This window comes from Numida meleagris, chromosome 4 (assembly GCF_002078875.1).
Source record: "Numida meleagris isolate 19003 breed g44 Domestic line chromosome 4, NumMel1.0, whole genome shotgun sequence".
NCBI classification, from domain to species: Eukaryota; Metazoa; Chordata; class Aves; order Galliformes; family Numididae; genus Numida; species Numida meleagris.
The window spans coordinates 72,877,232-73,002,627 of NC_034412.1; the positions used below are offsets into that span (position 1 = coordinate 72,877,232).

The following is a 125,396-nucleotide window of genomic DNA, read 5'->3' on the forward strand; positions in this document are numbered from 1 at the left end:
GCTCCCTCTGCTGCTCTGGTTTGTAGTATGCAACGCAGTACAGTTAGAAACTGGATAGGTTTCCAATCATCTAATAAAGCACATTCTGTGGGAATGAAAGAAACTATTATTCAAAATGATCTACAACAAAATTTGTTTTTCTTCCAATTCCAACTAGTCCTGAATTTAACAGCAGGGTAAAGCAATTTCACGGTAATAAATTTAAATACATTTCCCAGAAACCTGTATTAAAAATCTAATCTTTTACCAGTAGCAAACCTTGAGAGGAACTAAAAGTTTACAGTCAGCAAAACCTGAAATCAGTTCCTCCTCATCTGTTTCTTCTCCAGAACTCCCACGCACTATGCTGCTCCTCACATCCCAGTGGCTGGAGAAGACATGCTGCAAACTGACATAGCCAGGCTGCGGTTTTCCACAGCCCTCATACCCACCAGTACAGACCTGTAGCTGTTTTTGTATTCTTAAGGCCTGGTATTATGCTTACATATGTGTGATCTTATGCCAGTCTGCCTACAATAATTCCTTCCAGTACTTGAAAGGATCTTATAAGCAGGAGGGGGACCAACTTTTTATTTTTACACAGTCTGAATATGTAAGGGGGAATGATTTTAAACTGAAAGAGAGGAAATGTAGGTTAGATGTTAGAAAGAAATTCTTTACTCAGAGGGCAGTAAGGCACTGGCACAGGCTGCCCAATGAAGCTGTGGATGCCCCATCTCTGGAGGCGTTCAAGGCCCGGCTGGATAGGACCCTGGGCAGCCTGATCTGGTGGGCGGCAACCCTGCCTATGGCAGGGGTTGGAACTGGATGGGCTTTAAGGTCCCTTCTAACCTAAGCCAGTCTATGACTATATGATTCTGTGACTCTTATGATTCTATATCTGTTTCTGTGCAGTGTTTTGTGTACTGTTTTTCTCATGCAAGTGATTAGGAGGTTGCTGCTTATTCATGTCCATGTTCAAATCAACTTAAGGCACAGAAAGCTTGTTGCTAATGTTAAAACCTGTTCCATATGCCCAGTCCTGGGCTGGTTGGCTTTCTCCTCTGTTCGGCAAAGCAGAGACAAAAAATGAGTTGTTCCTAGAAAACAATGTCCTGGCAACATAAACTTCTGTACTTAGTATTTATCCCAGCTTTTCTTGTCTCACTTGATATGTGGGCTTTTTGTTTGCTACTGCAAGATTTGACCTTACTTCTGTGTGATCAGTGGAAGTTAGGCTGTTATGGGGCGAAAAGTAAAGCTGCAAAATAGGGAGAACTTCACAACAACACAAGTGTTATTGCATAAAAAATCTGTGAAATACTGGGAGTTCTGACTCTGCGTGGAGTCTGAATCATAGGACTGTTGAATATCTTGAGTTGGAAGGGACCCAAAAGTATCACTGAGTCCAGCTCCTGGCTCCACACAGGATCACCCCAAATTCAAACCCTTCATCTGACGGTGGTGTCCAAACGCACCCTGTACTCTGACAGCTTGGGACCACGACTGCTGCCCTGGGCAGCCTGTTCCATGCCCACCACCCCCGGTGCAGAACCTTTCCCTAACACCCAGCCTGATCCTCCCCTGGCACAGCTCCATGCCACTCCCTCGGGCCCCGTCGCAGAGCTCAGCGCTGCCCCTGCGCTCCCTGTGAGGAGCTGCAGCTGCCATGAGGCCTCCCCTCATCCTCCTCTGCTCCGGGCTGAGCAAACCCATGGACCTCAGCTGCTCCTCATACATCCAAAGGAGGAACACCTCTTTAGACACTCTCTAATAGTTTTATGCCTTTCTTACATTGTGTCTGCCCAAAGGCTGTACAAGTTATGACAGGTAGGTACTCGCGTGGTACCCTCTTGCATAGACAAACACCCAAAACCAGCAGCCGGGCCGGGCCTCGAACCCTCGGACTCCTGCGCGGAACGGCGGGCCTTGCCTGCGTGCGTGTGCGCACGCGCGGCGCCGCTGGACGGGGAGCGGTTGCAGGAGGGCGCCGGGGGGACAGCCGGAAATGCTGCAGCTGCTGGAGAAGCTGCCGCCGGGACGGGCTTTGGAGGTGGGCTCCTTCCTTCACCGCCGGGGAACCAACTGGTGGGGAGAGGGGGAGCGCGCGGCGGGGCCCCGTGCAGTGGGAGCAGGCCCAGGGACGGGATGGGGAGAGCAGGGCGGTGCTGGCGATCGGACGCAGGCTTCCCGTGGGTGAGGCCGCGCCCGCCTGCCCCGGGCAGCGCTGTGGTGGCCCCTCCGCGGGCATCGGGGCCGTCGCTTCCCCAATGGGGCATCCGCCGTCCTTTGCGAAGCGAAAGCGAAAATGCGGTCTCGCTGCGCGCTTAGTTTGCTTTGGTATATAGCGATGCATTGGCTTTGAGCACTGAGGCTGCGTCCAGCTAAAGGGAGGGGCGGTAACTGGTAGTCAGCCTGGTGGACCTGATGCAGTCTAACAGTGGGAGCAGGGTGTTTTTGAGACGTGTACTGCATTGTTTCAGTTCCTTCATAACATAATTGATGGCATATGTGGCCGTGGGTATCCTCGGTACCAGGATTACAGCAGTGTTTGGAGCTTGGAGGAGTGGATGGAGGTTTTGGAAGAAACAAGGATGTATTTCAAAACTGCAGTTGGCAAAAACATAACTGATGAAGAGGTAAGGGCTCATCACTGGTTGAGTTTGAGAGATTGTTCTGGGATGATTAGTTTTGTATTTCATTTAGTCCTAAAATATTTTTGTTGTGTAGCATTCGAACAGTACCAGACTAAATCTGAGTAGCTTCAGGTCAGGTGGAAAGTGAGTAGCATGTAGAGGTAAAACGATGAGACTTCTAAAAGAAAAGAATTGGGACACTATTTTTATTAAATAGTGCTGAATAATACTTGTTAAAATACTGTTATAGTTACTTAAATGGGTATCTTAAGTACTACGATGATAAACTTGTTTTGCTTAAGATACATAAACTGTCGTTAATGTTCATTAGAATTGTAAACATTTCGTGCTCTTGTTTGTTGTAAAATAGTGACTGGATGTTAACCCTGGAAATATATAGGCTGTGAATGTACCGTGCCTCACAGGGACTGTCATTTAAGGGCATTTTAGTGTGTGTAACTAATGCAAAAACTTGTTCTGTTGCCAAGAATTTTCGCATCTTCTGCTCATTGCTGGTCTTTAGGCCACTTGCTGGTAGTTGAATCAAATAAAGACACTTGTGTAGCCATAGGAAAGTCAGTGTGTTTCAGATGAACAAATGCCTTTGGTCTCCATTCTGATGTCTAGAAACTTTCAGAGCTCAGCCTGTTGGTTGTGTGTGTGATTCTCGTTTTGATTCTAGCGTGGCATCTAAGAAGGCTACAGTATCTTGCTTCTTTTAATATAAAGGACTGTGTGCATCAACTGTGAATTACTGGCAAACAAGAACATATTTTTTTTACATTGCTGTAATAAATGCTGGCTGTGTATCAGACATGGAGAACTGCCTTTGAGAGCAACATAAGAGAGATGAGGCTGTGGTATATAGTATAACAGTATAACAACTGTCTAGATAGAAAGTTGGATATGTACAGATATCCTACAGGCTATTACAGGTGGTCCATCTTATTTCTTTGGTTCATAATTTAAGCAATCATAACTTTTTATACTTATAGGCTATTCAGCAGATGAATGAGTTAAATGCAAACTATCAAGAAGCAATCATAAAATGTCTAAAAGGCAGAAAGGAAGAAATCAGGAATGCGCTCATAGAAGCAGTAAATGCGATTTCATCTGCCCAGCTGCAGGATTTTGACTGGCAATTAAAGGTAAGAGAGGTTTTTTTTTAATGGTGCTTGAATATAAAAAGAAGTGTTCCACAATGAAGAAGTAACCTTATATACTCTCCTTTGTAGGCCTGCTCATTCTGGGACTTGACTCAGTTTTTATAGGTACCAGAAAACCATTGTCATGATAACAAGCCAAAGACTTGGACAGAAATCTGTATAAACTGAAGATAAAATTCTCTTTTCTAATGCTGCTCTCTCTCTCTCTCTCTCTCCCCCCTCCCTTAAAACAATTTGGACACTACTTGGGAATTCTTGAAAGTTTCATATGATGTCGTGATTTTGAGGCTTAATACAGGCATAACTATTCTAATGGAGTGACTTCAAAATTCACATTCTTTCACTTTTAAAGAGCCATGACCAAATATGTTGTTGCTTTTCATCTAGTGTATGCAAATGTCACAGCTCAGTCATTTTAACAAATTATTTTCACAAATGTTTTGCTATGAAGAGTGTTTTTATTATACTGTTGGTATTTAAAAAATAATTGAACAAAAAAGACTGCAAAGATGATTGTGAGCAGTTCATCATGTGATATTTGCTTTTGTTACATGGATGTTTGTTCTGATAGCACCTGTTCGATATCAAGTACAGATCTGATGCTGTAAAAGACTAAGAACTTAGTGGCTCCACCTTATACTTTGTTGTTGTTTTATCAACCTTCCTAGCTTGCTCTGTCCAGTGATAAGATCTCCATGCTGCAAATGCCACTTCTGAATCTTGATTTGGATGTGAGAGAAAATGGTGAAATTAAACCGATTTCTATAGAAATGAATAAGGAAGAGCTGCAGAGCCTAATAAATGCGCTGGAGGCTGCTAATAAGGTAGCTTTTAATGATGTCATCTTTCCTTCCTGAGTTCTTGTGCACTGAGTTTTTTAACTGGAATTGTTCTTGGTATACTGCTGAAAAGCCGAAGTAAATAATTCACGGGTAAGATGACTGTAGAGTTGCAGAAAGGTTTACATAGGGCAGGCCGTGTGTATCTGTGCACATACATCTTTGACAGACTTCTTTTAGCACAGTTTATTTTATTTATTCTGTAGTTTTGACATGCCACATGTCTACTTGAAGGTCTGCTTGAGAGCTATGGGATGTTGTCATCTCCATACTTCAAGGAGAAGACAAGGAGAAATTCACTCTAGAAATGGTGCCCCTGATTATGTTTTGTTGGAAGGGAGTTGCACTGGAACTGGAAGCTATCATTTTACATTTTTTGGTTATGTGGAGCTGAGGAGTGATTTCTGTGCAGTAAGTGCTAAAGAAAGAAGCTGGAAGTAGTAACTGTGTGATGCTATACAAGAGAGCTGTCAGAAGGATGACGTGTTTTCCAAAGGAAAGATGTGTTTATACAGTTACACATATGGTAACAGAGAGCATAAAGCAGTATTTCTTAGTCTGCTAAAGTTTTTTGTTTCATTCAACTTTTATCTTATTCCTTTTCTTCTCTTGAAGGTTGTCTTGCAGCTGAAATGATGGAATTCAGATCACTGATAAGGGCTGCTGGTGATGGTTCCCCACTGAACTGAAAAAAGTAATAGAAACATTATCTGCAAAGTCAAAAGATGTTGATGTTCCGAAGTACTGGACTGAGAAGGCAGTTATGACTAGTGACCAAATAAACTATTGATCCTTTTATGAAAACAAAATATTTATCTGTTAGAACAAAAATATCAAAATTTGGATTTTAGTACTAAAGATTTTTAGAACAATGAAAAACTAAAATGTATGATGTGCCATATTTGTTCTCGTTAGATTTTGGGAGTGACTGTGCAGGTGCCTAATAAAACTAGGGAGTCTTAATTGCATAATGTGTTATCTATATCTATGGTGCCATGATAATGAAGAACATGACAGCCGATTTGTAGCATTAATGTATTTATACTTGTAAATAGTAAATAAACTGTATCTGTGAATTGTTGCAATAAATTTTTTCCTGATGTATTAGTTACAAAACTCAGATTTCTTTAGATGCTGGGAAAAGATCAGTTCTACAACCAAAAGAAGTATAGAATCATGGAATGGTTGAGATTGGAAGGGACGTCTGGAGGTAATCTTGTCCAGCCTTCGTGCTCAAGGAGTTAGTGATTGAGTTTTTGAATACCAATTGTTCAAAAATGAATTAAAGTATTTGGAATAGTTTTGCATTTTCTCAACAATAAAAGGCCAGAAAACAGAAGTTTTTTTTTTTTTACATTGATTTAAAATTTCTGTTAGAAAATCTGCGATGTATCTAGCTGATAGAAAGCAATTTTTTAAAATGCAGATATTACTAAACACTACTTCAGACTTTGTCTTAGTAATAGAGTCACAAAAGTGTACAAAATACATTTTAAATTTGGTAGCAAGTTATGTAAAAATGGATTTGTAATTACCCTAAAGGTATGCTATGGTATCTCATATTTAGTATTGTCTTTTGTTTGTTTACTGCAACACTGAACAAAAAGGCTGCAAAATCATTTTTCAGTTGTTATTTTTTTAAAAGATGGAAGTTTCTGTTATGATTTGACAGTAATTAATGTACGATGAGCTGTTTTGTTTGTTAATGTTGGAATTTACTAAAAGAGTGTTGTTCATACAGTCATACAAATGATTTTTTGACAGTGGGCAAACTGCAATAATCTGTGAATGGCTAAAGAGAACAGTTCAGAACTAGGACCTCAAGTATCTCTGTCATAGGTTAGCATTTGAAGAAACATGCATGCTGACCTTGAATCTCTACAGGGAAGCAAGCTAACCTGTGTAAGGCAGCTACTAGCCTCCAGTGGGTTGAAAGGAAATGGACCAAACAGAATAAAGAATTCTGAGCGTTTTCTTTGTGCTTTGCACCCTCTATCAGAAGGTGGTTTTGTTCTGTCTGCTCAGAGCAGTAGGTACTTGTGGAGCAAGAATGGGCTGTTTCAGTGAGGCATGCTTGTATTGTCTCATAGAACAGCCCAGATTAGAAGGGACTTAAAGAGATCATCACGTCCAGTGTTTCCTGGGAAAAAGGAATCAGAAAATGCAGCATATCTTGATATAAAGTATAAAAGTGAGTTATAAAAGTAATGCTACTTGCCCTGCATTGGCATTCACTACACTTCTCTCCATTTCACAGAAACCTTCCCATGATTTCAGAAAAATATGTTTCTCTTGATCAGTCATTTCAGCCACGCTAAAGTAAATCAGAACTGAATCAGACCAGCAAGCTGTCAGTATGGAAGTGACTACTGCAATAAAAATGCTTTAGCAACAAAGCTATTGTGTATGGCAAAATGGTTTGTTCCTAGAAGATCCACACCTCTGTTAGCCTGTAGAAAATTTCTGAGATCTGGAGCAAGCCTTTCTGATAAGCACGCTGATGTCATTGTGCTTTTATCTGAAAGAAACAGTAACAGTACTGAATTCTACGCACCTCACAGTTTGAATTGAGAATTAATAATGAAGTATTAGGAAAAAGGGTATTTTTCCTTCTCTGCTGCTGGAGAATTCTTTCATAAGTGCATCATGTTAGCTTATAATTTTTTTTACTTCTTTAGAATCATAGAATCACCAAGGCTGGAAAAGACCTTCAAGATCATCCAGTCCAATCATCCATTTATCACCAATAGTTCTCACTACACCATGTCCCTCAACACAACATCCAAACATTCCTTGAACACCTCCAGGTTTGATGACTCCACCACCTCCCTGGGCAGCCCATTCCAGCGCCTGACCACTCCTTCGGAAAAGCAGTATTTTCTAATGTTCAGTGTGAATCTCCCCTGGCACAACTTGAGGCCATTCCCTCTTGTCCTAGACCTTTCCCTCTCGTCCTAAAAATCCACTTTAGTCCCTTTTAGTCCTTAAATCCACTTTACTTACGTTTGGTAGTATACTTCATTCCTTCTATAAGTTTGCTCTTCTTACGTACTTCAAGACCTCTACAGGAAGAACAAGAGACCCGTGTCATGATGTAGAAAAGCAGGCAAACCTCACAAAGAGTCATCCTGTGGACTTTTACAAGCTGCTGTATGTGCTGGCACCAGTAGGAGTCCTAACACAGGGAAGCTCTGTCTGCTTTCTGCCTCCAGATTAATCAGATAATTTAATGGTAATAAAAGGTGCTGGGAAATCTGGAGAGTTTACTAACTGGAAGCTGCTGCAGGTCCACAGGGATGGCTTTGGTGGAGGACTGTCTGGGGGTATCAGGTCATATGTTGTTAACTAGGTCACAACAGACAGTATGACATTTCAGAGATGTGAACCATCAGACAGATCATCTCTGCTCTCAGAGATCTACATGCTCTAGACATATTACCAGTTTAGCCTTTGCTGTTTCATTCATAATTTAGGTGGAATACTGCTGAAGAGAATTAAGGCTAGAATGAATCTATGGGGGTTCTGAATCTAAATGGAGTCCAATGAACCCCATTTACCTCTGGATCTGGGTACTGAATTGTGGTCCCAGATGAATTTTCTGATGACTAGTACAGCTGGGGTTCCCTTTCTTCCAGAGAAGAGGGATAGATTAACAGCTTAGTCCTCTGTTCTGATGAATCTTGTATGAATGTAGTATCTTACAGGCCCTTACTCTTCTGTTGCCTTTAGCATGAAATTGCCAGTGGAGTGAAGTATTATTGGCAGACTCTTAGATAGGTGCACACACATATATGCACATAAGGACAGTAGAAGATCGATCGTTGGGAAACTTAGCTAAAAAGGACTTCCAATACAAGTTTCTTTAAATATATAAACATTCAAGAATTGCATGACATAGCTGCACATGTTGTAAGGGAGAGCTCAGCTGAAATCTAATTAGCCATTGCACCTAATCTACGCTGAGCTTAAAGTCTGTTCCTAAGGAGTTCAGAACTGAAGTGTCTATTACTCACCTTTATAGCTTAAAGCCACTCAGATGACTGTAGCCTACTGCTGGGAGGAGGCTGCGTTTCTTTTGCACTCACCAACTTCCAACAGCAGATGGCAATGGACACAGACTCCACATATATAGCAGCACTTTTCCAACCCGTGTCTCTCCTAACGTCTGCTTTTTCCTTACTGACAAGCTATTGCTCTCAAGTGAGAAATGTGTTCTGCTTTTTTTTTTCTTTTGCTAAAAACTGGTGAAAAATGGAAAATATGCTAGTTATTCCCTAGCTTTGGTTTAATTCTCTTTTGAGGCTAGAAAGTGGTTTTAGTCTAAATCAAATGTTCCCTGCAAGCTTGTGTGCCAAATTCTGTTTTTCCTGCCAGAATCAAGTGGTTAAATGGGCTGGAAGGATCTGTGTGGGAGGTGGAAGATGCTGATTCTGGGATGAGATGTTGCCAACTTGCAGTAAGGGCCTCTTGCCTGTGTGTGTGACATGGCCGTTAGCCCCTGCTGCCAGACCTCCTGCTGAGAGCCCTCCGGCTGTTTCCTCGCTCAGGATGGTGGCTTTCAGCTCCCAGCACAGCCAGGGCTGGGTGCGTGCAGTTCAAAACCTATATCAAGGCTGGGGTTCCTGGAGTATCTACTGGTGCTGTGTGTTGAGCGACTCATAGTATGGTAAGTTGGACTGTTATTTTGAAATGTGCCTCACTGAAGGAGTATTGCATTGTCACAGCTCTTTGTTAATCACCCATCCTCAGCTCCATTCCTATATTTGCTTGGCGCTATACATTTAACTTCTTGTAGCCCACTGCTATTATCTGTGATTGAACAAGCTGGGTGAGGCATAAATTAGAAACTATGTGTATTCAGATGCTAGGAGTCACAAGAAAAAATGTTGAAGACCACTGAAGCAGACCTTTGATCTCATAGCAGAAGGCAAAGTATCCTTTATTATTACTTAAATTCTTGTTTCAGTGTTGCATTGGATGTTGGCTCCACCTATGAGCCAAATGCTCACATGGCTGTAGTGGGTAAGAGGGACTGTAATGTCTCCGTATCACTCAAACTGCTTGTGGCCTTCCTGGGAATATCTTTGGGAAATTAGTTAGTGCAAAAACTGTTTTTCATACCTTACAATACCAATGTGCAGAATGTGTTGCTTTCTTTGAATTTATTTCCAGGTGTATCTGTCTTTGAATCTATTTTATTTCGGTTACTACCTCTGTCTTCATGGACCTTCTTTCTACTCTGCCCTTGATTATGTCCAATCAGCTGAACTTGTTTGACATTCCTGGGCTGAAGAGAGGTTAACAGGAGTGGGTTAGCATCTGAAAGCTTTTTTCCCTTTTCTCTTTTGGCTTAGATGATCCTGAGTGTCACAGTTAGGTGCTATTTCTTTACAGTGAGTTGCAGACTGCATTTGAATCATCACAGCATCATCATAGAATGGCCTGGGTTGAAAAGAACCTCAAAGATCATCGAGTTTCAACCCCCTCCTGAGTGCAGGGTCACCAACCACTAGACCAGGCTGCCCAGAGCCACGTCCAGCCTTGCCTTGCATGCCTCCAGGGACGGGGCATCCACAACCTGCCTGGGCAACCTGTTCCAGTGCATCACCACCCTCTGAGTGAGAAAATTCCTCCTAATATCTAACCTACATCTCCCCCGTCTCGGTTTAAAACCGTTCCCCTTTGTCCTATCGCTATCCACCCTCGTGAACAATTGTTTCCCCTCCTGTTTATACACTCCCTTCAAGTATTGGAAGGCCACCATGAGGTCTCCCCGGAGCCTTCTCTTCTCCAAACTAAACAAGCCCAGTTCCCTCAACCTTTCCTCATAGGAGAGGTGCTCCAGCCCTCTGATCATCTTGGTCACCCTCCTCTGAACTCGTTCCAAGAGCTCCATGTCCTTCTTGTGCTGGGGCCCCCAGGCCAGGACGCAGTACTCCAGATGGGGCCTCACAAGAGCTGAGTAGAGGGGGACCACCACCTCCCTCTCCCTGCTGACCACTCCTCTTTTAATGCAGCCCAGAACATAGTTGGCCCTCCGGGCTGCCAGCGCACACTGCTGGCTCATGTCCAGCTTCTCGTCCACCAGGACCCCCAAGTCCTTCTCCATAGGGCTGCTCTTGAGGATTTCTTCGCCCAGGTTGTATAAATACCTGGGATTGCCTCACCCAAGTGCAGCACCCTGCATTTGGCCTTGTTGAACCTCATTAGGTTCTCATGGGCCCGCTTCTCCAACCTGTCCAGGTCCCTCTGGATGGTTTCCCTTCCTTCCAGTGTATTGACTGCACCGCTCAGCTTGGTGCCATCTGCAAACTTGCTGAGGGTGCACTTGATTCCATCATCTATGTCACTGATAAAGATGTTGAAGAGCACCAGTCCCAAGACTGAGCCCTGGGGGACACCACTCGTGACCGGCCTCCACCCTGACATAGAACCACTTATCACAACCCTTTGGCTGTGACCAGCCAACCAGTTCTTAACCCACCGAACAGTCCATCCTTCAAATCCATACCTCTCCAATTTAGAGAGAAGGATGTGATGAGGGACCCTGTCAAAGGCTTTGGAGAAGTCCAGGTAGATGACATCCATTGCCCTTCTCCCATCCACTGATGCCGTCACTCCATTTGAGATTGGGTCCTTTTATTATTGATAGCAGCGGATGGATACATGTATGCAAAGTTATAGTAACAGGTTCAGCCTTAGGCTGAAGGTACATTAGACCATCAGCGGAGTCTTTGCTGGTGTTTCAGTACCTGTAGCACACAGAGAAATTACTATTGTAAACAGAGAGGTGTGCAGTGATTTCTAAGTTGTCACAGCAACTATTCTCTTAAATGTTGAGACCATTTTATGCTCCACTGACTGTGGGATGAGATCGAGACCTTGGAATCCACAACTAAACTGACAGGCTCAAGGACCCCACTGGATTAGCAACGCCAAATGCCTGGTTGGCAGCTTCACATTTTTTTTTTTTTTTGTAATAAATGCATTGAAGTTATTCCCTTTCTTGGGCATTTAGCATTCTAGACTGTGTGTGTTTCTAGACTGTTAGAAGGTTTGCTACAGGTAGGAGATGGCTGACCTACTGATCTTCAGCTGAAGGCAGCTTCCTGGGTCTCAGCTCCAACATGGAAACATGCAGTGGAGTTGGCCTAATCTGAGCTCCAAGAGTGGGGAGAGCCATGTATCCTGCATCACTAGTATACTTTAAGGCTCGGCTGTGTCTTCTGCTCTTCATAGGAGTCAGAAAATCTGTTGGACCCTGTGTACAGAACTCTTCTGTGATCTGTTTCCAGATCTCTGCTAGCTCCTGGGGAGATATTACTGGATAATTACTGGATACAGGAGATCTGTGAGCCAAGAAAACTGGCCACTCTGGGTCTAGAGTATCCTGTAGCAGTTGCTTCCAGGAATTTAAGCATTTTCTGATTTTAATACAAAATTATGGATTGCACAGTGGTTTTTATCAATTTTAACTTCGCTACTTTGTGGAAATAACAAAATTCTAGTTAGGTCCAAACTTCTGGTTCCGCGGTTGGAAACTCAGTGAAGTTTGTCTCTGCTTCCCTTTCTTTCCTTCAAAGATCCCAGCCTCTCTGAAATATGAGTTGGCTTGCATCTCCTTGAATTATATCTCTTACATGAAAATACTTCCTAGTAGAACTATTTATTTTGAAATGGTGTGTGATGTAACAGTTATAATATTTCAAAAGTAATTTCTTCTGATTTTTTTACACTTTTAACAATTAAAGACTCTAACATGATGACTACTTTGAGTCATTTTACTATCTTGTTTGAAAGTGTGCTACCAAGGGATAACAGTATGTGGCAAAATTCTTTTCCACTTAAAAAAAGACAAAAGTAGATGCAGGAACATTGTGAGTGATGCACAGTCTCTGCAGAAATTAAGCAATTTAGTAGTATTCTGATCTGAATGTGGTGGGTCTGTGGGTGGTTTTTTTGTTTATTTGAGTGTTTTCTTTGAAAGCCTAGATCTAGAGGTATTCAGTGGATCGGCACCTTACCTTGAAAATATCACGTTATGGCTATTGCAGATCTTTATAGTTAACAAAACTGAGACGGAAAAGAAACAAGCTTCAATATGTTAGTATATGGTAACATTATTGCATAAATTAGTGTACATAATACAGCCAGTAAACAACATTGAAAAGAATAAATGTGATGGAAAAGACCATCCTGGACCACTTGTCTAAGGAGATGACATCAGTCAAGTCCACTATCTTGACTCTGATCTGGGATGCTTTCCTTCACATGTGCCCTTTCTGATGAAGCCTATGCTTGTCCAGTGCGCCCCTGCTGTAGAAGTCCCTGCCAGAGGTGGCCCTTCTGTGCTGCAGGCCAGCGCTCTCAGAAGTGTACATGGGGCCTTGGGCATCATGGCGGCTCAAGAGCATGTCTGAGCTGCTGACATCATTTCTTACGTTGAGTGGGCTAAGCAGCATGTTTCTGTGGGGTTCAACCTGTGCCAAGGAAGGAGTATCAGTTAGGTAGCTTCCTCAGCCAGCCCAAGCTGTCTCAGATGGATAGTGAAAATAAAGTGTTCCAGTCTCTGTCATTTTTATACAGTTTTAGTGCTGTAGGTTAGTTTCAAAAAGAGTTTTTGTAATGGTGGATTTATCATATGAAGAACATGCAGGTACATGTGCATTATATCTGTTATCGTATAAAGCTTGTGATGAAAATTAATTCTGGAGAATGAATCTTTTGTAGAGATGGAAATCTCTATTTGCAGCAGCATACTATTAATTTGCTTATCTGCAGACAGACTAATAATCCATTTTACTCCAGGAAATCTTACATGCACTTGCATTTTTTTATGTTGTTACCAGAAGTAGTTATTTCAAATATGTTTATTTTTGCTGTTGTTTATTACATTGTTTTATGTGCTTGAGAAAAAAAGCTGGAAGCTGCAACGGGCATGTACGTGTCTGGCACAAATATTGTCTGTGTATACACACGAGTGTTTTAATATCATTTCCTTTTTTCATGTACAAGTGATTGAACTTAAATGATTGCATTACTACAAAGGGTTTTCTTTTTCACTCATTTTTGGATGAAGATCTTTACTACATGTTTGTAGTAAACCTCATGAAGACTTCTAAGATATTTCAAATTCACAGGTATTTAAACTTTCACTGCAGTTCATAGAAAGGAAATACACAGCAGGAAACAGCCCTCTTACACGAAACTTTTAAGACTTGGCCTTGAGACATGCATGTTACGTTTGGCTTTTGTAAGCTCCAGCCTTGCACCTGCCCCAAATACACCAAAGTTAACACTAAGACTGTCTGCAAATACCTTCATACAAAGGAAAAAAAAATCACCTGTTGAAAATATGTAGTCTAGTGAAGCACCTGTGTGATATGCCTCACTTTGTTCATGCTCTGGGCTTTACCTTTTTAGGAAGATGTAGGAGAGCTAGGAATTGGCATAATAACCTACAACAATTTTGAAGCACATTCAAGGAAAAAATCCATGTTGAGCACACAGTCCTCAAAGGCTACGGTGGAGGACAGCTGGAAGGCAGCAGAAGCCTCCATTCCCTCTGGCAGCCTGAGATGCTCCTCCCCAGGTGATGGGGAGGAAATGATGCAGGATAAGTCTGGCACATTTACACTGTGCCACTCTGAGTTCTTGCTCACTGAAAATGAAGAAGTGAGGGGGATGTCTGTAAAAAGCCTCCCTAGAGAGCAGTGGACAAAAAGCCTTCTAGAAGAAGAAAAGAAGTCGCCACAGACATAACATTCACTCAGTCAGGTTTAGCAACTGATTCTTTACAACACAGTGAAATGAGCATTCAACAGGAATGCTACAGCTCTCACCACCTTGCATATTCTGGGGCAGGGAGGCCAGCTGGTCCCAGACCAGTGTGGTGTTTGCAGTGTTTACTTGAGATATGGGCTACCCAGGTTCTGCTTTTCAGGTCAAGTCTTTTAATTTAAGCGGGAGAATGATCTAAGATAGGGTTTCCTACTCTCCAGAGGAATGTTTTAACTATAAATGACTCTCAAATTCTGGTATTTTCTGTGGAAAAAACAGAGGTCTCAGACTGCCATGTAAGTCTCCCTGGTTTTACTGAATAGCTACATGAACTGCCTTTGACTGCATAATCTAATGTGTAAGCTAATATGCTTAGTGCTATAACAGTGATGACAGCAGTGCAAGCATCGTTAGGCAGTATTATGGCTTCTCTCTTGTGAAGACAACACATAAGTGCTTACAATTTAAACTGATTGACAGAGATTTTTTCCCAAAATAACATGCCCTGACAGTTTATTACAAGCCAAGCAACGTATGAGTTCCTAAACTAAGTGTTATGAATTGTCCTATTATTATTTTTTTTTAAAATGGGTTTTACTGAAATCATTTTAGGTGGGATGAGTTGTATACATCATGAAGCAATTCAGACTTTAATTGCAAGCTTTGCAATTCAGAGAAAAGAGCCTTAAAAATGCCACGGGCATAAAAAAATCATGTAATTTTTGCCTTATGAAAGTTCACATAAATGTGACTTCCTGAAATATCTGTGATGTTTAATCTGCGCTGATTTAGCATGGAGTTCAGGCTGAGTATGCTAGCAGTATGAGACCCAGGGATAACATTACCAACCTGGTCAGAGATAAGTCCTATTTATCCATAATTAAGGTGACTTCCTCAGTGGCATCTTCCTTTGACAAACAGACAAGGAGATAGAAGCAGTTGTTACATTTTATTCAGAGAAACAGAAAGCTTGTTCGATACATTCCTTTTCCTGTGTATTAAAATATAAAATTGTATGTATTGTGAAACTAGAGTGACCTTTTTTTCACCTTCTTCAGTCTGTATTACAAAGAACCTCTACGTACAAAACAGCAGGATGATATCAGTTTCTGACTGGTCTTTGTGCTAAAAGCATGATCAGTTTCCTCTTTTCAGCACGTATCTAGTATTTCTGTTATCTGTTGAGGGAAGTCAAACTCTTTCAGCTGGGAAAGTTGCATGTCAGATGGAAACAATATCTTCACCTGGCACAAAGTCAGGAAGCACAGTTATGTATCTTCTGTTGGTTATAGGTCTCTGCCTGTATATATGGTACGAGTCAAGAGCAAAAAGGAATAACTATTCAATAGCTGTACATACTTACAGCTGTACTTCCTTTGAGTTCTGAAGAGGCTCTGCCCTGCTCTTGTATGGACCATCATGATAACACTGAAAAATCTCAGAAGCTGATAGAGAGCAGCTGGGAACTGTCTTCACTGGGATGAGACAAGCTCACTGCATCCCTCTGGTTTTCATAATGTGCATTCTGCCTGCTGAAAACAGAAGTACTGCTGTTAGACATCAGCATCGCCACACTGAGTGAAGTGAGTGCTCACAAGGTCACACACTGATGTGTCCTCAGTGGGATAACTAAATCCATTGATTTCTGTTCGGGTGTTTGTATCTGCATGCGTGTATCTCTATATGCGTGTATATAAATTGTCAAACCTGCCTGATATAGACAGAAACCAATCTGCTCATTCTCAGTATCAGAATGGAATTGCACCCTAAAGAATAAACAATGCTAAATTGTGGTACAAAATGTCTGTGCTTTACATCTGATGTCAGAAAAATGCTGGTATGTGTAAGTCATGCTCTGAAAAGCTCAAGTGTGTTTGCAAATCTACTCCATTCCACTCTGATTACTGCTCTTGGTATAACCTCTACCAGCACAACATTTAGACAAAAGCCCTTCTTTATGAGCTAGGGCTTTTTTGTGATTCAAAAAAGCTAACTAAATGTGTAGGAAAAGAACTCACCTACGCTTTGATTCTCTTATCCCGACTCAGGTGTGTGCACTGGGGGCCCACATAGCCAACACACCTCTCTTCATTGTGAATACCTGTGCTTTGTTTCACCCAGGCTGGATTAGCCCAGGAGCTGTGAAAGAGGCTGGTTCCAGTTTGTGGATCTTGTTTTTTTCCTTCCTTATTTTCCATAGAAGCAGATTGGCGGTATCTGCAAACAACCATCCATAATGGAAACAATGATCTGTATCTCCTCAGCTCTGTGCAGGATAATATTTTGTGGCCTTCCAGACTGCTGCAAGCCTGAGCTGAATTTTGCACCTACTGTAGTAGAGCATCTCTATGTACTGGACTAGGAGGCAAATGAAGGTATGGACTTTTAATGGGCTCATGATTTTGCTGGGACTGAGAGCATAGTGTTTGGCTGCAGAGTTTTGACTGCAAGAACACAGGATATCCAGGTGGGCACACAATTCCAGGACTAAGAAAATACCAATTTCAGAAATGCACTTCCTGACATGCATGTGAAACTGGAACCAAGAATCAAGCTAATGGCTTACCTGGTAAGAGGTATTTCTGTTGGTTTCGTTCTTTGAGCTGAACAGAGAGCTCAAATGTTTCCATCCGAAAGTGATAATCTCAGCAACAGCACAGAAGCTTATAAGGTAGCCTGGATAGGATCCATCCAGATACTTCGATGGAATATTTGTTCAGAAAATCAGAGAGCAGCAAGAAGTTTTTTGGTTCAGTACAGTATGTATTTTTCGCTGAGTCAGACTAGGTCAAATATAATCGAGAAAGAGTTTATTTCTGAAACTTGGGAAAAACTGGAATAGATTTACAGAGTTCTGCATGCAAGTGCTCAGTGGTATACTGGTAAATCTAACTTTCTCCTGTAAAGAAAATACCAGTAGAATTACTTCTTGAAGTCTGTCTTATTTTTTTTATTATTTTTTTTTATAAGAAAGAGTAGATGTGGTCTGCTTGAATTTAGCCTGAGGAAAAAATCCTAATATCTGTGAGAGCTGCTATAAGCTGTCAGAGTTCTCCTTGAATTCCTGAGAATTCAGTGGTGTGGGCTTAATTCAAGACTCACTGAAGCATCTATCTTTGCTTTCTACTTCTGGTGAGCTTTCAGTGTATAAAAGGGAACTGTATAACAAATGCTTATTCTGTACCACGTTCTATAGCAAAGTCTATCTTTACAGATGAAATGGTAAATGTTTGACATTCTTGTACTTCTTTCATTTCTTCTGCGCTGCATAAAAATGCATGTTCTGAATAATCATTTACATTTTCTGTAGTTTCTTACTCTATTTTCAGCTAAAGACTGAACTAAACATATGCTGCTGTGATCTCCTTAAAATATATTTCTTCTCTCGACAGTCCTAAGTGTTTTGCATAGGTGTTGCAACTGCATTTCTCTCTATCATCATATTCAACAACATTGTCACAGCAGATGTAACGTTTGAAATATTAGCTTGAACGTTTCACGTGGACTCTATGTGTTTCCAGTCTGCTCTTCTCGCCTGTTGCATGTCCTGCCCCTCCTGTTGCCTTTTTTGACTTTGGGGTCCTTTCCCAAAGAATATATAGTTTACAAAAGCATATTTCAGCAAGGCCAGAAACAAGAACACAAAGCATCCCATCAGGTAAATATCGATTGCCTTGACGTAGGGAATCTTTGGCAATGTCTCCCTGAAGTGGGTGCTGATGGTTGTCATGGTCAGCACAGTTGTGATTCCTGCAAGAGGAAGAAGTGGATATTGACGGAAAAGATGATAAAGATGTGAGAATAACAGAATTGCCAACTCACCATGCACTTCTAATACTGATATTTTAATTATGTGATCAAGTCCTTAACATCTAAGGGAATGTTTTTCCCTGAACTGAAAAGGAAAATATCATTGGTAGGAACTTGCTGGTACCTTACTTACCCTATGTAGCATAAACAAGTAATTCAGGTGTGAGTGATGAAGACACAGTATACTTATATTGTAGTGCTGACTTTGATAGCAAGGAGTCAACCACTATAAGAGGAAACTGTTCTTGTTTTACTTATGGCAGTAGCTCTGCTTGGCCCAAAGACTAGCTTGCATTGTCCTAGGGAACTGGAATAAGTAACTAACTTATGACTAAAAGCATAGAATTGAAAGGAGAAAGTGTGGCTTTACTGTAAAATGGTCTTTGGTAAAGAGAAGGTGAAATGCTTTTGTCAAAACAGTTCTTTCCTATTAAAGGAATGCTCTGAATTAAAGCATTTTTACCTCATTGTGTTATCCATAGTGTATGTATTTTTGTTTTTAGCTGGATGAAATTATTTTTAAGTCTGCTTTAATCACATTTTGTTAATGAATCTAGATAATAGCTTGAGACACAAATGTGATTAGTTGAATTTACAGAGTGGTGGGTCAAAATAGGCATGGGACAAAATGGTTGCCTGGCATTATGATTTGAAAAGTGTATTGCAGTGATTTTGAAAATAGCTTATCAAGCACAACTCTGGCTGCAGAGACATCATAATTGATCCAAAAAGATACCCATGACAGAACTGTGATCAACGTGGAAGGCATATATGTTTGCAGAATGAAGTAACCAATATTTCTCTTAAGCTGGAAGCTAAGCGATAACCGAGGATATGCTCCTAAAAGAATGAAGCCACACAAAGACTGATGCCTAAGAAAAGTTAGACATTGCTATCTTTAGGCTGGGAGAAGCTTTTTTAACTAGCTGATGCTTACCTGTTGTGAACTCCCCTCTCTTTGATACCGTCTTGTAATCAATGATAGAAAATTGTGGGATCTCAATGTCACTAACTCCAGTTACTGCAGAATCTCCTCCGATCCAGTAAAATTCAATATCATCAGTGGTGTATCCATCTAAAACAGAGGCATAATTTGTCTATTGATTTTTCTTTCAGGTTTATTACTTAGCTTAAATAGTTGTGTTTAAAGTGGAAGGAGCTGCTCATGATCAGGAGTTCAGTCTCATGTATGAAATTTCTGCTCTGCAGAAGCCACTTTGCCTTCTCTATGTCTAGGGGAAACTTCTAAGCATGGAAAATGATGAGGAAAAACAAGGATAGAATTTAAGATTAAAGACCTTTTTAGCTAGCTCTAATGATACAATCTGCAGGCTGGTGAGCCTTGCCTCTCTGCCTGGGAAGATCATGGAATAGATCCTCCTGTAACACATGTTAAGGCACATGAGGGGTAAGTGAGTGATCTGAGACAGCCAGCATGTTTTCACCAACTGAAAGTTGTACCTGACCAATCTGGTGGCCTTCCATGATGGAGTGATGGCATCGGTGGAAAAGGGGAGGCAACTGATGTAATCTACTTGGACTTCTGCAAGGCCTTTGACGTGGTCCCCCACCATATCCTTATCTCTAAATTAGAGAGAGATGGATTTGAAGGGTGGATAAGGAATTGGTGGGAAGTTCACATCTAGAGGATTGTGGTCAATAGCTCTACATTCAGGTGGAGGCCGATGATGAGTGGTGTCCCCCAGGGGTCTGTCTTGGGGATGGTACTCTTTAACTTCCTTATCAGGAACATAGATGATGAGATCAAGTGCACTTTCAGCAAGTTTTCTGATGACAGCAAATTTAGTGGTGCAGCTGATATGGCAGAAAGAAGGGACGCCATCCAGAGGGACCTTGATAAACTCAAAAGGTGGGCCTATGTGAATCTATTGAGGTTCAACAAAGCAAAGTGCAAGGTTTTGCACTTGGGTTAGGGTAATCCCAGATGCGTATACAAACTAGAAGAAGAACTTCTTGAGAGTAGCTCTGCTGAGAAGGACTTACAGGTCCTAGTAGATGAAAAAGTTAACATGAGCCAGTAGTGTGCTCTTGCAGCCTAGAAAGCCAATGGTATCCCAAGCTGCATTAGAAGAGGAGTGGCCAGCAGGGAGAGGAAGTTGATTGTCCTTCCTACTCCGCCCTCATGAGGCCCCACCCGGAGTACTGCCTCCAGGTCTGGGGTTCCCAACACAGGAAAGATATCGAGCTTCTTGAAAAGGTCCAGAGAAGGGCCATGAAGTTAATCTAAGGGCTGGAGCATCACTCATGCAAAGATAGGCTGAAGGAGCTGGGCTTCTTCAGTCTGGAGAAGAGAAAGCTGTGGGTAAATGTCTTTACTGGCTTCCAGTATTTAAAAGGAGATTATAAACAGGAGGGAAATCAACTACTTACGTGAGCAGATAGTGATAGGACAAGGGAGAATGGTTTTAAACTAAAGGAGGGAAGGCTTAAATTAGATGTTGGGGAATTTTTTCACTAAGAGGGTGGTGAGTTGTTGGAACAGGCTGCTCAGAGAGACTGTGAATGCCCCATCCCTGGAGGTGTTTAAGGCCAGGTTGGATAGGGCCCTGGGCAACGTGGCCTAGTACTTGATCTAGCAGCTGGCAACCCTGCCTGTGGCAGGGGATTGGAACTTGATGATTTTCGAGGTCCTTTCCAACCCAAGCTGTTCTAAGATTCTATGTTTCTGTGATATGGCTTTTAGTTAAGGATTGAGTGGCTGAGTTTAACAATAAAGTGGTATAACATTAGTGAAAGAACTCTGACAATAAAACCAGGTTCAGTGTCCAGTTTTGCTTTTGATTTCCTATGCAGTCTATGACAAAACACAGTGTTTGGATCCAGTTTTGGATCAGGAAAGATGATTCCAGAATATAGGAGCCTGTATTATAGTCTGACTCTGACTGAGCTGTAGTTACATCTGTGGTATTCATACAGAATTTTATATTTTAATGAGACCATGCAATCACTGATCTGCAGTTAACATAGAGTGTTTCCTATCTATTTCAAAACTAGTGCATTTCTTCTCTGTTCTTTTAATAGTGATATTGAGTATTTTTCATTTAATTAAAAATTAATCTGCCCTTCTGCCATTGTTAGCATTTTCAAATATATTTCAATTAAGCTCAGTAGTGGCTGAGTCAAAGTCTCCCAGTTTATGACATTTTTGAACTGATGTCTACTAAAGGAGAGAACAACATCTCATCCAATTTCAGACTTTTCCTTCAGGTATGAATTATAATCAGGTTTAAATCATATAACACAGATTAAATAGAAGAAGGAGTTTGAACTTGGAGTTTTAGAAAATGTGACAGTGGCTTTGTAAGCTGCACAAACCGTAGCACCAGAAGCCTCTGGGGAGTTAGGAACTTGGCCTTCTATGTGCACTGGTGATGTATTTTCTAGCCAGAGAAATTAGGCTAGAGATGACTTTTCCTATGGTAGTGCCTCATCTCTGGAAAGCTGACCACATGCAAACCGGGTCTGTAGTTACCCTGGGGACAGTTGGAGGAGCCAAACCTTGCTGTTGGGGAGGATGGACTGCTGAGAAACTGCTGCTATTGAACAGGCAACTTTTGATGCGAACACACCACAATGGATTGAACAAGGGTCAATCTTATTTGTGAGCTGTACCATGGTTTGCTGCTGAAAGCGTGCTTATCACTGGTGTTTGCTTAAACTTCTGTGCTACTCACTGCTTATGCTAATTGATCTGCAGTAACTTCTCTCAGGCCTGCACATGAGCATTCTCCAGGTTGGTTTTTAGTGCTGTCAGGCAGAAGCCCAGAATCTTCTCATTGCTAGTGGTCAGGACAGCTGCTTGGTGGGGGGCTTCAGGAACAAGGTACAAACATCACAGGTCCAGTATGAGTCCTGGATGTAATGCTGAATGTCTGGATCAGAGAATGAAGGCTGCTGAGTGCCTGAAAATGCCAGGGAATTCTTAACTTCATTTTCTTGCAAATCTTTATTTTAAGAATGTTTCTTGAACATTTCCCTCTTTTTTGAGAAAGACGCTGTACAATAGAGGAAATGGCAAGCTATCATCTCCTGCTGAAAGCATATTGACTATCTGTCACCTTGGTACCACACAGACATCCTGTACATGAGCTAACAGGCATAGTTATTTCTTCATATTTAGGGGCCAGTGCTGGGAAGAAGGGTGCAGGCTCAACCCAAAATTTCATGAGTACTTGCTGCAGAGAGCCAGGGGAAGGTTTAGGTGTGAGAATCAAAGGGTCACCTTCAGGATGTGGGGGATAGTGATGAACCCGATTCTTCTGCCCTGCACTGTGCCCCTTTCCACACTGCTCTCTCAGTTCCATGTCTGTCCCCCCCCCCATTCTTCCTTTTGCCAGGTCTAAGCACGTACTGGCCAAGGGTAGAGAGGGCCCAGGAGCAGCCTCCAGTGCTCAGCAAGCCCTGGCTTTGTTCCTTTCCCTGAAGGGTGAATTTCTGTCCATTTACTTGTTAAAACCAAAGCAGTACCCGATAAACACCAGAAATTTCAGAGGGCAGATTTCAAAAGCAAAAACACGCCTGCCTTCCTACCAAAGGGCTGCACCATGTTGCCAGTGCAGTGTGTAATGATGCTGGTCCTCTGCAAAAACAGTTTACCAGAGGTTGTAACGTAGGCACACGTGCTTTTCATTTCCCTTGGACAGGCTTCTGTGCCTCTGGCTAAATTGCTACTGAATGAAAAATAGAACTGCAAAGTTATAAACTCTGTGGGCCAATAGCAGAAGGCTTGCATGGAAGATTTCAGTTTCTGACAAGCCCACCCTGATGGCAGGCCATGCCTTTCAACTTTACAAACTTCCAAGCACTGCAAAAATTAATCTGGTGTGTTTCTAACATGCTGATTTGTTCATTGAATTTACTCCAGTTAAAGCTCAGGAAATTATGAGAAAGAGTTAATGATAGTTTTCATTCAGGAGCATTCATGATTGTGTTTAGAGGAGTAATTCTATGATTCTATGGTAAAGAATCCAGCAGGAGCTCTTCCTGCCGGTTTTGTCCCTGATGCCCTATGATTTTTTAATGCCTTTTGCTATGTGCATCCCACATTTCTCCAGGTGTGTGAGAGTCACTGCGTTCCTGGCTTACTGTGGCTCACGGATGCGAGGCTTGAAGGCTGTAGGTGTAGGTATAAAATAATCTCAGAAATGCAGAGCACGGAATGAATCCCAGTGAACTGCCCTACTGACGCAGGTTGATCGCATTCAGAGCGGGGCCGCTGAGGGTCCCCACCGACCACGAGGGGGAGCCCGCTCCCCGCGGAGCGCTGCCTCCGGCCCCGCGTCCTCCGCCGCTCCCCAGGGCCCTCCCGCCTTGGCCACCTCGTTAATAACAGGTGATGAAGTTTCTATTATTATTATTAAAAACGTTTCCGTGAAAACTACTTGATTTGTTTAACCCTTTGTTTGCTTGCTAGATTCTTTCCCAGCTTCAAAACCACTAAAATGCCCCTTGGGTTGGGGTTTGGTTTAAAGTAAAATCCGAGGGGACCGTATAGGAACCTTTCAGCATCTAAAGGGGGGCTATAAGAAAGAAGGGGACTGACTCTTCAGCAGGGTCAGCTGAGACAAGGGGAAATGATTTCAAACTAGAAGAGGGGAGATTTAGGTCAGATATAAGGAAGAAGCTCTTTACAGTAAGAGTAGTGAAGCGCTGGAACAGGTTATTCAGAGAGGTGGTGGATGCCCCGTCCCTGGAGACATTCAAGGTCAGGCTGGATGGGGCTCTGAGCAACCCAATCTAGCTGTAGGTGTTGCTTTTCCCTGCAGGGGAGTTGGACTAGATGACCTTTGAGGGTCTCTTTCAACTCAAAAGATTCTTTCAACTCAAAAGATTTTATGATACTATGAAAATATGTTATATTGCTCAGCTCTAGATATTAAACTTCTGCTTCCTGGAAAATAATGTCTAGGAGCGGTAATTTAATCCTCAATGTGTCAACACTTCATTTTGTTTGCTTCTAGACCAGCAGCTGAGAGCTTGAGTGAAAATACTTATGCAGAAGTACCCCAAGTCTAGAAAGTAACTGGATTCAAGCATGGCGACAAGTAGGTTATATATAAATCTTGCTGATTGCAGAAAAGAAGTTTTAGAAATGTTGCTGACATTGTGATATAGCAGAGGTTAACAGTGTATAACATGTTAATGTCACCAGGCTGTTCTATTTTCCACTCCAGCTCTTACCTCTCAAATACTTCTGGGATAAATAAAGATTTATATTATATTAACTTCACAAATAAAATCATAGATGTACTCATATTACCAAATTCCCCAGAGCTGTACAAATGGAGACACTTTTTCTGTCTGATTCTCCAGGAAAGGTAGCTCTGAAGCACCAAGCAACAGGATTTCTTCCTCAGGGATCTGCCTCTAACAGCTCATTTCTAAAGAATATGTCTAGGCTGTGTGCACTAAGCCTTCAATCCTGTGTAAGGATATGAGGCTGGAACCCACTCTTCTAGCACTACTAGATCATCTCTTTCCTAACAACTTGATCATGGTTGCTGAATGCATTTTTTACAGTATATTTATTTTTGTTTCATATAGTTAGTATTCCTATGACTATATTTAAGATAAAGCATTTTTTTCTGCATACTGCTAAGGTGATCCAAACAATGATAAACTGATAGTTTCAATCGAAACCCTTTGTGGAATTGGGGCACCGTAGATGTGAAGATCGTTTTTGGAAAGCAATGTTACTAGTTAACATCCTAGTAGTAGAACTGCTTGAAGTGGCTTCCTGTTGCTGTATTAGAGTGGATGTTTATAAGGGAATTTTTTTGGTGAGTTTCACTGAGGAATATGGGCTGACGTGAAGGAAGGCAGCCTTTTACTTTCTACAGGCAGATGGCAGATTGTAACCAGGGACATGAGTCAGAATTTAGCCTAACAAGTACTGACCCAAATGAATAGTTGGTTAGACTGCTGCAGTACTGCAAATTGTCAGTTATTTAAGAGGGCTTCTCAAGTAAAAATAAATTTAACATATGGGAGAACCTCTTCTATCCCAGTTGGAGACATTGCTTCCCATTCACTAGGAGCATAAAATAAAAGTTATTACTGCATAAAGTCACTCTTGCAGCATCCTAATCTAGTTCAGGGAGTGAATTATAACTTTGCCTCTCTTTGCGAACACCTTTAATATCAATTCATTGCTACTTGTTATCTTTTTTTGCCCCTTTAACATCTTACATCTCATTTGCCATTGAGACTTGATACAAGGTTGGAAATCCTTTCAGAGAAGAATTGCTTGGTTTTGCTTAATCTCTTTAATGGCTAACACAGCAGGACTCCTCTGTGTTACTGCAGTCTTAATAGATGGAAACATTCCAGAGTTTCTTCAGGGTTTGTGGAAGAGTCATACAAGTAGTCAAACTTGTACTAAAAATTTCATTCTCATTAGCAATAAACAAACAAATCCAGGAATTATTAGGAAAGACATGGAGACCAAATGCAAAATTTTTTGTTTACACATTCCTATGCTTTCTAGTCCACTTTGTGCTATATCTTGACTATTAAATGCAGTTTTCTTTCTTTCTTAAAAATGGGCTTATTAAATTGGATGCAAAGAAGGGCCACTAGGATGACTGAGGACAGATTTGGTTCCATGGAAGGGAGGACTGACTCAGTCTTGATTCTTCAGGCTGGGGCACATATGAGTGGACTGAGGGAATGCTGTGACAGCAGCCTACGGGTTTGTAAGTTAGCATGATTGAACAGAAAATTCTTTGCAGTCTCTTACACCTCTGGACCAAGAGGATAACAAATGGAGTTGCCTAAAGGCTGGTTTGGAAAAATAAAGGGAAAAGCAATGTGCAGACACACTGCAAAACTCACTGCATGAAGTGATGTGCTGCTGAAAGTTCATGTTTGTCCAGAAGTAATCATATACTCATAAAATTCTGCCTAGGTTATTAAATATAAAGCTAGTATTTCTGATTTGAAATTACAGAATGGAGAAATTTCTGTTCTGACTTCATAGACATGTTGCTGGCCACTGTCAGAGACAAAGTGATTTCTGGCAAGATAGACTTTCCATCTAAGTCAGTACAGATATTAAACATCTGTAATATGTTCCACTACTTCCAGATCAGCCTGTCTGATGTCTCCCACCTCAGCAGCTCATCTTTTTAATTCATCAATGGAGCGATGACTTTCAGCCTAATGTTGAGAGCCTCTAACTCTACAAATCTTTGTGTAATTGATGTAAATTATATTGTGAATGGGAAATCTCGTTCATGCCAATGCATTTTGTGTAGTAATAAGTAACCTATCCACAGTAACTCGGTGGCCAAAATGACACCAAGAACGTGGTCTTTTATCTGCAAATAATTTAGCAAACAGTACCACTGACATAACTTGAGGCATTTTGATGGCTTATTGTCTCAAAACCAGCAACAATTATGTTGCTTTTTAAACTATTTAAATTAAGCAAATATGCAATATATCTTCCAGAATATTTAACTACTGAGCAGTGTCTATTTGTGCAGACTGGATAATTGTGTAATTATACATGTAACACATACAGATACCCACTTGCTAGTTACCAGTCAGCCCTTTTAAGTACAGCCTTCAGACATTAATTTCTACATGCTTTTAGCTGTCTTTTCAGCTAGTAATCTAGCTTCAGCAGCAGTGCACCAGGGAGCTCAAGGATCTGGATAGGATTGCTCAGTTTGTTAGGAGTGAACAACATCCCCTGGCATTTTTGCTGTCTGAAAGGGTATCCACACCTTCACACCAACCAGGTGAATGTAACCTGCTTTGAGTGGAGCCAATTTTGTGTAGAGTTTTTGTCTGACCAAATCACTCTTTCCACCCCCTTGCTTTGCTGCACTTCCTTTCTCATCTGGAACTCCTAGACAGTGCATGACTATGTCCTTTTGAACCATAATTTGGGATGTTTTTTTCTGACTTGAGTTGCTTTACAGAGTTAAAAAGAGAACAACAATATTTATAAGCGTGTTATGTAAACATTAGCTGCACAGGTCCTGATGCTTAGTGTTCAGTTAATTTAGTTCAGTCAATATTGCATGGTACATAGTTTTGTGTGCTCATATGGTAAAAACATCTTTCCCTTGAGCACTTATTTCATTTGACTAATTAAGATCTACTTCTAAATACTCCTGTTTTGTTGCCAGGCAGATTCTCCCAAATTTAGGTACAGCTGTTGTGCTCCATAAAGAAGCTATTTGAAGTCCAGGTCCATCTGTTTTGTGCTCTGTTGTTTCAGGCCAAAACCTGCTCTTGTTGAAAGCAGTGGAGCCTCTGGCTCTATATGAATTGGGACACTGCGTGTTTTCACTTATACCAGCATGGCTCATGGAAGTATACCTTACACTCTTGTGCAATACTTTTGTCCCCTTTAAAATTTAAAATACCAAGAATCAAAATTTAAGGAAAAGTATATCCAGATCTGTTCTTGGTGAATAGATTTATAGTTGTAATGGGTGGGGGTGGGGGTAGGGAAGAAGCATCAGACTGAATTCTGGTTTCGGTTCTAAAGAAAGGACTCATTAGTTATGAAGCACGTATGACATTGTCTTCTCTGGAGGAAATTTACCCCACTGAAGCATGGAGATAAACCAGTGTCATGTCAAACACCTTGACATATACACAGCAAAGCTAAAGAGTGCAAATTACAGACATTTGGGGGACTGCCTGTGTTGCAGAGAATGAATTTGTGTTAGCAACAATAGGGAGAAAAATAGCAAAACTGCAGTACAAAATAGCAAGATTCTGTTATTGCTAACAAAATGTTAACAAAATATACAGTAATTTTTCTCTACTCACAAGCAAAGGAGCAGACTCTCTTACACGGTGATGTAAAAACCTTCTTAGTATCCACAGCTGTGTGTGGAGGCAGATGTGTGGCTCATTGGTAGGTTAATGTGGGGTGATGATGAGAGGCAGGTGCTCCAGAGAGAGAAAAGGTCCAAGATCTTGTAATCAACAGACTCTGAACAATTTTCTGTGTGCCAGATCTTGTTAATACAAATTGCAGCCCAAGTAAGCATGTGAAATATTCAAATTGAGGGTTCTGTTGCTTTGACCTTAAATGTAAATTCAAGTAAGGCTGTCATGCTCTGTCTGGTTTGGATTAGAAATGATAATATGTTAAAGAACCACATGTTTTTTTTTTTAGGAAGAGCTCTCTGTAGGTAATTTAGAGTTCATAGGCACTTACAGAATATAAATGAATGAGAATGGAGAGAGATTACTGAGGAGACTGGCCATGTATTCTAAGTAAAATGTTAGTCTTCGGTGGTATTAGCCAAACTGCTGAACAGGAATAGTTATACTGGCCGTCAATTCAGCAATGTTTAGCTGCTGCTTCATTTGCTCAAATCTATATTTAGAGTAATCATGCAGCCTTCCAGTTTTCCCAGCCATAAGCAGACCAGACACTGGCATCCATTGCCTGGTAAGAAATGAATCATTGCTTAACTCCATTTTCAGCTACAGGCTAATGAGCAATACAGTGCAAAACAGTCTTGCACTTCAGTGTTAACAGATACTGGTAAGACTGAGGGAGAGAAATGTGCACTTGTCTGAGGAGGTGATACTCGCATGGCCAGGGAGATGGAACTTGGTGGTTAGGAAAGATTAGTGCTGCTATTTCAAAGGCTGCTGATTACCAGAAAAGATAAATTCATTGAAAAATAATATTACTGTGAATGAACTCCTCAAGCAAAACTGAAATTCCCAGTATGTTCTACCTGAAGTTTCCTATGCGCTATGGTCTGCTCATAAGGTACAGTACTTTTTTGTGCAGTCTGCTTTTGCACATGACATTTTTTTGCTTTACATTTGTGCAGAAGATGAATCTACACCCGGATAAAGCTGATAGAAAAAAACTAAAAGAAGAAGCTTTAAGAATTCTGTCTGATGGACTTAAGCTCTCAGTTCTGGATTCCTGGCACCTGGGGTATCTGAATATATGGCCTACTCAGTAATAAACCAATTCATGTTCATGCTGTGCCAGGTTGGGTAAGAAATCTTTCTGCACAGAGACTTGAGGCAATGTGTTTTTCTTATTTGTATTGCTGTGAAGTCAAGGAGCCATAGGTACAGATGAAGACATAAAGTGAACCAGCACTGAATAGAAAACGTCTCAAGATTTATTATATGTGTGAAATTGGACGCATTTGGAGCAAGAATTTATTCTCATGGATTGAAATGAATCCCAGAGTACCCAAATCTTTCAGTTTGTTCTGGGTTCTGTTTTCCACAGCAATTCACACCTTGACAGAGGGCAAGTAGATACATAAACTGTACTTCGGGCTGTAACATCCTAGGACAATCACATTATCTCAAAGTACAACATGGCAGCTCTACAAAAAACATGATGTTACTGCATTTGGAGATTATTTTTTGCTGCTGCTCTGACTACAAACATACTGCCTCATGTACAAGCACAAATATTTCCTGAGAAATCATCCTCTCCTCCAAATGAGCCCCTATTTTCGAGATAATCTCAAAAAAGATGTTGCTGTTAGATTGATCTGAGTTCTGGAACAGATACCTCACTCTCTCCATAGGACATCAAGTTCAAATATAATTTAAGGATGGCTATGTGTTTTAGAGCAGCTGAAGAGTTTGGCCAGAAGCAGAAGAGTTCTCTGCTCTACGCTGAAATAAACAGAGAGCAGTTAAAGAGGAGAAAGCCTTTTTCTCTAGGGCTGGCAGTGCCTGTGTGAAGTGACACACACTGGGGCAAGGGATTGTGGCTGACAGTTCTTATGAGGGAGTAAGGGTGTCTGACACACAGGTGAATGAGAGAACATCTTCATTTATGTATGATGCAGAACCTGAGAACTGAGGAATGGAAACTGCTCTCATTAGAAAAGTCAGAAGGATCATATCTCTTGAAAAAAGCAGAGAGCTGAGCTTCCTTCCAGTTTTTTACCTTTGGTATCTGCAGGCATGTAAAGGAAAAGCTGTTGGGGAAAGCCTGGATTTAAGACAGGTTTTCATCTTTAATAAAATAGCACTTTTTTGAGATGTTGGTTTTTACATCCTTGATAGTTCAAATGCAATCATACTGTGGATCGATGCAGTCTTCCTCAAACAGGGAGCTGTGATAAATCTGTTCAAATCTCATCCTGTCAGGCTGCTCCATGCCAGCAGAGGTAATAATGAATGTTTAGATATGAACACAGTTGCTGTTTCTTTTAGCAACAAAGCATCCAGAGGTTCAAGTGGAATGTTTTATTGATTGACTGCAGTATCATTGTGAGCTTGTCGCTCTTCCATTTAAGCATTATGCGTATTTAGTGTTATGTTTCTTTCACTATGAAGCAGTGACAGCCATAAAAAAAATGGAGTCAAGGTGGAATTGCCATTTTCCATACTGTTGCTAAGTAAACCTTTGTCTTTCCCCCACCTCAGCCTTTTCAGGCTTCTCTGGGCTTGCTGATGACTCCCACACAAGTGATGTGGTTTGTAGGAGAGTGCTACTAATCAGGCTAACACACAGCTCAGTGTTGTGATGTTGATTCCTGAATCATGCTGCAGCACTCCAGTTGTCATAGAGACACAGATTTTTTTAAGGCCAAAGGGACCATTCTGCTAATCTGCTCAGACCTCTTGTGACACAAATGGCAACTTGCCAGTGAGTGAATAACTTTGCCAAACTGGAGCACAGCCTGTCCTTCCCTCTCCTGTGAGAGTGAAACACATTTCACTTGAGCCTGGGGGAGAGAGACCCTAACAGAAATTTGGTTTATTGTCAGAGTGATGCTGTCTGCGCATCATTTTTTCTGCTGAGTGAAAGCCAAATGAAAGTTTAGGCCATAAGGTCATGCCGTGACTGTGATACTGGCAACTCAAAGGGACAAAGAGTATTAATAACAGTATCTCATCTGATCTCACAGGTGGGACAGCAAGGCCAGCTCTTGTGATGGTAAGAAGGGGTGCTGGGGTGTTGCGGCTGCTTGCCACTATAGGCCTCAGCATCTTGGTGTGCTCCATTGTAGCCCTCACCAGAGGCTGATGGCGCTGCAGAGCTGACAGCTAGGGGATTTAAGATCCCAAATTGCCAAGGTGACATCCATCAGAACTCATGTGAGAGTGCCAAGAAAGCTGGGTAACCCCTGACCAAACATTAAGCCTCCTATGCCGCAGGTTCTGCTGATCCATGAGAACTGGGTTGATACAGGTCCCAGCTCTGCTGACAGAGCAATTTGTGTCACAAAATCTCTTGCTTTTACACAGACAATTTTCCAGCAGCAATCACCCTATCAGACACTGAAACAGGTTTAAAGCCTCTCATATGGTCTCCCATCTGCCTCCACAGAATGGGAGTAAGGTGAAGTACTTGAGCAAAGCAGCAACAATTTGTGTGAAGGAATATATGCAACCATAATGCTCTCCTTCACCTAGATATATAAATCTCTGTGTAGAAACAGCTCCTACCAGCCTGTAAGATAGCTTCAGGAAAGCTGGAAATGTGTTTTTTTCTTTTTTTTAAGTTAAAATATTCTGTTGGCTCAATATAAGCATGCATTACCACAGCTCTGACTAATCCACCAGAGAGGTTAGATAGCAGGGCAGTGTTATGGTTCTTTGTGCTCTTTTCCCATTCTTGTGTAGCACAGTAGTTTTGCTGCTACTGGCAGTCCTTTATGTTAGTCACTGGTGAGTATTATTAAGGCCAGCTCCTAGCACTCTAGATTTCCAAGGAATTGTCTCTGGTTAATTCCCACAGAATCCCTGTGAGATATAATGACTCTCTGCCTTCCTGTTTATGAATAGAATAGAGTTGCTTTGAATGCACTGAGCTTTTAGAGAGCCAAATGAGTCTCTAGATCTTTTGGTTTCTAGGGCAGGGGTGAGGGCAGGGAGAGGACTGGCTCAGTTGCCATCTTCCTGCCACCCTGTTGGAATGGAGGAGATATGACAGCTCTCATTTTGTTGAAGAGCTATGGGAAGGAGAGGGCAGTGTAGCAGCTCCACTTTCCTTGTGCGTGTGACTAGGATAGCAAGTAACAATCCTGGCCTGCACAAAAAGCTCAGAGTATTTTTTTAGGGTCATCTAACAGTGGAGTGAGGAATGCATGATCCGTCTTGGCTGTGGTCTCGTGTCTTGGAATTTATTTATCTGCTAGGCTTTTACTTGCTGTTTCTGTTGCACTTGTGATTGCATCTGCAGGCATGCATCTCCCTGCAAGCTGTGTGTTTAGATCTGCAGGTGAGTGGAGATCAGTTTAATAACTATTCCTGTTTAAGTTCAGGTTTAGATATTTTATCAACTCATACTTTAGACTTTATATTCTGCCTTTGTCTTCTTGCTTAAATTCCTGATTGTCATGTGCATTTTCCACAGGCATTGAACTCTCCCTATAAACATTTCACTTCTGAGATAAACATTTCACTTCTGAGCTCACTTATGGTGTCTCTCTTGATCAGACCTAATTTAAAGGGTGGGGCTGAAGAAAGGCTGTTCACTTGGAAAAAAACATTTGAGGCAACTAATTAAAAAGAGAAGATTCTCATTTAGTGCATGTTGCAGTGCTATAATTGACAGAAATGAAGCCTTACCAGTTTTCACCAGCTAAAGATCAGGCCTATTTCTTCTATATCAGATTACATGCTGTTGTCAGCTACCAGATTTAGGGCTCTCAGTGTTGTATAGATATACACATCTATGCAGGACTTTTTGATGACTATATAATTTATTTTTATATACATTTATATATTCTTATAAATTTAATTGATTGATTTCTTTTTGCATGCATCAACATTGCATGATTAGTAACAGCACTAAGGATAAAAATACTGTTAAGAAGTAAAGTCAGGATTTTAAAAGGCCAATATTACTGTTATTAAACTCCTGCTGGAACCAACAAGATTGTAGGTAGCAGCATAAGAAAATAAATGGCAGTGGCAACAGAGCACATCTCTTCAAAGTAGTGATTGCTGTTCAGTGATTGTTTCCACGAACCATACTGTTCTGGATCCTGGTGCCATGTGAGTTAACATATAAATAGTATAAACACAGTATAAATATGACCCCCAAAACTTTCCAGTACTTTGGAGATAATCTGACAGTGCACATGGTGCACAGTGTGTCCAGTAGTCGGACATGCTGCTCAGTGCTGAGCAGCTCTAGAGTAGCTTAGTGATTACAGCACCACTTCCCATAGCCCTTTTATTTAAAGGACATTTTTATTTAATTTCAGTCTCTCTCAAGACAGAAAACATTTTCTAACCAAGAATATCTAAACAATTTGATTTCACTCTAGCTCTGCAACAATTTTTGTAATAGAAAGAAGTAGCTGAATGGCTGACATGCAATGAAAGATCTAAGGCGAGAGGCTGAAGGAGGGAATCTCATAAATTTGTTCTGTTGTGAAATAAAACGTCACATGCCTAGTGTGTGTGGCACCAACAGGGAGGCTGTGGTCATGGTTGTCACCTATTATTTCACCTCCCTTGTGCCCCCTGGTAGCTTTCAAAAAGATTAATGGGGACTACTAAATGCTGAGTACTCAAGAAGATTTGATTACTTCTACTCTAAAGCCTAAAAATAGGGCAGTCTGATCTTAGAACTCTGTCCAGAGTGTTTTTCCAGGTACGTCATCAATAACATCAAGAGTTTTAGAGATGCACAGGAGAAAAGCTGGGGTACACTAGAAGATATTTTTTGTCTTTGTAAATTGTCAGAAATTCCAGATGTGCAGTCTTCCTGGCACTACCAATACCTCTAGGATTTCAGTAGCAATTAAGCCTGTTTCTGCTTTTGGGAAGTCATTCAGCTGTTAGTAGAACTGATCTACATACTCATTAGAAATAATGCATGCTAGAGATTTTGTCCTACTGACAAATTGTGAATAAAGATTTTGTTGATTTCTTTGATTCAGCTCAACAGATACTAATACCAACAGGTACTAATATCAACATATGTATCCTAGAAGACATGAATTATTTATAGCGAGTGAAGTTCTGAAAAGCAATTTCCTTCTGGAGACAAGTGACTGGCCACATGAGTGACATGGTATTCTTTCATCCCTGATAGTGTTAGCATTTTAATTGCTGATTTGATCTGATGCTAGTCTTGATTTTGATGAAGTCTCAGTGATAGTATCGAGCCCATTCTCACTGAACATTCTTTCTTACAAATCTTCATTTTTGTGAAAGTTTATGAATAGAGAGACATGAGCCAAACATTTCCTGTTGTTTGGCCTGTTAGTTGATAAATGCTCATGTACTTTCATCAGCTTTAGGCATGCCTGGACTACAGACTTCAGATCAGCTTTATCCTGGTAAATAAATTCAGGTATGAATTCGGTATGAAAGAGACTTCAGTATGAAGTTGCTAATTTTGATTGTTATTGTACTGTATATATCCATTTTATTTTGAAAATCAAAAAATGACTTATTCTCCAAATGCATTCATTGCATGCTCTGCTATGTTTAAGCTGGAAGAGGAGCCAAGCAGCAGCAAGCATCAACATCTTTGTGTGCCAAAATGGCAGTGAACCACCAAGACCGAGGATAAGCAAGACAGCCATGCCACTTAGTGAGTGGTTCTGTACTACTGGATTATGAAGTCCAGACAGAGTTCTGCTCCAGCAGAAAATAACTGTTGGGAACAATAGGCTGATAGGCAGCACTGGAAAGGGAAGTTAAAATTTGTCTACTGCCTCTGCTTTCCAAGAAAGAGAAGAAAATGACTGGATTTGTGTTCATATTCACGTGTGTGGGTTTGTGGTGCTTCAGTAATCTCTGAGGAATGTAGATATGGACAGGGCTAACTGAAAACAGATGTTCATGAAGATTCATACATGTATGCCTTATTCAATCCAAGCATATCAAATTTGTCCAGCTTGTTATGCTACTGTGTCTGTAGTGGAGGGTTAACTATGGAATACAACCAGTATGTTCTTCCAGTGACTTCCTTGCACATGTTGAATGGTGAACTGTGATGTAACTGTGGTGAGTCCTGACTGCAGCTATTGATGCACTTCATGGGAGCTCAGTCAACTGTCATTCCCTGCTTCTCTTTCCAGAATGTCTGTCTGCAGTGCCAAAACACTATTTTAAAGATAAAATATGTTATTTTCAAATTTCTAAAGAAATAAATAAGCAGGTTCTGTTCAGACAATGCTTTCCCTCTGGTAAAAATAATTTTCTTTAAACATACTAGAGATGTTTACTTATTAAAATCTTTTGTTGGTAGAATAAAAATTTTGTTATTCTCGACATGCCAGAGATTTTTAAAAATCACTTTAAGATGACATTCTGGGAAAAGCAGCAAAGGGAAATAACTCCTGGGGAAACATTTCAAGTTCCTTACCAAACAATTTAAAATCTAGACTAAAAGAAGCAACTTTACTGATTATATTAAGTGCTGATATTGATTATGCTCTTACAAAAAATGTAGTACTTGATTATGAAGAGTAGTTTTGAAAGTATGTGCCCATTTCAGAGCTTTGAATAAGGCACCTTATTGATACTATCAACTAGAAGTTATAAAGTGATATAAACATTGGCCTGAGAGCCCATCTTGCCTAATCAGTGCTCAGTGCTAGACTGTGAGTGTGCATTTCTCAAGGAGGTAGGTTCAGATCTATGTACATAAATACGCATGTATATTCAACTGATAGAAACCTCTGTAGTTTTATTTCAGAGGCTGCAGCTCAGAATAAATTGGACCAAATAATAAATGGCCTCCCTCCAGTAACTTACAACTTTCAATTTCTTGTGTGCAGTTTTGTTCATCCAGAGGATATCTGCGTAGATTCATCATGCAAGCAGCTGTTGTTGTGATCGTGTAAGAGGAGGGTTAAAAAAATCAGTTTTGAAACAACATTTGATTTGTTTGGGAAGGTAAATCTTTCTGTAGTGGATTTTTTTGTTTGTTTGTTTAAGTAATGAATGGTGATGCACAAGGATTGCTGATGTACAAAATAGCTTGTGAAGCATGCTTAAATAATTTATACAGCACAATACACTGAATACAGTATAAAGCTTAAAAGGATACACTAAGTATCATAGAGTAGGATTTTGGCAGAAAGCTTTGCAAGAAAAAGTGTTGAGTGTTTTAAGGGACATTTCTTGAGGTATCTCTTTGGATGTTTCATTTTTAATGTTCTCAGTTCAAACATCTTCAAATTGGTGTGCATACGTTTTTGTTTACATCTGGTATTGCCATAGCTCCATTTTTCATTTTGTTGTCATGTAGTGATTTTTAAAATTTGTATGATATGCACGTGCATTTTCCATGCTGTGGAAGTACTAGTAATATCTGAATCATTATTTTTATGGTTTCATAATCAGTCTATTAGTAATTGAATATTGCCTCTCAGAATTGTATTATGCAATCAAAAACTTACAGGATGTACGTTATCTGGTGGTTACTTAAGAAAGTCACTTACAGTGGTGCTTTCAAACTCACAGAAGTGAGCTAGTGTTTGCAGTTGCAGGTTTGTCTTTTATGTGATTGAAGGGCTCTTATGTGCTTATAAAACTTCTGAAGTTTGAATGGGCAAACTTGGCTTAAAATTTAACTGGCCTCCCTCTCCTTCTCTTGAAAAATTCCTTCCTGAGAAAGATTCCTCTTTTCTGTATCTGGATGTGGTTCTGTTACATGGTAATTAACACCACAACACATCCGGAGATTTTAGTTTTGATGTGTTGGAAGACAAGCACACTTACATGCTGCACTGGAATGATAATTTGTGCTGTCACAGAACTGATAGAATAAAAAGGGGAAAAAAAGCCATACATCTCTTTATTTTCACACGCTTCAAATTTCCTAATTCTTCACAATCCATCTATCTTCCTGTGTATAAGGACTGTCTAGCAAGTGCTGTGACAGAGAAACCAGCCCATGAAATTACTGCTTAATACTGTGTGCAGTATGATATTTCTGCTTTTCCACTGAGATTGATTTTTGTCTCAAGTATTGCTCATTGAATTGATTTGCATGTTTCTTAATGGCGTTTGCTGAAAACTTAGCAGAGGTAGGACTTCATTTAGTTTAGCCTTGTACAAATATATCTTACTGAGAGACACTGAAAAAGCCATGCAGTAATGATTTATCAGAATCCTACTTAATAATGCTGAAGATCATACGTAACTGACATTAGTCACTGTTAAATGCTTCTTAATTAAGGTTTCATAGAGCAATGTTTTGTTCCCAATTAACAAATCAACCTTTAAGGTAATTTAGTTCACTTTGATCAGGCAGATTTATTTGTGTACAGAAGTGGACATAGTGTTTCCTAGATCACAGGGTTACAGTGGCCAGCTGTTTCTTAATGGCTAGCATGTCTGTACTCCTGTCTTCTGCAGTTTTGAATATTCTACACAAGCAGTAGCAATTTGTCATTCTTAATAATATCAAGAATTTTTTGTTGACACAAGGTAATTGTTCAGTAGTAAACAATGGGGAGAAGCTCTCCCTCTCATGACTCTTCCACTCCTTAGCTCTCTGGTGCTGCAGCGAGCAGCTGGTTCTAGATGAAGAATGCTTTAGCTGAAGTTTGCAGAGATGATAGCCACGCAGTGCTAGGTGGGAAGGTCAACAGGGGAACGCTGTCAGGCAGGTAGGGGAGGGTGACTTTCAAGATGCGGAAATCTGGAAGTTCCCATTTTCTCTGTAGACCTGCAGCTTTGAACATGGTACAGTGTCCTGGGCACAAGGGATGATGAAGAGCACCCTCCCAGGGGTTCATCAGAACTTGAACCTAGTGCTCATGTGAATGGGAAAATGTAGATTGTAGTTACTGGAGGTTCAGTTCACCCAAAATGGAAGGAGGCACCAACCTGCCAACTCAGTGCGGTGACTCTTAAAGATGGAGGCGCTTAATTTTTGTATAGAACCTTGGGTTTTCTTGACAATAGCTTCATGTAATATACAAGAATCTAATGTCAAAAAGGGGGGTGCAATAGTCTTAAGATAGGACAAAGCTACAATAAATTTGTATTCAAGGGGTTTAATCTTGAAAATCCCTGGGCACGAGTATTTGTGGTGATGATAGAATGCCATGAGGCACAATAAAAGTGAAAGGGGAGGACTAATCCTGTACTTGAAACAGGTTATTTATATCTCAAAGTAGGGTGCGGTTCTTCCAGGATTTCTGTTTTATTAACTGTGTTTTAATTTAGGTACTCTCTCAGTGTTGAGGCTAATCTATTCTGTTTGTACATTGTTTTCTACCCTGCTTTCTTTACATTCTTTTGATTATTCTGAAGACAAATGATAAAATGGAGTTAAACAAAGAAGGTAAGCAGTTTTCTGGACGTATTATGTTGCTTAGCTTCATTCATGGCCATATTCAGATACCCTGGGATAGAGTGAAATCTGAATATCTAACAGGCAAGAGAAAAAATATTTACGAAAAGCAAACAACTAATTTTTTTCAAAAAATTTTCTTGTATTTCGAACTATCAGATCCACTGCTTAGCTTTTATTTCTTTGGGTGACTCTATGAATACCATATTCTTACTTATAATCAGGTTATTCTGGACTAAAATAAAACTTTATGAGAGAAAAGCATTGCTGTCCAGTATTTGCAAAACAGGCCTCCTTGTGTAATACTGACAGAGGTTTCCCTGCAGGGCATTAAATCTTGTAGTAACAAGTGCTAAAGCTTAATATTTTTGGATACATCAGCAGCGAACATTTAAAGTAAGTTCAGAATGAGGGCACGAAGTGGAGTTATGTTTCAGTACTTAGAACACTTCATCAAAATACTGCCAAAAAGCTATTCCTCAACTCTCAGAGAAGAAAGAGAAGCAATATTTAAGACAGCAAGAACAACTAAATGTGGAGATGATCAGAGCTAAACAATGCAAATTCTGTTGTGAGATGTTTCTTCCCAGTTGGAGAAAAGCTATCAAATTTTAATGTTTGTTCTTTTTCTCACAGTCAACAGAGAATAAATTATAAATATATATGAGGATATGAACTGGGGTGAACTCTTTTAAGGAGAAGGAAAAAAAAAAGACAAACTGAAATTTTCAAGTAAAATAAAAAGTATCCATGCTTCTCTTAACCACTGCAGAGCCAGGGCTTGTAGTACACACTGGAATTAGCTTTCCATATCCTAGGTAACGCATTGCTTCTGTGTTAATGTGACTTCAGTAATATCAGGGAACATAATCCTATAGCAACTTTCTGACATCAGAATCCAGTCCCATATCCATGGTGTAATTGCCCTATTTTTTCTTTATATTAGAGATCTAATGGAATGTCTTGTAGGCAGAGTTATTGAAGGGGTAGAAGAAGGCACTGTGCATTTAAATACATATTTTTTTTCTTCTCTATCCATGCTGTGTACAATGTTGTCGTGCCTACTGGAAATTTCAAAGCAAAGCCCAAGGGATTAGTGGCTGAGTGCTTGTGCCAGGGAGAAAATGTCAGCTCTGACCCTGAAAGCATGCCCAATTTCAAGCGCTAGGAGGAACCCACCTACAGGAGGAACCCATTTACAGGAGGTGTACCTGAGCATTAGCTATGGGTCGGTGTTATGCGTGCTATATAATATAGTGTGCACTTGGACAGGCTGTGTTCATCAATCTGTGTATTGCTTGTCTGATCAAATTCTATTAAAAAAGAATTTACATTTGTTAGTAAGTTTAGGATGAGCCAGTGTCTTCAAAGATCTCACTAGAAGTTGAGAGAAAATGGGATAATTGGCTCCTGAGCTAGATTTAGTAAAAGATTTAGGTACTTTGTTTTAGAGATTAGATAATTAACACTTTTTTTTTTCTAGATTGGGAAATGATTATAATTTTGCTTTTTATTTTTTTTTCTCACAAAAGCAGTAGGAAATATATCTGTGACTCTATGACTCCAGGGAGACAAGCTGTTAACTGCTAGGTCAGTGCTGCAGACTATATAGTTTGAGATAATGCTCAAGTTTATAAGGAGAGCATTTGTATGGATTTAGGTTAGCAAGTGCAAAATACATTTCCTTTTAATCTTTGCTCACAGAAACAGTACAGTCTCTTAAGAATGAAAGATAAAAAGCATCTTGAGGAAGAACAGAGAAATATTCATCTCAGAGAGCTAAAACTGTAAGCAGCTGTGACTAGGATCCAGTGTGAGAAGAGTTCAGAAAGTTTTATCATATTGGGTACAGTTTTACTTATGTTTTACAAATATGAGACCAAGAAAAAATGTTTACTCTCTGCTGGGTTTAAGTGATATCCTGAACTAGTAAGAGTTTGCTTGATTTGCCTCTCCTCCATCCTTGTGTTGTTGTTTTTTTTTAAATTGAAAAATAAAACTTTAAAAATAGTTTAAATCTCTCTTGGAAATGCTGTGGTGTGCCTTTCCAGAAAAGGTGTGTAGTTTTACATACATGTACACATACAGATATATATGTGGGTAAGTAAACCTGCTGTTTATATTTTGTCTTAAGCAAGGGTATATTTACTGCAGCTAAAGATCAAAGCTTTCTCACAAGGCTTCATTAGAATTTCACTGATTTTCTTTAGGCGGAGCTGCCCAGCCAGCCATTAGCACTATAGTTATCAGTCAACCCACAGAGCAGCCAGCTTCTGACCTATCTTGAAATGACTTGTTTTCAATGCAGTAACTACATATGTCTCCAGAAGTTATCTCTTCCACTGCTTGTGGATAGTGATGACATGGAGCAACTGGTGGCAGAGAAAGACGGTGTGCTCTGGACAAGGTTACCACTACCTTCTGATGCTGTTGCTTCCTCCTTTCCTGTCACCATGTTTCTTTCCTTCCAGGCTGCCTTGTTAGTTGCCCACATTGAATCTCAAATGAAATGCAAGTGACTCAGCAGTAAGGTAACCTCAAGCATCAATGTAAGGTGCAATTGGGGAGGTCAATATCTTGAACTAGTATAGCTGCAACCAGAAAAGGTTAAATGATCAAATTTTGCAATGCCTTTCAAGGGCTGAAATATTGGTTTTTAAGAAGAAAATAACTGAAGTGGTAAAACAAAAGGTACTACTGAAAGGAATCAGAAGAAGAATTAACTACTATAGTACTGCTGTCTAGTGCTGCAGTGCAGTGATGGACCTGTAAGACTCATTCTGAGCTTGTTGTCCATCCATGTACCCAGTAGCATTCCTAAGAGTTAATATACTTGGCAAATGTGGAGGAGGAAAGTTTAGTTATCACTGAGGCATAAATGAAAATGTCTGTTTCCAGGCAAAAGATAGGTGTGAAAAATTAATCTGCAAGGTGCCAAATCAATCAACAACTTGGCTTGAACTATTAACGCAAAAAGCAAATAATAAAGCATTGCTGTCCCTATTAATCTTTCTGTTCATGTATGTTCTTTTCCATAAAGTCTATCTAGCTGCCTGCTTAGGCTGCCACAGTGTCTACTTCTTATCGCACTTCTTTTTCCCTTCAGTCAGTAAATTAATCATGGCTATGCCATTTCAAGAAACAAATCTTTCCTGAATAGTCTCAGAGACTGCTAGAACTCTGCTCCAGAGAACAGTTGTGTAGTACTATCACAAAGCAAGGATGGAGTGAGGAGATTACCCAAAATGACAAATAGGCTTGCTGACCACTTGCTGACAAGAGGAGAGCCTGCAGCCCCAGGTCAGAGGTGGGTAGGAGGCAGTGAGGAAGAGAGAGCTCTAACATGGAGGAAGAGGGGAAGAGAAATAATCTGAAAGAAAGAATTTTTCTTTGACTGGAGTTAGAAGCTTCTAAAATCAAAGCCTTACACCAAATACACACTATGAATAGGTAATGTAAGATCTTTTCCTCTTCAACAGAGTATACCAGAAATAACGCAGCTTACAGTGAAGATGAATTACTTGCTTATAAAGATATAGAAATATAAAAAAATCATTAAAATGCCGTAATGTAACTTTTTAAATATTAGCAAAAAGACCTTTCTGGTGCTTGTAATCCAAATTTCAGTCCAGTGAGGAATTTTACAGTGCAGCCACAAACCTATGAAAATAAAACTCATAATATAAATCCTAAGAGAACTATAACTATACCAAGACAAACAAGATACTTCAATAAAAATTGCCTGAGAATTGGAGCTGAAATTTACTGCAAGAAGTAGGTCAGTTTGACAGCACAAGTATGTTGCAGGACAAAAAGAGAGAGACAGATGGGAAGTGCTTAGCATTAGAGAAGGTCCAAGAGGAAAGTAAAGCTAGATAAATAGTTTTCACTATAGTTTTAATAAAATAAATGGTTCTAAATCTCTACAGAATGATTTTGAACATAGAGTGTCCTCTGACTATTAAGCAGTTAGTATGAGTAGCAAATTTCATATGGGTTGTCCTGACACCGATGAACCCTGCTTCTTTTTAAGCTAGGAGGAAGCAAAATTCAGTAATTACTCAAGTGCAAAGGAATTTGATGTGAGAGTTTTAGGACATCTTTGTCCAGCATTGTTTGAACCTAGTCCCTACTCCCAGGAGAATGCAACAGAATCAGGAGATAGCATTTTCTGTTAGGTCCAGTAGAGAAAACAGATGAAAGGTGAGGGGCAGGAGGAACTCTAATGCAAAGGCAAGGAGTTTTCTACTAGAATTTGTGGTTAAGTTTTATAACCACACTTTATAAAGGGATCACCTATAAAATCTATTACCAACATGTATCAACTAGGAGAAATTGCAATAGCAACAATAAATGGCTCCTTAAATATGACATTGTGCTGATTCATGCTTGTAAATGACTGCAGAACCTAATCAAAATATGCTTTTACCACTCATAGAGCAGAGCTTAAACTGTTAAGCCTTTCCAGATCACTGAAGTGATTCTTAACATTGTGACCAATTTCAGAAGTTCTTCTCAGTCTCCTTCACTTATGAATTTCCCAGGTTCTCCCACGCTTCCTCTCCTCTATCCTGACTAGATTGTAAGTGCACCCCATTTGTCCCAGATGAGTAGCAGAATGTGAAAACTAATAATTCCAGTCAGTGATGCTGGCAGAGTAATTATGTCTTGACTCATATGTTCAGAGGAAACTGAAGTGCACCTGAAGAAGCTGAGCTGCAGCAGCTAATCTACCATGTGCGGTGACTAATTTCATTGCAGAATTAAAAGTAAAATAAAAATCTTGCACTAGGAGATTAATGAGAAGATCTTTGCTTTTGCCAAAATATTGACCTCCCTGGCAGTGTAAATCATGAACAAAGAAATTATATTGCTTTCTTTCAGGACCCTGACTTAAAGGAAAGTTGATGTGACTTTTGTATGGAAAACTGATTGATAATCAAGCCTGTCAATGGATCTTAATTAGAAGATGAGATAAATTGGAGAAGAAATGAATTATTTTCATTGCACTTGGCCCAAGACTTATTCTGTAATTTTGAATCAGTGTAAGGCAACTGAAGAAACACCTTGAATAGCCTCTGTGAGTCTCTTTTTGTTAATTAGTAGTTAATGTGAGTAAGATGATAACTAGCTTGTAGTGGATGAAATAGGTGAGGAAGAGTTCACCAAAGCAGCTTCAGTTAGCATTTGTACAAGATCTGTAGTCCCAAGCAGAGAGGAGGTGATGTGTAACTTGGCGTGAACTAGGAGTGGCCATTTTAAACCAGCACAGCATGGGTTAGGAGAAGAATATATTTGTACTTCTGTGAACTCATCTGTGTGTATAATTTGAGTTTGTCCTTTTCACCCAGGTCTTTGGCTGGACTTTAGTAAGATGGAGTAGGTTAATAAGCCCCAGTGAGTGAGTAGCTTGGGTGTACTTAAAGCATTAACTTCTCCTGACTGCCAGCACTGATGAGTCATATGCAGATTTCTCATGAGTGGGTCATGTTGAAAAGACAATCAGCTTTGTGCCAGTGAGATATTGTTTTTCAATGAGGAGATATTTCAAGGTAGAGATATTAATAACTTCGAACTGATAGGGGGTAGATATTGCACATTTGAATGTGTTGTGTGTATGGGGAGAAGTGTTTACTCTTTTTGTCTTTCAGTAATAGTAGCTGTTTTACAGAGTTTTACAAAAATACACGTATATTTAAATTCAAATTTTAGTGCAGGACCGGGAGAAGAAGAACAACTTACTCCAGTGCTGAAGCTTTGTCCCATTTTATTTGCTTTTAGACTTCAGCTAAAATAAAAATTTAATTTATTTTACTCTTAACCTCTTTTATTCATCAGTGATCCAGAAGGCCATAACGTAGTTAACTTGTAGTTATCTTGAATGCACAAAATCTGTCTCTGCTGCTCTGGAAATCAAACATCTCTCGTAAAGAAAGAACACAGGCTAGGTATAATAAACTCTTTTGTTTCAGGAGCTAACTACATGACTCATAATATGAAGTGTTTTATATCCTGTAGATAACATACTCACATAAAAGTTTTCCCCGTGGAATCTCAGTAGATCTTATTTTATCTGTTTGCATTTCCCCCTTTTTTCAACTGTGCACGTTGTTTTTAATAGTTTCAGAAAAAGACTGCCTGGTTCTCTGTGTTGTCTGTTCTGACTTGTTTAAAACGAGAACCTTTTCCAAAGAGGTGGGCATATGGACTTGTTCAAGTAGGAGAGTAAAGGATACCACTGAGTACTTAAGAGTTCAGGTTTTCCACTCCACGCTTCATGATGAACTATGGATACTTTATGACACAGCATTTTAAAGGGCAGGAAGGCTGTAATTAAAATGATGCCAATTTGCATCTGAAATCCAGTAAGTATGACTAGAATCTTCTTAGACTTCTTTGCACATTCATTTTGACTCAAAGGGTGGTAACACACTGGAACAGGTTGCCCAAGGAGGTTGCGGGTGCCCCATCCCTGGAGGCATTCAAGGCAAGGCTGGATGTGGCTCTGGGCAGCCTGGTCTAGTGGTTGGTGATCCTGCACTCAGCAGGGGGGTTGAAACTCGGTGATCTTTGAGGTCCTTTTCAACCCAGGCCATTCTATTATTCTATGAGTCCATGAGTCTATGATACTATGACTTTAGAGCTGCACTTAAGGTGTTTGCCTTCTTGATTTTTCAGTAAAATCATGAAGACTAGCTATGTTCCAAATGGTGGTATGAATATATTCATCAAGATTTCATGCATCCATGAAACATGAGCAAGCTGTATGTTATATGAATATAAGGATGTATTAGCTTTTGGTTCTTCCAGCTAAGAATCAAAGCCTTGATGAAAGCAACAAAATGAACGTGTTTTATGATCTGAATCCTGGGGCTGAATGACTACAAAACTGAAATCCTCATGTCTTTTTCATCACAACAGACGTTATTCGTGTACTTCTGAGAATTTCCTAGTTCAGGCTCTGCTGTTGACCTTCAGGCCTTCTTGTAACCTTCTTTAATCCTGCCTCAAGTAAAATTTAATATTCTGCAGACCTGGACTCTTCAGAATTTAGTTATTTCCTTGCAACATATCTGTTCTTGATGAAAAAAATAGTTGACATATAATTCCTCACAGTCATTATCTTTTGTCATGCCCACTTATTCTTTATTTAGCCTTAAAAGCACGCTATGGTAGACTTTATAAAATGCATGCTACACTGCCTTTATTCATATAATGTTCATGAAGACAGAATAAGCAGCAATGTCAATGTTTTTCAGTAATTCAGCTGTGGCCTTTGCAATCCTTTTCTCTGCCCAAATGGCCTCTTTTTCAATAGGAATTTGGTTATTCCAACAGTAAAAATAATTATATAATAAAAAATACCATAAGACCTCCCTTACAAAAATACCCAACTACGTGAGATAGAACAAGCTTTCATAATTTTTTCTTCTGTGTTTGCAACTGATGATAATGCTTAGATGAGAGATGTACTTTATCATTATGCAAAGGTATGAAATTAAGATAGAAGCTGAATACATATGTTATCATTTTCTATTTGAGCTGTATGACCCATTAAGGAGAATTTTTCAGATAAAATCAGGTGGGCTATGATGCTTAACTCTCACTCTGTGTTGTTCTGTCACAGCCTGGCTGTGTTGCATGGCTGCTTGAACCCCAGGAGGTGTCTGGATGATTTTACATGTTTGCTCTTCTGAGACAAAAGAGAAATACCAAGTGAGATATTCTGCTCACCTACTGTACTGTATTTTCTTTTGGATTTCATGGTTCAGCAGTTCTTCTCTGGAATATTCTAATGAGGAAGATGTAATAAGTCACATGGGCCTTCTTTAATACAGATGGCTATTGAAAATACAGGAAAATATCAAAGACATTATGTCAAGCTGTATTGCTTTGAAATTTGGATCTTTCAGCTTTCCATCCTGTACATGTTTCGGCTATTATTCTCATGTTTAGTAGCTGAATCACCGGTTATTGCTAAGACTCAGTGTTCTGTTAAGCTTAAAGAAAAGGCGCTCTAATAACCTACAGCCTTGATGGCTGCTCAGTGGCATCACAAACTCTGTTGTTCTAAAGAACAGGATGGCTTTTCTCAGAAGTAAGCAAACAAATCCCTTTCCTACCTACCCCCAGCAGATTAAGATGAAAATGGAATATGTAATTTATAGAGAACAATTTCCTTTCCATCTGGCTTAGTTTTTTTTTCTTTTTTTCTCCAAGAATCACCTTTTTCTTGCTGCTTCTTGCCTTCTATAATGGGCTGCAAACTTTTCATTAGAAGGAGCTGTTACATTGTACTCAAATTCTAAACCCATTACCCTGAGGTTTCACAGAATGGTTGAGGGAGAGAACTGGGAACCTTTCCAGGAGAGAGATCTGGAAACTGGTTTAGCAATTTGATGTTTTATATGTTGAAGCTTCTACTAGTTTGAGATATTTTGCCAGGGTATAATTTAGGACTGCATGGGAAGGTGGAATATTTACAGCTAAATTTTACTTCTTATTGCATTTTCACCAAATAAGTGTGTGCTTGATAGTAGTAGAAAAAAATTATGATAAGTTTTTCCCTTTTGGTCATTTAACTCCTTTTGCCTAGGCCAGAACTTTTTCTTTAAGCATGCTAATAGACATTCAGTTTTGCAAATGATACTTAAATGCTGATAAAAAAATTTCTACAGGTGATTGAGTATGGCAGAAGATTGAGTTATTCCCCACATCAGTGAAAATTCACGGACAATGCCGTGCTGTGTCCAGGCAGCTTTACTCATAATCTTGTGTATATGCAGGCTTTTGAATTTTTTTCAAGAAAGTGCTTTGATATTTTCACTGACATCTTAAAAATAAGCCTGACATTTTGCCATCAAGAAATAATGGAGGAAGGAATTAGAAATTGAATAAAAGATCACTGGTGAATGAAGGCTTATATACATATCAAACAACCAGCATCTAATTGCTCATAAAATATAGAAACTCTCATTGCCATTGAGAAAACACTTTGAATGAAACGGCCATTCCACCACTGAGATCTCAATCTTCAGCATACATGGAGACCTACAAAACATCCTCGAAGAGGAATATGGAAGCTAACCTTTATGACTGCACTGTTCATAACCAGAAGAGTGAGGTGATATTGATATAAAATATTTCTGGGAAAGCTGGTGTGTACTGTCCCAAGTAGTTTTAAGTGCACAGTGCTCTGCACTGCAATTCTTGTTGACACCCAGGAGGTAGTGGTTGCAGTATTGGTTGGATCTTTTATATGAGTTTTTCTTGGAAGTAATGTACCAGTGGATCTGTGAGTTCAGAGCAATTGTCTTGCAATTAACCTGAAAGCTGTTGCTTCTATTTGTCCTGAAGAGAAGCCTGTGTGCCTGGTAACATTCCTGAAAGCTTGTCTGTTTATTGCAGTTAAATTGGGTGGTGTAATAAAAAGACTACTTTTCTACTACTTCTTCTGCTAAAGACTACTTTAAAAGATGAAGATTCATTATGGCATTTTGCTTTTTCTTCAGTCCTAAAAATGTTCTTCCAGTGTTTTGTTGTTGTTGTTGTTTTCATTTTTGTTAATCAAACTGAATAAACCCAGCTCTGTTCATGGCATGCACAGTAACATCCACACAGGCCATCTACAGGTTTGCATCCTTTCTATTCAGCATGCAGGCTGTCCAATTCAATCTTCACACATTTCCCAGAAGTAGGACTATTTTTAAACATTTAAAGTATTTCACTAATACCAAGCAAATGCATTTGTTGTGCAGAGGAAAATTATTTATTTTTCTTTTACTTAGTGATTTGCTTCTGAGCAGTTAGGAATTCATTGACTTCAAGGATGATAGCATACCGTATGTAGAGTAATTAAATATTACTGAAACGTCTGTGTCACACCTTCAAAACAAAACTCTTCTCCCTGCTTGATTCCTCTAGGCAAAGTCCCAGCAGGGGGCTCCCAGGTAACACTGAGAAATCTTTGGGAGATGCTGCATGCTAGCTGCTTATACTTGCATGATAACTGTGTATTTTAAAACTTAAAAAAAAAAAAAAAAATGTCATTTAGCATCTTTGTATTTTTTAAAAAGCATTTTAGTTAAGGAAGTTGCTATACTCTTTTGGCTCATCCTAGTGTTTTAGAGATAATTGCTGTTCCTTGGATTCAAAGGCAGACAGTGGAAGGCGACACTGTCTGGCTCAGACCTTTTGAAAATCAATCTGAGTGAGGTCTTGTGCCAATTTAGATTTAACTATCTAAGATCTAGGATTTTTTCTCCATTTTAGTAATTTTCTGCAAGCTGGTTGAATGTACACTCTGTATCAAGAAGCAGCAGCAATTATTATATTAAGAACAGAATTAGCAGTCTCAAGTGAAGAAATAATTATAATTGATCCACAGTCATCCCCCTAATAAGTAAAAAACAGCTTATTTTAAAGGTGTTTGATTTATTTTTTTTGGAGAGCATGTAATGAGACAGTTAGGCCAGTAGTCATTTTTATTTCAAATGGTACTAACTGGTGTCAATGAAGAAATTCTTAGGATACAATCTGTGAATTTCTTTGTCCTCCTATTTGAAAAAACATCTGACTAGACAATTGTCAGAAGTATTTCTTTAGGAAGATTTATTCAGGTAATGCTCTTGTAGAGTAGTTTATTAGCTACAAAATGGAAATTGAGGGTTGGTTTCTTTTTTTTTATAGGACTGCAAAGGTGTGTCCCAAAGATATTTTGTGATCAAAGAAAATCATGAAAAAATGGTGAAAATATTATTTGAATTAATTTGAATAAAATAAATGTGTAAAGTCTTTTTGTTTCTTGATTACCACTGAGAATATAATAAAGCTAATAAATACAGCATGAGAGATGTATAGATACTTTTATTTGGAGAGCTGTTAGGCCTTTAAAAATGCCTGCATATTTGCTCCAATGTACAGAAAAATCCTAGAGAGGTGGTCTTTCTTTTGGAAAACATTTTTCATCAGAACTGAGGACAAATTTGAGACATCCTACGTCACCTACAACACCTAATAGAATGAAAAAAAAATTAAGATTTCAGGCAGACTTGCTTTGGTGATTCTTCATTTACTCAAATATATTAGTAAACAGGGCTGGAAGCAGGACACAGATCTCATTATTTATGCTTCCAATAAAACCACTTGATCACACCATCTTGCATAGTTTACAAATCCATTCATCTAGAGATTATGAAAAATATTGCATTTGTAATCTCTTTTGACTGTACCCTCAGAGGTGGTTTTCAGAAGCTGTACTAAAAGAGCCATCAATAGCACAAATCTGATCATCGCACAGTTAAATTGGAAGGCTTGAAAAGTGCCAAGGACTCTGAACTTCACCAAATTTCTTCTGCCTGTTCTATGATGCATGGGAGATGTCAGCATACCCTCGGTGAGTAAGTTATCTTCTCAGAAGATAAATTTTTATGTGTGATCTATAGAAATAATGGTGACATAAGATAGTACATATATCTTCTTGGAAAATGATCATAGTCTTTTTGGACCAAGCCTATTTCAACTTCCATGTTTTAAAAAAAAATTGTCTTTGGCATTTTCTCATGGAAAGTGCTGTTCAGTGGCTGTTATTTTCTCTGACCTCTGATTAGACACTCAACCAATGTGAAACCAGGCATGCCAAGGGGTAGGCAATGCTCTACTAGAGCTCAGGTGGGTGCTATTTCTTCATGATTTATCCAGAGGTGAAGAAATATTTTGCAGCTGGCTTGGAGTTCTAGGTGGTTACTCCTGGGTACGTTACTCCTCTATAAGCATCTCTACCATAGGTTTGAGTGAGTTTTAAGTTGCTTTGTATTTGCCTGTGCTTTTGACTCTTCATTTAGGCTTCTGATATCTCCAATAATTCTGATGCTTCTAGACTCTTCTCTGAAACATGATTTGTGATTGCATTTGTAATTCAATCAAATGTAACCCAAAACAGCATAAACTGCATATGAAGTATTATATCCTCGTGTCTGTGAGGGTTGGTTTCTGAATCTAAGAAAAAGTGATCAGATCTGTAGTTTAAGGTAAGGTTATCACATTACTTAGTAATGCCACCTTATTAACGGCTTTGAAAACTAAACTTTTTAGTTGTTCCATGTTTTGTCTCTTTCTTTTTTATCAGGAAACTACATGAAGATGTTTTGGCCTGACAGTTATTAGAGCATATATGTTGGTACTAAAGCAAAGATGTTGAATAGAGAATATACTCTTGTATTTTATGGAGTAATTCATCTGTCACTTCGTTTTATTTTACTCAGGGACTTGGCTGTTTTCTACACTGTAAATTATTCTTGCAGCTTCTTCTAAATTAGACCAACAATATATAAGAAAAAACTTATTAAGAGATCTGGCTGTATTCATCAGTCTAGTGCAGGTCTCTGTATCTGGGAAAATATGGACTGCCTCCCCTATGACTTTTTATTTACCCATCTAATACTTCTATAAAAGTAGAAGTGATAACTTGGTGGCCTTTTATGTTGCAGTTACAGCATTAGTGGATAAAGAAAGAGGAACCCGTACTCGTGTAAAGTGTTTGACACTGTCCCGCACATTACGCTGGTTGCCAAATTGGAGAAAAATGGATTTGATTGATGGGCCACTCACTGGATAAGGAATTGGCTGGATGGACTCACTCAGATAGTTGCGCTCAATGGCTTGATGTCTAAGTGGAGACTGGTGACAGCTTGTGTTCCGCAGGGATCGGTGCTGGAATTAGTGCTATTTAACATCTTTGTGGGTGACATGGACAGTGGAAGGGACTGGGAAGGGACTTTTTATAAAGGCAAGTAGTGATAGGATGAGGGGAAATGGCTTTAAACTGGAAGGGGGTAGATTTAGACTAGATAATAGGAAGAAATTCTTTACTACGAGAGTAGTGAGACACCATAACTTGTTGCCCAGTGAGGCTGCGGATGCCCCCACCTTGGAGACTTTCAAGGCCAGTCTGGATGGGGCTTTGAGCAACCTGGTCTATTGGGAAGAGTTCCTGCCTACAGCAGAGGGGTTGGAACTAGATGATCTTAAAAATCCCTTCCAACCCAGATCATTCTATTATTCTATGACAATGAATTGAGTACCAGTGTGAGCAGGCTGCCTGTTGCTGTGATGACGCGTCCTCGAAGGGACCTGCCAACTCTTTTAATCAAATCCATGAGAGTGTTTGTAGGAAAACTCCATAGCCCCAAATCAAGACAACTCAGAACCAATCCACAAAGCAGTGAAATGTCACTGCACTAAAAGATACAAATTCTTGGCTAGCAGTATTCACAGTATTTATGTCCTGGTAGACTTGCATGTGAGAAAGGGTGAAATAAGTCTTTACACTGAAGGCAAAGATCACCTTCCCCTCACAGTGCCTAGCAAAGTAGCACCCTTGCTGCAGCAGTATGAAGACACGGTCTCACTAAACCCAACACCTGGAAGTGCTCTGGGCCAGCCCTTCTCATGCTTATCACAGCATGCTCAGTCCCTTTGCCTGAATGAATCAACACTACCACTAATGATAGATGGGTTTGTGTCTGAATATCAGAAGGGAGGGAGACCTCCATAAAGGTATTACTGAGGGCTCCTCTTAGCCGATATTTTTTGGAGGATATGTAGCCCACTGTTGCTTTTCAATGTGCAACATTAAATTCTGCAGTCATTTATTTTGTGGCAATGTCACAACAATAGGATGTTTCAGAACCAATGAGATGCTGTTCTACTGGTGAGATGAATTAGGAGGTAGCAGAGTGATACTAGGAAAGGATGATTTTAATCAGGGCTTCCATTCATAATATAATGACATAAGAATTTGAGTATGAAGTTCAGTACAAGAAATTAAATATTTTAAAGATAGACTGTATCTCTAGCATCTTATTGAAAAGAAGGAAACAACAAGCAAGAGAAACACCAGCATCATGTGCTGGTTTGAACATGTAAAGTTTTGGAAGCGATTTCTAGAGAATCTTGCCTGAAAATGCAAAAAAAAAAAAAAAAAAAAAAAGTAATGAGAGAGACTGCTAGCACAAGAAGGATTACAGCTACATGGTCAGATGATTTACTAAAACTGGGGGTGCAGGAAAATAATAAGACTCTAGTATTTCAGAGGCTGCACTGGAGCAAGCTAGAGGTGTTTCTCAGACACCACCCTGCCATGCTGCAGGGTGCACTTACGCTTTACTTTACACTTAAAGGGAATTTTCTTTGCGTTAAGAAGCAAGTGGGTTCTGTATTCCGGTACACCATAGAAAATAATAATTGCTGCTCACTGGAGTATTTTATAGACTCTGAAGTAACGTGTGTCAGGTATATAATGCTTAACAGCTGCACTCAGCTTGCCTGGCGTATTTGAAAGGAAATTCAGTGGAAATATGATTACAGAGTTATATAGGTATATATATTTACTTGTTTGGGCAATAGGATGAAAGAGTTAGTTGGTTAGTAATGTTACACATCATTCACTACCATGAATAATGAACAGAAGTAGCATCCGCAATAGGAAACATAACAGTAACTCACATCCTTAGTGGGCAGAAGGCTTAGGAGCATTCTGTGTCTGTACAAGTACATATGTGCACATTGTTCCTCAATCTGTTGTGATCTAGCAGCTGCAAGGAAAAATAGCTAAAGGAACCGTTTATGTCATCATAGAAACAGTACTGTATTGGAGACATAGGGAACTGATTATATTTTGCTGTATGATCTAAAACCAGTCCAGTACATTCAGTGTGTTTCCCTCATTTATTCATCTGTAAAGTCAGACAATTAACCTTACTTTATATTTCCTCAACTGTGTTGGGACTGAACATTGCACCGATGCCCAACTGCTGGGCACGCGTATGCAGACAGAGGGTTATTTAGCTTTGCAGTGATTGTTCCAGTTCCTGTTTAAAGAAGCCAGTAAAATATTATATCTGAGCCTGAAAAGACACAACTCTGGAATGAAAACAGAAAATGTTCATGGGGAATGGGAGGCATGGAGAGAAGCAAGTTTAAAGCAGGGATGACAGAAGGCCCTGTCTGAGCAGACTGGGGATTTGCATGGAGCTCAGACTCCAGTCTGGAGTGCATTTGGGGGTGTCTGTTTTGTTCACATTGTGCCAGGCCAGTGCTCCATCTTCAATAATGGAAGTTAAGCTTACAGGTCGTGAGGTTTGGTGATACTCTTTACACTGTGTGCTGAGTAGAAGCTGGATGCAAACCAATATACTGCAAAGTTCCTTCTCTACCCAGCAGGTAAAGATTGGAGCTTTGCTGAATTTTCTAAACGGCAACGTTTAACTTTACCTAAGAATGCTTTCTGCAACATCTTCTCACCTATGAGGCATATGTCAGCTGAAAGATGAAGAAATTCTTATTGGCATGATATCATCATATTGGCAATCTGCAGGCTGACAGTGACATGCTTATTAGTGAGGACGGTGGCAGCTAATAGATGCAAAATGTTCTGTGTGCTAATTGCCATCAGTGGTATGAAACTTATTTCATTGTCTCTTAACTTCATTCTTCCTTTTGCTTGTTGTTACCTTTGTCTTCAGTCAGATCTTTCCTGTGGGACTAGAATGCTACATGTGTTTTCAGTGGCAGACTGAACACTGCTTACCAGATGCATCTAAACAGCAACCTTGTTTTGGGGAAATCTCAGCTCAGCAGCTGGAGCTGTGAACATGGCCAATAGCTCAATAGGTGAGCACCTTTTTCTGCACTTGGCTGGTGATGATGAGTCTGCAAGAATGAGGAATATGTGGAATATTGGTTGTCTTTTGTGTTGGTGAGGGTTGTGAGGTTTTCAGGCCAAAAAGTCCTCTCATTATAGCTGCTCTGCTGAACAGGTTTCCAATTTGAATGAAAGGAGCAATAGGAGGTCTGAAGGCAATGGTAAAGAGGTGTTTTTCCCATGCTCTGTTTAGCAGGTAATAATGACAGTCTGTAATCTCTCAGCTGTTTCCTCATGGGTTCCTGGTTTACTTTTTTACAACCAAAGCAACAGAACAGATCTGGCTGTATCAAAGTACCTTGCCTTGGTAGCAAGTGCATGGCCTCTTAATCTAATCAGTTCAAAAGAAAAAATATGATGAACCAAAATAATAACATTATTTTTTTATTTCTTGTGAAGCTTGAGTTGATGTGTTGGAAGGTTCTCTCTGAGAACACGGGTAGTGATATATTTTAAAAGGTTGTGATTTTATAGGCTAAGAGGTCTCTTCAAACTTTTATTTTTGGTAAACTGTAAGTTATATTTCTTCAAATATTACTTTTATTTTGAATTGCTGCAGCAGGTTTTTTTTGTTTTTGTTTTTTTTTTCCCTCCACTGTCCTATCTTAGGTACAATTTTAAGGCATTTAATCTCGGCTTTATGCTTTTTTTCCCCTGATTTACTGAAGTATGTTATCGGTTTTATGTTCTCCAGGGATTTTTGCTGTTGAATGATAACAGCAATCAAAGTTGTTTCAAGCAAGTAGTATGTTTTTCTCTGCCCTGCAGCAAAACTACTTTAAAAATAATCCAAAACCCACTCAAGCTCTGCAGCAATCTCAACATAAGATACAATTTGGTTTAGTTTTAATTACACACTTGGAACATTATTGTTGCACTATATCTGTTTTTTTCTAGAATATATTTTATCTACAGGTGTGAATACAGGTTGTATTGTATAAAGTAGCAGTTGTGGTGTGAAGAGGAAATGTTAGATCAAGGTGGATTAAAGGAGACCTATATTCAGATGTGTTGATAATCCTTAAATAATTCATTTAAATTTACAAATATCTTTTTATTCTCTACTAAATGTTGTTTGTATTCTTTCAGATGACTCCCAAATTTTGTCTTTTATATCATTCTAAAGAATCATGTGAGAAATCTTAGAAGAAAGGGTTTTTCTAAGTTATGGTAGATTACCAGGCAATATCTGTAGTAAAGATCTCATCAGTAGCATTAACAAGCTCAGAAGAGCTGAAAGAGACATTTTTATTAGCTGTAGCTAAGAAAGATAATTTTCATGCCTTTTGGAAAACTGTTGGATATATTGTTGTGCAGTATATGGAATATTTGCTGACTTTTAAGGCTGCAATGAGAAACCAAGAAAAAAGAGCACATTGGTAATACGTGCACTTAAAATCACTAGCCATATATCTGATTTAAAACAAACAGAAAACACCCAGAACATACCGGAGGCCATAAAGGACTGTCCCATCTGGATGGAGCCGAATCATTTGGTTTCTCACCATCACCACATGGATGAAGGACTTCTTGTCATTTTGGAAATATGTGTCAAGCACCCAGAGCTGGTCAGCTACTCTGTTGTCCAGCGTCAGGTTCAGAGGTATTCCGGAATAAGAGTGCCTTTTGTCCCTCCAGGACTGCTGGAAGTACATGGTAAGGGTGTAGTTCTAGAGAAAAAATGAGAAGGGCTTTTTCTATGTTGCGTGTATGCTGAATAACTTAACATAAATAACTTTCTGTTCAGTAGCTGAATATCAGCAATGTACTAGGAAGTTTAAGGATCATAGAATTGCAGAGGATGGAAGGGATCTCAAGAGAACATAGAGTCCAACTCCCATGCTAAAGCAGGTACCCTATAATAGGTTGCACAGGTAGGCATCTAGGTGAGCCTCGAATATCTCCATAGAAGGAAGTTCCACAACCTCTCTGGGCAACTGTTCCAGTTCTCTGTCACCCTTACTGTAAAGAAGTTCTGCCACATGTTTTTATGGAACATTTTATGTTCAAGTTTTATGACAAGGAGCGATGGCCTATCTCTACACACCACTGAGAAGAGCCTGGCTTCATCTATTTGTCTCCCACCTCCCTTTAGGTATTTATAAACATTAATCAGATTTCCCCTCAGTCTTCTTTTCTCCAGGCTGAACAGACTTATGTTACTCAGCCTTTCTTCATAAGGTTGGTGCTCCAGGCCCTTTATCATCTTTGTGGCCCTCCACTGGAATCCTTCTAGGAGATCCCTGTCTTTTTTGAACTGGGAAGCCCAGAACTGCACATGGTATGTTGTCATTATCCATGACCATGAGTCTTGGCCTGTTTGTGTTAATGCTGAATTCACGCTGTTCAGCAGTGGCAGTGACTGCCCACACACTCCTGGCCATGGGCTTTCAAAGCATCTTGTGCACAGGTCACAGGATCTTCAGCCTACAGGCCACATTCACCATCTCATGTAAGGTTTCCTTTTACATGAAAACAGCAGGGTTTAGCTGACCTCTGTCAAATAGCATTGCATACCATTGAGGTCACCTTAGCATATTCAGTCTTCATTCTGAAATATTCTACCTGCAATCCAGTAATGCCAGCAGTCCCTAAACCTTCTGAGAACGAGCAAATAGAACTGCAGAATGTATCATGAATAACTTCTCACTCTGCAATGGCTGCAGTTGCCAGTTGCAAAGATCATTGAAAGCTGGACACATTTCACTACAGCCCAGGGACTTAGGGGCTTTCTGTCCTTGGCAATCAGACATTGCCCCATAGAAAATGAGCATCTCTTCCTGACTATCATGCTGTAGTTTAGGGGAAATGCAATTTATGCAGTCCTTCAGCTTTCCACTTGGTTTAAAAAGAAATTGTTTTAAAATGTTTTTGGTCTGACTTACTCCCTCATTGTCTTTCTCTCTATGAATTCAGTGATTTTTAAAGGACAGCTTTTCCACTTGGAAAAACTGACTGTGTACTTTATATCTGATGGAGCTTTTTTAAAAAAATAGCTGGAACAGCAGTATATAGACTATCAGTTTTATCCTCCCTGTCTTCTCCCCTGTCCCCCTTTTAAAGTGGTAAGTCATTTTGTCACATATTTAACAATAAAAGTGAAGTAACATTATAGATATGGAAAAAATTGGTTGGGTAAGATTTTCTTTTATGTAAGGGAAAGCCTCACCTCTATCATCCTGACCTAGCCTGGACTGTAATTTTTGAAGAAACAGAGAGTATAAAAGCTGTCTGATGTGAATTCCTCTCTTCATCTTTAGTGGTTTCTTAAGAACATGTGAAAATCAAAGCACTATTGTTACCTTTCTAAAAGCCTTTCTGCCTGGAATATTGCATCTCGCAGATTCGAACTATATAGTTCTGTCAGGATTTGCCTCAGATTAATTTAATCTCTGAACTAGCGTCTGGCTGAACTGTGACCATGCTTGGCCCAATGTGTAGAAACTTGACGCTGAAAGACTTTGATCCTCTCCTGCCTCCACAGGAGCCTTCCAGGAGAAGAAGTTCCCCTCTGCTCCCCTTACACAATCAGATAGAGAGCACATTGGAGATGGATGAAGGGGGGAAAAAAATCAACGTTCTGGTGCAGTTTTCACATGTTGTGTCTTCTTTCTATCCTATAATATTTCAACAAATTTTACACAGAAAGATATCATAAATAGCTGATACAAGTTCAATTCTTAAAGCTCAGCATGTTGCTTTGTATCCTCTGTCTTCTGTGTAATTCAGCAAAGCCCATGCAGTTTGTAGTGCAGATGGAATAGGAACTCCAACTGCATGAAATTTATCTTTTTTTTTTTCATTTTCTTACTTTCCTTTATATTTTCTCTAGATCTTAAAGCTGCTTTTGTATAACTGTCATGTCATCAAAGGAAAAAAAGCTAACAATTGAGAATTTTGTGTGATGGTTTTCAAAGCTCAATCAGAGAGAAAAATAGCCAAGATAGGCTACAAGATATCTTAAGGATGTGATCAGACAGAAAAATAAAATTCTGTCTCTTGGCTGTAGCCAGCAGAGTGAAATAAGCTGCTATATTTAGCATCTTGGTCTGTCTCAAATTTTATTTCATCCAGTTGTGCTCTATACAGAATACTGCTGTTGGTAGCGCTAGAGCAGAGATGGTGAACCTATACCCTGAAGTTGTGTTGTACTGTGCAGAAATATGTGGCACATTAACGTATATTAAAGAGGAAACCAAACCTGAGCTTCATCATAAAAGTATCTTATTTCTTATGTCACAGAGTTGTATTTTCTCCCATTTCCCAGAATCTGGGAGTTCTTCATTCAGTATCTTATTGAAGAAAATGAGGAGCTGCGTATTGTGATTTTTGAGTGTCCCTGTCATTGTAAGTTTTCATTTTAAAGTGAAAAGTTAAAGGTTATTTCAGTGACAAATTATATTTGAACTGTAATAATCCAAATTACACAATTGGTGTTTTTTAAAAAAATTGTTTGTTGTGCTTGTTGTTGTTGTTTGTTTTTGGAATACAGCCTTGCTTTTCTCCTATTTCATCAGTGAAGAATGAAATGCCAGCAGATCATGTACCTAGCTTCATCTTGGGGATATGTTCTAGTATCATTATTTTATATTTTGCAGTTGCATATGTGAGGTGAGATTTTAATGACTAACCATCTTCTACCTTGTCAAATTTGCTGGAGGTTCTGTGACTTCAAGCTTTTAAGTGTATGAATAGTATCTGAATATTTCATATTTATAGTGGTGGTTGGCTGCAGAGCTTTTTTTAAGATTATGACTACTTTTTCAGATCTCAAGCAACTGTCTAAGTAAAAAAGTATACCAGACTGTATTTAATGGTTGTATTCAAGAAATTCAAATTCAGAGCTTAAAAAAAAAAAAAAAGGAAAAACCACCAAAATTCTATTTCTGCAGATAGCTGTTCATTGGAATAATTAAAAAAAAAATTTTTTTTAGAAACACACTGAATAGTTTTGCTTAACTGTGCTTACTATAACAAAAGAAAAAAGCTAGAATACTCCTGAAAAAATATATTTCAGTATTTCTAATAGAGCTATGCTTTCCTCAAAAAGACCAGGTTGGGTGGGACTTTAGGCAACCTGATCTAGTGGGAGGTGTCTCTGCCCATAGCAAGGATTTGGAACTGGGTTGTCTTTAAGGTCTCTTCCAACACAAATCTTTCTCTGATTCTGTGAAATGCTTCTGTTTTTCCCAGACATGACTATCTTCCTGGTAATAAATGTCTAAGCACCAATGATATAATTGTTTTGATGTATAGTGATTTTTTTGTATGTGATGAAGTCTGATAAGCTAGAATTAAGTGATTTTTTTGGTTGTTTTCTCCTACACTGTGTGAATTTCCTATTTCTTTATATAGAACTGGAAATGTGTGAGCAAGTGTGAATGGATGCGCACTGTAGTAGTATGTAACTCAACTTGCATATCATTAACATGAACACAGAGAGCAGAATATCTGCTGGACTTCAATTTGGCTCTGGCCTCTCTCCAATTTTGTGTTTAAAACTTCTTGCAGCAAGAACACAAGCTTTCTTGTGGATACTCATACTCATTATTGATAAATGCATTTTGATTTCAATTAAATTGGTTTCAGATGTAGGATGGGAGGCATTGCCCAGCTGGGGTCTTTCTGAGTTTGGAGTGTGCAACTACTTTTGTGGTTGGATTACCTGGAGAAACTTCCATACGCTTCCCTGTACCTCTGTTGTCTCACGTTACACCTTGTCAGCTTTAGAAGATTAAGGAGAGCCTCCTAAACTTCAGCTCATCCTCTTCCAGAATTTAAAGGATTATGACCTGAAGTGAATTTTGCACCAAAACCATCTTTCAAGTCTGGACTATAAATTAGGAGTTAATTTGGTGGGGTGAAATGGCTCTGTGTAGGGCAGTGGAAGTTAAGAAGCCTTCCTTTAACTCCAAACTGCAATGAAAAAGTGGTAAAAACAGAACTTTGTCTCCCCTGTTTCTAAAGATGCTCAGCATGTTTAGAAACATCTCAGTAAACAAGTTCATCTTGTTTTTACTACTGATTTCAATTTTTAAAATGAAAATATCAGTAGACTTCAAGTGATCTGGTTGCTGAGCTAATTTCTATAACATAATACTGACAGAAATGAGAGATTTTTCGTTATCTTGGCTTCCGTGGGGCATTTTATTAAGGTGTAGGAGGTTAAGATAAATACTTACATGCCAATCTTAGGTAAGTGAGAGAGTTTGTGAAAATGTAAATAAGAGAAACTAATGTATTTTCCTCAAAATGCCAAATTGTTTCTTAATCTCAATTTAATCAACCTCATAAATAAACACTGGCACCAAACTTCTCTTAGGTAAGATAAATTTCTTGTAGGAGAGAAAATGAACAGATGACTGTTGCCTTCTGTGCAGCAAAGCAAAAAACACCTCAGTGTTATACTTTTAATTGATGTCAGTGTATATTGATATTGATGGAATATATACTGATCTTAAACATAAATGAAGTCATTAGGAATCATCCAATAACCTGCAGCACCATTGAAAATGAGATGCAGTTCAGATACAGTATAACATAGTCAAGGGAAACATAACTGAAATTGCAATTTAAAATTAAATATGCAGTGACGACCAGAATGCTGACTGAAATAATGCCATAAATGTGTAATACCATATGTATAAATTCTGCAGCGATTCCAAGATGTGATTAATTGGAGAAGGTTATTTTTTATGCTTATTGGATTCAGAGAAGAAGGGAAAGGTAGAGTTTCCAGATTATGGTTAAGTGCTGTACTTGCTATTTGGAAAAGATATATTCATTTATATATTGTAAGGATGTTAGTGCATCAGAGGAAGCTGTTAGCGCTTGTTCAGTAATAGTTAACTCTCTTTTGTTCCATCTTGGAAAACCTGGAGAAGATTCATGCCCTCACCTGCAAAAGAGATATTTTAAGACAAGGCAATATAAATGGTGACTTTTTTTTCAGTCCTGTGTAAATTCTGATCTATACTTTGTGCTCAATTCCAGATACTGCACAAAAATTAGGGGAAAATATTCTTCCTCCAAATTATGGAGGAAGAAATTCTTCTAATTCAGTTCTCTAAAAACTCCAGCTTAGCTGTATATCTTTATTAAGCCTGCTGATGAGCCAGGCGAGAAGGCCAGCGAGTTATGGATATGCACTCTAATGACTGACTGTATTTGTTTTTCTTTCTAAGGACAAAATTTAGTGTTCCTTCTCCATTTGTTTTCAAGTGCAGACTGATGCAGCATATGTTATCTGGTTCCTCTCCTCAGCCCAACGTAGCGAGAGGTTGAACATATTCTTGAAGCATTCAGTGTTCTGTCTTTCTTTGCAGGAGAATGTGGTTATTGTGAACTAGACTTCTGTTGTGGAAACAAGATAGGAAGGTTCCCTGACTACAGGACAAGAGAAAGAAATCTGTTTTCCTAAGATAAACTTTATTTTTTTTTAAACAGGATCAGAATTTTCCCTAAGCAAGCTCCAGCTTTTCAAAAATTGTGTTTTCTCTCAGAAAATGGTGTATCACTTGTAGAAGCAAGATTTCTGTAGGAGAAAAAGCTGTGTGAGTTATGGATATTTTGTTTGTTCCAATTGGTAGCTCTGATTGACAGTGAAGTGCCCTGCATTTTTCCTTTTTTGTGTGTTTTTTCTTTTTTTTTTTTGTCAGAAGTGCTGGTAATTCTCCGAAGGTATGTCTCAAAATCCTCGTTGGCACTTATAACCTCACAATTCAATTAAGCATGCAGCATCACAGTTGTGTCTTACAAAAAGAAGCAGAGATCTGGCAGGAGTCTGCATAGCTGACTGATTCTCTTTATTGTTCAAAGCACAGCCAGGAACAGGATTAGACTCATTATAAGTGTAGCATGTTGGAAATGAAGGCACTCATCGTTACTGTACGGGGATCCAATATTACTCTTTGCAGTCAATGGTAGAAGTCCCCTTTACTGCAACATGATAAAAACTGTATCCAGTGTCTTCAGTCATTACTGAAAAAAAGCAAACCAAAAGGCAAAATATCTCTCTGCTCTTGAAAGAGGACCATCGATTTTGTTATGTTTTGTTCAGTGTTTTGATGCATGTTTGTTTTTATTAGTGCTTCTGAAATATTTGTTATGACAGTTGTGTTTCATTGACTTGGTATTATTTAACATACAGAGCATTAAAATCCCACAATAAAAATCTTGTGTATTGCTTTCAGTACCAGTAGGAAGCAAGTAATGGTATTTATTCTATCACAATCCTGTTTTGCTCCTCTCCACTGAGGGGAGGCCTCATGGTGGCCTACAGTTCCTCACCAGGGGAGCAGAGGGGCAGCGCTGAGCTCAGCTCTCTGGTGTCTGTGACAGGACCACAGGGAACATCATGGAGTTGTGTCAGGTGGGGTCAGGCTGGGTGTTAGGGAAAGGTTTTGCACCAGAGGGTGGTGGGCATGGAACAGGCTGCCCAGGACAGTGGTCATGGCCCCAAACTGGTGGAGTTCAAGGAGTCTTTGGACAAAGCACTCAGAAATATGGTATGCATTTGGAGTGGTCCTGGGTGGAGCCAGGAGTTGGACTCAGTGATCCTTGTGTGTCCCTTCCAGCACAGGATCTTGTGTAATTCTATGTTTCTTTCCAAATGAAGGGCAATACTGCCATAAGATTGCCAGCTAGGCTTGAAATTACCTATCCATAGGATTGAGGATAGGCATTTGGTAGGAAACAGTATTTCTGAGACTCTAGCATGAAGTGCTTGGAGGTGGCTCCATACTGAAAGACAGGCTCTTAGAGGTGGGCGTGGATCATCTTTGGGGGTTTACAGCTTGATATGTGACATAAGGAGTAAAGCAAACTAAGAAAAAGACGCAGCTCTTTAAAGTTCCTGTAAAGTCAAAACTTGGCAGAAAAGTGGAGAAATTAAACAAACACTTCCCTTGGTACCTATAAGAAAGAGAATGGGAAAGCAACCTTTTTTTTTTTTTTTTTTTTTTTGAAAAGAGTTGTTTCTGAAGCACTTGATGTTTTTTTTTTTGTAATTTCCATTTAGCTCAGCAGGCGTGAACTATGAGCCCATTATGCACTGCAGGTCTCTGAGGCTGGCAGAGCAATAAGGGCTCATGGTGTAAGTGAACAGTGCTGAAGGCAAAGCTGAGCTGATTGCTAGCCTGGGAGCAGATGGGAGTTGTTTGCTGAATTTTTTCTTGTACACTGTTGTATAAGACATAACACATTGTTATGCTGATTTTATTAGCACTGGACAGAAAGCTGCAGATCCCTGAATTCTGCATTGTACTAGGGCTAGTACGAAAGCAGTGAGAGGAGCAAACCACGGCCAGACTCCGTAGTTCAGGAAGATGCTGAACAATGTAGGAGGGAAGTTACTTATATGTCAATATGAGGTTGGGTTAACTCTACAATAGCTACAGATATGTCTTAATACTTCAATATAAAATAGATATGTAGTATGGTGGTTATGTGTGTGGGTTTTTTTCTTTTGTTAATATATTTTTTTAATGAATTTACTTCTATATAGATAAGGTAGGAGCTATTTTTGTTTTTGTGGCTCTGGTGATTGAAATCTATTTGATTGTTTCTGTCTGTCTTCTAGTTTTCATTATACTGTATACATTTTCTTTAGCTTTGAGAGAAGCAGATGAGATTGAAGTTACATGCAGAGTCAGTGGTGCTACCTGGAATAGAAAAAATAATCTTTTAATTGCTAGATCTTTAGACGCATGTATACCTTACTGATTCTGAGATTCTTTTTTCTGATACCATGATTTATTATTTTTGGTTGTATTTAATCGTTGTTTTGACCTGTCTTGTTCAAAACTGCTTGGGACCACTTTGAATCGTTATGCTTAAGTTGTGTTTTTCAAAAGCATGATGATAATGAAAGCCTATGTGGCTGGAGAGATCTTCCTGTTTGTTGTTGACATCGTTCTTGCTTTACAGCAATCAGAACTGAAAATCACATGATCATTCAATCTCTCTGGTACTTTCAAATGAATAATTGTAACATTTTGTACTGTATCTTAAAATTGGGAATAGAGGAGCATCTTGACATTTCTACTTCATGAAGTATCATGAAGTATATATATACTTCTGAGTTACGGTATTTTGCACTCGGCACTGATATTGCTGAAGATAGTACTGGCGCTGTCATAGTACAATAAAGCTACTGGCATGCTGTTGGAAGGACCTCTAGGAGTTTCCAGTTCAAGTTCCTGTTTGAAGCAGAACTATCATTAACTTTCAGATCATCCCCAGCTTCTCTTAGAAAATCTTGAAAACCCTCGAAGTTGGGAATTCCACCACCTCTGAGTGGATGCTTCCAGTACTGAAATGTCTCTCTGGTAATAAATAAATAAATAAATAAATAAATAAATAAAAAGTCTTTCGTGTTATACACTTCGAACATGGCACGGTGCAATTAGTAGCTGTTGCTCTCATTATATCATGCCAGTTTTTTTATTGTTTTTTTTTTAACTCTTGAGGCAATCATAGGCTGCAATAAGTTTTTTATTTCCTGTCTCTTCTCCTTGCCAGACTTTGCTGCTTTTCTAGACAGTTTTGTTACTCTGCTTCCACCTCTTGCTCACTCCCTTCTGTGCTTCAGTTCATCAAGAGGCACCTGTCTTAGCCAAATATGCCTTCTGCAGAAATTCCTGATCTTCTTTCTATTTGTCTCTATTGGGATACAATGTTCCTGGCTCTCATTAAGTTTTCTTTAAAATTCCGTTCCCCTGTATGGCTGATTGATGGTGAGTTTTACCTAGCAACTACTCAAACAAGACAGATTTTACTGTCCTGAAGTCCAGAGCCTTAACTCTGCTTCTCACCTTTCCAACTGTCTTCCAAATTCTGAATCTGTCATCTTGTGGTCACTGCAAACAAAACACAATGTAAATATTTGCTTTGCATCCAGGATTTTTCTACAAAAGGCAGCTTGAGGAAAAAGCTCTCCTCTGCAACTTCCCGTGAGCTTCATAATTTAGGTATAAAGCTGCTACATGATGATCTAATATCATAGTTTCTGACTTTACAACATAGATGCAAATTTTTTGCAGAAAAGATGCTTTTGGCTTCTGTGTGGAGTTAGTTTGGATGCATGCATCATTGACACTAAATTCTCAGAACAGAATCCAGGTTATTTTTAGTGTTGATAATAAAAGACTTTGTTTTATTTTTATCCTATTAATCGCATAACCAATTGGATAACCGATTGAGTTGACCAATTTAATATGATTAATACGATTAAGAACCTAAAAATCCAGTTTCGTGGGAATCCACATTTCAAAGCATTTTATAGTATGTGTGAACATTCATTAGGAGAGAGAAAAACAAGCAAGAGCAAATAACTCATCAGTCAGTTTGAAGGCATGCAACTAATAGCCCTGAGCACTGGTTAGTATATGGAAGCACAGTCTCTCTTTCCTGCAAAATCATAGAATCATAGAATGGCCTGGGTTGAAAAGGATCTCAAAGATCATCTAGTCTCAACCCCCCCTTGCTGAGTGCAGGGTCACCAACTGCTAGACCAGACTGCTCAGAGCCACGTCCAGCCTGGCCTTGAACACCTCCGGGGATGGGGCATTCACAACCTCCCCAAGCAACCTGTTCCAGTGCGTCACCACCCTCTAAGTGACAAACTGCCTCTTAATATCTAACCTAAACCTCCTCTGTCTCTGTTTAAAACCATTCCCCCTTGCCTTATCACTATCCACCCTTGTTAACAGTTGTTCCTCCTCCTGTTCGTACACTCCCTTCAAGTACTGGAAAGCCACAATGAGGTCTCCCCAGAGCCTTCTCTTCTCCAAACTAAACAAGCCCAGTTCCCTCAACTTTTCCTCATAGGAGAGGTGCTTAAATAAGCAACAGGGAAGAACACAGGAATGACAATTATTTGGAAAACTGAATAGCTTAATGGAGAAAGCTGGGATTTGGCACCTAGAAACAAAAAATCTGGGAAAGAGTTTTTATTTTGCAAATGAAGTCATAGATAAAGCAAAATTAAAAATTGCAGAATCAGAATTGCAGTGGTTGTAAGGGACCTCTGGAGATCTAGCCCAACCCCCCGCTAATGCAGATTCCTTACAGCACAGGAAAGCATCCAAGCAGGTTTTGAATGTTTCCAGAGAAGGAGATTCCATAACCTCTCTGGTCAGCTTGTTCCAGGGCTCTGTCACCCTCACATTAAATAAGTTGTTCCTAATGTTTGTATGGGACTTCTTGTATTCCAGTTTGTGTCCATTTGTCCTTGTCCTGTCTTTGGGCAACACTGAAAAGAGCCTGACCCTATCCATTTGACTTCGACGCTTTAGGTATTTATGAACAGTGATGAGACCACCTCTCAGTCTTCTCCAGGTTAAACAGTTCCAGATCTCTCAGCCTTTCCTCATAAGGGAGCTGCTCCAAGCCCCTAAACATCTTTATGGCTCTCTGCTGAACATTCTCCAGTAGTCCTCTGTCTTTCTTGAACTGGGGAGCCCAGAACTGGGCACAGCACTCCAGATGTGGCCTCACCTGGGCAGAGTAGAGGAGGAGGATCACTTCTCTCCACCTGCTGGCCATGCTCTTTTTAATGCATCTCAGGATACCATTGGCCTTCTTGGCCACCAGGGCACACTGCTGGTTCATGGCCAACCTGTTGTCCACCAGGATGCCCAAGTCCTTCTGTACAGAGCTTCTTTCCAGCAGTTCAGCCCCTAATCTGTACTGATGCATGCGGTTATTCCTTCCATGGTATAGGGCACTACATGAGCCCTTGTTGAACCTCACAAGGTTCCTCTCTGCCTGGCTCTCCAGCCTGTGCAGGTCTCACCGAATGGCAGTACAGCCTTCTGGTGTGTTAAATCAGTCTTTAATCCTTATGGCAAAAAAAATCTCCTTGAGAATGAATTATCCAAAGGCTTTCACCTCACTGAAAACTAAGATGACCACTATTCCCATCCTTTCCTGTGTGTCAGTGCTCATCAGAATAGCTAGTTAGGAAGCAGGGAAAATTGATCCAGTTTGAAAATGATCCTTGTCAATATAATTTTGGCATGGTGTTTTTTCTTTCACATAAGTAAGTTTTCTGACCCTGTTACCACTCAGACTATCCAAGTACTCATGATGAGGTGGGAAAGGACATCCTGGGGCAGCTCAGACCGGCTGTGAAACTGTAGTCCTGAATAGTTTTTACCTCCTTGAAAAATGAAAAAAGAAAAAATTTATGGATTTTTGAAACATCCTAGAGTGTGCTTACTTTTCTCAACTGAAAGTAGATGCTGCTGCATTTTTTATTTACTAGTCAGGGGAAACAAGGAGAAAGCAGGATGAGACAGCAGCTTGGGGCCATGCCTGGGGCTATGGCAGAGGACAAGCCTGTCACATCTTCCATGGCTTCTGGGTCAGAATGACAGAAGAAACTCAGATCTGCTGCTAGGGCTGCACCAACACTTACTTGAATGACTGTGGTCCCCATAGTCTGTGGCTTGGCATCTGGTGACCTATTTGCTATCTCACGCTACTGTTTATTATGCTGTTTCAGTGTTATCTTGTATTTGTTTGTTGTTTGTTACCAGAAAAATCTTGTGTATGTGCTTTAAAAATATTAACTTAAAAAGTAACGAAAATGTTCACCAGAGGAAAACTAGTCTAGACCTTCAAAGTTTCCTCACTTGCTAGAGCCAGTTACTGAACACTGAGGCTTTCCAATGAGCCTTGCCCAGCATGGTGACCTTTGGAAAGAATTGGATGCCTTTCTGAGAGAGATTATTGTTATCATTATTATTTTTTCCTACTTCAGTATTAGTGTTCTGGGTCTATCCTGAGACAGCAACAGTAGTACCCATAGCAATGCTTTTGTACACAGCTTTACTCCTCTAGAGGTTTTTAGTGACAGGTGTGTCACAGTATGAATGAGGAAGTTAAAGCACTTCATGGTGACCCATGATCACTGACACAAAAGATGTAGATTTGGGATGTCCTTTATTTTTGTGAATGATGTGATATAAGCCAGGGAGGCTACTGAATACTAAGGGACCTTAAATCCATGGGTTGCTGCCCAGGCAATATTTAATTCTGGAGTCATTGCAGTGCCTTTACCTTGTCAACTAAAAACCTTCATGAATTTCATTCATTTAAAAAAAAGCAAACAGCTGCTTGCTACTGGTAAGTTTTCACTGCTTTGCAAATTAGACAATTTCCATCCCATAGAGGAATGGAAATTCACTGTGATTTCAGGAGTGAAATAAGCCCTTCGAATTCCGTGTTTTTATTCCTTACTCCACAAATATGGCTGTTTTTCTGTTTCTCTTCCCTAATGCCTCCACTGAGGAGAAAGATGTATTTTTTGCTAAAATCCACTTGTATTTAGCCAGAAAAACTCCACGTGCAGCTGGCCAAGCTATGTGAAGAGCAGGGTCTGTGCCACCTTTGTTTAAAGATAAAACGTAATGTTCTCCCAGTGACAGTTTTTGGTAGGACTTGCTGAAGTTATTACAAAGCTGATGGAAGGCTTTCATTGGTGTCAGACATATGAAATGTGGAGGTTCAGAAGGCTTGACTTTTCTGAAGATGGCGCTGATAAACAGAATGCTTGTGGACATGAATAGAAAACCAGTGGCAGTGAAGCATACTGGCAGAGAAGTAAAATATGGGACAGCTGATCTGTGGCAAGGAGGAGATGGTGGTAATAAATAGAAGCTCTCACAGGAGACTGGCTGTTTGTTAGTTTTGCTGGATGGCCAAAGTAGTGACTAAGTTACAATGTTGTTTGTGACATGAGCAGTGATGGAGATGATGGGGAGGTTCTTTGTGGTAATGGCTCCAATTTCTAACTCTTCACTAGAACAAAATAGCTCAGTTTGGGGACCTCTGTTCAGAGATAAATCCCATACAGGTGGCTAAGTGAGTGGTGCCCCAGCACAAAGTAGGGCACAGCACTGTGCCATACAGTCACAGAAGAAATATGGAAAATTACTTCTCTCAGGGTTCCTGATTATGTACTATAGATGCAGTCAAGTACATCCTTAGCGGAATGACCCATTTCCATTTATCACCTCTTATCTGCTTTACCTGATCGCATAAAGCTTCAGTACAGAACTGGTGTATTTGCATCTCTGTTTGCTGAAAGGCTTAGAGATAAACACTGTCACTAGTTGAAGGACTTTCTAGACGGATCTATTGCTTCTGGATGGATGTTTGGTTTCTCATTTATTTATAGCGCAAATGGCTTTGGTATCTGTTTGAGTATGGTAATAAATTTATCAGATTACCAAATTACAACATCTCTAGGTATTTCAGGATAATATGAACATCTGTTCCCTGGAGATTGACTTCTCACAGACAGTAATAATAGAGCTAATAAATGGAGTGGAGAATGGTGTTTAGGAAACAACTAGGGACAGTTCTCTCTCTCTTTGCTGTCTCTTATCTTAATATTTCATTCCTGTTACTAGATTGGCTTTCTATAACATCCTACAGCAAACTTGCCAGATGCATTTTATTCGGAGCAGGACAGAAAATCAGGTGGTAACTTGATCAGCTTGCTCTAACCATTTTAATCAGCAGATCATCAGCAAGGAACAGCTCTGATTCCTTCCCCATCCATCTTGAGCTCTAGTGCACAAAGCCAGAAGCAGGTCTCACTCAAGCACTCACCACTGCTTTCAGGAAGAAATCTCCCCTAATTTCTCATAATTTAAGATGAGTGAAATCAATTACTTTCCTGGATTGTTTTTCAGTCTGTGATTTTTAATGATAAAAGTGAACCTGGCATCCAATTTGCACTTTTTAAAATAGGCTGAGGAAAATGTGTCATAAATTATATTCCTCTTAAGATTTATTTAGAGGGAAGTCGTTGTACCCTGAAACTGTGCTACTTTCAGTCTGACCCATAAAGCTGTGGAGAGATCATTCCTTTCTATATGCTGGAGATTCTTGCATCTTTTCACATAGCATCTGATGCTGGTTGTTACTGGGAACAGGACTATAGAGAATCTCAAGTCTCAGGCAGCATGACAGCCCTGTTATACTAAGACAGCAAAATGAAAGTCAGCTTTAATCCAGGATATCTCCTGGATTAAAGACATAGTAAAATAGATAAATATCTGTGTATTGAATAGCAAAATAGCATCAGATCAGACAGAGCTCTGTATCTGCAAGAGACTGGACAGTTGATTCAACAAACGTAGAAGAAGGTGAAGGAACAAGATGGGAGAATAAGTTCAGTTTGGATGTAGTAAAATGGAATTCAGTAGGCTTACTGTTGCAAATTTCCTGCTGTAATGGTGGCTGCTGAAGTTTTGAAAGATAGATAACACTCTTCTGACTGATGTCTCAGGGGGAAACTAATCCTATATTACCACCCAGATGTTTGGAAAAAGCTTTCCTGTGGTGGAAAAATCACTAAGATCATTGTTCTGTGTGGGACCAGTGCCTTCTGTTTCTCCTTTTTTTTTCTTTCTGTATTTCCAGGAGCCATGGCCACTGTACTCCTTGCTTCCTCAAATTCTGTATGCAAAGTTTGCTTGTCATCAATATCCTTATTTCTCTGCAGCATCAAAATATGTTCAGCAGTTGTTGCCAGTTGAATATTGGATCAACTCATTACATTTCTCCTCAGACCTTTTCCTTCTCTATTTCATGAAAAGTCAAAGTCTGGCAACTGAAAGAAAATCACTATGGTTACATTAGCCAGCGAGGGATCCAGGATTTAGACCTTACTGCTTGTAACAAAATATGTAGTTGAGACATCCACGGACATTTGTGATTGTGTTTGCAAGTGTTAAAACTGATACTGATGGTTTCAGATAATTCCATTGCAAGGTTTTGCTTGCAAGAAAGTGGTCTGCTATTATGGATGTATTACTTACCTAAGAAGTGAAAGAATACGCATGAATTGAAAACATAACTCAAAGCGTGTTGGTTTCTTTCTTCAGTCAAAAATCTATGACTTAGTCACCACCTGGCTAGCAGTCTGTGTCAACACTGTCAGCCAAAAAACTACTGAAAGCTGATTCTTTCCCAGCTGCAAACATTGCCAAGACATCACGGTGAGACATTTTTAGGCATTATGAGAGCTATGAACATTATGAAGCATTGGAGCTTCTGCAAGCTACAGCAGCTGACTTTCATGGCTGCCAAGGTGGTTGTTATCTCCTATGCTGAGGTCTCTCATCCCAGTTAGAGCCTAATTTCAACCCAACTGTTTACAGTTGCTGTAGGAGTTGCTGACCCTACCACAGCTCTCTACAGTAGAGAGGTATCCACTTGTAAGTCAACCACAACTAAAGGCTCTATCAGAGAGGCCAAGGACAGAGATTTGACCAGCCGTTGTGCGACAGCAAGTGTGCAAATTGGCTTCACCAAGACAACTTGTGTTTGTAAGGTTTGATGTGGGGTTGTCATGGCACTGAAATCAGCATGCAGATCTGTTCTAGGTCTTCAGCTGTTTTAAGCTGCTGAGCCTCTGCAGGGGCTGCTTGTTCATTTCCATTGGTGCTGCCAGTAATTCACTTAATCTTGCTCTTCATTTCAAGCAGCCAGTGTCCTCACTGTAAGGAGGAATGTGGATGCCTGATCTCCATTAGAGCATTACAGGGGGCTCTGCTCAAAGCCAAGTTTGAAGTAGAATCTGAACAAATTATGCTTTTTCACTGGAGGAAGCCTCCTGGCTGTGGCTCAGGCATATCATGAATCTGAACAGGGAATGTAGATCATGTCACTTCACATTTTTTTTATGAATACTGATTGACTAGATAAAAGAAATGTGGTGGATCTGAAATACATGGTGTGCAGTAAAACATCTGAGATTCTGCAAGTTATGTTGGAGAAGATGGGAATTATTACAAGAATGATTAGGATTCTGGGGAAAGGGAATATTCCAGTACTGCATGTTGAACTTGGAAGAAACATGCCAATGGAGAACAAAGGTGGAAATCTTCAAGGGTCAGATTTGGAACTATGTATATATATTTCTTTAATGACTTAAAAATCAAAATGTGTCAATCAAATTTTCAGCTGATATTAAGGCTGGAGCCACTGTCAATATCATAGAATATAACAATTTCACAATGACTATCTTGAATACCGGGGTAGTAGAAGTGGGATTATACTCAGTACTGAAAACAACATGGTTATGGACTGGGAGACTAATGATAAGGATGTATTTTACCAGTTGATGACTTAATGGGGAACAGGACAAAGAAAATAAGAAAAGAGATAAGTATTTATCAATCTGATATGTCACCCTTCAGCAGATGTGATAGAAGAAGTATGATCTTACTATGTACTGATTGATACACTGCAGATGAGTCAGGGATGTGCTAACCTGGCTATCCATGAGGTATTAGGGGTGGGAACACTGGGCACCATCTGGTCATTTGCAGAGTGACCAGTTTATTATCAAGGAGATTCATTCAAGCAGGGGAAGTTGAATAGAAGGGGTGGAGAGTCCTGAGCTCCAGTTCCATCCCTGACAGCAGTGAGCTTGGTTAACGTGACTTTGGGAAACCAGGATGAGATGGCTGTGTGCCGTAGTATGAGCACTTCTACAAGCCAAGGCTGGCTGGGCTGTGTGCTCTGACTTTCAATGTGAAGCCTTTGTTTTACATGCTGATGCAAGCTGACTATGAAAAATACATTTCTGACTAGCAGGTAAGCCTGGGTCTGCTACTCCTAAAGCTGCAGGCTGTTTTCTGACTTGTGTGCTGCAGATAGGGGAGCAATTCATCCTTTCCCTAGCTTCAAAGTTTTCAGTGTAACTCTAGTGATGCTGGCAAGCTGTGAGTCTAGGCTGCGCTGTTCTGCTCCCTGCAGACAGGAGAAGACAATTTTAGTTTCAATTGCCTGACAAAGATCCACCCTTGGTAGGGACTGAATGGTAGAGTTCTCTCTAGATGTTTTATCGCAACAGTCGTTTAGACCTTAATGGTTTTATTTCTGCAGAAGGTGATGGCTCAACACAGAGAGGAGGTGGAGTTTGAAGTACTGGGGCATGTGGGTGAGGATCAGGCAAAGGCTGGCTCCTCAGAGAGCAGGAAACTGACCAGAAGGGATCAGAAGGCAGCAAAGGAAAGCACTTTTCTGAATATTTTAAATGAAGTTTGGGAAATGCTGTCCTTTTTTTTTTTTTTGCAAACCTCTCACTTTTAAGAAACTAGACAGGAAAAAAAAAAAGCCAACAAAAGCAATACAGGGGATTTAAGGAATATAGTGCTGGGAAAGCCTGGGAAAAGAAAGAGGCAAGCATGAATGCTTGGGAACTGGGGAATAGTAACATCAGAAAGAATAATAGTGTGTTTTCAGGTCAATAATCAAATGGAAAAGTAAATAAAAAATCACATCAAATCATCCAAAACTAAGAACCTCAGTTTTCTTGCTGAAATGAAAATTGCTCTTACATATTTTTGAGCAAATGATAGCTCATAATTGGTTTATGCTTTTTAAAAGACACCCTTCACCAGGTGGGAACATTTTCTCTCTCACTGGGAGGCTTACAGAAAATTATTTCATTAATGTAAGGTGTTTTTCTGAGAGAATCTCCTACATTATTTTGCTCTTGTTCTTGTAATAGAACATGTGCATGTCTGTTTTTTTCTTTAAGTAAAGTGTGTCAGGAAATAATAATGAGGATTATTTTTTTTTTATAACTATGAACTGCTGTCAAACCTCAGAAGAATGGCAGAAAGAGAGCTCATGAAGAATTAATCTGGAACACTTTACTGTGATTAAGCGCACATTAGTAAAGAGGAAGAAATAACAGTGAAAGCTTTGAAGGACTGTGAGTGATAGTTAAGTGAAGAATATTGTATTTGTACATCTTGCATTTTCTTGTGTTCTCAAGTGCTGTGAAAAATGAGGAAAAAAGAAATGAAAAGTATCCCTTGTACTTTGAGCAAAGAAATGCTGGCAGTTGGGAATGTTCCGTAACTGCTTGCTTACAGACACACACGCTGTTTAGAGTGTATTCAGAAGTCTCTTTAGCTGGTGTGTCCAACTAATAGTTCCTTCTGGCCACTGTGTTTTAATGTTGAGGTATCTACTGCAGAAAAGTGTGTGGCTCAAATACTAAGTCAATAGGAATGTTTCTGTACGTATGCTGATGTAAGAGTAGGCTTACAGCCAAGCTTTTAGTAATCACTTGTAGAACTGGAGAAGGGGAAGGTATGACATTTGATTCCAGAATATCGGCTCACTTTTCTTTCTTTTCACTAAGGTATAAAATAGTTCCTTATTAAGGAAGACGCATTTCACTAGTAGAAAGCATTCTGCTATCATGATGGAACAAAAGAAGCTGTAGGGATAGTGTAGCTGTGTAGCAGCTGTAAGATAGTGTTTGCATCCCATTCTCGTATGTTTTCAAATACTGTTTTATATCAGCTTTTACTGATAAAATATGGCAGAATAAGAGTGTAGCAGAGACTATTTGTGACCTAGAAAGTGGGTTGGGCAAAAAGGTGGCCATGTATCTCAACAGGTCTGTGCTGCTCTTCTGATTGATGACCGTGGGTACACCGGTGTATCTGTGATCCTGTTGAGAGCATGCTGTAGGAAGAGCCACATTGTCCAAAGTCCTTGGTACAGACATGTGACCTGAGGCCGTCCTGTTAGTCCTGTAGTACACCGCAAGTATCTCCTCTTAGCCATGGTGAAGATAGTGGCTTCAGACATGGAATGCATTTTTTGAGAAGTCTTGAGTATTTTTATACAATTTGATCTGCAGAGGATAGGCAAGCGTATCCATATTTGATGAATGCCATAAATAATGGAAGCAGATTATTTGAACTGAGAAGATTTGTGATCTTCTGGTGAAAGTGAGTCATTGCCTTCATGTATTTTAGGTCCTCACATGGCATTTGGGGAGTCCCAATCATGTTTGCTTTATATTTCAGTGCTTTTAGCAAGGGTTTCACTTTTCTTTGATGACACACAAATGTCTTTGAGGGCAAAAATTTCTTTTGGCTTAAAGCATATCCTCACCAACCCACCAAAGAAGAGATGAGTTTTGCTCTATCACTTGCCCACCACAAGCAGACCGTAAAGGATTTCAGTCAGACTATTTATCTGTATAGATTGAAGAAGTAAGCCTGAAGCAAAGAGGGAACCATCTGAGATGAAGCATGCCCATCAGAAATGGCTACATCTCAGAAAATTATTAAGCCCCTGGCTGTTACTGAGTCCCTGTGAGAACAATGCATACTATCGCATTTGCATAAGATTGCATAATGTAAAGAGGTAATCTTCTTTGCTGGACAGGGGCAGACATTAAAACTACTCTAGAGTTACTGAACTCTGCTCTGTGCAAAAATCTGTCTATGGAGCTTTGAGTCAAATCCCTGTGATAAACATCTCTGGAATGGACTCATACACACTATAGCAAGCGAATAGGAAAATAAAAAAAAAAATAGGAAATTAAAAAGATTTTAAATTGGAACGTGTGTATTAACAATTTATTTGGCTATTTTGCAGAATATAAGACTACTAATCCCTAACATATGACTCAGGCATTTTTAGTTTAGACTGTTTGTCTAATTATACTAGAGTTATTATTTATTTCTCCAAAGTATAATTTTTCTGAACAAAACTTTATGGGAAATCACATCAGAAATCTGATTTATGATACCATCATCCTCTTCTGGGATTAAATCCCTCAGGTTTCCATGGTTCAGAAAAGAAAGGTAAAAAGTACTCCTCACAAACCTGGCCGCATTCTCTGGACACCTCCCCTTTTGACGCTTATAAGTGTTGATAAGATCCCCTCTCAGTCTTCTCGAGGCTGAACAGTCCCAGGTTTTTCAGTCTTTCCTCATAAGGGAGGTGCTCCAGGCAAAAAGAATGTGGAAACAAATAGAGACACTATGTAGAGCATTACAGAGGTGGAGACAGCTTATTTCTACACTTTTTCTACACATTCAGAGTTCCTGGAAGTCTCAAGGTGCAGTCATACTGTCCCTCCCAAACGTACTTGTCCATGAGATGAGAGCTGGTAAGCAGTTGGCAACGCTGAGCACTACACATGCACTGGAGCAACTTGTGTCAAACATAATTGGAGTCAAACTGTTGGTGATGGCTTCCCCAGCATTTGTGAGCCTAACTTATAATGATGCTTCTCCCTGGAGTCCTGTTCGTAAGTGGGGGCTACAAAAATAGTAAGCAGGTTACTCCAGAAACAGGCTGTAACATCAGGCCAACAAGTAAGGCAATTTGCCTTCAAGTAATGTACAGTAATGGGGAGGCATCTACCAGATCCACAGGTCCTCTTAGTTTTAGAGCCTAGTCTGATTCTGAGTCTAACAGGTTCACATAGAGTGCCATGAAATATTTTGTCTGAGAGGATTAGTTCACAGCTCAAAATATGCGACCAGCGTTTGTTGCTGCTGCTCATGGGGACAAGTCATTTCTCTGACAGCAATGTGATGCACCTACTGTCTATGTGACACATTGAAAATATTCACTCTATATTTTGAGTACAATGACTTAATTATCATGGTTTTTCTTTATCTCTTCCTTTATTAGCTGGTTCATACATTTTTGTTCAAAACGGTAAGCACTTCTATCCAAATCTCTCTTGATATTTTTCTGCTATCGATGTTTTCCTATTTTGTGGCTGAGTTGACTCCTTAAGACAAACTGGAGGCACTGGTGCAGGTGAATATTTGTTTCCAGTCTACATGCTGTTTGCTGAAAAAATACAGTGAGCCTTCTAGCCCTTACAAAATGAGCTGTCAAATGGTTAATCTTGGGACAGTTTGATATGGACCAGTAGAGCAACACCATGTGATAAATGTGAAATTGGACAAGTGAGGGCTGCTTATATTGGTGGCCTTTGAACTCAGAAAGGAAGAGTGGTCCTGGACTCACGAGATGAGCTGCAGATTAAAACAAATAGGATCTCTGGTTAAAGAAGATTAAAGAATCCAAGGGTTAACTTTCATTAAAATCCACCCTTGTTTTCATGCTTCCTACATCATACTGTGTCCAAGTAATAAAAATCCTTGTGAAACAAAAATTATTCTAGCCCTAAAATACTGTCAGTTCTTAACAACAACAACAAAAAAGTGATATACTGAATATTTATTGAATTATTTATCTTCATATACCATGCTGCACTTTTCTCTTCTAGATTGTATGTGCCATTTAGCCATGCTATTTATTTATTTATTTACTTACTTACTCTTGTTTATAACATAATGATTCCTTTCATGCTTTTAGTGACTTGTTTTGCAAGACAGTTTGGCTGGATTTAGGGTAGGTTTATTGCTGCTAAAATATGTCACTGGAATAATCAGATTAACTGTACAGGTGACAGGTAGGGCTGAGTAATCTATCATCCTCCACTATAAGCAGCTCCAGAAATACATTATTTTGTGTTTTCTGAATGACCTTCATAAGCCATCTATGTCTGATGTCTGAAGGTGCAGACCTTCATGCTATATGCTAGACTCTGATGGGGAAAAAGTATGGATTTTAACTAACAATTCAAAGCCAGCTCCATTTCAAAATTAACAGAAAAACTTTCAATGTCTTCTTGCAAATTAATAAGCAAATTAGAAATGAAGAGTTGAAACTGACAATGTCAGTGCAAGAATGATTGCGGTGACCTTATACTAAGTGTTTCTCATGTTTCTTCTTGATCTGAACTTCTGTGTACCTCAGTTTACTCACCTGTAATATAATAAATCTTGCGTATTTCACAGGGCTGTTCTGAGGCTTAATTAATCATGCTCTTTAAAGAACTATAGTTATTATACTGCAGTATGTGAAGTGTCACACAGTAATAGGTGTAAGAAACAAAATATTCAAATAGCTGCAGATGTGGAGAAGAGATATGTCTCTGGAAGGTGCTTTTAGTTTTCTTTGCAGCAGTAACTTGAGAAGCAGAAAGGAATGGAAATGAATACATACATCAGTAGAACGTTTCCTTCATTGCTAATTTTAAGAGACTTGTTTAAATTGAGAATGTGTCAACATCTGGGAATCAGAGACAAAATAAAAGACTGCAAATAGTACAATGTCCTCAGCCTAGAAGTGTAGAACTAGAACCCAAATACTGAAGGCGTTCTATTACTTGGCCATCTGTCAAGATATACCAGCTGAATTCTTAGGAAAATTACAGGTTTCTGTAATGGAAACACTGTCTTTGTAGTCAGTATCTGTTCTGAGACTTTATTTATTTAGTGTATTTTTGCTTGGATTTTTGGTAGCATTGCAATTTTTGATTGCTTAGGAATGAAACTGCCTTTTCATCCTTTAGAGTAGTTTCAAGATAGCAACTACTCTCAACTCAATTATCATCTATTACTTAAAACACTCCCTGCAGCTGCTCTACAGTAGAGAATTTGTGTGTATGTATACATGTAAGCGAAGTTCCCTCTGATCTGCATAAGGAATTGCAAATTTCTTAGCTAAATGCTAGTTCTCTAATGTAGGGTGGCTCTAGGGATTGTTATGTGTTAACAGGGACCTTGATGGGCAGTTGTACAACTATGTATGTGTGTGTGTTTTGCTTACCTCATTGTGACACCCCTTGGTTTAAATTGATGAATTTACCTATAGAATGAGAGAGTGCAGGGAAAAGTCTGAAAAAAGCTTTGATGTTGTTGATGTATGAACTGGATGAGTAGTGTGGTGCATTGAATACTGGCTGTATGGCTGGTCCCTGAGATCTGTGTTGACCATCAACTTGCATAAATGCCTGAAGGTAGGCTGCAAAAACAGCTGAGCCAGGCTCTTTACAGTGGTGCTCAGTGAGAGGACAAAAGGCAATGAGCACAAACAGGAAGGCAGGAAGTTCTGTCTGAATGTTAGGAGATAGTTATTTATTGTGCAGGTGATGGAACACTGGAACAAGTTGCCCAGAGAGGTTGTGGAGTCATGAACTCTTAGATATTTCCTTGGAGATCTCCAAAAGTCACCTGGGCATGTTCCTGGGCAATGTGTTCTGAGTGTCCCTGTTTGAGCAGAGGGTTGGCTCAGATGAACAGAGTTCCCTTCCAACCTCAGCTAGACTGTGATTCTATCAACGTATAATCTATTAAAAGTTTGCAATTCTTAAGTATGTTAAAGTCTGGACATTTGTACAGGCACAGTGCCTACTCAGGAGAATTTGGCCTTTCTAACTTATATAATCACCTTCACCAATACATATTTATGCAGTGGATGGGTTTTTTACTGAGATCACCCAAAAGGTGAATTAGATTTGAATGGTTTTATCTAAGCTGTAATGCTTCACATATTTTGCTAGCACACTGCATGCTGCATTAGCTGCTTTCTGCCTTATTACCCTATAAAGTTGTAAATGTTTTGTGACTTTGTTATTGCAGAGAATTGACTTTCCAAATCTGATGCTGCTGCTGCAATTAGTGTTAATGTGTGAACTAACAACCAGCTTTAAAAAGAGAGGGAATAAAGAAGAAACATCTCATAAACTGTAATAGTCCACTTACCTTTTTTCCTTCATATCACAGCAAGCCAGGAAGTGAGAAACGCTTAGTGAAATGACAAGAACATGACCTGCTCTGGAGACTTAGCTGACATATGGCATTAAGAGGTGTCTGTCATAAGAAAGGGAAATTTCCAGGCATCTGTTCTTTGGAAAGAACTGGTAAACTCTGAAACCTTTTTTAGAAGTTTTCTTGCTTGTTTGCTTTTGTTTATTTAACTTCTCAGTTAAAGCTGATGGAATATAACTTATCTCCCTTACCGTTCCCAGTTTTGTACTTTATGAAGACTAGCTCAAAAGTTTAGTGAGAAGCATTCATTGGAGGAGTACACTGGTAATGTGGTGAACATAAGCAGCTAAAAGAGCTCCTGGAGATCTAGACTCTGTGCTTTGACCTGTGTGTCCCATTTCCATGTTTCAGGTACACAGGGTGGTAATCTGCAGACTTTTTGTTTCTGGTATGATGTCTACTAAAAATGGTGCTAGCTGTGTTGTTGTGCCTTATACCACAACCTGTTAAAATTGAGCATCTATGTATGTGTCCAGGAAACCTTCACAAAATTCATTCAGAAGTGAATTCATTCACAAGATTTGATATATAGGCAAACAGTTCCATACACAATATGAACAAAAAGCAGCCCTCTCCAAAGGGCTGTGGTAATTAAGAACGGTACTGAGTAGTCCGCTATTGAAATAAGTATAAGGAAGAATGAATCCAGTGCTGAATCAGGTAAAGCATGTCAAAATTATGGCCCTGAATTCTCTGTTGTGTTATATTGAGGAAAGTCTAGAGGAGCCAACAGTGGTCACTAAAGATTTTTTTATGCAACATTTACTCAACAGTGGGAAACTTGGGAATTTTATTTTGGGATTTGTCTGCAAAATTCTTCTCAGAAGAGAAATGGGGAGTTGCATAGTATGGTCTGCAGTTGCGTTAGGTGAAATCTATTTCAAGACTAGTGTCTCAGACAACTTACATCTGAACTAACCCAAGAGTGGCAGCTGATGAGAGACCATGTAATATAAAAACGAAAAAAAAACCAAAACCAAAAACATGATGTCAGCAGTGAAAATCAGAGCTGTGATGGGCAGGTTAATAGGAAGTAAGAGAGAGGTGCCTGCTTTTTTTGAACTCTTCCTTTTTCTCTGATATCACTTCTGAGAAAAGCTTCGGGTAAAAATTTGTGTAGATTTTTTTGTTTGTTTGCTTTTTGTTAGTTTTTAAGCTACTGCTTGTAGTCTTTGTAGTTTAGAAGGAGAAGATACACTGCCAGAGGACAGGAGATCTCTAAACAATGTAACAACAGCTTTTAAGAAATATTGTATTTTCTCCAGGAGGAAAAGGTGTGGTTGGTCTGCAAATGGCCTGGAGGATAGCTGACTTTGGCAGCATTAGGAGCTAGGAAGGGGAAATATGCCTAAGCAGGTTCATTGATGCTGCCAGGTGAACAACCCTGCCATAAAGGGGAAGAACAGCATGTCCTGAAAGAAGCACTATGACTAGATGTTACTGGCTATAAAGATCTGACATTCAAGATACTGCTAAACTGAAAGCTCAGACATACCATGAAGAACTGGACAGATCCAGTGGCAAAGGGGATATTTGTGAAGGTTTGTGTGTGTTGATAAAATTGCTTGAAGGAAATGCACAGAGAACAGAAATTACCAAGGGGAAAGGTGGGTAGCCATTCCCTTCATTCACAGCAAGGCGTTCCTGATATAAGCTGAAATTAACAAAAATTTCAAGGAAGTATCTTGGTCTAGCAGAGGTTAGATGTGTACACTGCCTTTTACTTCACTACGTAGGTTCCTCTGTTATGAAAGCAATGTCAGTAAACCAGATTCCCATAGAGAAAACATTGCTGGCAATGTTGGGATGTGATGAGTATACTGTGGCAGGATAATCCTGGCGGAGCCGTGTGCTATGGTTTAAGAGAGCAACAACAGCAATGAATGTGTCTTCTATGGAGGAGTGCTTTGGTGAAGGGCTTACTGTACAAGCTGAACCAAAGTCACGGCATCAAGCCTTCATCTCAATGAAAAGCAAGTCCGGCACAAGCTTCTCTAACATGGGTGAGGGATATCTCAAATGCACTTGAATTTTGGCTCCTGTTGCAAAGCGTGTATGGTGACTGCAAACTCGTTTGCTTTTAATGAGGCCTTAACTTGGAACCAATTACCTCTAGTTTGAACGCAGAATTCTCATGGCAGAGTGCTTATAAAAGTAAGGAAACTAGCAGAAAATAATGACTATTGCTCACAGAAAGCTGTATTTCAGGGTATAAACTTCTGGATGCACTGAATTTCTTAAGCTAATAAATCTTCTCATGGCTGAAATTGACCAGAACTGCCACTGGCTCCTGGGATAACTCTATCTCTCAATTACAGTTTGCTTTCCCTTTGTGAGAGACCTGACTGAAAGCAGTATTCTGCAGCAGCTCTCTGCGTCATTGCTTCTGCACAGTAAGGTGGGGCTACTTCTTCTGGCCCTGATGGCCATGTTTCCATGGCTTTCACCTGCCCTGTTGGGGAATAAAGCATTGCAAAACAGTTGAGACAGCCTAGCTTTTCCTTCTGAGACCCTGTGTCTGCCTTGGAGACTAGGTCCCTGGGAGCTGTTGAAGCTGCTCGCTCCTCAGACAGTGACTTTTTAGCATTGAAATTCTAACTCAGGAAGACAACGATCTACAATGTACTGCTTACTCTATTCTCAGAAACAACACAAAGTGCAAAATGCCACAGTGAAATGAAGAAGGGAGGGAGTAAACCACGTTAACACATTAAACAAAAATAGAGCTGAAGAAAAGATACTGTTGGTGTCAGAGTTCCTTGCCTGTCACAGTCAATCACACAAATCCCAGTGCTGTTATGTCTGCAGCAGATGTTTTTATTATTGATGATGGGCTGTGGGGAATTTGTGTCTAGCTGGATTTGATTTGGTGCTACCATCTTTTTCTCAAGGCTGTTTCAGACCTTCTGAGAGCACTGCTGCAGGGTGACAATTTACTCAGGTTGTCCATAAACTTCATAGTCATGCTCCTGTGCCTGCTGTGTTAGTGTTTATTTTGATCAGGAATTGACACCAGACTGAATTTATACATTGAATGCATTTCTCATTTTATTTTCTTTTAATGAGGCTGGGGAGAGGAGTGAACTTTCTACTGTAAAATTTCCTTATTGGTCTCCCAGAAAGAGTGGGGATTTGGGAAGAGGCTGTGATTTCCCAGAAATACAAGAAGCTGCATTTGGTGCGAGAGTGAAGGATTAGACAGACTATTAGAAAGCTGGCAAAGAAAATAATGTATAAATCCAAGGGATTGGTTCAGTTCTGGTTTTATTTAAAAACCTGTTCACACAAATTTCAAGCAAGGACATTAATCTGCATGAGAATAAGTTGTTGCTGATCAGTGGCTGTGAGGACAGGACACTGTCACTTAGCAACTTCAGAGCTGTCTTTTATAAATTAATCCTGGCATGGTTGTCACGTATATGCCAGAGTTGATCCTTACAAATCTTGCACCTGCTAGTATTGCAAATATATCTTCCAAGCAGCAGTATACCTGACAGATATCAAATTGCGGCAGCCCCAGTTATTTTTGCCCTACCTCTCTGCACAGCAAGGCAAGTGCTGTGGATTAGCTCTTTTCCTAAGACACCAGCCTGATTGGATTTAAAGATGGAGCAGCTTCCACAGGAACTGCTCTTCTCCCTTCTTTCTTGTGCAGATTAAAAGCAGACAAGGAGCAGTGTTGATCCCCAGCACCTATGTGCTGCTCTTCACTTTATTCTGCAAGAGGTGATTATGAATTGTAATTTTATCTCTTTGAAATCAAGAGCACTTACTCTGGCTCTGTACTAAAATCTGAAATGCTCGAGTAGAGATGCTCTCAATTTTGGACAACTGCTGCCTCTTTATATCTCCATGAGGTTCTCAGAGGATTTGATCCTGGACAGAGATTCTTGATGTAACTGGATTGCAGATATTCAGCAAGACTGATTTTCAGTGTTTTATCTAATCTTTGCCCACCAATCACATTTATTTTGAGGTAGTCTAAGCTCACCATTGTTCCCAACAGGACTTGGAAATTCTAGTCTTTGTATGTTTTCCTTTTTGCATGTTTTGATTTATATGCTGTGGCACCATACAAAGGAATGGGATTTAGAAGCCTGACCATGGGTATTTTTAAGGCCTCTCTGAGCTCTGCAGTGTGCCCTGTCTGGCCTTCAGCTGTTGATCCAGAATGATGTAGATACTGTTTCACATCTGCCAGTCCTTCACAAATGCCTTGGGTACTTCAGGGAGGAAAAAAGGTGGTAGATTCCTAGGTTGGCTTAGACAGTTGTCCAGTGTCCATAAGATGATAAAGTGGGTGAAAGCAGCAAAAACAAGCTGAAAGATTTGTGGAATTATGTGGGCAGCATGATTCATTGCCATTGCATTCCCCCACTTGCCTCATAACAGTGGAGAATTTGCTGATACTATGGCTAAAGCAAGACAATGATGCTATTTTCCAGTTATTTGCAGGAAGATCTTCCCATCCAGAAGGACAAGAGGGAACGGTTTGATAGGACAAGGGGGAATGGCTTTTAACTAAGACAGGTGAGGTTTACGTTAGATATTAGGAGGAAGTTTTTCTCCGAGAGGGCAGTGATGCACTGGAACAAGTTGCCCAGGGAAGTTGTGGATGCCCCATCCCTGGAGGCATTCAAGGCCAGGCTGGATGTGGCTCTGGGCAGCCTGGTCTAGTGGTTGGCGACCCTGCACACAGCAGGGGGGTTGAAACTCGATGATCATTATGGTCCTTTTGAACCCAGGCCATCGTAGGATTATGGTTCTATGAGAAGAGGAGAGGGAGGGAGAACAGGAGGTATGTTGAATGTGCAAATACAGAAGAGGAAATAGGGAATAGCTCTGAATAAAAAGATCTGGGGCATTTATTGTGGCTTACAAGATAATAATGGGCATGTGTCAAGCTGATGAAGGAAGAAAAAAGGCACATGCTGTAGTGGGATGTTAAACAGAAAGAGAACCTGCAACGTCTCGTGTTTAACATAAGGAAGAGGAGACATAGAAGGGATGTGGTATCAGTCTTCAAATACATGAAAGGCCGCTGCTGACTTCAGTGGCTGAGTGAAGACGTGATGGGCTTGAAATGCAGGAAGATAGATTTCAGTAAGAGAAAAACTTTCTTGTGCTGAGGATAAATTTTGCATTAGATGCCTCAGAATGTCACAGGGAAATCAGTCATTGGCAATTTCTAGATACATATTATACAAATATGTGTTTCAGGAATGGTACAGGTATTATACTGCAGCAGTATTCTTGCCTGAAGAATGGACTGTGGGTCCTTCTGATCCTGTTCTCTGTGATGCCAGTATGTATGCCTGGATTATCTCACCAGGACAGTAGATGATATGAGGCAAGAAGAAAGGTGACATATTTTTGGTGTACAATTACTTTATTGTACAATTACCTAAGTATCTATTCATGCTAATTCCTGACAGAAAGAGGTTGCAGTAACATCTAAAGTAGTGTCCAACGTATATAGAGCATGATCTCCATGATACAAATCATTCTTTTATCAGAGCTGTGCTTTTGAGGTTTCTCAACGAACAAGATCAATACCTTTATTCTCTCATATTCCTTCTTCTAACTGTGGAAAATATCCTACAGAACCCTTGGCCATGACATACAGTTCATACTTCAACCTAAACATGGTTATGTTGTCATGAGTACAACTTGTTACAAATTGTGTAACCACTATGTCTCTGACTGGACAGAAGAAAATTTGCTCTCTAATTAGTCAGATTCTTAGATAGTTTTCTTATGGCTCGCTTGTTTTCTTTATGTAAATATTAAGTCTTGTGGTTTAGACTATGAAATCTGACATCTTTCACATAGATGTGTTCGATTATTGCCTCGTACATAGGGTTTTGCTCTATATAAACCAGCTCTGGTCTCTCTTTAGGACTTTCTGCCCTGCCCTTCATTTGCTCAGAGTGCCTAAGGCAGCAGTCCAGCTTAATCATGGGAACAATTTCAGGTCAAGGACTTGGAAAGAAATTTGAGTAGAGCACTTGTTATAGAAACTGCCCAGAACAGCAGAACTTGATTAATATCTGATTTTTATTAATTGATTAGTACCTGATTTTCAATTAAACATTTAGGAATGCCTAATTTTTATGCTGTTAAGCACAATATGTGGCTTACGAAAGAGGCCAGCTGGTTAGGATGCATGTGGTGTGCTGAGCCTGACTGTCCTGCCCACTTGTGAGGGTGGGACACTGCAGATGTAAGGAAGAGGGCACTGCAGAAAAAGTAGTTAGAGGGGGAGTAGTGAGAGAGATAGTGAGTGTGTAGTAAGAGAAGGGAAGTGTGCTAATAGCCAAGGAGAGACAGCTGTTGCCAGTGCTTATCAGTGAAGGCTTTAAATATTGAACTCACTTGTTTGAATTGACTGCTCATGGTTTACCATATGATTTTGTTGAATGTGTGTTATATCAGCTGTTGCTACATCACATGAAGACAGAGGTGAAGCCAAAATAAAAGAATTTTTCTCACCAGTGAGCTGTGGGGCACAATGACCTCAGCACTATCTAATTGTTGGATCACAATGTTTGATCATTGTTGGAGAGATCCTCTTATTCAGAATAGAGGATAAATCAAATCAAAAATGCCCTCCTTCCAGTGAACTGAACTGGAAGAGGTAAAAAATTTTAAAAAGTTATTCAGAAACACTAGTCTTTGAGCAAACAGAGGATCTTGACAGGACAATGATCTGTCAGATGTACTGACTAAAAGGAGATTCTTGGAATAACATTAGTCCTAGTCAAATCTAAAGCACATTGTAAATTTGAAGTAAACAAGTACAGAGAAAACAGTGTGTTTCTTACAAGGAACTTCTATTGCTGTTGTCTCTAGCAGATGCATTATTGATCAAACTATTTTAAAGATACCTTTGGTAATAACATAAACACACCATACATTCAGCTTGGACATCAACTGAACTCAATGAGCCTGATTCTTTTCAATCAGAAATAGACATATCTGCTTGTTTTGAAGCTTTATCAACAAAAAGAAGGGGCACCACTCATACCATTTACACCCTCTTAAGTAGAGAGAGCAGTTAAGGTGTGACACTTGTCCTGTCAACCATTACTTTGTTAATGAGTGCTTTTTCTGTGATTACTTTGTGTTTGCTTGGCAGAAGAACTTTTTTTTTTGCCAGAAGGTTGTGTAGTGTCTGCCTTTTTCTAACTGACATGTTGTAATGGGTCTCTTAACTGCCACTCCTCAAATTCCAGTCCCATAAAATTTGACTGCTGAACTTTTCTTCAACTGAAGGTAACTTCAATTCAAAATGCACGCAGAAGAACTGTACAACCTCCATTTAACTCAGTACTGTAAGTCTGACAGCATTCAGTGTCCCTAACATCTAGCACTTATATGACCTAATTACACAAATGAAGCGTAGAAATTTAACATGGTGATATCTGAATTGTGTGTGAGATTCTACCGCCTATTGACTCTATGTTTCTGTATTTGAGAAATCAAATGCTTGGACAGGGAGTGCCCTGTTCATCACCTAAATGCAGTGATAGGGACACAGGAACTTGAGGCGATGGTGTGTAATGCCTCATCCTACCCCAGGGATGGTTCTGTCTGGGAATGCTCGGGACAGGACTGTAAGAAGGGGTGTGAAAGATGGGTGTGAATATAAGAAATAGTTAAACAAACAAACAAACATGCTGATAATGAATGACAATGTTAAAATGGGAGGATGGCTGGAGACTTTGGGTGCAGTGTTTATGAATTGTTCTGTCTTCCTAGTATTCCCTACTTAGGAAAACACTGTTCACTGCAATCCTAAGTAGGCTCCATGATGCTGTAATAGACTGATGTCTATTGAAATGATTGCGTTGGTAGCAATTCTTCTGGTGCTTATTTTAGTAACACTAATAAGTATTTCACTGCTTTTATGTGGATGGTGATCATTAACATTAGCACAGATGAGGAAAAAATCCTTGAAGGTCATTCACAGTTTTATCCTCTTTATGCAACCTGTGTTCTAAAAGTAACATTCTAAGGTTCATGCAATTTTAATGATATTTGAACAAACATGTTTTAAACTCCACAAGAAAGATGGATTTAGTGATGCTTTAATGATGTGTACAAGCGGGGTATGAAATTAGCTACAACACATAATACTATTTTTTTTCCAAGAGGCTTTCAGTGCTTTATACTCTTAGGCATCTGGGACTACTCTCTGTGTGAGCAAGTGTTTAAATGCACACAGGTGTTTCTGTCATGCCATTTCCAGATGATAAACATGGAACTGGAGAGGATCTCGAAATGCAGCTTTTGCTACAGATATTCACATGACTTCAAGTCAGAGTAGGGAAAAATGTCATGCCTGAGTCTGATTCAACTGCCCCGCTTATTGAAACTTCTTTTTTTTTCTTGATTTTTATTTTCCTTCCCTTGCTCATTATCTCATACAAACATATTTTCCCTACTTACTAAAGCACATTTTATGTAAACACATTTTATTTGTGTGCATACAGTAGAAGAAACTTTCATCACAACTTTCTTGACACCTCAGAATGGGGATGAATCAACTGATCGCTTGCTACAAATTAGCTTGGATGACTGATATGGACCAGACTGCTAACATGTAGACAGCTACGCTTAGGCCTTAGAATTTCCATCTTGGAAAATAAACAAACCTCACAGTAGGTATCTCTGCCCGTGGAGTAGTTTAGTTTATATATCTCGAGCCTTACCACTTCTGAAAATGTGGCTATGTAAATGCTGTACACTGAAAAATCAATAATACACATTCTTCCATAACCTGAACAGATTTCTGGATGGAGGAAGAAGATTCAGTTCAGTCTCTGCTTCTTGCTAAGGGGAAGAAAGGACTCTTTACTTGTGAGTTTTCACAGGTTCTTATTTAGTAACTTTGCTAGATTTCTGCTAAACTTCTTGGGAAGGAGTATTTCCTCCTAAGGCTGCACAGGCAAACATTTTTTGTCTGAAATTAGTGTATAGTTAACATTAGACATTTGTTGGGGTAGGGCTGGACCTCAAACATTTTTTCTCACTCTTTTTTTTTTTTTTTTTTAATCAGAATCATGCAACAGCTTCTACAGGAGATATTTAGCCCTGTACCAGGATAATTTTGTTTCAGCGTTCATCAGGGAAGGATGAAATCTGTTACTCTACAGTAGGCAAATGAGTGTACATAATATACTGCATGACTGCTCAAGCCTACAGGCAGCTAAGAAAACCCATTGCACTTTCCTTTTCTGTAAGATATTTCTCGCTTGTATGCCTACACCCTGGGCTTTCAGAGCTATGAAGGTGACTTCTATTTGGCTAGGTCTCTGCCCACTGAGCTGACCTCATACTTTCATCACCTGGTGCATGCCTCTGTTTCGCCCCGGGTCTTGGTACGGACAATCTGAACTGCTTCTGACCTATGTCTGTTCTGAAATAGAAGGAGTAGAGCTACATTTGTGGGATGCTAAATGCAGGTTATAGGCTTTGCTGAGCCTGAACTTATTTTGGGGATAGTACTGAGCAATCCAGCTGCTCTGCTTCCAGACTCCAATCCTTATCTTTGTGTTATTGTTGTCACTTCTTGTTGTTATTTATTGCCCGTATGTGAAAAGACAAGCCGGGAAGGGTACTGGTTTGATGATTGGCTCCATCACTGGATGAGCCATAGTCTTGCACACTTCGTGCTCTCTGTGTATCATGCAGAGCACATAATTCAGGAGTGTGGGTGCCATTCACCTACTTAGACTCAATTTAGTTTGTTTAGAATGACGTACCACTGAGTATTCCCATATATTTTCAAAGATGCAATAAACATCAAGGCAATACTAGGAAATGTCATTAGCTCTTTGAATTAATAGAATTACTGTTGGCAGCCAACAGTAATAGATTAGAGCAATTCTCATCTACTACATTAGAGTAATTCTTGGCAGAGTGAACATAATGAATCTGAGGAATTTACAATCATGCAACTAAAGCCTGGAATATAAATTCTTAGCCTGTAATCATTTCTGTTTTCCTGTTTTTCTCATTATTCAAGGTAGTATGAGTCTTTTGGTCAGAAAGTCTTAAAATATGCTTGAAGATTTCATTGGTTTTCAAAGATGCAGTTGATTAGTTAATTAATTAATTAGTTAAAAAAATCCTTCTCAAAGTGAGATATTTTCCAGCTTTGTTTGCCTGAAATCACATTTTATTGGACAAGCAGATTATAAATTGTCATTACACAAATAATATTAAGTCATGCCAGCATAAGTGAGCTATGAATATGAATATATCAATCCTGTTCTATAGCTTCTGTAGAAGTTTCTTTTCAATAATAATAATAATAAAAACGTGTCCTAAGCTTATCAAGTGCGTAGTTCAGTCAGCATTTCCCATGGTTTCTTCGCTGTATTGATAAAAATGGCATAATCACAACATTTGCTGTTATCTTAAGCACTATGTGAAACTTCAAAATGCTACAGATGCCAGCATTTTCATAGAATCATAGAATGGTTTGGGTCAGATGGGACCTTTGAGATCATCTAGTTCCTACTCCCCTGGTATGGGCAGGGACACCTCCCTCTAGACCAGGTTGCTTAAAGCCCCATCCAGCCTGGCCTGGAATGATTCCAGGGTGGGGGCATCTACAGCCTCACTGAGCAACCTGTTCCACTGTCTCATCACCCTTACAGTAAAGAATTCCTTCCTTGTGTCTAGTCTCAATCTAACCTCTTCCAGTTTCTCCTTGTCCAGTCGTTACATGCCATTATAAAAAGTCCCTCCCCAGCTTTTCTGTAGGACCCCCTCAGGTACTGGAAAGCTGCTATAAGGTCCTCTTGGAACATTCTCTTCTCCAGGCTGAAGAGCCCCAGATCTCTCAGCCTGTCCTCATAATTAAGTGATTTTGCCCCTGTAATTCTGAAGAGAGATAAGTTCCCCTGTTGATGTAACTCACTGGTATAAATGGAGTTATTGTTGACTTATGTGGAAAAATTAAGTCCTACTGAGGTCATTCCCACTGTAATGGGATTGGGTATGGGGTTACAGTCCTTCTGTTTGGGAATGAGTCTTTGCAGTTCCTGTCTTCTGTCTAAGCCAAAGTGACAAAAGTTACAAAAAAGTTACAACTGTGAACTGGTGGAGGAAAGAGTGTGCCTTAATTCCTCATCAGTATGTTCTAAATTTAAATGATCTTTGAATAGCCATACTGAAAAGCAAGTATAGAGAGGCTCTTCTACCTCACTCCCAAGAGGTGCTGGCATGACAATGAGCAAGCGCTCACTGACATCTTTTATCAAATTAGTTTAATTGTTGAAGAGGACCTTCATCATATTTTAATGACAGCTTTTGTTATCAAAGGAAAACTATCGGTCTCAGCTGAACCAACCTGCACAGAGCTGAGACTAAGTGCTACACTGACAGATTTTGCCCTTCTCTGTCTACGTTATCCTGGCTTCCCTTTGTTTAATTCAGAAAGGATTTTTGTTTTGTTATGGCTTCCAGTTCTTATTCTAGAATGGATGGTGAATGGGAAAGAAAGTAAAAAAAAAAAACAAAAAACTTTCTGCAGTTCACCATAGAAGCAAATGATGCCACTGGTTTGACAAATGTTCCAGATAGACTTGCCCAGTGAAAACAAAAATCCTATTTTTTTCTTGTTGTTCTGTAATTGGACTATAGATACCTAAGACTTTTAGGAAAGACAGCGCTTGGAGGTGAGGAGGCTCCATACACATTAAATATATTTTCACTAATGTGTACAAATCCAGTAAATATTGTTAATTCTCTTAGTTTTATAATCAACAGAAGAAAATGTATATGGAAAAATGCATCTTTGTAAGCATTTTCATTCATAAAACAATCCTCTTAACCGTTTTCCCCCAAATATCTGAACAATGAATTTTTCAAGTCATTAGTAACTCATGTTATGAGTATTAAAAAAGACTTCTCAATGACATGAAAACATTGGAAGCAAATCATATTCACCTGACAAAACAGAAAAATACAGAGGCAGAAATATATTGTGGAGAGTAACAAATCATTCTGTTATTCTGCCTCTTATCCGTTGAAGCTCATTTAGATAACTTCACTTTAAAAATAAAATCAGGTAACGTAAAATCTCGTAGTGAAATGATATTCCAGTATTTCAGTAATAAATCTGTTGAATGTTCTCATAATTAGTGTGTTGGAAAGCTCAGACCTTTGGTAAAGGGAAATTACACAGCTGGATAAAACATAAATGCATCTCTACAGCTAATTTAGGAATTGAATTTCGCTAGCCAGAATCTAAGCTGAAAAACAACCTTCCCTTCTAATCCTTCCTCAGGGAAAAACAATACTCACTTCTCTAAGATCCCCAGCAACATTTCATATGATGTTATGATATCCTTGATCCCTTTCCTGTGCAGTTCTTTATTATCACTTTTCATTTCTCTGCCTGACTCATTGCGTTGTTTAAGCTCTTGCCAATTAACTGTGGCGAGCCATTCTTATCTCTTTAAATCTTTTGGGGGTGATTATACTTTTTTCCTTTTTCTAAAGAGCTTTTTTTTTTTTTCTTTTTTTTTTTTTTTTTTCTTCCAGAGATTGTATTGCTTGGAGACATATACATTAAACTCCTGCTGTTCCTCTGCTGTTGATCAACTCTTCTATTTTCCAAAGTGGCAAATAGCAATTGTGGGAGGCAAGGGATGGATTTGTGGGTTTTGGACAATTTGTCAGCAAGAAATGCCAACTGAAGAATTTTCCAGAAGATCACATATGAAAAAGAACAAATAACATCCATTTCAAAACACAGGATGCCATGCTAAAGAAACAGTAGTTGCCACCAACACAGAAGGAGTGGCTTATAAAATCTGCAGTATAAAACTTAGTTTTCTGTATTGCCTTATGTTTTCATTTAATATTTAGCCTACAGAGGGGAATTCATTGTTTTTCTTGCCTTGGAACACTATGGAGGGATATAGAAACTGAGACATAGTGTTTTGCTCACTCGTTGATTTTTTTTTGTTTGTTTGTTTAAATCTTGTGCTTAGATTAACTAGTAAACCAAAGAGTAAAATTCATGCAACTCTGCTGATTATTTTGTGCAGTTGTTGGTACTGCCTGTCTTATAAAACAAAGAATATTTGGCACTGTCTATTCACAAAATATTTTCTAGAGGAAGAAGAAATATCAGTGTTTCTGTTCCAAAGCAAAAACCTTTTGTTTACAGTCATGGTGTAGTACTCCCTACAAGGCTGATTTTCATCTTCAGGAAGACTTCTGTGAATTCTCCTTTTACTATATCTACTTAAGTCACTCCAAAAGTAATGCTTCCTGTTTATTTCCATGGACGCTACAACAGATTCAAAGAGCACAATAGCACTATTTGAGAGAGCAAGTTCTTAGCTACAAAACACTGTTTTTTCAACATAGTCATCACCATTAGATATGTGTTTTGGCCAGCAATGAATAAGAACTTGCATTCCATGTTCATAAAAATCTGCTCCAGACAGGTGACCCATTGTTTCACAGTTGCTATAATGGCATCGTTGCTATGAATATATTGTTCACACAGTTAATCTTTTCATTAGCCTGAACAGATGGAAGTCAGAAGGTTCCAAATCCAGACTATGTGATGGGTGTGGTAGGACAGTCTAGCCAAGATTGGAAATGTGCTCCATGTACTTCAGAGCAGTATGGGGCCTGGCGATATTGCGATACAATAGAAAGGTTGTCTTATTCTCTGATCTTATTATAGAAGTTTGAGCCTTCAGCTTAGACAATGTTTTGATGTAGCAGTCAGAGTTTATGGTTTTTCCAGGTTCCACGAAATCCAGAAGTAACGTAACATTGACATGTTATCTCTCCATGGACTGCTGTTTTGACATTGGGTCATAGTGGTGACAGCATGTCTCATCACCAGTAATAATGCAATCCAGGAAACTGCCACCTTCAGCCTCTTATTAGTTAAATAGGCCCTGACAAAACTGCATACAGTGTTCTTTCTACTCTTGTGTGAGCATTTGTGGGACTCGCCTGGTGCAAACTTTGTGATATTCCATATTGCCACCATTATTTCCAATGCACTGAAGCTGATATCCAGCTCTGGACACAGTTCCCTGGTCAGAATACAGTGATTTATGCAGGTGAGCTGATGGAGATCCTTTTCATTTCATGGTATGACAGCCATGTACAGCCATCTGGAATGTGGCTTTCATGTTGCTGGTGCTATTGCTGAAAGGCACCACTCACTACCTCACTGCACAGACATCCACTGTTTGATCTCCGTAAATGTTCAGCAAGCACTGATGAATGTCAATGGGTGACATTATTTCCACATGGAGGAATCAAGTGATACACCTTCGCTTCATACATACTTCCATGTCAGACACCATTTTGTCAGATTGCCCCTCTGCTGCCATCTGTCACGCAGCAACAAAATGTAACAGAACACCGGCAGGAAGGTTCAGCCTCTACTGTCATATCAACAGCATCCACCTCTGATGTCATGGGTCAACATAATAAAATACGAGACATTTATTTTGGAGCAGCCCTCATAACTGTTTTGCATTTAATTTTTAATGTTACATCTTCCAAGAGATTTATTTTTTCATAAACCACCTTTCAATCTAATGAAAAATGTATTTAATTTTTAAAAATTTGATTGTACTAGAATTGTATACATTACACTATCTGGTATTTGCATTCAACTCTGGAATGCTCTACATACTCATTAACATATTATTTATGTATATTTTCTGCAGATCATTTCTTCAATGCATTTCACTGAGCATCTGATACTCTTTTTTCATTGAATGCAGATTTCAGTAAGACTATCTGGGTATATCAAGACTACAAAGAAACTGAGAAATTGCACATGCCTGCTATGAAGGTATTAGATCTCTTCTAGTTAAGGTAAGAAATGTATTCTTGCTTGATGTTTTTGTTGTACTTTGGGAAAACATACCTCCCACCCTCACAAAACCCAGACATTCTGGAGAGAATTTTTTTTTTTCCTTTTTAAGCGCTGTTGTCAATCTAGGTCTATGCTATGCCTTTCTGCCTAGGCTGAAGACACATTCACCACTTGTTTTCCTTGCTTTCAGCCTCGTTTTAAAATGCTATAATTGTATCCATGGAACTAGATATTAATGATGAAATTTAATCCAAAGTATCTCTCAAAGCACAGGCCAATTTTAGCAAACCCACAACTTAAAACCAGCTGGGTATCTTCCTGGTCTCTGTCAGAAGTCCCTGTTTTTGTCTACCATGCAGGTGTTAGGTTTGCTCGCCTCCATGTCAATGAATCAGACATGTGGTAAGCCCTTACACTGCTGCTTTGTCATGCAAATTTGTGTATCAGAACAAAATATACTGAGTATGAAAAATAATACATATATCACTTTATAACTGTCTACTGGGCATATGCAATGGAAAACAGAACCCTGAGAAAATGAACAGGCTTGCTGACTTAAAAAATGTGTGTTTACTTCTGTTCTTGTAACATATTTTCACTCAGACTTGCACACAAATTCATTTATGGCACTGATGCGGAAAGTCATACAAAAGTTGCCTATCTACTTGCAGTCATGCTGTGGAAAAAATACTGCCTCCCCAGGAATTTGTTTGTTTCATGTCTGTAATAAACCCCAGACTGAATGGTCAAAGCGCTTTATCTCCAGACATTGGTTCAAATCTTAACTCAGCCACAGTACCCTGGAAATGTGATGAGAAATAATTTATGCCAGCAAGGCATCTTTTGTGATATAGCATCCTGACCCTGTTTGTTCTTAGGTCTTTTCATTTTGCAAGGTGCTGAGTATCCTGGGGGTAGGGGATATCAAAGTCTCAGTTATCAATGGGGCGTACCAATGTTTCTGCAAATAAACTTTGTGGCAAATTAACATTCTCATGGGCCCACCTGTGGGATGATACAACCAGAAGGTTGACTGAGTGCGGGATGTTGTATTAAAATAAAAATTATAGCTTCTGCCTCCGTGAATGGCTGTAAATGTGTTGCTCCTAGCACAGCCATAATTTACTTAAGAGACTGAAGAGTTGAAATTACTGAAATTGCAATGCAGTTATTATTATTATTATTTTTGAGAGAGCACACCGGGCATGGAAGTGACAGAGAACCCAGTGAGTAAGTGGCCATTTGAAGAAAGAGAACGTCAGATCAGGAAAGACTTTTTCAAATTTCAAGGCATTTATTTGCATGAAGGCTGTGGTTTTTAGTGTGTATTAAAACTCTTCCACAAATACCCAAAGGGAAAATCTTTTCCAGAGAAGGGAAATTTTGCTTATGGTTCTAATTGCCCTGGTAAATACATGTGGAACTAAAAAAAATTTTCTTGCTCTATTGCTTCTTCCTCCCCAGATACTATCCTTGCAATTTCTTGCAAAAGATTGTGAGACCATCAGGGATACACCTGAAAATTTCACAACCTCTTTAATGATCAGCAGAGCCCTCTGCTGTTGGATGTTGTTGTAATGTTCCAAAAACCGAGCAAACCTAAAATTTAATGAAATTAAATAGCTTATTTACAAAAGAACCATGGCTGTTGCTTACCTGCTGTTACAAGAAACAGGAAGCTGGTGACATCAAAGAGTAAATAGAAAAAGCAGTGAATTCTGTATTTTGACATGCATGGTTCTTTTTACAAATGAGTATAATTATTTCCTTCTCCTAGGAGGTGAATCCATTCCGCAAACAGTATGTCCATAAAGTAAATATGTAAGCTAAACAAATAATGAATACACAAAGCGTTCCCAAGCTAGCCCAGAGTCAGGTGTATTTTGAAAACTAATGCTGATGGAGGATATGTGATGCTCTGAGGTCTTCAGTAACTTCCCTTTGTTCTTGCACTCATACTGCTCACCCGGAAACACACGGTACAGGGCAAAGTCTACTGTGCTGACTCAAGTTGAATTCACAGTTGCCTCTTGATATATCACAATATATCATTCAGTAGTCCTACTGAGGAAAATGTAATTACCGTGCAACATCTTGTGCTGTCTTGGGGTTTCTCACTGGGTAAGTAAAAAATAAATTTCTATCAGTACTGCAGGAATACTGTTTTAGAGATGTAGGAGCAGACCAGATGGGTCATAAGCCACGATGCTTCACTGAAATTACTGGTCACAGGAGGTATGTTCTTTTTTAGCTGCAGGCTGTACATCTTTTCTTTCCATCTGAGTTACAGAAACTTGCCCACCATCCAGAAAAAGCTCTTACGCTATGGGTTTAACTCTCACAATATCCCTGTGAGGCAGAAATTGTAACAGAGGAGAAACTAAGGGCCAAAGGAGTTGCTTTGTGTCCACAACCATGCACAATTAAGTCTGTGTAAGGATTGGAAGCTGGCCTATGGTTCCACCATGGACCTCACCCTGAGCCTGTTGCCTTTTTTTCTGTAATGTGACATTTAACTACTGAAGGCACTGATATCCTGCAGAACAGAGTGAAATCTAAGGTTTCTGCACTGCATTCCAAGATGCATTCTGTTCAAGCTAGCTGAATTGTTGTATTTCCCTCTGGAACTGTGACCTCCCCTGATAGCTTTGCTCAACAGTTATGCTTACTGAGAGGGAAAAGAATTAACACCCACATACTTCCCCAAATTGTGGACTTATCCTAATTAATTTAATTGAATAAAAATATATAAATAAAAAAATCACTAATGTCTACAAAGAATGGAAGAGACTCACACTTGTGACTTTTAAAGCTTGTAAGTCATGCTTATGTGATAATGTAGTTGTGGACATGAGTAATAAAAGAAAAGACCATAAAATCATAGAATAGTTAAGCCCACTCAGTTCCAGCCCCTGCCATTTGCAGGGCTGCCACCCACGAGGTCAGGCTTGAGCACCTCCAGGGATGAGGCACGCACAGTGTCTCTGGGCAGCCTGTGGCAGTGTCTCACCACACTCATAGCAAAGAATTTCTTCCTGAAGTCTAATCTAAATCTCCCCTCTTTAGTTTAAAACCATTACCTCTTGTCCTGCCACTACACTCCCTGATAAAGAGACCCTCTCCAGCCTTCCCACAGGCCCCCTTTAAGTACTGAAAGGCCACATAAGACCTCTCTGTGGCCTTCTCTTCTTGATCCCATCTCTAGGATGAGACACTCTAGAATGAAGTAAAATTTTTAGTTATGTATTTGAAATTGCCTCAGTGGACTGATAATTTTATGCAGTGCAAAAATTTCTCCTGAGAACAACTCTCTCTCTGTCTGATAGACCACGCTGTGCTGGTGAGAAGAGCTAGAATAACTGCTGTAAGCTGAATGGTTACTGCTTAATAACAATGGCACTATTTAGTAGTATGTCTTTACACTGCACTTTTCTGACTTACGCTGGTCATTGTAGTCATCTGCTTTTTGTTTACTCTTTCTGCTAGGAATAATTAAAAGAAAATAACATGTTACTCCTTGAGATCTCAATCATACATACTGCTGGTGAGCTTCTGGAAAACAAAATCGTTTCTCTTGGCAGTGGGAGCTGAATTTCTATGCAGGATTCATTTCAAATTACTACCACAATGGCACCGTATTTGCTTCCCATTAGTGTAGGAATCCACAGAGCATTTAACAAGCTGTGAAGTCTGTCATTGCAGATTCAGATCCCAGCATGTCACTGATGTTTTGAAAGCTTACTTTTTTTTTTTTTTTTTTTTTTTTTTTTTTTTTTAAATCAGTGCTTGTGCAGTGGATAAAATAAATCCTGACTTTATAGGTGGCTGTTAATCCCGTGTTTCACTCCTTTCCTAGGAAGCCAGTGACAAAGCTGCACAGCCTGTGAGATGCAATATATTATATTTATGTAGCCTTTGAACCTCATTCATATCCTCTCCTTGGATGGTGTACTGGTATTCAGAATGAATGGTTTACAAACAAATTGATCAACGAAAGGATAAATCAGTATGGAAGAGCACAGGGAAAGGGTCTCATTCTAGGCTTGGTTATTCTCTCATGCCAAAAAGTAATGACACAGAAAATTATAACAAAATAAAAGCTTTAAACTGCTGTAAACTGGAGAGCTGGAGCGCTCATACAAACTGCTGATGAAACTGTTAAGCTGGTAAAATGAACATGCGATTAATTCTACTGGTGTGAGAAATTTTACCCATGAGCAGTTTCACCGAGACCAATGGGACTATCAGCATCTAGTCTCCTTGGTGGGAGCAGGGTCCTCAGGGCTGCCTAGAAGCTCCTGAGATATTTAAGCATGAACGCATCTACCTGCAGCTGTCTGGTACTTGTTTTATTTCAGCTGTGCTTAAAAGGCTCTTCTGATTAAGAACGTGCTGGGGAAATAATTGCACTCTCCTTTTAATATGATTAAGATCCTGAACAATATTTAGACACCGTCTATCTGTTTCAGCAGTTTTAAGTGCTACCTCTACAGTTCATTCTATAGACAATTAAAAAAGACTAGACTGAAATTCTTCATCTCAGCCAAATGGATTGATTAATTTTAACGGAGAACATTTATTCTAGTCTTCAATTTAGTTTGGCAGTCTGAAATCTTCGCTTTGAAACTATGTATTCTATTGTAGGTATTTATAACCTTACAATTCAATCTTGCTACAGCATGGATACATATGTGATAATGCAGTTTCTGGAAGCTGTCTTTTTGTTTTAGATTCCATTTTACTTGTTCATGACTTAACCCAAACAATCAAGGATTTTCCCTAGCAGAAGATGTAGCAAACCTCAGTGTGAGACTGCTTTGGCCAAAACCAGCCTTTCAATTTTGAAAGGACATTGTCAACCTCGATAGGCAAGAAGTCTAATCTACCTTCTCCATCTCCAGCCTAAGTAAATCTTAATACAGAGCTATTGCTTAGAAAAATAATGGAATGCACATCATTATCTGGTATTATTCTGCTAGATTATTCAGTGACTGCTACTACAAACTTCATAGAGAACATATTTGTAATAGTTTTGCCTTTGGGGTTGAAGCAATTTCATTTTAATACACTTTCTGGAGTGCTGCCAGAATTACAAGTAGTATTTCATGTGAGGGAAGAGGAACTCTGCAAGCCCAAATGTGCACTCCCCTTTAGATTCAGAATTCTTTTTCTAGAAAGAAGAAAAGGAGTCTTAAAAAGCACTCAAGTATAAAACCTTTCTGGCAGCCACCTTGGACTCTGTCATCACCTGAGAGAATCCTTCAGCTGGTTTCTCAGGTTTCACTATGCTTCAAAACACAGCATACTTTGATATGGGGAATGAAACATCCCAGAGACCTCTTCCCAGGAGCTGCTGTTTGGAATACAGAGCTCCACAAAACACATCAGCTGAAGATGCTGCTGAATGATGGAAATCCTCAGGTTTAATTATAGCAGTTTCAGCTGTTGTCCCAGACCACCTGGCGTCTTGCAAACAGGAACAAGTTTTTTGGTGGTAGCTTTGGAGCATGTTCCTGTTCCTTCCCCGAGGCTGGGAATCTTTCCACACCTCAGGGAGAAGTGGTGTTGTCACAATTCCCTCTTCTGGCTGCACAGCTTCAGTTCCAGGTGTTTCCTGAAGTGCATTTAGAAGAGAATGTATGAAAACAGCCTAGAAGAATTACAGAAAACACTTCAGGCAATAGAGTACAAAGTAAAGCTGATTAAAAAAAATCACTAAGTTCTGCAGTCATTTGAAATGTGTCTCTTCAATCTCCTTATGAAGATAAATGTTTACTTTGGAAGATTCTGATATTCTTTTGTATCCAGAATCAGAATAAAAAAGGCAATGAAAATAAGGAAAACAAAGATACAAACTTTTAATTAAGCTCCCTGTTCTACCTACTTACACATTCATGTAAAGAAACATCAGGTTCCTGGGAGGACTTTGAATTTTATGAAGATTTTTTTTTACTTTTTACAGAAATTATGATATCAAGAAATAGGTCTTTTGTGAGAGCTTTCACAATTCTGTTACGAAAGTATCATTTGTGACCCTGAATGTTCTCAACATGTTTGCACGACTGAACTATGGGGTCTCTGGAGGCTAACCCCAAGCTGGAAGATTTCAGTGCTCACAACATGGGCACATTATTTGATGCAGATACAGAAAACATCTGGTGAAAACATTGTGACTTTCAGTTATGGGATGAGAAAATTCATCTCATTGCAGGCCTCCCATTGCCATAGAATTAACTGCATACTCCAGGAACCAGTCCTGGAAGGAGAAGTGTTTTGGGGAACAATTAAGGAAACGTGTGGTCCTTTTCTTTGCAGCTATTTTTGGCAGTTTGTCACAGCAATAGTACCATATTTCAGTTCTATTTATTTGTTTATTGCTCCAGGCTCAGGAGAAACAAGAAGGCAAGAAGCAGCTTATCAAAAATGTTTTTAAAATTCAACATACTAGTAATATTCTATCATTTGTAATCTAGTGCTGCATTCTTGGAATTCTTGGAATGTGCTTTAAACAAATGGGAAGTGTGAATACTATCTCTTGTCTTCAGAAACGTAGGCTCTTAATGGGTTATATTATCTGCCTGGACTACAGATGTATCAGGATGCCATGTGGTGTCAGGTGTAAAACCTGGACTAAAAGATGAAGTACATGGGCCAGAACTGAGTTTACCAGTCCTTGAGAAAAGCTAGGTGGTGAGGGTAAGCCACCTGCTATGGAGAGAGAGAGTAGCAATTGAGAAAGCTGGAAGGATTGCCCTGTGGGCAACTGTGATTTTGACATGAAAGAGCATCGTATTTTCTATGAAGGGCATTCATAGCTGGCTTGTTTAAACCTTGAAGTAAGGAGACTTGTGAAGTATTGTGCCTATCAGGCTAAAAAAAGTATTTGGTATATTGCTTGTATTAACCTTGAAGCTTTCCTCAGTTTAGTTTGATTTTCTAAAGAAATTAAGATCATAGAATGGCTTCAGTTGGAAGGGACCACTTTCTGAGTCACATGTATGACCTTTCTGGGTCATATGAAGCAACATTTAAGTTATCACTTGATTCTTTTTGTCTACTTGTTAATTTTGTTGAAGAACCACTTAGTTCTGTATTCAAATGAAAAACAACATCCAATAACAGTGACCTCGCTGCTTAACCTCAAGATGCCTGTTTCTACGTTCATTCCATGTTTCACTGTTAACATAATTACTTACATTTGAAGCAGGTGGTGATGAAATGATCTGACCTTTATACATTATTACTTGGTTAGTTTTTCCTTATTTGCTGGAAAAAAAAATAAATTGAGTAGCTGAACATTCTTATTAATATTCAAGTCCTTTGCAAGTCCTTTATGCTATAACAAGAAAGTACTTCTCCCTTCTTCTTCTGCATTGCAGCTAGGCAAGTTTTCATAAAGAACTGTTGAGTTTTATGTCATTTTAAAAATCCAATTTAATCTCTATGAATATCATCAGACAGATGTATTTATATCGAAGATTTGCATTTGTTATCATTGCAACTAATCTGATTGCTTGAGCTGAAGAAGTTGACATTTTAGTTCTCCATGTACCAGACTTGAGATTCAAATAATGGAGATTTTGCTGCTGTGAAGCAAGGAGCTATGGAAATGGGATTCATGACACCTATTGTATTACGAAATTGCCTAGAGGAGAGCTGGTTTTCTAGACTGGCATTCACAGCAACCAGTATCCTTTTTTTCTCAGATACTTAACCCAGCCAGTGAGAAGGGACAAGATAATGTGTGAAACTCAGGGGTGTCAATAAACACAGCTTAAGACTCTCTTAGCCTGCAAGAAGTGCCTTAACATAACCTGCAAGGATATACAGAGGTTGGTCAATAGTTGGGGTCTAGTGTATGAATGCTGGCCTGCCAGGCGTAATGGACAAACTTAGAGTAGTTCTAAGCCTTACTCAGCTTGAGAGCTTAAACCGCAGCCCCTGGGAAGGCTTAAATGGGGTCCTGGGCTGTGGACAGAATTGCGGTACATTTCTCTTGAATATTACTCTAGTCTTCTCTTGATTTCTCTTTACTAATACAAAACATGATTTCATCCTCAACTAAATAGTAATGAGAATTTACTAAAATATGGTAACAAATGGATATGCATAATAGTCTGAAAATATACAGCAAAAATTGAAGAGATGAAAAATTACCTTGACAGCGGGGGATTTTATAAGCAGTTGTGCTGGATCTTAATGAATAACTTTCTGGAAGCTGTTGTGCATTTTGTTGTAAAGGTGCCATAACTCATTTGCTGCTATGGTGGTGTTCTGTGATGCAAAATTACTATGAAAAAAAAATCAAAGAAATAAACTTTCTAAAATGTTATTTGCTTGCAAATGATAGTTTTGTATACCCTGAACCAAAACACAGTATCTGTAAGATTCAATAGGTAACTACTGAGGGAGAAGTACCTTCTGCCATCTACAGGTTCAGCCCTCAAGTAATAGGAAGCACTTCTATTATTCCAAGCTCTGAAGGTACCTATGTGCTTGCCTTTCATCTATAGGCAAATTTGAAAACTTTTGCCCATATATATACATGCATATATCGACAACTTAGTCTTGTGTGATCACCCTAGATCTTGGAATTAAGCACAGCCAACTAATGCCGAATGCTTATTAATATCAAGGAGAGTTTTGCTTCCTGAACATAGTAAGCAATTATGATTTTATAAAATAAAGTAATTCACCTATGAAGTCTGACCCAGTTGCTCAGGGTTTGATCCAGCTGGATCTTACAGGCTACCAGTGATGTAAACTACATCTCCCTGACCATCCATTTTGTCTCCTGGACAGTCCTCACAAGATAAAAAAAATCCTTTCCTTACATCCAAGTCTGATCCTCTTTGGTTTCACTTCACATCAGTCATCACACCATATACCTCTGTGAAATGTCTGGCTCTATATTCTACATAACCCCTTCACAGATCCTGGGAAAGTGCCCCCCAAAGCCATCTCTTTCCAGGCAGAACAAGCCCAGGTCCTAGACCAAGCATCCTAACTTGATGGCTCTCCACTGAACTTCCTTCAGTTCTGCATCTTGTAACTGGGTTGGACCCAGAACCAGATGCTGTACTTAGATGTAGTCTAGTGAGCACTAAGAAGAGATACTCTGTTCCCCTGGCCTACTATCTATGCTCTGTTCATGCAGCTCTGGATGCCAACAGCCTTTTATATTGAATGGAACCATAACCCTCTGCTTCATACTGTGCATGATATTTGCTCAAAGATTGCTTGTTAATTTGGTTTGGTTCTGACGTTCATTCTGGATGCCTGATGATCACAGGATATTCTGGAACATGTTTTATTTCTTTTCTGAATATACTGATTTCTGTCTTTTTTGAAGTGAATTTTGTTGTTGCATTGGTGATAAACAGTAAACATAGCAAACTTATGAAGATCCCAAAAGAAGTAGAGCACATCAACACTCCTATGTGGGAAATGACTCTGTGAAAGTTCAAACTGAAAAAGCATGCAGCCTTCCAGAATGATCCACACTGAAGATAAAGATGATCCTTTCTATAGATCATGGTGTCACAGGAGTTTGTTTTTCAGTTTTCCACACTTGCAGAACTGTTAACTACCCAAATTGAACAAAGTACAATGATTTGAATGCACTAAAGTAGTTAAGCCTTCAGACAGTGAACTGATTATAAACTTCTGAAGTAGTATATGTGGCATGTTAGAAAGTGCACTGATTTTGGATTTCATTTGCAATGTAAACCAGTGTTTCAACAGTAGGTCTGGGAGCAGCCCTAAAGCTCTACGTTTCTTCCAGGAAAAGTGGGGTAAACATAGTAGAAAAGGATGTCTGACAACAGGGGCAGTGGAGCTTTAGTGCTGTGAGAGACACTTTGTCCCTCAAATTCATCACAGTGCTGGGATCATAATAGGGTTCTGCTTCATGCCACAAACATAACTTCCTCATTCAGACTAAGTCAAGGTATCAGAAATACACCAGAATATCACATCTGTTTCTTGGTCCAGTTTCTTACATAGATTCATAAAGTCAGGAAAGATAAAAGAATATGAGAGGGTGGTATCACATGAAAAGGATGAAAAAAAAATCTACATAGTTGGCTTATTGAATTATCAGTTTCCCAAAAGGATGCAAAAATGAATAGTTTAAGCTAAATTAAATTATTTCTGGGCCAATAATATGTTTTCCAGCAGGTTGAGATGTTGACAGTATATGAGACAGACCTCTTAAGGAGAAAGCATGGAAAGAATATTGGGTGTGGAGAAGCTAAAGAATTACACCCCTCATGTCAAAAAACAATGAAACATTCTTTTCCCTCTTCTTCCTGGGAAATAAAACCTGCAATCTGGTATCACACAAACCATTATCAAATTAGCATGGTAGGTTAGGAACAGAGTTCCCAAAAATGAACTAATGGGCCTATTTTTTTTTTCATCTCTCTCAGCTGCTCTATAGAAGGTTATTTTTCAAATGCATTGGTTTTCAAAGCACATACTGCTACTTTTTCCACTGTGATAAAGATTTGACCACCTGCTCAGTAGGAAAAATATTTTAGAGAGAAAATAGTCATGTACTGCACGTACACTTTACAAAAACAAAACAAAACAAAATAAAAGAATAAAAGAATAAGAATCCAGCTACTACTCAACTACTTTCTAGTAGATAGAGCAATATGACATTTGCTTGCTTGCTCTGGAGCTTGAAGGTAGTTACTGTGAATCATGCTGTCTGTGTTCATTCTTGCTGTGCAGTCAGCATCTCTTGTTAATAGTGGAAAGGTATCATGATAAACCAAACAATTCACATCACAGAAATTTAATAGATTTAGTAATAGTGGGGTTATTAATGAAATCACTATATTCATGTAAATGTCTAGTACACCTCTAAAGGAACTCTGTCATGGATGAAAATTAGCTGAACAGTCATTAACTGAATCAAAGCGAAGGATCATCTTGTATCTGTGGCAGGAAATGCTTTGTAAATTCCAATTATTGTAGCAAGGATGGGAAACTGATGGAAAAAGATTAAAATTTATGGTATATTTGGAAAAAAAGTAGGTTTTGAACAAAGCAGTGGTCATTAGGACTTTTACATCCTATTTCTCCTACTTGTTTCACGCATGACAATTTCTTCAGCTTTTTACCCGCAAAAATCAATATATAACAGTGTATCTGATGCCAAACAGGAGTTATGAGAATGACTCCTTCAATTAATCCTTCTTTATAAGTTGCCATAGCATTATTGTACTACCAAAGAGCTACAAAACAATGCAGTTTGAAGAGGTCAGCAGATGAGGACTGCAACTTCGAGGAATAACAAGAATAGCTTCACAACTTTTTATTAATTTAGTAAAATGCTTCATAATAATTTAACATATTTGGTACAGGTAGACACTACAGGTATTACAGGTAGACAAACTGCTTGATTGAACAGTTATTACTGTTGATTTTTGTAGAATTCACAATAGTTCTGTTGCATTTCACCTTTTTACACAATGACTGGATTTACTCAGACATACAAATCTGTCTTGGCAGACAGCCTATAGCCATGACAAATTCTCATCTGAAGTGGTACAGAGATAACGTAAAAATCTTCACCCTTATCTAAGCACTGGAACTGGAATAGGAACTTTAACCCCAACAGTGGGTACCAGGATTTGGAACAGCTGCATCTGACACTGGAAATTAGGTTTTACATGACTGAGGAGAGCCCAGGCATGAGATAGCTGCCCCCACCGCTCCTATGTGAGACTGATTGAACAGAATGATCTTTGGCTATACCTAGGAATGGCTGCTTCCTTCCATTGGGAGAGATGTGACATTTTATGTAATGAAAATGTCTTGATTTTTTTGACCCATCTTAGTCAAGCTGCCCTCCTTAGCACATAGGGAGTAGTCAAAGAATCTATCCAGCATACAACTTTCCATAATTAAAAAACAAATTACACTTTCCCAGGGGTTGTGCAAGGGTTGGAATGGAGAAGAGAGGTGCATGTTGGATCCTTCAGAGCTAAGCAGAAATGCTGCGAGCTGGTGCTATGCAGTTATTACCCCTTGATGCTGCTACTGGAAACCATCACATCCACTCCCCTTTGAATTAACAGGATTTCAGGTGTTGACACTTGATATATTCCAGACTTCTATGAGCAGGTATTTTGGTGATGTGTTGGCAGTGTTTGGTTTCGCCAGGGCACACCACTTTGCAGAAGCAGTGATCCTGTTACAGGGTGGGAGAAATGGTTTGGAGTTTGTTTGTTCTTTGACTGTTCTGACCAAGAGAAAATCAGCTCCCTGCTTCTTCTGCCTCACCGGCACAGTCCCTACCACGTCCTCTCCCAAAGTACAAAGTAGCAACAGGAACTCCTAGAGTTGATACTTGTATCATGCTGAGATAGCTTGCTCCATGCAAAGTGACCAATCTCCTTGCTCCAGATTCTGTTAGGTGTATCAACAAATCTAGCATTTACAAGAAGGAACCGTGTATGTATGGCAAACAACAGCAATAGATAAACATGAAGAGAAAAAACATCTCTCTTCAGCAATTTTGAATGACAACTGTTAACTCAAATATATGAAGCAAACACTTGAGAAAATTACTTTGAATGAGCAAATATTACTTTTTCTCCCTCCCCCCCCCGGCCGCCCCCCTTCTGTGTGTGTGTGAAATAAACTGATAATCAGGATGGAAATGCAAGGTTTTTAGCTTATTTTAGCTAAAAGGAGGAAAGATCTTAGATTTTCATGCAACCCAACATAAGAAAAGAGAGACAGCAAAATGCCTGTGGCACATACTAATCCAACACAAATCTGTAAAATTTTCAGAGTTGTAACTGATGATTTTTCAGTTTCTTCTGGGAAAAGACTACCAAATGAGGCAACCACTGTACATAGTTTTGCTCTCCAAGCCTGCATCTCTAGTAGTGCTTCTTTCAGCAGCAGAGTTGAAATCAAATGCCATCGGTTTCACGCCTGTAGCTTGGGGACTTCTCTAATTTTGATAAGTGGATAGGGGACATGGTTGCATATTTAATCTACAATAGTTTTTTCTTCTACAGGAAGGGCTGTTTTTGTAGAAGCTTCATACTGTTTACTTTCTGCTGCTTTTATTTAATGCCATTTTGCATTAAAAAAGCAAACACGCACAGAAACTACCACAAACCCAAAACAATCTACCCCTGTGCCACTACAGCTGGGGCAACCCCAACATTTTCGAAGTCAGCTGCTGACTGTGTGAAGAGCAAACCACCGCAAGCAGAACCCAGACCCTCAGACCTGCTGCAGGCATTTCAAACACCGCAGCGAGCACTTGTGGAGCACTGTGCTAGATTAAGCACTCAAACATTATGCCAACAACGCAAATAGCTTTTCCTAGCCACCCCGACGTGCTCGGCTATTGTGCATTATGTGCTCTCCCTTGCGGTCGGCAGCCCCCAGTCCGGGCTGGCTCTTGGCGGCCGCGTGGAATTCCTGCTGCCGGCAGAGACTGGACGCGGAGCTCTCGCGGCGCTGCGGCGCGGCCGGCAGGCGGCGCCATAACGCAGGGGGCTAGGCGCCCCGCGGCCCCGTCCCGCCGCTACTCACCATGTTGACTTCCGACACCACGTCGATGCTGGCGATCTCGATCCGCATGCCCACGTCGACGGGCGGACCTGCACAGGGAGGAAAACGGGAGCTGGCGTTAGGCGGAGGGCCGCCGGGCAGCGGGCCGGGGCGCGGGAAGAGCGAGCGCCTCACCTCCGAAGTCGGACCTGAGACGGATGTCGTAGCCGTGCAGCAGCCTGTCCACTGTCTCCTTCACGTAGGCCATGTTGCTGGGCTCGTCGGCGCTGCGGGAAGGAGCAGAGCCGGGTTAGGGAGGCGGCCGCTGCCCCGCGCCCCTCCCCGGCGCGGCAGCGCTCACCTGCGCTCCGCGCACGCCGCGGACAGCACCGCGGACAGCGACAGCGCACGCGGGCCGCCCCGCCCCGCCGCCCTCATCCCGGCCCCGGCCAGAGGCCGACTGCAAGCTGGAGCGGAGAGGAGCAACAATTGCCTGCAGCGCAACGCATGCGCGGAGTGGGGAGCCGCGGGCACCGGCATCCTTGTCATCCCGCATAACCGCAGGTGCCGTGAGTGCTGTCGGTTGGCCGTGAGGGTTGCTACAATGAACACACCTTTCTTTTCTTCCTCTTTTAGTCACCTCCCAGCTCAACTCAATGGAACTTTGGCGCTGCTGTTATGAATTCTTAAAATTTTCTAGTCATGATTATTGTATACTGCGGTTGTACTAGTGATCAGGCATGATTGGTGCTGCTGGGGTATACGGCACTTGACATGTACCAGAAGTTTGAAAACACGGTCATGATAAAGTTACCTGGCTTCTTTTAAGCACTAAATTAGGGTTTTCCATGGGACTGAAGAGTCCCTTTTGAATTCTTGATGCTTTGCAGCATTGTATCTTGTAGATAATGCTAACTTTGCCAGAAGCTGTGTGATGATCAACTACACCTGTACAAAAAAGGACACACCCGCTCTTTCTGGCCTGCTAAAATCTGTCATAAGGTGTGAGCGTAGCGGACTATCCTATGTAAATCCTCATTTCTGTATGTTTCAAGGCAACTGTACTTCAGAGTAGCTGTTCTGCTGGCAGCCAGTCAGTGTGAGGTGTGTTTTTGTAGCTCCTCTTGGGATGCTTGGGCTCTAAACTGGGCTCTGGAAGCAGCTGCAGACACATTGCTTGGCAAAGAGAGTGCTGGAAAGGCCCACAGTGACCAGGGACTGAGAGCAGGGATTTGTGTGGGGCTCTGAACAACCACACCTCAAGAGTGCTGGCATTACATGGCCACAGCAGGCAGCCAGAAGGCTCCTTTCTGGCTCAGTTTTGGAGTGGATGGTGGCACCACGATGGAACATCCAAATGCTTCCAGGGCTGAAATATTAACAGCAGAACCTCTGCGCTCCCATGTACTACCAATTAAAACACTCTGTGGTTTTATAGGATGTGTAAAGAATACTGAGGTTCTGTTATCTTTGTGAAAGATCTATTTATAGAAAGAAAACATAATGTGCTTCTCCAGGCCACTGATGCAGGAGAATCTTGTCTCTCATTTCAGTAAAAATGAGACATCTTAGTTGTCTTCCGCAGCTCTTTAACACTTACGACAAAGAACCAGTGACCTCCAAAATGAGTGACCGTGGCAAAGAAGCTGACTTTCATAAACCCTATATTATCACAGACACATTCTAAAAGCTTTAAAAGATGATGAGACACCTTGTGGTCTGATTTGTGAGCGTGGTTAAACTGCAGCTTCTTGTGCAGCCAATAAACTTGATTCAGGATAGAGCAGTGCATGTTTCCATCTGCTTCAGCTGGATTTTATTCTCCCAATTGGGCTGAGTGAAACCTCGTGGGCACCCTGTGTGGCCTTCAGGGCTTCTGGAACTGGCTTGGGGCCCTAAAAGTCAGACATGCAGAGGTGTGCGTCTCTGGTCTGTGCTGCTTTGCATTGCTGGAAATCAGACTGCTCTTTAAGACATTGCTAATGATAATAGCAAATTTCTCTCCTGCTCATTTCCACACTGGGCATAGTATTGATAGGGTCAATGAGAGAGATGCATATATTGAGAATAAAAATTTTTTTGAAACCCTAGGCTGTTCTAGAGAAAGCAGAATTTCTGAGTGGGGAAAAAGTTTGTCTTGATTCAAGCATAAAACGACAAACATATTAGCGACCTGTAACGGAGTTATCTCTAGATCTATCTGTGTCTGAGACAGGGGGACAGCAGGCTCACAGGCCCACCAACCCGCAAAAGGGGAGGTGGGGGGTTGGTTTGATGGTTTACGGGCTGGCACGGCTCTGTTCAGTGAGTAATGGGGCAGGGGAATCCACAGACCCACACCCCGGAAAAGGGGAAAGGGAAAAAAGGGAAAGAGTAGGGAGATGGGAAATGGGCAAAGGGCCTAAAAACAGAACAGCGGCAACGATCTGAGAAGGAAAGTTAATTTACTAAATATGATATCAGAATGCAAGGTAACACGATATAATACAATATAATTGGATTTGAGGCTCATAAATCAAATAAAATAAGAGAGAGAGTGTGTCCAGAACCGAAGGCCATACTTTAAAACTGAAGGTGAAATGGTCACGCACTGCCAGTACAAGCAGCAAGCAAAAAGAGAGTCTCATGACTCGCAAGCCGTTTTATCTTTCCCTCTAAACACAAAGTCCTCTGGAGTATGTAGTTCTGTCATGGTTTTATGATTTTCGGTTATTGGTACTCCACATCATAACATCATGTAGTGAATGTACCTGGTCCTCAGAAGAGAAGGACTACTACATTCCCCACGGTACTTTGCTCCTCTGTTACCATTTTCCAGCCGGAGGGAAAAGATAAAAGCTCGCAGTATAAAAACTTGCAGATCACGAGACCTCGTCCCTTTTTTCCGCCGTCTCTCATCTTGGCAGCACCTCGCTCTCCAGCCGTCTTATCGTCGGTAGTAGAGTAAGGCCTACCTTGATTTTGGGACATTCTCTCTCTCTGCATTGGATTTATCAGCTTAAATTGTAATTATATTGTATTATAGTGTGTTGTTTTGCATTCTGATATCTTATTTAGTAAATTAGTTTGTTTCTCCTCAGATTGTTGCCGCTGTTCTTTGCTCTCAGGGCCATCTCCCTACCCTTTTCCTCTTTCCCCTTTTCCCGGGACGTGGGCCCGTGGGTCCCCCGTCCCCTTCGTCACGGAATCGGGCCTAACGCCCGTAAACCGTTGACAAGTTCTCTTCTGAGAACCAGGTACCCAGAAAATCAGCAGCCCAAGGAACTGGAACATTAACTCTTTAACTCCCAGTGCTTTACATGATATGATGTGGAATACCAATAACAAAAATCATAAAACCATGGCACAACCTGAAATAATTGACATAAACCAGTTTTGACCTAGTAGCTAGAACTTTTTTTTTGCATGTTCTGAGACATTGTACTTGCTCACTAGAAGCAACACAAATAATACAATCTCACAGCATGATTCATAAAACCTCCATAGGCCAATTATATGTTCATTTTTCACTTTCACTGTGCATAAACTTCCAGGGGGAAACCTTTTTTCTCACACAGATAAATGTTTCCAGTTTATTAAAGGTCATTTTTTGCAGTGCTCTTTTTCATTTGGAAATCAGAAAGTGCACAGAGTAAAAAGCCAACGTACTGCTCATATAATATTAGCTACTTAAAAAGAATGTATCATTGAAATCATTTAAAACATTGAAAAAAATAAGGAAATTCTTTTTTTTCTCAGTGGATGCATCCTGTAGGAAGGAAAGCCATAATTTTTAATCCTAGGGGAAAAAAAATGCAAAAGTGATGATTATGCATCTCTTTCTAGTAGTACTTTATGCCATCTTTAATGTAGAAGGAGGGCAGGTGTGTCCCCATGATTCTGCTCCAAATGGAGAGGTGGACCTCTGTGTTTCACTCCTTGCACTTTGTATGTGGAGATGTGGACTTTGAAGGTTAATACTTGTAATACTGACTGGTTTGAGTAATCAGACCTAATGACTTGCAGAAGCAAGATGCCCATAACCCAGGTGGTCTAACTGGACTTGCTACTCTCCAGTCAGTGGGGAGAATTACTGGGTGAAAGCAGGACTGGAGGTAAGCATGCAAGCAGCATCACTGATTAGCAGAATTGCATTACATCATCACAGTGTGAACAGAAAACACATAAGGAAAAAAAAAAACAACAACAAACATAAGGCAAAGTGGAGCTTGGGTTCTTTGTATTATTCATTATCAGACAGCTGCTTCCCACTTGGCTGAGGGGCTTGTCATACTGCATATCCCCTGTGACAAAGAAAAATGAGAATTAGGAGGGATATACACTTTTTCTTACTTGGCACTGAGCAAATGGTCTTTTTCAGTAACTGTACTGATAAAGTATATTAAAAATTTTAGATGAAAATTTTAAATTTGTGAAAAAATAGGGCAAATCATTTGGTTTAAAAACTATGATACGAAACCTAGGAACTGTGAAATGACTACGTGTGCAGGTAAAAAAAAGTATAATTTATGCTTAAAAGAGGTAGGTAACAAAATAGGTCACATATTTCATCTGCTAGAAATAATGCTATTGTCATTTTATACCTACAGTAATCCCTTGTATCAGATGCAGCCTGTGAGCAGTTTTCTTGGATGACAGAAAATAGCCAGCTGGAGATAATTTTAGTGTGCTCTGGGGATTTCAGAGCACCAGAAAAACAATGAAGAAGAACTGTGGAGTGTCATAGTTAACTTGTGGTTTATCCTGAGATCTTCAGACTGTGAACTGATTTTAGTTTTGTAATAGAAGTGAGAAGAATATGTATAATAAGAACTCTAGGACAAAAATTGTTCTATCATATCCACAGCCAGAATAATTTAATGAGTCTTTAGTCACTTCAGATAAACATCTATAATGCTAATTTGAAATCCCTTTGTAGATCTCCCAGTCGCATGTCTTTACAGCTCACCAACATCCTTAACTTTGCAAAGCTGGTTTCCTCTGGAGGAGCAGTAATCCAGCACTGCATGCCTAATGCCAGAACTCCTTCCCTAGAAGCTTGTCATCAATGTACTGCAGGTGCTCAGGAGCACCGCCTTGTTCCAGTGCAGTTTGGATCAACCCATGGCAAATGGTTGGGCTGTGTTTCTACCCCTGGGGCAAACGGTTCCAAGTATATTGAACGCCCCTCCAGGTGAAAGCAAACTGTGGTCTGCATTCTGTGGCCAACGGAATGGAAAAGAAGGCATTAGCAATGTCAGTGGTGGCATACCACTTGTCTGCCTTTGACTCCAGTTCATACTGGAGTTCTAGCATGTCCGGCACAGCAGCACTCAGTGGGGGTGTGACTTCATTCAGGCCACGGTAATCTACCGTCATGCCTGCATTCTCCACCGAAAAATGTCAACAGTTTACGGGCGTTCGGCCCGATTCCGTGACGAAGGGGACGGGGGACCCACGGGCCCACAACCCCAGGAAAAGGGGATAGGGGAAAAGGGTAGGGAGATAGCCCTGAGAGCAAAGAACAGCGGCAACAATCTGAGGAGAAACAAACTAATTTACTAAATAAGATATCGGAATGCAAAACAACACACTATAGTACAATATAATTACAATTTAAGCTGATAAATCCAATGCAGAGAGAGAGAATGTCCCAAAATCAAGGTAGGCCTTACTCTACTACCGACGATAAGACGGCTGGAGAGCGAGGTGCTGCCAAGACGAGAGACGGAGGAAAAAGGGACGAGGTCTCGTGATCTGCAAGTTTTTATACAGCGAGCTTTTATCTTTTCCCTCCGGCTGGAAAATGGTAACAGAGGAGCAAAGTACCGTGGGGAATGTAGTAGTCCTTCTCTTCTGAGGACCAGGTACATTCACTACATGATGTTATGATGTGGAGTACCAATAACCGAAAATCATAAAACCATGACAAAGCGCATCTGCATGTTCCACTCCATGCTACCTGCAGGAAGCAATTCTGCTGATCTGTTTCTTCATCCCAGGTGGGAGACTCTCTTGTTATCTCAAGAGCAGCAGAGTCTAGAGATTAAAGTCTTTGAGCCAGGTGCTGCAGAGATTAATAAAGAAGACAATCCTGGCTTCCAGGACAAGTCAGGAAGACATTCAGCAAGTGTTGAGACGGGCATGAAGAAGGTACAGGCAGCAGTTAGCCTGCATATATTTAAATAGTTTAAAGGCCTTGGTGTATTAACCACAAGCAGCCAGCAGTCTTAAATGTCACCAGAACCATGCAGGCAATTATGGACAGAACTGCAGAGTTAGGTTTTAAGGAGAAATTTAAAGAACATAGAGAAGAAATATGAGATGTGTTAATGTAATCATTCCTGTTGAAAGGTATTTCAGGTGCTTTCTTTTATGCAGTTCCCAACAACTTAGGTTTCTGTCAGTGCTGGTGAGATGTCAGAAGCACAATGGAAAGAGTCATTGACTGATGTGGAAACTCACCTGTAGGAACGGGGAGCACATACACCTTTTCATTTTGAGCAGCTCCCTTGATTTAAATAGGCTAATTCATACTGTAGAAAGTTCTGTGTGTATTTGTTGGATCAAGACCTTAGCTTCTAAGCTTTTTAGACCTGGTACTGTCTTTATGCGTATGGGTAATTTTTCTTGTAGAAGAAATGAAACTCGTATTAGAATGGCACAGAGATTATTTTTTTCTGATAAATGGAATTAATTTTCTCTAGCTTTGCTTTTGCATCACCATCTGAAGAACCTCGTGGCATAACTATTTAAGTTGTCAGGTTGAATAGGTTTTATTTACAAGCAGTGAATAGAGAAATACAAATTTTGTTAACAGAAGTACTTTACCACACTGGGCCACTAGAATGCAATGTGTATCTTTGTCCCATTTCAGTGCTGTGATGCACTTAACTACATGGAGACGCTTATGAATCTGTGGCTCATGTAAATAAGAGCCTAGCTTGTTTTCTTCCAGCTAAAAGTAGACAGAGTTGCTGAATTCAGTCACAAAAGCCTTTTTTCTTCTGGGATTTCTGCATTATTTACTCTCCAGAAGTTTAAAGTTAAAAAATATTCTTTTCAAAGCTCTGAGAATCTTGATCTATCTTTGAGGAGAAGGAGTTGAATGTGGCTCAGAAACTGAGCAGGAGGAAGCTTAGTAATTTCCCCTTCCAATCTTTTTTTGTGACCTTGTTACTCAAAAGGGTGGTAACACCACTTTCTTCCTCTGCTAATGGTTTGGCCTGCCTTCATGAAAACTGTACTTCTAGCTCCTTTGTTATCTAGTGCAGCCCTTGCCTTCTTGGTGCTCTACAGTGCTGGGAAAATTAAAGGTCCTAACTACTTTTCCTTAAAGCAAATGTGCTTTTTTGTTTGTTTATTTGTTTTTGTTTTTAACTTCAGTCTGATTGGGGATTAAAAATGGCATTTTCTGTTGGCTGGGGCTTCTGGTTTTCAAATTAGATCTATCTAAAAATGTCCTTAGCACATTTGGGAACTCTTTCCCAATTCCACACACACCTTAAATAGCCAACTTCAAAAAGGAAACAAACATTTTGGTTGAGATTTTATAGAAATTGTTTTTAAGATTTTGTGCTTACACTGGTAAAACTAAAGAGTAAAGGCTAGAACAGAGCTACTGTGAACAGGAACTATTCTCTACCCTCTTGCCATTGCACCCACCTCACGAAAGGTAGACATTTTGTAATTCCACTTCATTATAGACATTGTCTGCTGCCTCCAAGGGCAAAGGTGACAAGAATGAAAATTTGTGTTATATTTCAAGAATGTTTACGAAACATTTCACCTCTCACATTTAAAAGGGAGTATTAGAACAACAGTGAAATAAGACAATAAAAGCTGCCAGACTGAAAACTTGCAGGCTGTCTGATTTCTCTGCTGATGGCAAATTCCTCTGGAATTCAACTGGGTAGATTTACAGCCATGAAAATGACTGTGTTAAATATGTATTGCCACATATAGTCATACCTACGCTGGGAGAAAACAAAGTGGGCATGAGTTTAACAAATGCAGTAGTCCTACACAACAGCTGCTTGCACTCTCCTTTCTGTCAGAGGAACACATTTGATGAGTGAGATATATGCTTCTTGCTTGCTGAAATAAAGAGCACACGTGAATCTCTTCAACTGGGAGTCACTTTGTCAGCAGTGAGGTGTAAGACAACAAGAAATTTTACTTATCACTTTAACCGATGCAGGAGTGCAGGTCTCAAATCCATATATGTCACGTGGGTTGGCAGCAGTCACTGGAAGCAGTCCATAAACTGAGAAATAAACTACGCCCTGTCATTTGTGCTGTTTTTAGCTATCTGAAAAGAGCCCTAAAATAAAGCCTAAAACAAGTGCAAAGAGAAGAATCATAAGAAAAAAGAAATTGAAAGAAGACCACTAGCAAAAAGGTTCCTCAGCCAGACCACAGAACTGGAATGCTGCCCCTGTTGATATGTTGGCACCACAGCAGCTCTGGGGTTGGGGGCAGAGAGGCTCTACCAGGGATAACTGCGCAGAGAAGTGGCCCATGGGAGACGTGTTCGAGCAGCAGGGGTCACTTGTCAATTCATTGAGCATGCATTTTGGGAGGGAACCCACCACAGAAGGTAGAACTATCCCAGAGTCTCTTTTAGAGCAGTCAAGAGGAGCTGAAAGCTCGGAAAGCCTTAAAGTGTGAAATGAGAGGTGTGGGAGCATTCCCATGTTCCCCTGAGCAGCAGCAAGCATTTGTGTGATATCAACTGTGTTAGCTTCAAATGTTTTCTGATTCCATCTCTGGATGGAAATAAGAAGTTGAACCAAGACTTGGCTTTGTGGGCAGAAGAGGCCAAAAGAAGAAATAGTGTGAATATACTTAATTTTATAATTTGGAATCATTCCCCTTAGTACTGCAAGAGAGAATTTTGGGTCTTTCTCATATTCTTAACCTCTCTGTGGTGTCTTCTTTTGTCTTGCCAAATGTCTCCTTAGGTTGCTGTTTCCTTTATTCTGAGAATTTTTCTCACTTCACCTAGCACACTCAGGCTTAGATTTTACTTTTGGTTCTGGAGATTATCCAAGTTTTCATTTCAGAAAATCATCAAAATATATTTCAGCACTGCCTCTGTGTTAGGATTGTCCAAGAAGCTGGCATCAGGAGTGGCAGCAAGTGAAGTTCCTATCCATCCCCCTTTGATGAAGGTAGATCATCATCTGCTGGTCTCAGATGGGGAGTTGAGGAATAAAGGAGTTAGAACATCTGTACAACAGATTAAAAACAAACAATTAAAAAATCTGTAAGAACCTGCAAGTATTATAAACACAGAGAAAAACTCAACAAATGAGCAGTTTGGGAACCCAGAGTGAAAAACACTTTCTGGTTCCTTTCCAGAATCCCTTGGGTGAATGGCAGGTGTTTAGTTTGTTTCAATGAGTTTTGGATGAGAACCTAAACTACCCTAATGTCTAAAGCATACATAAATCAGAATAGATTTGTACTTCGTCTTTTTGGGTTGTGAGCTGGAGGAAACAGTATATATTGCTTTGGGGTAATAGACAGGGAAATACATGAATGTTTTTCTATGAAATAAGAAAGAATGCTTGCAAGTGCAGACCTCATCCATCTTATTAAAACCATTCATCTTTTGACATCTACCTCCTGCACTTGTGCATTTATATTTGTAGAATATTCAACTTCTTTTTTGTCCCTTGGATTTTCTACCTGCTCATTTTCACCACCAACAAAGAGCTTCATTTCTTATGTCCAAGTGAGCTAAGAGGTCGGAGAGGGGACTGCAGAGACCTGTTCCTGTAGACAGTGTATTAGCTAAGGAATGTTTATTTCTCAGTGTTAATCTCATGTACTCTGATGCCTGTGTCCAGCAGAGAAATATTTAGAAAGCTGATTATGTGCTAAACATCCAAAATGAGACACAAAGTTGACAAAATGCCTAAACTAACAAGGACATGTGTATGGTTTAAATACTGACCTATTTGATAATAATTCTTAGTATTCATATATTTTACATTTTTAAGCCACTGTGCACATTTGAACTAATTAATACTTCAAATATCTCTACGACATATGTAAGCCTCATCTACAATTTCCAGAACAGAAAATTCAGACATGGAGGTCTAGGGATCAAAATTTTAAATGCAGATTTAAGTATTTGGACTCCACAAGATCTAGGTCACTCCTACGTACAAAAGCCTTCATAAACATCTATACACTTAATACTAAGTACTCATACTGGGGAGATTTGGCCTAAATGACTTAGTCAAGGTCACAGAAATCAGTGGCAGAGCTGGGAATGAAATTGAAGTGTCCTTCATAAAAAGCAGCTGAGCCATAAAACTATTTCTGTTTTTAAGTGTATTATGCTTTGGAAATTTTATAATTACAATAATGAATTGATTTTACTTCATTTCATGCTATTCTTGTATATTCATAAGACAACAGATACTGCAGCTGCACTGGATCAATCCCCTGGTATATCTGGACCAGCACCCTGTGTGACTGGGGCCAAGAGGTTGTATATCCAGTGGTGAAAATACCTGTTTATGTGGGGTACTTTGTTCCCAGGCTATATCAATTATCCATTGATCCATACACTTAAAATAAAGCAAGAGGATATTGCACTAACTTAATGGCTATTGTACTTTTGTTTGGTATAAGAACAAATTTGATGTTGGCTGTGCTTTGGACCAGTGCCTTTAATAAATCCCTTCCAAGCTGAATGACACCGCACAGTTTCCTTTTGATGAAACCATTGAATGGGAAGAAACTATACAGAGGAGCTGGCGCTAGGGTGTACTATGGAGCAAAAACAGCTATCCCACCGAAGGCACAGGAGCAAGGCAGCTCACAGCTGCCAAGGCACCCTAGCCTGTCCAAAGCACTTTTTGTTTGGAGAAAGATGCATTTGAATGCTTGTGAGTTAAGGGCAGCTTCATCATATTTAGTAGTGCTTTTAGCTTTAGTATGAGACCACAGACTGTGCGAGAAGTTAACTGGCTCCCCATAGAACTGCACAGTGGGATTAGATCACTCCTGCTCACTGCAGAGGTAATAATGTCCCTGCTAGGACACCTTCACAAAAAACCTCTCTCAATAAGTACTGGAGGAGATCTGGGAACCAGCTATTGGAAGTGGTCAACAAGATACCTTACTTTGCAAAATAGTGTGAGCTGCCACTGCTGTGAGTGGGAGGGAACAATGCACTGTGCCTTCCACAGCAGGTGATATACAGGTACAATTAAATTGCTTGATGAAATGCCAAGGTACCATCAGATGCTTCTAAACTTCCTTTTTCTCTTCCACCTGCTGATTTTTCAAAGTTTACTGGGCCTGCGAGACAAAGCCAGCCCCCTCGTGCTCTCACAGCACCCTTTCCCTTTTGGTGATGAGATGGAAATTCCCCTCAGTAACATTTTGAGATGTGAGTAATGCCACTCCGTGCAGCAGCCACCAGATGGTAATGAAGAGCAGATAGGTTGTGTGTCTTGTGTAGATTAAGTGTATTACTGCGATGGCAATTTCTGCCTGTGTCAGCAGAGATTACAAGTACAGCTGTAAATGCTGATTTTCTCAGCTCTTTACAGACACCCTGGGCCACTGCAAAAGTCTGCTTAGTAGCTTGCTTGTCGTAAAGTATTCATTGTGTCTGTTTTTAAGCTAAAGTGTTTTAAAGGGAGTATTTTTTACCTAACATCAGTGCACATGTTATTAGCTGACATGGTTATTTAGTAGAGAGATGCTATCATTATAAGGAAGGTTTTGACTGTGGTTGATGAACAACTTTGCAAGCTTCTCTTGTAAGAAGGTAGATATAGAACACTTTATGATGACAGTATGCCTTGCTCCTTCTACAGCTGTAATACTTCTTAAAATGTTATGACATAAAGGCTGTGTGTTTTCTAAGGCAGAAAGGAAGGTCCCTCTTTTAATGTGTGTGCCTGACACCAGCAAAAAGAGCAGTGGTGAGGAACGATGTTTCTTGTCCTCTCTCAACAAAAAAAACAAATGTGTCTTTCATGAACATTGCTGTCAGCACAGAGGTGGTACTGAGCAGGGATAGCCACCATCAGCACAGCCACAAGTGGGAAGAGAGAACGTAAAAAGCTTCTACTGCCAACCTAGACTTTGAGAATCAGAAGTTGGCCCCACTTCAGAAGTCTCTGAATTCTTCATGCAGTACATTTAAAACACCTAGGTCAGTTTTTCAGGCTTTTTCTCAACTATTTCACAACCCAGAGACTTTGCGCTCTCCTTCTCTCTCTTTTAAAGATAAATAAGGCTCACCTGCCTACGAGAGACCTGGCAAGCCAGGCAGCATGCCGGCAGGGAGAGAATCACTGGAGTGGTTGCCATCAGCTCCAGCGTGAGTCAGCAGCCAGACCTATGGCTCCCAAGGCAAGTTTAACTCATCTGTCCATGACTCATGCACTTCTGAGATTAATAGACATGCAATGAGCAGGAACACGAAGCCTTCCAGGGAGGGGGCTTGTTGGTGCTTCTGCTCTCTCATTGTCTCTAGGAACAGGCAGTAGCAGTGGGATGAAGCTACTCCATCTGCCTCTGCACCCTCTGCCCCTCTCTCTGCCCTGCCTGCCGCCTCTGAAAGCTGCAGAAGGTTTGCTACTGTTGCTCAGGGCAACCACAATTCTTGACAGATTTTTCATTAAACTTGGCAGCTCTTATGGGGAAGGTAGGCTATAGGGCTTCCCAGATTTCTCCCTGTAACCCTGGCTGCCATGTCCTTCACACTGCTTTTAGAAAAAAATCTCAATTTAGAAATTTTTCCCCTGCATGAAGAGATCTTATCGTATTTTCTGAGGATGCTCATTTTTGAGCCTGAAATCAGGAGATCTGCTTTTTCCTCCTTTCTGACACTGAGAAGGTGGCTGTGACCTGCCTTGGTGGCCCCTGTACAATAAGAAACCTGATGCAGACATGAAGTAGATTGGTGATGTGCCCAAACATATGAGTGTGTGTGCAGGATGAGATGAGAAATAGAGTGCACAGGAAATCTGTAAAGCTTTCTTGCTGACAACACTTTTTGCCCCAAACTGGCTGTTCCTACAGTAAGTGCTTCCAAAAGCACTATTCCAGTGCAGTGTGTAGAGGCCTCTAAAATAGGAAGCTCACAGCTTACCTTCTTAAAAATCCACGTGTCAATCACTAGAAGAATCCATATAAATCCTATTGCAATCAGTAATAGCAATATATATATCTATGCTTGTGTGTATATTTGGTACTCAAAGGATTTTCTAGCCTTATTCCAAGGTATCGAGGACATGTGTGTTAAAATAACCATGGTACTGTAGAACAGTCTTGTAAATACCATATGTCAGAGGAAAAAATATACAGCTAAATGCATGTCGGCATCAGCTCCTGCAGTTTCGTAGGAGTTCTGGCCATGGAAGTGAAGCAAAGCTGGGCCAGCTGAAGGTTACAGTTTTACGTAGAGCTTATGCTGTGCTTTGAAAGGACATCTGAGGTGGTGATTAGAGAACTGAACTGGGACCCAGCAGGCTGGTAGTAAGCTCCTGTTCTGCTGCAAATCTCCTCCATGGAGTTGGGTTGCCAGTTAAGCTTCTTTTCTTCCAGCAAAACAGGAATAATAGTGCTTTCTTTTTCCCTATCCTTAGTTAGTCTTATCTATCTAGACTGTAAGCTCTTGAGAGAAGGAACTGCATCTGGTAACATGTTAACTACAATGCATTCAATGGGACTCTTTTAAAACTGGAGTTAACAACTTCATAATCAAATACTGAAATAAGCTGGTGCAATCCTGAAAGAAACACGCTAATGACAGAACTACAGTGGGAAGGGAAAGCTGGACAGGAAGAAGAAATGGAAAGATCTGAAGCATCTATTTTGCTGCTCCCAGAGCAGAACTTAAATTGCATTCAACAGACCCAGAACCTGGACTGCTTAAAACTAACCGTACTGGTAGGGGTGACATCAGGTCCTACAGTCCACAGACTCCTCACCAATGCTCCTCCCTGAACAGCTGGTTTGGGCTTCTCCTGAGTTCCAGATCAAAGTCTTGACAAAGCCAAGAGCAGATGTATTTTTTTGGAGGTTCCTATGATCGCTTTTATCTGTGTGGAAGTGGAAGAGAAGAACGAAAGACCCCTTGCACTCATGAGGAGGTGCAAGGAGGGGATCAAAAGACAGAAATTACAAAATACAGAAAAGGTACCCATGTGATTTTTAGTCATTTACAAAAAATGAGATCGGGCCATAATTGTCCAAGGAATGGCATTAAAGACTTCCTCAGTCTTTTCCAAATAAGCTTGGCTGTCTTAATGGATTTGATGCCAGGACTAGATCATGTCAATTTTCTGGGGAAAAGGTTGCAACCCATAATTTACTTATACAACCTGAAAAGTTGTTGGAGCCTACAGTTAAAAACAAACAAACAAACAAAAAAACAAACACAGAAAGGCTATATAATGTTTTCCACAAGCAAAGGACTGACTTCCTTTTTGTTTCCACTTAATCTGATAGTGAAGTAGACATGGGAGGAGCGCTGAAATTTTTTACTGCTGCTGTATATGTTGTGATAAATAAAAAATTCTTCCATAGCTTTGGACAAAACTGCTTTTGAGGTATGGCCAGAATATCTGCTTCATCAAAAATCATTAGGGAGATGTATCAACACAGGGGCAGTAAAAAAAGTCTATTTAAGTTATTCAAGTGCTTTCTGAGCATATGGTGCTGGGCAAAAATAGTCCCCTTCTTACAATAGTCCATGATGGGTGAGATATCTTGGGAGAAATTTTGGAAGAATTGGTGGTAAAAGCTAGAGAAGCTGAGAAAATGCTGAATTCAGAAAACATATTTAGAGACCATCAGACCAGACTGTGACCACTAAAACCTTTTTCAAGTTATCAAATTCTTTTAAAGAGATGATATGACCCAGAAATTCTTTGAAGTGATCGAAGAAGATTTAAAGTTGTAGGTTTCTCTTTTTTTTTTTTTTTTTTTTTTTTTTTTAATCAGCATATTTCTGCTGGTGACAAATAGTCATCCTGGGAATTTTTGTATGTGTCTACGCCACAAATGCATTACAAAAGCATCTGGAATTAACTAAAGGTGTGATTAAAAAATGCTGAAAAGTAGCCAGGGCAATGGATATACCAAAAGGCATAAGCAAGTATTCAGAAGTGATATATCTGGCTTACAGGACTGTTTACTGTCTGTCTGGACTGTTTTATGTTCCACTCAAGCCTCGTTTTGTAAAAGTTTCAGCAACATATGAATGAAACACAGAGATCGAGCATAGTGGTTTCTGTTTTCAGTATTAATCTTAGTAAATTCTTTACAGAGCAGGACAAGGGAGATACTGGCTGCTGATAAACAAGTATCTGTTCTAATTTTCTAGATTTAGAGAAATCTAGATTTCTCATTTAGTTTTAGCACGTGTGGAAAGTAAATGCAGTCAAAGAGCTCTTGATTCTACATCAACATAACGTGCAACAGCCAGAGTGTGACAGAAAGGCACCATGTCTACCTTTTCTTGACAAAAGGATCTTAGAAGCCAGGAGTATTTATTTATTGGTGCCCTGGCATGGTACATCCATAGATCTTTCAACCTGATGTTACCTTTGAGAAGACAAATGATATCAGTATTATTATTCTTTGTTCTAAAGAACCTGGGAATCACTTGAAAGGGAGTGACTGAGTTTGTTTTCTGCCTGCAGTGGTACTACTGGGCCTGCAGCACCCACAGTTCCTGAGACTCCAGGCACAGATCTGTGAGGGGGCTGACTGATAATGTTTCTCAGGACACTTGTTTGGAGAGATTATTGCTAGTGAATACCATTCAACTTTTCTATTTCAGTTCACAAAGGTGACCATACATGTAATAAACAATTTAAACCCAAAGATACTCCCAGCTCTGCCAGGATGTTGTTGGCTTCCGTCCATAGCAGCTGCTAGAAGTGACAGTACTGTAGAGATGGGCTTTGTTCCCTATGTTTGACCAGCCAGCAGAATTCTTCCCATTTCTGAATTCTCATCTATTGTCCTTTGCTTTAATTTTGTGAATTTGTCTTCTGCCTGCAAAAATTTTCTGACATATCCCTAGATCAGATAATCTTGCTGTTCTTCCACACGGGATTACTTTTTCTTGCAGGGAACTGTAAAAGTAAGAATTCTCTTTACTGAAGGACACTTCTAAGTACTCCCTTGTAATACTTCGTTCTATAACATGGGACTAAGACTAGTCCAGAAAAACAAATTACATCTGTTTGTACACAAAAAAGAGGTTGATTAATGCTGGAAAACTTAACTGATGTGAGGAAAAGAGCCTCCTGAAGAGCTGCTCATCCATGTTGCTGTTGTTTCTGATCAGACTGCTAATGGAGCCACGACAGTGGGCACTTGCTGGTATGCTGGTTTCCACCTTCTGGAAGACAAGAACAATTTTTTCTTTTGCCTCAAACCTTGCTTCCTGAGGCCTTTTGGGTGATAAGGCTCTAACTGACAAATGACAATTATCTAGGGGGGTGAGTGGTGGGTGTCACCGTGCCAGGGTGCTTCTGCTTATGACTGATAAGCAGAAGCAGGACAAGCTGCCTTTTTCAGGGTTGTGGCTTGAAGGAGCCGACCACTGCAAAAGGTGATAATGCTCGTGAATGGCAACGAAGGCACCACTCCCTGCTGGCTTATCTGTTGGGCCAGATTTGTCACAGTAACAGAGAGAAAAGAAGAGAAAGAAAAAAAAACTGTGAAAACGTGATAAAAGGTACCCACTAAACTAAGAACTCTGGAGAAGAACTTCCAGAGAAATTAAACCTTTAGGGGAGAAGAACTCACAAAAGAAAACAAACCTTTGATGGTGGAAAGACCCCCCGGGGCCTGCTTGCTGGGAAGCTTCCTGGCTTTCTCCCATCCCCTGTGGTGATTGCATGAGTTCCTGAGATCAACGGAGGCACTATGAACAATGCTGGACCCACAGTGGTGACTATTTCTCTCTTACTTTCTACAAGGACTCCTTGCTTTTTCCTACCCCTTCTCTATCGCCCACCTTCTCCCTAAGCAACTAGGATTTGTAATAAACTGGTTGGGCTAACATTTGACCTGTTGTGTCTTACTCTCGCCATTGGGTATACATATATTAAAAGAACCTCCTCTCCCTCCTATAAATTGGTGCGAGACACACCTGTGTGTGGACTTAAACAGGCTGCTCTCACAGCATCCTCATGGGGGCTAGGTGACCTTGGATTGACATCCTACCATTGTCCAGGCTTGTAAATACTGCATGGAGCACGTGTGCTGTCCGTAAGCAGGCTGCCCACTTAGTTTAGTTTTTGCACAGCATTCATAGTTCCAGTAAGGCAGTCAGGAGATGAGGACCTAGCAGGACTTGGGGCAGAAAAACCAAGA

At 39.9% G+C, this 125,396-nt stretch overlaps 2 protein-coding genes and 1 long non-coding RNA gene across 4 annotated transcripts; 2 read left to right on the forward strand and 1 right to left on the reverse strand.

Annotated features, from left to right (window-relative positions):
• COMMD8 (COMM domain containing 8) lies at positions 1,883-5,959 on the forward strand. 2 transcript variants are annotated; one of them, XM_021396501.1, is made up of 5 exons: positions 1,883-2,032; positions 2,463-2,618; positions 3,611-3,763; positions 4,450-4,605; positions 5,236-5,959. In XM_021396501.1, the coding sequence occupies exons 1-5, from the start codon at positions 1,988-1,990 to the stop codon at positions 5,254-5,256; spliced, it is 531 nt and encodes a 176-aa protein (XP_021252176.1). In that variant the 5' UTR covers positions 1,883-1,987; the 3' UTR covers positions 5,257-5,959. The 2 variants fall into 2 exon arrangements, with proteins under 2 accessions (XP_021252176.1, XP_021252178.1); XM_021396503.1 differs by having other exon boundaries at positions 1,913-2,032; positions 2,517-2,618.
• GABRB1 (gamma-aminobutyric acid type A receptor beta1 subunit) lies at positions 12,753-109,059 on the reverse strand. Its single transcript, XM_021397137.1, is given in 10 exon segments — positions 12,753-13,100; positions 17,901-17,969; positions 17,972-18,152; positions 18,900-19,050; positions 19,148-19,285; positions 35,920-36,002; positions 55,623-55,843; positions 108,090-108,157; positions 108,243-108,334; positions 108,409-109,059. Coding segments are annotated over 10 exon segments (1,539 nt in total). The 5' UTR covers positions 108,597-109,059.
• LOC110399019 lies at positions 20,396-24,269 on the forward strand. Its single transcript, XR_002438824.1, has 3 exons — positions 20,396-20,533; positions 23,286-23,563; positions 24,192-24,269. It is a non-coding gene; the product is annotated as an uncharacterized LOC110399019 (long non-coding RNA).

Coding starts and splice junctions, on each gene's coding strand:
- COMMD8 (XM_021396501.1), top strand. CDS start 1,988: ATGCTGCAGCTGCTGGAGAAGCTGCCGCCGGGACGGGCTTTGGAG. Junction 3,764..4,449: donor ATTTTGACTGGCAATTAAAG/GTAAGAGAGGTT, acceptor CAACCTTCCTAG/CTTGCTCTGTCCAGTGATAA. Junction 4,606..5,235: donor CGCTGGAGGCTGCTAATAAG/GTAGCTTTTAAT, acceptor CTTCTCTTGAAG/GTTGTCTTGCAGCTGAAATG.